Source organism: Perognathus longimembris, chromosome 28, assembly GCF_023159225.1.
Source record: "Perognathus longimembris pacificus isolate PPM17 chromosome 28, ASM2315922v1, whole genome shotgun sequence".
NCBI lineage: Eukaryota > Metazoa > Chordata > Mammalia > Rodentia > Heteromyidae > Perognathus > Perognathus longimembris.
In genome coordinates, this window is record NC_063188.1 from 53,769,102 (window position 1) to 53,913,280 (window position 144,179).

Genomic DNA, 144,179 nt, shown 5'->3' on the forward strand with positions numbered 1-144,179 from the left:
ATAGTTCACCACAGATGACTAAGTGGACAGCTGCTGCAGAGACAGATGGAAACCAAATGAAGAGATCGTGGCTGCTGGAGATAGAAAGCAAACTGTCGAAGACAGACACTGACAATGAGAACCAGGAAAGAGCATTCACATCCAGCAGCTCAGACACAGATGAAAATATTGAGAAAATGAAGGGCTATCGCAAGTATCTTCAGTCTCCCACATTTTGATCCTTTTAATCCAAAGTCACATTTTTTTGATTGATTGAATGATGAAAGCTAAATGTTTGTTTTTACCTAGGCTGGTAAATTGCAGTGATACATGAAAAGCTCATTTGTTTTTACTAAGAAGCCAGTTGTAAATGGAAAAGGTTTTATTTTACTATTTTCACTTAAAGATGATCAACATTTTTATACAGTACTTTTAAAGTATGAAAGAAAGAATCAGGACTGCAATAAAGTCCTCTCTCTGCTCTCCTCTTTCCTTCTCTCCTCTCTCTCTTCCCATGTACACATTAACAAAAAACCTGATGATAATGTAAAGTAAATAATTTAAAGAATCAGGACTCAAAGTCAGTGCTAAAACTCAAAAGTAGAGAATCGTGTTTTCCCCCATTCCTCTTTTTTGTCCCTGTGCCCTAGTGCATGTGAAACAAATCTTAGGTCCAAATGATGTCAGTCTCTTTGCAGCCCCCAAATATACTATTCCCCAATCTATGCCTCTGTTCCTGACATTTCTCCTATATTCTAATCTTCACAAATTAAAATCCTATCTTTACAAGACAAAAAGCATCTTTGCATTGACAGCTTACAGTTAAGAAGCCTGCCAAACTAGTTTTAATTGCCAAAATAGTTTTAATTGTATAATGAAACTAAGGAAGAAATTTGATGAAGACATACAGAGAAAATCAAGTACAAATGTATTTTAATAACTTACACTTAAATGTTTTTCTTAGGCTAGGCTATCCTACAGTCAATTTGTTTCAGAAGGAAAATAATGTCAATGAGTAAGATGGTCAGGATTAGAAATTAAAATTATACAGTAATGATATTGGATTTTCTTCTAAATGTAAAAGGCAATACACAAATACACATAAATATGCCTGGGTGCCAACTCTTTTTTATTGTCAAAGTGAAGAACAAAGTGGTTACAGTTTCATATGTAAGGCAGTGAGTACATTTCTTGTTCAACTTGTTACCTCCTAATTTTCATAATACAAGATTCATATGGTCATCATACTTTTCCATATTACATATGAGGGAACAATACTGCTGGTATTTTTAGTTTAGTTATCTATCAACCTATATAATAGTAGGAAAGGTGCTAAGAGTGGGTTAATGAATTCAATAGGAAGTCCTCAAAAGATGTAACACCAACTACTAATAAATATTAAAAAAAAGTCAACATCGTTAGTCATAAAGGAAATTCAAAGCAAAACTACATAGAGATTCTATACTGCAGTTAAAATGAAATCATCAAAAATTGGACAACAAAAAATACTGGTGAGGATAAGAAGGGAAAGGGAACCTTTATACACAGTTTCTTGGAATGCAAATAACTGCAGCTACTACGAAAATCAGTAGGAAATTACATTAAAATAGAAATAACATGTCACAGCCTAGTGCCGGTGGCTCATGCCTTTGACCCTAGCTACTCAGGAGAGAACTGAGGATCATAGTTCAAAGCCAGCCCGCAAGAAAGCCCATGAGACTCTCATCTCAAATTAATTACCAGAAAACCAATAGGGGCACTGTGACTCAAGTGGTACAGTTTGAGTCTTGAGTTAAAAAGCTAAGGGACAGCACCCAGGACCACAGTTCAAGCCCCATGGCTGAGAAAGAAAGGAAGAAAGAAAAGAAAGAAAGAAAGAAAGAAAGAAAGAAAGAAAGAAAGAAAGAAAGAAAGAAAGAAAGAAAGAAAGAAAGAAAAAAGGAGGGAGGGAGGGAGGGAGGGAGGGAGGGAGGGAGGAAGGAAGGAAGGAAGGAAGGAAGGAAGGAAGGAAGGAAGGAAGGAAGGAAGGAAGGAAGGAAGGAAGGAAGGAAGGAAGAAAGGAAGGAGGAGGGAAGGAAGGAAGGAAGGAAGGAAGGAAGGAAGGAAGGAAGGAAGGAAGGGAAGGAATGAAGGAAGGAAAGGGAAGGAAGGAAGGAAGGAAGGAAGGAAGGAAGGGAGGGAGGGAGGGAGGAAGGAAGGAAATACCATGTGATCTTGCTATACCACTCATGAACATAGACCTGAAGGATAAAAGTCAACATTATAAGTAAGACCTGACATCCCATGTTTGTAGCAACGCCACGCACAACAGGCAAACTATGGAGCCAGTCTAGATGTCCATCAGGTGAGGAGTAGGTAGAGAGAATGTGTTTCATATATGCAATGAAGTAATATTTAATCATAAAGGAAAATAAATTTCTGCCATCCTCAGGAAAATGGATCAGCATAAAATCATCATGTGAGTGGCATAAGCCACACTGAGAAAAACACAGAATTTTCACTCTCATATGCAGAATCTAGACCTAAAATAATGAATGACAAAAGCATAAAACAAGAAGAATGAAATTAACCAGATTAGGAGTGTTGAAAGAAGGTAAGGGGGGAATTAGTATCATTGGAGTACTTTGTGTCCATGCACGAAAATTGAATAATAAAACCTGTCAAACTGTCTTTAAAAATCAAAGAATATAATACATATGTATGGAAACATCACAATGAAACCTCTTTGTTCAATTAGTACTGTCAATTAAAGACAGAGTAAGAAACAAATGCAATCACAGTCGTCTTCATAAAAATTTAAGTGCAGCCTACATGAATCAGACATTGAAGACAATTAAAACTATCTGACTTTTCTACTCACCCTCATTTTCTACAGTCTGGAAATAGTAGCGTGGTTTTTACTATGAAAAGCAGTCTTGAATTTCACCTCTAAGTTTTGCCACTACCGTTGTCTGAAGGATCATTAGGTTTCCTTTCTACCTATCTTTTTCCTTTATGTCTATGTTCATTCAATATCATAGATAATGGGTAGGTAATATTTTAATAAATAAAAGAGTACAAATCTGAAGTATTAATAAGTTGTTTACTTGGCCTACTTGTACACTTATTTTTATTTCTAATGCTGATACTGAGGCATCTTAGAAGTATACTAATTTGTCCCAAATTAGTGGCATACCTTTCCATTTTCCCTAGAAATACCTGTTAGCCAAAAGGTGATTTAAAAAAAGATTGGGCCATTATATATGCCTTTAACCAGGATTCTAGCACGTGGATGTGAAGCTCCCAAATAAGAGAGAATTTCAGCTGAAGAACTTGAAAGGGGTATACTATTAACCGATAGCATACCTCTTTGAGAAACTGACTGGATCCACTTGAAAAAAGATTCAGTTGCACACTCTTGTGTCTGCGAATGAGAATTTCCTTTGCCTGTTCAGCTGTTCCCATTTCTCCTGGAAGAGTGCACCTGTTGTATGATGGAGCCTATCCAAGATGCACAGCACAAAGATTTCAGAATAAAAATACTAGGATGTTAAACAGAGCAAATGATTAAATGCTAAGTATACATAAATGAATTCGATATAAACCAGTAATGTATAAAAGGTAACCTACTCTTCAAAGAGTATAATAGTTCTCTTCGCACCATATAGGTGTGTGCATGCATGTGTGAGTGTATTGAGCTAAGAACTGAGGCATATTTCTTAATCCAAAAGCATTAAAACATTTTCTGGTTTACACAGCTCATGAATATATAACAGAGAAAAGAAATGCATTTTAACAAACACATCATGTTTTAAATGTTTGGTGTGACACTTCTAAAACTATGCACACATCAAAATTTTGATGAGTGAAATTAATTATTGTTAAATATTATCAATTGTTCAGCATATAATATGCCAATGGATATATACATGTATGCATATGAGATGCAAATATAAAATCAAAGTTAAATAGAAATCAATTATTGCAATATCTTCTGTTACTTGGAAATATATGTAAGATTTCATGATATGTGTGAGAGTGTAGAATTTCTGAAATCCATCTGTAAAGTTTCTAGAATATCTAAGTAGCAACAACAGTGGTCACACTATGATCTGTAAATGACATTGAACATTAAAGGGAGCTGGAGCCTTGGGGAAATGGCATGTTCAAAGCATATCAGGAATATACAAGATGCCTCTTGGGTATATTCTTATACCACACAGCCAAGAAGATATCTAAGATTTATCACATCATATTCTAAACAACAGATCAGCAGGGCACCAGTAGCTTATGCCTACAGTCTTAGTTATTCAGGAGGTTGATATATGAGGATCATGGTTTGAAATCAAACCAGATAAGAAAGGTCCAAGAGACTCCATATCCAAATGTTTGGTGTGACACTTCTATAACTATGCACACATCAAAATTTTGATGAGTGAAATTAATTATTGTTAAATATTATCAATTGTTCAGCATATAATATGCCAATGGATATATACATGTATGCATATGAGATGCAAATACAAAATCAAAGTTAAATAGAAATCAATTATTGCAATATCTTCTGTTACTTGGAAATATATGTAAGATTTCATGATATGTGTGAGAGTGTAGAATTTCTGAAATCCATCTGTAAAGTTTCTAGAATATCTAAGTAGCAAGAACAGTGGTCACACTGTGATCTGTAAATGACATTGAACATTAAAGGGAGCTGGAGCCTTGGGGAAATGGCATGTTCAAAGCATATCAGGAATATACAAGATGTCTCTTGGGTATATTCTTATACCACACAGCCAAGAAGATATCTAAGATTTATCACGTCATATTCTAAACAACAGATCAGCAGGGCACCAGTAGCTTCTGCCTACAGTCTTAGTTATTCAGGAGGTTGATATATGAGGATCATGGTTTGAATCAAACCAGGTAAGAAAGGTCCAAGAGACTCCATATCCAATTAGCCAGCAAAAATGCTGGAAGCATGACTCAAATGGTAGAGTGCCAGTCATGAGTGCGAAAAGACAAGTGAGAGCCCAAGGCCATGAGTTCAAGCTCTAGTTCAAAAAAAAAATGGGTCGGTTCTGAGTAATTTTCAGAAACCAAAGATTGGATTATTTGAACATCAATAAATTTCAAAATGCAGACATCAAATATGTAACAAAAAAGTACCTTAAATACAGAGCATCTATTTTCATTTGTAAAAATACTTGAAAATCACTAGCTATCTTTGGAGATTTCTAACACTCCAGCTCATTAAACGAAAATATGAAGTGAAGAAAGAGGGCTTATAGCTGTCTTTCTTATATGAAAACAGCTTCAGGATTACCAACCACTTGATAAGGATTGTTCTGTTCAGGATAACTTCATCTAATATGTGCAACAGGATTGATTATTAGCTGTATAATCTTGAGAAACATATCACCTTACAAAATCTTGGTATTTCCTTTAGTGTTTTAATGGAAAGAATGATGGTGCTAACTCCACAAATGTATAATGAAGTGTAACTTCAATAATTTCAATTATATGATAAAATAGTGCTTAACACATAGTAAGTACTCAATAAAGGTTATTTGCTTTTATTTAAATTTATTTAAATTGCAACATTTAAAAAGAATAGTAAAGGGCTGGTAATGTGGCTTAGTGGTAGAGTGCTTGCCTAGCATGCATGAAGCCCTGGGTTCGATTCCTAAGTACCACGTACACAGAAAAAGCCAGAAGAGGCACTACAGTGGCTCCAGTGATAAAATGCTAGCTTCAAGCAAAAGGAGTTCACAGACAGTGCCCATGTCCTGAGTTCAAGTCCAAGGACTGGCCAAAAGAGGCTGGGAATATAGCCTAGTGGTAGAGTGTTTGCCTTGGGTTCAATTCCTCACACTACATATATAGAAAAAGCCAGAAGTCGTTGTGGCTCAAGAGGTAAAGTGCTAGCCTTGAGCAAAGAGAAGCCAGGGACAGTGCTCAGGCCCTGAGTCCAAGCCCCAGGACTGGCAAATAGAAGGAAAGAAGAGTAAACTTTTCATATTATTATTTAGAATATCACAGGATTTTAAACTGGATGTAATCTGCAGAAATCATCTGGTACCTTTAGATATTTTGAACCCTCCCCTAAGTAACCAGTAATAATTGTCAATGTATCTAATACAGAATTATGAATAAGTCAGGAATTTTTTTTTCACTCTAGAACAATTATTTCTGTTTTTCTGCCAGATCCTCCCTCTCCCCCACTAACAGAGAAGGCAGAGACCAGAAGGATTATGTTTCCATGCCAGCCTGGAAAAAAAGTTAATGAGACCGCTTAGTGGTTCAGGTCTTTAATCCCAGGCATGTAGTAGGATGTGTTAGGAATACCACACACCAAAAACTTGTTCTGGGTAAAAAATGCAAAACACTACCTGAGAGAAAAAGCAGGAGTCCATAAGTCCAAATTGAGCTCTACCAAAAACTAAATGAGACAATTCTTTCTAAAGGAATCTAACAATGAAGAATATAGTTGCATTACTTCACAGTACTTTGAATACTGATATTTGATACTCTAATGAAATAGAATTTTTCCCATTACAAAGCCTTGAACTCAGTCCTCACACTCTGATTCGGCTTGCTTGCTGGCCTAGAGCTTTACCACTTGAGCCACACCTGCTTTTGAACTTCAATCCCTCTGGTTTCAACCTCCTAACTAGCTACAGTTGTAGGTTGGAGTTTCTGGCACCCAGCAAGCAACAGTATTATAAATATGAAATCTAGAAAGTATAGATATAATATTGTTATAATACTGAAGAAAATAAATTTGGGTTATTATGAATTTACATTAAGGGAATTACATTCTATTATTATTAGATATTTCTATTTTAAATTTTTCTTCTTTTTATACTTTTATTGTCTTTAAATGGTTGTACTAAGTAGTTGCCATTCAACAAAGCAATTTATGAATACAATGCATTTTTACCAATGTCACCACTTCCAAGTTTTTTCACATCTATTGATCACTATTTTCAAACATATCTATTCTAAAGTTAACTATGCCATCCATTATACAATCACCATAGTATATTTTTGATATTTCCATTTGATATATTTGCTTTAAATTCAGAATCAATAATAATAATACTCTAGATACTACAAGTTAAATCAATATTTTTCTAATATAAAAGTACAATTATAATTTCAAATGAAATTATTCTTCACTAAGTCATAGATTTTTTTTTCAGTAAACAAGGTGTAAAGAGAATTCTTGTGAGCTTTAAAAATTTCCAGATTACTCCTGGGACACGGCTAAGTGAAAGAAGGCTTGCCTGAGAATTTTGAGGCTTTGACTTCAAACCTCTGTATATAAAGAATGAAAGAAACTCCTGTGAAGATCTGTTCTTTGATTTACCCTTTGTCTTGAGCTTGCAGAGTAGCTTAATAGGTAGCATGCATGCTTAACAATTATGAAATTCTGAGTTCAATCCTTTGTAACTCCAGCACCACCTCACAATAAAACTATTCTAAAACAAAGTTTTACTTTTTGAGTGCCAGTGAGTCATGCCAATAATCTCAGCTATTCAAGAGGCTTAAATTTAAAGGACTGCAGTTCACAGCCAGGCAGCAAAATCTATGAGACTGCATTTCCAACTAGCTAGCATAAAGCTGGGACAGAGACTTAAATGATACAGTGTCAAACCTGAGCAAAAAATCAAACTAAAAGCATGAGCCCTTTAGTTCAAGGCCTAGTACCAGTGCACACACATGTATACACACATACACACACACACACACACACACAAAAGCACATATGCACAAATCCAGATTTCTAAATTATGAAAGAAATATTAGCTAATGTTCATTTTTCAAACCTAGACTTTAGGTATTTTTTTCATAACATGATTGAACGATAAAAAAAAAACAGGAATTTGGTTGCTCTTCAATAGCAAAAATTATTTTACTACCCAAACATCAAATTTTGAAATAGTCTCAATAGAATTGACTTAACTGTATTGTTGAGAAAATATCATCAATTTTCAGGACTTTGAGGCATTGACTAATGTACCACACTCACCGTTCAATAGAGATAAGAAAGCACTTTCCTATGAGTAACAAGTAACAAGTTTTAATGTGACTTTTTCATTCAAATTCATGGGATTTCTTTTATTCATTTTCAGTATGCCTGTGACAGATATAGGGGCTAAGGTTTGATTTGCAACTATAAGAAAGAAAACATTTTATTCCAGTTCTTTAACAAATTGGTATGTGTTAAAAAATCTTACCACTCTCCTGATTTTATAAAGGTTTGTAGTCAGTATGTCTTGAATATTCTCTGTAAGGTTCTGATTTGGAGGAGTTGGGGATGGGTTGGACAAGCTTGTTTTATGACAACGGCTGAAAAGAAAAAAAATGTGGGTTACTTATGTACATTCAATAAATATATTTCTAGGGCTGGGAATATGGCCTAGTGGTAGAGTACTTGCCTCGCATACATGAAGCATGAACACATAAGATGATGCTAAGTGAAATGAACTCCAAGTTATAGAAACAAGTGGTATATCATTGTTGCTATTTTCAACATACCATGTGAAACTATGCCCTTTTTCTTTTGTCTTTCTTTCCTGTGGTTTTACCCCTGATATCACTGTAACTAATTTTAGTACCCTAGATATTGTATATATGTGTATTGGAACTAGGGATGGGAAAGGGAATACCAAATTCGAGAGACAAAGGATAAAAAGACAAACCATTGCAACAGCAATACTTACAAGACTATATAAACCAACTGCAAAACTCATGGGGGGAAGGGAAATGGGGAGGGGAGAAGGGAAATGAGGGAGGAGGTAACATGAGGGAGGAGGTAACAAGTTGGATAAGAAATGTACTCACTGCCTTACGTATAAAACTGTAACCACTCTGTACATCACTTTGACAATAAAAAAAAAAAAATGAAAAACAAGAAGCCCTGGATTCGATTCCTCAACATCACATACACAGAAAAAGCTGGAAGTGGTGCTGTTGCTCAAGGGGTAGAGTGCTAGTCTTAAGCAAAAAGAAGCCAGGGAGAGTGCGTAGGCCCAAGTTCAAGCCCCAAGATTGGCCAAAAATAGATGATAGATAGATAGATAGATAGATAGATAGATAGATAGATAGATAGATAGATGATAGATAGATAGATAGACAGATAGATACATTTCTAAAAGCTAAAAGGTCAAAAAGTAGATGCTATCTGAAGAAACTGAAAGGCTAACTAAAGGCAAAATTGGAGAGATAGAAAAGGCAGTATACTGTACTGTACATGCTGGGTACATGGTTGTGCAGTCTCTAATCCCAGGCAAGCCTTGAGTTACATAGAAAAATGAAGTGGAGAGCGGGGGGGGGGGGGGGGCAAGGAGAGGGAGAGGGAGAGGGAACAAAAGGAAATTTTATTTATTCATTATTCATTTGTGCTGGTCCTAGAGCTTGATCTCAGCCTGACTTCTGTTCTGAGGTTTTCTTGCTCAAGGCTAGCACTCTTCTACTTGAGCCACAACTCCGCTTCCAAGAGCCAAATTTTCAAGTGTTAGAAATTCAGATATTGAAGGACCTGAAACCTTGCCAACTATCTGAATATTTTATCTTTTTTTCCAGTCTTGGGGCCTGGCATAGTGCCTGGGTTTTTTTTCTTAATGTGCCTGAAATATTTTTAAAATTATTGATAGGTGTAGAAAAGTAAATATATTTGTAAAAAATATTTTGAAACACAGTCCGTGTTATAAGTGCTAAAAGAATTTATAAAGTAAATTATGGAATATTCTATATGCAATCAAATAACTATGTAGATATTGGTAAATGCATATTGCTAATAAAACATGACCCAAAATAAAGATTAATATTAGGTTCTTATTGAAATTAGATTTTAATCATTCTCCAAAGAAACTATTAAAAGATAACTGATGTCTGAGATCAGGCACCAGAAATATGTTGTTTTTACTGGTAGTTTAGAGGACTTTGAGCTTTGCAAACTATCCTTCCATGTAAATGACAGATAAATTGACTTTGTTATAGGCTACAACAAAAGTAATATTTTATAATAAATATGTAATCTATGCTTCCACTAAAAGTCTGGAAGTTATCCAGAAAGGGCTATGTAATTCAGATAAGACAAATTTACATTTAGGTTCCTAAGTTAGTCAGACTTGCTACAGATATTTCTCAGATACATCAAAGTTATATTGAGACACCCATTCTGTTTCAACTGTATAGTTCTGGCAAAAATCAATACAAAATATTAATAGTGATACATATCTTAATATACCCAAAGCCAAATGTACTCAAGATTTACCTCAGACAGGATACAATTATTACCCACATATCTTTTATTCTCTATGGTTTGTTGCTCTCCATACTGATGCCTGGTTTGTACCATTTAGAGTAAAAAAAAGAGCTTAGGAGTTCATCTGATAGTATTCACAGTAAGAAGACAAATAAATTACTTTTGACTGTACATTTATCTAGAATAAATAACCTCCAATATTATTTTTAATTTAATGCTATTTTCCTCTCAGATTCTATTGAAATAACATTTCTGTATTTTTGTAATCTGTAGTTTAATATGATGTTCTTAACGACATCAACATTAATTTTTCATGTGGTTTATTTGTCCATCATGTATACTACTTTAGACATAGAATATTCTCAAATAAATTATATTTTTCTCATTGCTAAAAAAAAGACAAGTAAAATCCCAACAAAATATTTCCTCTATCCTAATCAAAAATCTCTCAAAAGAAAAAATCTATTTTGTGGTATATTTTGACATTTTGTTCTAGTCCCCTTTTTTTCTTCTTTATTTTCAAAGTGATGTACAGAGGGTTTACACTTTCATATGTAAGGCAAGTACATTTCTTATTCAACTTTTTACGCCCTCTCTCATTTTCCCCCACCTCTCCCTTCCCCATTTCCCCCTCACATGAGTTGTACAGTTGGTTTATACCAAATGGTTTTGTAAGTATTGCTGTTGCAATGGTTTGTCTTTTTATCCTTTGCCTCTCAATTTTGGTATTCCCTTTCCCTTCCCTGGTTCCAATACCTTTTTTTTGCTAAACGTTTCCTAAAAAGGTATCCCTCAACTTCAGCCAATTATTGAGAATTCCAAAAAGGTTCCTAACTTTAAATTTGAGATCTTTATTTATACTTTACATTTTGTTCACTTTTGATTCTTATAATTTTGTCTCTTAAATGCTTTTAGAATTATTTCTGATAATAAAATTAATATATTTGCACAACCAAAAATATAGTAAATTATAAAATAATTATATGAAACTCAGATAAGCTCTTTGCATAAAGGAAATCAAGCAATTCTCACTTAAAAAAGATGTGTACATTGCAAAATTAGTTGTTTTGTCTTGGACTAAATATGAAACTATAGTTCTTTTCATACCAATTTAAAAGAAATTATGCTTGAGGGGCTAAAAGTATTTGAAGAAATGTACTCACTACCTTATGTATGTACCTGTAACCCCTCTGTACATCACCTTGACAATAAAATTAAATATTATATAAAAATTGAATCCAAAGTTTTCCCAAGTGAGTGCCAGTAGTTCACGCCTATATTCCTAGGAACTGGGGAGTCTGAGATTAGAAGAATCCCAATTTAAGGCCAGCTAGGCAAAAAAAGGAGATGAGCTCTCCTCTCTCTTAAAAATTGAGTACAGTGGGACAGGGGACTGTGAAAGAGGCATGAAAGGGGTGTCATTGTCCAAAAAGAAATCTACTCGGCCTGACTTGTGTAACTTATAATCTCTCTGTACATCACCTTTATAATAATAAAAATTCATACAAATGGGCTACAAATGTAAAGCCAGATACATTTAGAAGTTTTTTATTTCCCTTAATTCTCTCCATCAAAAATAAATTAAAGGGTGTCTGGGAAGATGGCAGAGGAGCAGCAGAGCCCTAGCTGAGCTCCCACCAACATTGCAGTTTCACTCCTAGAAAGACAGCCCAAGTAAATTATAACAGTATAGGGACTCTGGCCAGTAAGGAAAAATCGACTTTGCTGGCCTGAAAACAAAGATTTGAGCTACAGGCAGCAACTCACCGCCACGCCAGTGCAGGCGCTAGCACAGCGCCCCACACTCCCCAAGCCTAAACCACACAAGCAGCGAGCAGGGAGAAATCCTCCAGATGGCGGCAGACACACACAGATCACAGGCTGAGCACAGACAGGCCGAAATTGCAGAGAAAGTGTGAGTACCCCATGAAAGACAATCTCACTCATACACACAGAGCAGCTTCTGGGAGGTAGCCCTTCCCCCACCACCAGAGCAAAGTGCCAGCTTTGACATTGGCATAGGGTCAGACCAGACTGGAACTAAAGCAGGCTTGGGGAAAGCGAGGACAAAGGGGCCATCTTTGAATAGGGCAAGAGGGACCAATCAGTGAGAGCCAACTCCACCCAGGAGAACACCCCCTACCCTGGCGGGAGGCTTGTCCTCAGCTGCGGCTCACACATTCCTGTGAACTCAGCCAGAGGTGCCCTGCCCTCTCCGCCAGAATTTCTAAATTAAAACTGAAAATGGCAAGCAGCTACCAGCGGCACAGAGTAACCAGACGGGAGAACAAACAGTTCCCAAGACAGATAAATGGTCATGTCATGGAGGAAGTCAAACTCCCAGCCCGAAAAGGAGCTGAATTCCATAGCCAGCTTCGCCCAGGAGAGAGGAACTTCCCCCAGGCAAGCAAATCTCAGCCAGGTAAACCAGGCCAGAGGCGCCCCACCCTGGTGAGTCCACAGCCTATGCACAGCCAGGCATTAAAGGCAGCAGCCCCACAGCAGACAGGAGGAGCCACAGTTCCCAAGACTGTTCATATGCCCCATCTACAGTGGACGCCCAAGGCCTACCTGCTGGCTGTGGGAACCACAGAGCCCCAGGATTTCACTAACAGGGGAGGAGGGTCAGAACAGATCCACCCCCTGCAAACTGAAAGCAAGTCAAACCAGCCACACAGCAAAATAGACTGCAGACCATCACAAGGAAAGCAGAGACTGTAAAAAACCCACCCAAACAAGGAAGACTATATTTTTTTCTTCTCAAAACATTTTTAAGCTTTTTTTTTTTTTCATTTCTGAAACATCATTGGTTTTTTGGTTCTCCATTTTTACCTCTTTGTTTTATCAAGTTTTTTTTTGGTTGTTCGTTTTACTGTTTTTTTTTTCTTTTCTTAAATAACTTTTCTCTGTTTTGTGAATTTGTCTTCCAGTAATTTTTCTTTATTTCTCTCTTCTCATTCTTTTTCTTTAAAATTTTACTTTCCTATGAATAACACCTCTACTCTTTTCTGCTAACACTCCATTCACTATCATTTTAACCTTGTTCTTTCTACTGATTCTACTCTTCTCCACATTTCCACATCACTGAAACTAAACCCAATCATCACCCCCCCATACACTTTACTCTATTCTCTTTACTATCACTAACATACCCTCCTGACTTAATTCAAGAACCTCCGAATTCCATTGACCCCTGGTTATTGGATAGAAAGGTATCTCTGCTCAAAAAGAGTGAATGAAAGGGGTTCAAAGACAAAGCCAGCCAGTCCATAAATAACTTAATATAAACAAGACTTGCTCATAGGGTTGTAACAGTAAATAACTAACTACTGAATACAGGGCTTGGGAGTGGTTGTTATATCAAAATTGTATTCTTTAGGAACACCAAATCTAATTTTATATACAGGTATACAAGGCATCTGTATATAATTGTGAAATTCTAAGAGTTACACAACAGTACTTGGTAAGGTCTGCTTTGGGGCTTAAATGGTGCTCACAACTGCCTGTAGATTGGCATTCCCAATCCAAATTGGCAGAAGAAACACAAGAAAGATGGCAAACAATGGAGTCCCATCTCCCACTCAAAACAAGCAGGAAGCAAAGCAGTCAATCAAAGACATAGAAGAGAACCCTCTAAATGCTCTACAAAGTCTACTGATAAACATGTTAAATGAATAGTTTGAATCACTTCAGTCAACTAATCTAGAGCATGAGGAGGCAAAGCAAAAATTAATGCAGAATTTCATGGCCTCCACAAATAGAAAGATAATTGAACTTCAAGAGTCAAATGAAAAGATAGTTACCCAGCTAAAAGACTTGACAGACAGCACTCAAAACCAAATCAATGAAGTAAATGAAATAAAGAAGTCCATAGAGGACCTAACAGATAAGTATAGCAAGGACATGAAGAGCATCAGAAAAGTCCAGTCAGAAGGAAAAGAGATTTGGATCAAGTAGCTAGCCTACAGTCCTGACTAACTGAAGCAGAGGATCGAATCTCAGGAGCTGAAGATTCCCAACAGTCTATGGAGAAAGATCAAAAAGCAATACAAAACCAATCCAATCGACAAAGTAGATCACTCCAGAAGCTCCAAGACACAATCAGGAAGCCTAATTTAAGGATAATAGTTATTGAGAAAAACCTGGAGAAGGAAGTTAATGGAATAGGCAAACTATTTAACAGAATATTAGCCAAGAACTTCCCAAATATCCAGAAGGATAGGACTATACAGATACAAGAAGCATTTAGAACCCCAAACCGACCAGACCAGAATAGGACATCCCACTGACACATTGTGATCAAAACAGGATCAGTAGAGTCCAAGGAAAGAATCCTTAAAGCTGTTAGGGAGAAGAAAACAATTACATATAAAGGAAAAGCAATCAGAATTACCCCAGACTTCTCAGCAGAGACCATGAAAGCAAGGAGAGCCTGGAATGAGGTATGCCAAACCCTAAATAAAAATAACTACCAACCAAGAATACTGTACCCAGCTAAACTCTCATTCATAGCTGAAGGTCAAATAAAATCTTCTACAGTAAGGAAAAACCGAAACAATATATCTCCACCAATCCAGCTTTACATAAAATCCTCAAAGATGTACTATACGGGGAAAAGAATCAAGATCCAAATGAGGACAGAGAAATGAACCCTAAATAGTAAACATCAGATCAAGAAATGGGAAGACACAGCTTTAAACAAGATAGTGATAATGAAAGGAACAAAAGATCAGCTCTCAATCCTAACTCTCAACATTAATGGATTTAATTCTCCAATCAAACAACATAAACTCATAAGTTGGATGAAAAATCAAGATCCATTATTCTGCTGCCTCCAAGAGAGACATCTATCGAGCAAAAGTAAACACCTTCTAAAAGTGAAAGGCTGGAATCAAATCTATCAAACAAATGACCACCATAAGCAGGCTGGAGTTTCAATCCTAATATCAGACAAAATTGACTTCAAATTAAAAAAGGTAAGAAGAGACAAAGAAGGTTACTACATACTAGAAAAGGGAATTCTCCTACAAGAAGATATAACCATCCTAAATATCTACACACCAAATACAGGCCCACAAAACTTCATCAAATAAACAGTACTGACTCTACAAACACTCATAGACCCAAACACGTTGATAGTTGGGGACTTTAACACTCCACTGTCAGCTCTGCACAGATCAAAATGCCAAAAACTGAACAAAGAAACCACAAACATAAACAATTGCACAGACCAACTAGACTTAATCGACACATACAGAATATTCCACCCAGCAATAACAGAATACACATTTTTCTCAGCAGCACATGAAACATTCTCCAAAATAGATCGCATCTTAAGGCACAAAGAAAATCTGTACAAATTCAGAAGTATTAAATGCATTCCCTGTGTTCTCTCAGACCACAATGGTATAAAAGTAGAGTTCATGTCAAATAGCCACGACAGAAAATCCTACAATTCATGGCGACTAAACAACACACTGCTGAACCATCAGTGGGTCATTGAAGAAATTAAATTGGAAATTCAAATGTTTATGGAATTCAAGCAAGATGAGGACACAAAGTACCAGCTCCTTTGGGACACAGCAAAGGCAGTGCTCAGAGGAAAATTTATAACTCTGAATGTATACACCAACAAACTGGAGAAACAGCAACTCAATAATTTAAGGAAGCACCTTAATTTCTTTGAAAACGAACAACAAGCCAAACCCCCAGTCAATAGATGGAAGCAAATAATTAAAATCAAATCAGAATTAAATCAATTAGAGAAGAAAAAAACCATCGAAAGAATTAACAAAACAAAGAGTTGGTTCTTTGAAAAAATCGACAAGATAGACAAACCCCTAGCAAACCTTACCAAAAAACGAAGACAGCACACTCAAATAAACAAGATAAGAGATGAAACAGGTAACATCACCACTGAAACAACCAAAATTCAGAACACAATAAAGGACTATTTTGTAAATCTTTGTGCCAACAAGTTTGAGAACTTGGAAGAAATGAATGAGTTCCTAGAAAAAATTCATATCCCCAAACTGAACCATGAAGATTTAAACCTCCTAAACAGACTCATATCCAGTATTGAAATAGAAACGGCAATAAGTGATCTCCCATCCAAGAAAAGCCCAGGTCCCGACGGATTCACTGCAGAATTCTACAAAGCCTTCAAAACAGAACTCACACCAATATTTCTGAAACTCTTCAATGAAATTGAAAGAGAACATTCACTACCAGACGCATACTATGAAGCCAGTATAACCCTCATCCCAAAACCAGGCAGGGACTCATCACAGAAAGAGGACTATAGACCAATTTCCCTGATGAACATAGACACAAAAATTCTCAACAAAATTCTTGCCAATTGACTTCAAATGGTCATCAAAAAAATCATACACCACGATCAAACTGGATTTATCCCAGGGATGCAAAGTTGGTTCAGTATACGCAAGTCAATTAATGTAATCCACCACATCAACCAGAGCAATGAAAAGAACCACATGGTTATATGACTCGATGCGGAAAAGGCGTTTGATAAAAACCAGCACCCATTTATGCTAAAAGCCCTGGAAAACTGGGAATCCAGGAAACATTCCTGAATATAATCAAGGCAGTTTATGACAAGCCAACAGCAAGCATAACTCTAAATGGTGAAAAACTAAAGCCATTCCCTTTAAAATCAGGAACAAGGTAGGGATGTCCACTCTCTCCCCTGCTCTTCAACATAGTACTAGAATTCCTAGCCAGAGCAATTAGGCAAGAAGAAAATATAAAGGGGATCCAAACAGGAAAAGATGAAGTTAAACTTTCTCTCTTCGCAGATGACATGATCCTATACCTAAAGAACCCCATAGATTCTACTCCTAAGCTACTCGAGCTGATTTAAAACTTTGGCAAATTTGCAGGATATAAAATAAACCTTCACAAATCAATGGCCTTTCTCTATGCTAATGACCCGAAGACCCAGGCTGAAATCAGCAAAGCAACTCCTTTTGCAATAGCCTCAAAAAACATAAAATACCTAGGAATAACCTTAACCAAAGAAGTGAAAGACCTCTATGATGAGAACTTTAAAAACATGAAAAATGAAATTAAGGCAGAAATAAGGAAATGGAAAAACCTCCCATGCTCCTGGATTGGGAGGATTAATATAATCAAAATGGCAATATTGCCAAAGGCTGTCTACATATTCAATGCAATACCCATTAATATCCCAAAAACATTTTTTAATGAAATAGAGGAAGCAATCCAGAAATTCATATGGAACAATAAAATATGTAGAATAGCAAAAACAATCCTAAGCAGAAAGAACAGTGCTGGAGGAATTAAATTCCTCAACTTCAAGTTGTATTATAAAGCTATAGTAATAAAAACAGCTTGGTATTGGCACCAGAACAGGCCTGAAGACGAATGGAACAGAATTGAAGACCCAGAAATAAACACACAGAACTACTCCTACTTACTCTTTGATGAAGGAGCCTCTTTAACAAATGGTGCTGGCAAAACTGGCTCAACACATGCAACAAACTAAAACTAGATCCTTTTATATCATCCTGCACCAAAATCAATTCCAAATGAATCAAAGACCTCCAAATCAAAACAGACACCCTAGAAACACTAAAGAAGGAGTAAGAGAAACACTTAGGCTCCTTGGCACAGGACGGAACTTCCTTAATAAAGACCCAGAAAGGCTACAAATCAAAGAAAGGTTGGACAAATGGGACTGCATCAAACTGCAGAGCTTCTGCACGGCAAAGGACATAGCTCTCAAGATAAACAGAAAGCCCACAGACTGGCAGAAGTTCTTTACCGGCCATTCAATGGACAAAGGCCTCATATCTAAAGTATATACAGAACTAAAAAATTACATTCCTCCAAAACAAAACCACAAAGAACCAATAGCCACCTCATCAAGTGGGGTAAAGACTTAAAAAGAGACTTCTCTGATGAGGAAATGAGAATGGCCAAGAGACATATGAAAAAGTGGTCTACATCACTGGCCATAAAAGAAATGCAAATCAAAACAACATTGAGATTCCATCTCACCCCAGTAAGAATGTCCTATATCAAGAAAACTAACAATAACAATTGGTGGAGGGGATGTGGCCAAAAGGGAACCCTACTTCATTGTTGGCGGGAATGTAAACTGGTTCAGCCACTGTGGCAGATGCCCCTCAGTAGACGAATGGATCAGGAAAATGTGGTATATATACACAATGGAATTTTATGCCTCTATCAGAAAGAATGACATTGCCCCATTTGTAAGGAAATGGAAGGACTTGGAAAAGATTATACTAAGTGAAGTGAGCCAGACCCAAAGAAACATGGACTCTATGGTCTCCCTTATAGGGAATAGTTAGCACAGGTTTAGGCAAGTCACAGCAGAGGATCACAAGAGCCCAATAGCTTTACCCTTATGAACACATAAGATGATGCTAAGTGAAATGAACTCCATGTAATGGAAACGACTGTTATATCACAGTTGTAACTACTTTCAACGTCCCATGTGTAAGTGTAGCTTCTATTATTGATGTTCTTCTTGTATCACTTTCCTGTAGTTCTACCTACACTATCTCTGCATCTCATCTGAGTATATTGGAAACCAGGTATACTGGTATTAGAACTAGGAAATTGAAAGAGAATACTAAATTCGAGAGACACAGGGTAAAAAAAAGACAAACAACTACAAAAGCAATACTTGCACAACTGTTTGGTGTAAATGAAATGAACAACTCATGGTGGAGGGAAAGGGAAAGGGGAGGGGGGAGGGGCAATGTGGTACGAGGTAACAGTAAAAAAAAATATATCCAATGCCTAATGTATGAAACTGTAACCTCTCTATAATTCAGTTTGATAATAAAAACTTAAAAAAAGAAAAAAAAGAAATTTAGCACATTTTATGTTTAATTCCATTTTAACTAATGAAAGACAAAACTAAATTATTTTATTTTATAAAGCATTAATTAAGAATGCATACATCTATTTTCCTGAGAGGCAGATATCTTCTGAAACTTTGAAAAGTTAAACATGTCACAGAAATGATTTATTTCATTAAGCTCTGCTTATCTCTACATAATAAACAATGCAGACTGAGGTGAATCAAGCACCCTCAATGTGAAAGAAGTGGTAAAATCATCATTCTTCATGTTTTACCATAAGAAGCATAGGAAAGAAATACTACATTTTAAAAGGAAGATACTTTGAGTATTTCTGCAGTTTCTCAGTAATGTTTAATTAAACAGATTGAAACCACAGTAACATGCACACACACACACACACACACACACACACACACACTTACAGTAAAGATGTGCTGGATGGTACATTTATTAATTGGCCTGCTTCTACCATCTCAATGGCATGTTTTCTCTCAAGTTTTTCATAAAGAAGCACAATGCTTGATTTGGATTGGTCATATTCTCTGAGTAAGATCTTCTGCAGGTATCTTCCATTTAAATATTCCAATCTGTTCAAGAAGCAAATAAAAATAAAATGCAGCAATTTGTTTTTATTTCCAAGACTTTTACACTCTACTTCTAAAGTTCCAAGGACTGATGCACTGCCGATTCCAAATTTGTTTCATTTAAATGGAAATTTAGTACACATAGGAAAAAAAAAACTCACAAGAAATCGTAATTTAATTGCAAGCATCTGCTGATGAAAGAAAACATGCCTTGGGTTTAAGTAGAGTTAACCACACCAAGGGAAAGCGGAACTATGGATTAAAAACTCTCTTGCTTTAGAAACAGAAAATGGGAAAAGTAATGAGGCTTATTTTTGTAAGGCTTAAGAAATCTGTATTAAAATAAGCAAAGGATACTTGCAAAACTAAAGTGACATTACTTTGAGTATTAGTAACACATCATTGAAAATGTCTACCAAACTTAGGCTGATAGTCAATAAAGTTATGGTACGAAAATTTGGAAGACTCTATTGATATCTACTTCTATCAAATTTGACAGCTTAAAATCATAATTTGATGTTTCAGGAGTTTGACGTTTTCTTGACTCCAGGCTCAACCAAGTTCTCAATGGGAAATGTGCTTTATTATTTAAAAAATAAAAAGATTAGGGTGGGTGCTTTTATCTGAGTAGTAAGGTTCTGTCCTAGTACATGTTGAGGTCAAAATCACAATATACGCACACAAAAACATGTTTTGCTATTTGGCTTAGTGGAAATGGAAAGTCAATTAATATTAATACTCCTATTTACTGTTTATATTCTTTCCCTGTGATCAAAATAAGCAAATCAAAGAGGTAGAAAAGATATATTGCTGTTAGAGTCCTTATATTTATAACAGTGGCAAAAAATGTTTTTATTTTGTAGATTTTAAAGTACAATTGTTGAAGAAGGTAGGCAGTATCATAATTTCTCCAGGTTGTTTTATCTTATATTCCTTTTTCTAGAAGGTGAAACAAAAGGATGCTTACAAATCATCAGGTTGTGCCAATTGTTGCCTGCTAGAAGTAAATCTCATTTTTACACTGTTCTTTCCTGTTGAGAAGCTACAGAGAAACAAAAGCTTTTAATATGCACTGTTATCAGAACACTTAGGAGTAGATTATAATTTAAAATAATTGAAATATTTGTATAAGTATCTAGGATCAGATTTGATAGCCACATAAAATGCCTCTGTGATTTATTGTCACCTAATTATTCACTCCAAAATATTTATTAATAACCTACATGTAGAAGGAACTCTTTCTAAGTATTGTAAAGCAAAATTTAACAAGAAAGATAAAGTCTTTGCTCTCACACACCTCTTATTTTAATGGTAAAGAAACATATAGTAAAAATAATGATGTATTTTATAATAATGTTTTCAAAATATAAAACCTTATTTAATAGAAAAATGAGACATTAAAATACCAGAGAGTTATATATTGGAGAATGAAATTACACAAATAAAATGGAGAATGAGTGATGAGGGAAAAGATCTCTGATAAGATGAAATTTAAAGTAAGACTTAAATGGCAAGAAAGTCCTGGACAGTCAATAATGTGGTAGGGGATCATTTCAGGCGAGGGAACATTATGAACAGACTTAAGGGTAAAAATATCCTGAATTGTATGGATTCAAACAGTAAGTGGAGGGATAATATGGCTGCAGTGGAGTGAACAGCAGAGGCACCACCAAGAGATAGATAGTAAAGTTTAGCAGTTGCCAGTAGAAGCAGGGTTATGTAAACAAAAGTAAGAAGTTCAGACTCTTAAGGGGCAAGATTTTAATTGTTAGTAATGTCATCTGATATAAAATTGCTCTCTATTAGGCTGTACATGAAAGGGAATACCCTGAGAAATTTACGGCAAATTTGGAATTTGAATTTGAAATCAATCATGTCTCTCACAATAAGGAAAGTAAAAAAGATCTCTGCCTGTGATTTTAAGCTTCCATGTTTATTTATGACATATGGAAGAGTGAAGGTGTATAAATATTCCCCATAAACATCCAGAAAGAGTTGACTCATTTCATTTCTTTTTTCCACACATACATAAAAATAAACTTTTGTAAATCCTCACTTGTCTTTCCAGTAATATTGTCCCCAATGTCCTGATATATCTTCTATGCCAGCCATCAAGTGATCAAAGAACTGAAAAAAATAAAACATTGATCTAACTATATAGCATACATGAGAAACTTCCTCACTATCAAATAAAGGAACCATCAAAAACACCTTCAAAATTATGTATTTCATCCTACTTGCTTATTTATCCTCTTTTTGAACTAATATAACTATAAGTATCTGTAGCTATGTGTTTTGAGGTTTGTATAATTGCTAACTAAACATTATACATGCCCAATTTCAGGTGGAAAAAGTTCATATTAATCAGTATTATATGACAGATTCAGTCATCTACCAAAGAACTGGCTTTGGTATTACGGAGGAAATAAAAGAAGTAAAAGGCAGGGCTGGGAATATTGCCTAGTGTTAAAGTGCTTGCCTCATATACTTGAAGCCCTGGGTTTGATTCCTCAGCACCACAGATACAGAAAAAAGCCAGAAGTGGCACTGTGGCTCAAGTGGCAGAGTGCTAGCCTTGAGCAAAAAGAAGCCAGGGACAGTGCTCAGGCCCTGAGTCCATGCCCCAGGACTGGCAACAAAAACAAACACAAAAAAGAAGTAAAAAGCATATTCAGCCCTTGGAGGACTTAAAAACAATTGAAGAGGCATGAAAAAAAGAAGTAGGAGATGGAAGTCAAGAGATTTGACACATGTATGTAGCAACAAGAAAAGGCAAACATACAGTAAACAAGTAGAAAACCCTGGAATTACAGAAGTCCCACGTCTATGCAAATGTGCATTGTGAGACTGACCCTGATGAAATGTGGGTATCCATGAATAAAGAAAGCCATTCTATTTAATTGTAACATTAAATACGCAAAATGTATTGGAGAAATAACTAACATTACAGGAGAGTTATAAGAAGAAATCTGGATGCATACATACAGGGCCAGAATAGGAATGAGAGCAGATAACAAAAAAGATAAAAATAATAAGATTGAGTTGAATTTTGTATAAAATCACAGAATCATATACCCTGAATTTCTTCATAAGAAAATAATCAAAATATCAGTCTAAAAATACAAATATATTTTAAAATATTGTCATGAAAGAGAAAAAGGTAAAACATAATTTGTTATAAAATCTATTTTAAAATATGTCAAATAGATGTAATTCCTGACCCTGAATCTGGAAGAAAATACTGTGAAAGATTATTAGGACATTTGGCAAATTTTTTAATATGGAATTATGTCAGAGAGACCAGGCAGATTTCTTTTCATAACTTGAATAATCAAATGATGAAACACAAAGAACACATGCATATAATTGAATTAGATATTCTTATATAGTTAGATGCATAAATGTAAATAAAGCATAATTTTACAAGTAGAGAGTCATTATGCTGAAAATATGGCTCTCAAAATTATGGACAATTCAAATTGAAGAAAGATGGTTGCAAAATTCTTCCTTTATCTTTAATTTTCTAAATTCTTCAACATTACTAAATCTAATGATATCTTTAATCAATAACTCAGAATTCACTACTTCTATTATTCTATTTCATCTTAGCCACCATATTAAAATTGATTGAACAAATTATATTTCTATAAAAAAGTAAAAAACAATTCATATAAAATTTTAAAACTTAAATTTCTGTGCACTGTATATGTACATATGTATGAATGCATGTATGTATTTAGTGTGGGTCCTGGGGCTTAAATGCAGGGCCTGAGCACTGTCTCTGAGCTTTTTTTACTCAAAGACAGTGCTCTATCACTTGAGTTACAGCTCCACATTTAGCATTTTTGTGGTAAATTGGAGATCAGAGTCTCATAGCCTATTATTCCCTGGCTGACTTTGAACCATGATCCTCGGGTCTCAGCCTCCTGAAAAGGCCTGAGCCACCAGCACCCAGCTCTCCCTCTATTTCTAATGTAAAAATGAGGCATTGCTCCTTAACTCTGAGTGTTGTAGAATTGTATTTCAAAGGCTACTATTTCCAGTTAGCTGTAAAAAATATTTGACTTCCACTGTGTACCAGTGGCTCACATCTGTAGTCCCAGCTACTCAGCAAGCTGAGATCTGAGGATGAAAGTTTAAAACCTGACTGGACGTGAAAGTCCGTTGGACTCCTCTCATCAATTAATCACCAAAAACCTGGAAGTAGAGCTAGAACTCAAGTAGTAGAGTGCTAGTTGCCTTCAGTTAAAAAAAATGCTCAGGAACAGCACCAAGGCCCTGAGTTCGAGCACCAGGACCAGCACACACAAACACACACACACACACACACACACACACACACACACACTTTAACTTTCTTTAACATCTTTAACTTTCTCAATCCTCAATAGTGCAAATAAAATATTCATGAAAGAATATTCTGATGAATATTTGCAATAACATGTGCCATACACATTTTAACTTACAATCAATTGCTTTACAGAATCAATTAGACAGTCAACTAAATTACTGAAATAATTTTGCCTAGTCTTAAAACAGTATGTTAATTAAATTAAAAACTCATAATAACCTTAAGTAAAAATGTTCATACCACTTCATGGCCTTTTGGCTAAGATCAAGTGTAGTATCTGTTCTTATCAGTTTATAAATATACACAGTTCATGATTACACCAACTTGATAGGTCTGAAGAATCATGAACACACAATTTTAATTTATTTGTTAGGAAAACAATGTCACAAAGAAAGGAAATGTTTTTCCATAAACTATATGCAAAGCTGGGTTCTAACAGAACAAGTGGGATCCAGACCCTCCCTCATCAATAGAACTTTTTTCTTGATTTCTCAAACTTCAGGTAAGTATACAAGTAGAACTACCTACTTGAGAGTCAAAAAATCATGACTCATTTTATTAGGAAAATAATTTAAAAATTAAATGACCATGTAAAGGTTGGTTCCAGTCAAGATTACTTAGATGATGATAAATGGCAGCTTACCCGAATGAGAATCTGCTCACTCACAGTTGGAGGGGTCTCTCTCTTTCTTGTCACATCTAGTAAGTCAACAAGAGGACGGATGGTCATCCCCTGAAAAAAAAACACCAAGTAAAATACTATGTTTTCTCCATATGAATGTAGTGTTTGAATATATTCTGTGTATATATGAATAGGCATGAACTTTTGCATTGGGTATCTGTGTTTCCATCTGTCCATGAACAGAAAAGAAACATTATGTCAAACTTCACAGAGATTTTTAGGTGAAAAATGCTAATTATTTTCTTACAGAGGTCAATGGGAAATATATATTATATACAAAAATCCAGATTATTTAACAAAAATCTAAAAAAAAAAATAGATCTAATACTATGAGTTTTTGTTTGTTTGCTTGTTGGTGTCATTCCTAGGACTTGAGCTCAGAGCATGGACTCTGTCCCTGAACTTTGTCAAGGTTTTGTCAAGGTTTGTCAAGGTTAGTGCTCTACTACTTAACCTGTAGTGCCACTTCAAGCTTTTTCATGGTTTGAGATAAGACTCTTGACTTCCTGCCCAGGCTGGCTTTGAACTGTGATCTTAAGATATTGGACTTCTGAATAGCTAAGATTACAAGAGTGACATGCCAGTGCCCAGCTTCTAATACTATGCTTTAAAAATACAAGTAATGAAATCATAGAATCAAAATACCACAGTTTTTCATTGCAATGTCTGCTAATGAATTCAGAGACATTATCCTTTATTTTATTTTATTTTATTTTATTTTATTTTATTTTATTTTATTTTGGCCAGTCATGGGGCTTGAACTAGGCACTGTCCTCGAGCTCTTTTGCTCAATGTTAGTGCTTTACCACTTTGAGCTACAGTGCCACTTCTGAGTATTTTGGTGATTAATTGAAGATAAGAGTCTCACAGAGACTTTTCAGCCTGGGCTGGCTTTGAACCGTTTTCCTCAGACCTCAGCCTCCTGAGTAGCTAGGTTTACAGACATGAGGTACTAGGGCCCAACTTTATTTTTCATTGTCCATTGAAAATGAGTTTACATTCCTATCAGCATATTACTTTAAATTTCCTTACAACGTCTGATAAAGAAATGTTGTATATAATTAAAAGCCACCTATTAAGTTGTGCTGTATTAGTCACTAAATATGTATTCCTTACTAAAGGCTATAGGTGATAGGATTGCAATAAGGAATTTAAGTTAAAGAGGATTTATAATGTAATTTAATATGTCATTGACGAATAATTGCATTAAGAATGTTTTACAAACTGAAATAAATGTTGTGTTAGAAAGGAAACAACTTTTATGCAAAGGTCTGCATTTTTAATATTTTGTTGCCATATATATTAATTGAATAAAAGCATTTCATTGTATTATATCCAGACATATACATAATGTATGAGTCAAAGTCATCCCTTCTATCATTTTCCCTCATTCCCTCTCCTTCCTTCTCAAAACTATTTCAACAGGTTTGATTTTTCTCTTTTCAAAGGGTGTGGGGGGGGTGGGAGAGAGAGAGAGACAGAGACAGAGAGACAGAGAGAACTTCAGCCAGTTTCAACCTCAGTCACCTTCTGTTGGCCTTTCCTCTTTCCCTCCAACTGAGTCAAGTTTCCTTTGTTATCATTACTATTTTCGGTGTAAATTATGGTGTAAACATTTAACCATAGAATTTCACATGTGCATATATTTTAATTAGATTAACCTCTCTGTTGGTCTCTATCCCTGTTTCTACTACCCCTATTATTTAACAGATTTCTGTCAATTACCTTATACCGTCTTCATGTAAAAACACAATACATTTTGACATTAACTATGCTCCATCATTTTCTCTCAAAATCAGCCATACTTCTTATCCCCCAAAACTGTCTCAAAATTACAATAATGTACTATGTGTGTGTGCAAATGAGTGTGTTGTGTGATGTATATATCTACGTAAATGTGCAGTATTTAGGTCTAGATTCCACAAATGGGCAAAAACATAGCATTTGGCCTTTCAAGCTTGGCTTGTCTCACACATGATAATCTCTAGTTGCATCTACTTTCCTGAAAATGACAGGATTTCATTGTTTTTAACGTTTATAGTATACATGTATACCATTGTTGGGATCAGCTGTGCCTTTAAGAGGCCACAGCTGGCCTTGGCCTGTCTCTTCCCCTCCTCTTCCACCTTTAACAGGAAGAGAAGCCCCCAGCTCCAGGGGCGAGCATGTGTGCAATGGCGGGGGTACCCCAGAAACCCAATCCTTGGGGGGCTGGGCCTCCGCCCACAATGGAAGCCCCCTGACATCACTTGACAGACAACTCTCGTGGCCAATCTGTTGTCCCTCTCTTGTGCCCGCCTTTGGGGTTATCTATGGCTTCTCATTAGAATAAAATTAGAATCGTCCTGGGGAATCGTCCCAGAGATGGTCTCCTAGACCCCACGAGCCTGTGCCTTCCTTGGGCTGGCGGGCAAGGGGTTCTCGCGACCACACGTGAACCGAGGCGCCCGGGACCACGCTCCTACGTCTAAACCCTATGGGCCAGGGGGACGTGAGAGAGTGAGTATGGATCCCACACGGAGGAGATAGATAAGCCCAGGACCCCTCCCCACGTGGATGTGGAGGGATAGAGCGAAGCCCGGCAACCTGGAACCCAACATACCATATTTTCTTTATTCACTCATCAGTTGTTGAGCTGAGATTCCACCACTTGGCTATTGTGAACAGCACTGTAATAAATGTGGGTGCGCAGGTATCTTTCTTGTTTGTTGAGTTATACTCTTATGGAAATATGACCAAGGGTTGAATGGTGAGACTATAATACAAGGCTACTTTTAGTTTTGGAGAAACATCCATAATGATTTCCAAAGTGGTTGTACTAGTTTTTATTTCTTCCAACTGTGCACAAACTCACTGGAATAGGTTGTTGTTTCCGTGATGATGGCTAGTCTAACTGGGTTGAGATAGCATCTCAGTGTAGTTTTGGTTCAAATTTAAAGGAATACACTTAAATCAAAAGTTAAAGAAACCTTCTCTAAGAAGGTCATAAGTAAGCATAGACCCAAAGGCAGGGGAAGGAACATGGCCAGGCAGGAGGATAACATTGTTAACATTAGACAAACTGAAAACCTTGTGTGGCTGGATTATAATCAGTGGGGGTAAAGGACATTACTAGCAGGATTAGAGATAGGCTTGTTAGAATACCCAAGTTTTTTCAGACTAGCTTTATATTTTTCACTTTTTACTAAGTCTAAAAAAGTTGTTAAATGCTTTAACCACGTTTATATTTCTAAAAATCACTATCATAGTTAACTACTTAAGGCTAATAATCTCCTGAGATTTTTTTTTGCCAGTCCTGGGGCTTGAACTCAGGGCCTGAGCATATCCCTGGCTTCTTTTTCCTCAAGGCTACCACTCTGCCAACTTGAGCCACAGCACCACTTCTGGCCTTTTCTATATATGAGCCTAGGGCTTCATGTATAAGAGGCAAGCACTCTTGCCAGTAGGCCATATTCCCAGCCCTCTCCTGAGATTTTTGTAGTTAAAATATCATGTTTTAAACATGGCTATCTAATTTCATAAACTTCTATAGAAAGTAACTTATTTTGTTCAATTGCTTTGTAAGTTTTATGCCAGTACTGTGTTGTTTTGATTATTATGGCTTTGCAATATATTTAGAAGCCATGATTCCCCCAGCTTTTGTCTTTTTGCTAAACATAGCTTGCTGTAACTTGGGATCTTTTTCTTGTCCTATATGAAATTTAAAATTATTTTTCTACTTCTGTGAAGTATGACATTTACAACAGGACTCACAATAGCCAGAGTATGAATAAATCTAAATGTTGTTCAACATAAGAAAGAATTAAAAAGATTACATGAGTGCATCTATATTTGGAATCCATACAAAAAAGCTGACCCTTATTGAGTTGAGAATGAAATAGTCATTACAGAAGCTGTTAGAGTTGTAGGTAAAATGAATGAGAAGAGGATGGTCAAAAAGTTCGATATAATAGTTAGGTGGAACATATTCTGCTTTTCAGTGGCACAGTAAGATAAATATAGTCAACAATAATGTGATACCTGAAAAACCTAGAAATGAGTGTTCTGAGTATATTCCAGATAAAGTAATTATTTTTTTAAAAGTTAAGATAATGGCTGTGTTAATCACCCTGATTCAATTACTATCTAATGTAGACATGAAGCAAGACATCACATTGCACACCATATGTACATGTACAATTATTATATGCCAATCACAAAAATGTATTAAAAGTCTATATTGCCAGTTCTACTACTGATTTGGATGAGATGAAGCCTAAAATTTTAGAAGTCCTATAATTGTCATAACAATTGAATCATAAGTGTAAAGAAGCCAAAGATTAGCCTTTTCCATGTTCCCTGTTAGATCTCAAGAACTCTGCATAATAATGAGCAAATAAATGTTGCTTAATATGTTTTTGTTACTAACATTAACAACATTAGACAATATGAACGAAAAACTTAATAGATATAAAATGCTTTTAACTGAGTCGTGCAATTGTGTGATCTAGTTAGAAATGAAAATTATACGGTGTAGAACACTGATTGGCCACTAGTTTTGATTAAGATTTATTAAGAGTATTCTAATCTGATATTTAGATCACAGTTCCAGTGGTTTCTTTGAATTAGACTCATAAGAGCTAAAGAGAAAAGGAGGGAAGTATTCACTAATAACTCCTATCTACCAAATGATTGCAAACTATCAAACCTGGTCTTCTAGTCATGATTCTTTGCTTGGACAGAGAATGTTAGTTCAGAGCAAGGAGGAATATTGGGATGATAAATAGTACACATTACATCATTTTTCACTAAATTATTTGCCTGACATGTCATTTTGAAAGTTCCAATATAAACAATTTATACGGCGCCTTAAATCCTTAACTCAACATCTTCAACTGGCTACCTAGTCTAAATACACTTAATAGTCCTTTTAGGGTCTTCTCATGGTCTTAAATTTTGGTGAAATATGAAGTTCATGGACTTTGTATACAATCTTAACAATGGAATTAAATAAAGTAATGAGTGATAGCTGTCCGTGCACACTATACACAGAGACTAAGGGGAAGAATTGAAAATAAATTGTCCAAAGTATTAAAATTGTCCAAAGTTTTAAGCTGTTTGGGTTTCTTAAATTAACTATTGTTGAATTAAAAGCAAGAATAGATAACTAGGATCCTTTATAATTTAGCATGTACTAGTGTTATTTATTTTAGTCATTCAGTGGGTTTACGTGTAGATTTATAGGCATATTCTACCTACCACAAATGAAGGAAATCATGCATCCTATGTTTCTTTGGCTCTGGCTTACTTTGCTTAATATGGTTTTTCCCAAGTTTTTCCATTTCCTTACAAGTGGTACTGTATCATTCTTTCTGATGGATGAGTAGAATTCCATTGTATACATTTTCTTTATCTATTTCTCAACTGAGGAACATCTAGGTTGATTCCATATTTTGGCTGTGGTAAACAATGCTGCAATAAGCATGGTTGTGTAGGTGACTTTAGTGTGGCCTGCTTTGTGGTCCATTGGATAAATGCCCAGGGAGGCTATGTATAACAGTAGTGGTCAAAACTCAATAGCTATGGACAAATGATCATATAAAATAACACTACGGAAAATGAACTCCAAGTGAAGGAAACAAGAAACATTCTTTAGTTGCCATTGTTGCTATTTTTATTTTGTTTTCTTTTTGTCTTATTTGTTTGTTTATATTCGGGATGACAAGGGAAGACATATAAAAGGTAGGACAAGGATGATCAAATAGAACAGTGATACTCACTAGATACTATGAGGAATATGAACTGGATATCTTATGGATGGGGACACGAGGGAAAGAGTGGGAAGGGAGACACTTCAAAAAGAATTGTACTGATTGTGCCTGATTCATGTAACTGTAACAATAATAAAAAATAAGACTAGAAGTTAAAATTTCCTTTAGAATTTAGATTGAGAACAAGTAATTTAATAGAAAGACTTATCAGCCATCTTGGACAACCTTAAGTAGAATATGCATGGAGAAAATGGCTGAATGTAGACATCATACCTATTGCTTGCAAATGTTTACTACTTACATATTTTCCAAGAACTTTAGAAATGAACCCCATAATGTTGCTATTTTAATCCTATTTCAGAAATGTGGCAAAAAGCAGGCAATAATTTCCATTACTGTTAAACTTGAAACCTAAAAGAAAGTTAAGGTATCCTAATCCTTTATTAGCTCTTCAGCTATTTCAAATGACAGCAATGCCTTACTGTGCCCTGGGTTTCTTTAACATACTAAAAGAGCATGTCACCTCAAGAAATCTGTTCCAATTTGGAACTATGCAATTTTTTGTAAATGTATCTGAATTACCCAAAGTCAGAGGATCATCCTATTCACATGGTTCCCTTAAGTAATTTAGTGTAATTCTTGCATGTTAGGTGACAATTAAGGTGTGAGGATTTTACCAAATTCATCTGACATTTAAAATTTAGTGTCGGGAGCCAACAGCAAAATTCACCCTGACTTCTGGCTTACTCTCAAGGGCGTGCCAGGTCATGGCTTAGGGAGCCAACAACACAGTTCATCCTAACCTCTGGCTACGTTGTTATCTAAAGGACTTGCATGGACATGGTTTACTTGAAGGACAGTACTAATCCCGAGATGTTTTATTATGTCCACAAGAGTCTGTTTTATGTAAACCATTCAACCGTATCTTGTTTTACTGCCTGTTGTTGTTTACCAATTTCAGGGCCTTCCTGTTTTCTTAAACCTTAGTTAATCCTATTCTATTTCCTGGTTGTCAAACTGCATATAAGCTGGAAGATAAGAATAAACCAGGCTGCAGTCTTGAATTACAATCTCGAGATGCAGACCTCCCATACCCCATCTTTGCCTCTTGTCTTTTTTCTCTTGTCTTGTATTTTTCCTTTTCTTTAATCCTCGCCCCCCTTTTCACTGCTGGCTGGCTCGGCAGATGTGGCGCCCGAAATAGGAACCTGAACACCTGGGATGACGGCAGAGGACCCCCACTCAGGTAAGGACGTCCGATCACTTGGGAAGGAGAGCGGGAGAGAGAGTATTGTTGGGAGTAAGAAATTATGGGATAAAGTATAGGCTGCATGCTATACGTGCAGGCCCCCAAAGGCATGCTTAATGCCCGGGCAGTGAAAGTTGGTCAAAGTCACTTAGAATGTTTCTTTTACTTTATTGAGGAATCATGCCCCCAGTTCCCAGAGGAAGGAACCATTAACTTAGAAACTTGGCAGAAAATTGGGGGGGGGGGGGGGGGGGAAAGATTCAGGAACATTATGATGCAAATGGCCCTGAGAAAACCCCAGTGGATGCTATTATTCTTTGGTATCTGGTCCGAGATTGCTTAGATCCTAGACATGAACAGATTAAATTCAATCAGCCGATCAGAGAAACTGAACAGGGATCTGAGGAGCATTGCCCAGCCCCGGGAGCATTTGCTGCTTCCCAGGAAGAGCTGAGGAAATTAATAAGATCTGAAACCAATGGGCTACATATTAAGAGCAAATGGCTCAAACACTGAGGGAAAGTTATGCAATGAGCCTACTAAAGATAGATTGACCCATGTTGAGAATATGTTTAAATCAGTTATAGCTCTATTGTCACAGCTTCATCCAGAACAACAAACTCCTTTAAAGGTAGATAATGGTGAGCCCCCACCGACAGTCCTGGCAGACTTACAGCTCTCCTAGGCGCAGGCTGCTCGCAGGGGGGAGGGACCTGAGGCTAGAGAAATGCTAACACCACCGAGGTAACTTCTCCTGACCAAGCGCCTTACTTCCATCCACCACGACAATGACAGATTTGAAACCCCAACCAGGGTGAGTGATCATTAGCCTGGAGCTTGCATTTTCCATAAAGCCACTGGGCTAGGTCAAGGGGATCAGCAATTGTGGGTGCTTGGAGTCAACTGATCTCTAGTTCAGCTCCGCTGGTCACTCATCAAGTGGGGGACAGTTTAAATTGCTTCAGAAAAGCTGCTCAAGTTTGAGCCCAATCTTATATATTTGGAATATTTTACAGGACTTACCTAACTTCTATGAGCACTCAAGCAGATAAAGTTCTCTCTGTCTCTTTTCCTGCCTCCCTCTAAACTCTGACTGCCTGCCTGTGACATAGGATGGGCTGGCGCTAGCTTCCAAGGTAACAATATTTGTTTAACATCTGCTTTGAAAGACACAAAGAAAGGTTTTCTGTTCTTGTTATTGATGTTTGTTAAGCTTGGAGATTTGGTTAAGTTCTGCTTGTTGTTGGTTAGATCCTGTTTTCTCTAGCATTGACCACATGGCGGGCAATAGATTCAGTTTAAGCAAGCGCCATCTTGGTTCCATCAAGGTTCCAAAAACTCTTGGAGGTGGAATCCCACCCATCCCCCAGGTGATGGGCGTGTCGAATTCCTAGAGGCAGCGCAGGGACTTGGAGACTCAAGCTCCCGGTTACCCTGCCCCCCACCCTGAACTCCATAACTATGGCCTTGCATTTCAAAGATGCCTTGCAATTCAAATGCTGGAAGATGAAAGTGTCTTTCTGTGAGCTTGCTGTCTGTGTTCATGCCCTGTCTCCCATAAGCTCCCCACGGAAGCTAAGCTGGTTTCTCAAAATGTGGCTTCTCAGATAATCTGTGAAAATTTTGGTCTGCTGGAAAAAAAATTTTTGTTTACTATCTAACCACGTGGTTCTAGAATATAGGCAAAATAATATCATTTGCCACTGGAATTCCAGAAAACTTACATGGCCAATTAAAGAACAATTCTAAGCGCGCCTCAAAGCTTGTGGACACTGTCTGTATGTCTGTATGTATATCTGTCTATGTCTATGTGTTGGTAAAACTTAAAAACAAAACAAAAAACAGGTTCTAAACCCAAACTGATCATGGTTGGGTGCAAGGAAATGTGTCTAAGAAAAACTCCAAAAGGTTCTAGTCAAGTGTACATCTAACCCTGACAATTCTTTGATATAGACTAAGATTTTGCTTCTCCATTTTTTTCCTATTTCCCTATGCTCTCATAAACTCTTTAAGATCAAGGGACCAGAGTCATTTTGGAACAACTGTACAAATGTGACTATTAACCTAAATTTTCCTGACCCAAAATTAACATTTTGCCTTATAGGATGCAGGTCAACATATGTGCTAGCTGAGTGGACCGTGGCAGTCTGTGGCCACAGGAAGCTGCCTCCAAAGTCGGCTCCCAAACAGCCTGGTTTGCTCAGGCAATCTAGGAGTCCTGTGAGGATTTTGACAGGCCCAGGCTGTCAAAGGCTACTACCCTGGCTCTGCCTGCCCCAAGATTAGAGTTGGGTTTATAGCAGGCCTATCATGACAGAGTTGCAATCGAGATTTATTCCAAGATTAAAAGCACCAGAGTTGTGTTTGGCGACCACAGGGTTGCATTGGGGTAGTATTGGTGTCTTCTCCCTCCATGACTCAGAATCTGTCCTGGCTGCTACAGAGAGCAGACTTGGTTGGCCTTTAATCTGTGTGGATTTTGTGACTAGATGGTTAAAGGCCCAAGCCTTCTAAAATCTTTCAAAGTTGTCACCCTGCTTAAACCCATAGGAAACCAGCCTCCAAAAGCCAGAGTACTCAGAGTAAGCAACCAAGGAATATTGGGAGATTTCAAATGTCTTTAACTAATCTGTGTAGAAATTTATAGGCAACCCAGCAGAAGGTGTGACAATCTATCCAGGGGACTCAGAGATGCCAATACAGCCTTGCCCAGATCCAATCTATCTCTCCTGCCTGCCTCCATAACACATGACTAAGGAGGCCTGCTGATTTGGAATGAAAAACACAGCCACTTCAGATCCACTGAAGCTGAGACTTTTATTGTTATTCATTTGTTTTCTCTTTCACGTGCCAGTAAGGTAAGGTTAAATAATATGATTTGATTTAATGGCACATGGATCTCATTCAGTCTGCTGTTCTTTAAGTGTTACAGCAAAACTCTAGCAACTATTTGTTGGTCAATTCTTAACAACTTACAGGTAAACTCTACTCCTGTTGCTTTAATTGGAAATAAAAAGGGCTTTTATGGCTAAGACTCTGGATTACAGTTCGAGGCCAGCCCAGGCAGAGAAAAATAAAAATTCCTCTTGGTCATATTTTAGGTCCTTATTAATTTACTAGTCAGAAATTACAAATTAAGACTTCTCATTTGCGTACTTTGCATGATTTTCAAAATTTCTGGGAGATATTAATTGCCTTCGCCCTTATCTTAAATTATCCACAGCTGAATTAAAACCCTTATTTGATCTATTAAAGGGGGACCCTGACCCTATATCTCCCAGACAAATGACAACTGAAGCAGCTAAAGTCTTAAGCATAGTAAATTCTGCCATTTCTTCCCAACATGTAAATTATATTGATTATTCAGCCCCTTGGGAAGCATATATTTTAACTACACCTCATTCTCCAACAGTGGTCCTCTGGCAGAAGGGACCCCTTTTATGGCTTTCCTTGCCTGCTACTCCTTCAAAAGTGTTAACTCCCTATTATAAATTGGTAGCCACCTTAGTTCCAGATGTGCCGTGTGGAATCTTGTAAGTATCTTGGACGAGATCCACAGGTTATTTACATACCCTATACTTTACAACAGCAAGAATGGCTTTATATTCATTGTGATTCCGGGGCCATTGCTTGGGACAATTTTATGGGTATAATTTCACATCATTGCCCCTCCAACAAATTACTTCACTTTGCCTCTTCTTACCATTAAGTGAGGGTAATGCTATTACGGATGAGGCTACTCAAATTTTTCTCACTCAAATTGACATAGCAAAGCAATCACATGCTGCCCACCATCAAAACAGTCATGCCTACGTCAGCAATTTCATATCACACGTAAGGCGGCTCGTCAAATTGTAAAAACTTGTCCCAACTTTGCTATCTTCCTACCTGTGCCCTCCCATGGCATTAACCCTCGAGGCTTAGTGGCCAACCATGTTTGGCAAATGGATGTTACCCACATTCTCTCTTTTGGATGGCTCCGCTTTGTCCATGTTACCATAGACACTTACTCTAATTTTATTATGGCTACTCCCCTTAGCGGGGAAGCTAGCAAACATTGTATCTCCCATGCCCTACACTGCTTTGCCACTATGGGACTTCCTAAACATATTAAAACTGATAATGGTCTGGGATATATCAGACGAGCTTTTCAAACTTTTTGCAAATCTTACCAAATTGTTCACTCTACAGGAATTCCCTATAATCCTCAAGGTCAAGGAATTGTTGAACGGGCCAACGATTTGTTAAAACACAAAATTTCTAAATTAAAAGGGGGGGAATTATACCCCTTCTCTCCTGTTAATATTCTTTCTCATACTTTATTCATACTAATTTTTTAAAATTTGGACTGCAATGGCCACTCCACAGCACAGCGGTTCTGGGAAAAGAGAGAGCAAAGAGCTTTTGCCCAAGTTAAGTGGAAAGATCCTTTAACAGGTGCTTGGCATGAGCCCGATCCAGTATTGACATGGGGTCGAGGACATGTCTGTGTTTTTTCACAGGATGAAAATGATGCCCGCTGGCTATCTGAGCATTGCATTTGGATTTTGGAAACTCATCAGAATGGTACAAGCGCTGACCCACTGGGCTTACGTGCCAGATCCACCAATTGTGCACCCTGTGACTTGGGAAGGAGCTGAGGTGTTCGTGCATGTCAACAGATCAGCATACAGTACAGCTTCAGATCCTTTTGTCCAACACGTTAAAATGGGAGACTTTGCAGCTTCTAGCATTGGAACCCCTTTATGTTTTACAATTGAATCCAACAGTTATATTCCAGGATGTACAGTAATGCAATCCATAAATCATAGAATTTGGATTCCTGTAATAGTCAAGTGTATAATATAATATACAAATGACCTCATTGCCTACTGGGTTTCCTGTACATGCTAATTCTACCTCATCATTCATGATACCTTGCTGCATCAACTCTTCTCAAATTGTAGAATCCAAGGGAGAAGTGCACCCCATAAAGTGTAGACATGATCATCCTTTTATAACCAATATTTCAGGAACTAATTCTCAATTGATGGACTGGTCCAGAGCCAATCTCACCAACAAGTACAACCCAGATCTGTGGTGGATGAATGGATACCCTCAACGTCATGTCTGGATGTTAGTGGCTGCCCTAAATAATATTTCCTGGCCCACTTCTTCTTCTTTAAAAAATTTATGAGTTGTGTCACACCTCCTTATGCCCTTATCTATGGACCTTTTAATATTTCTATAGGAGCCATGTATTTCAATGTTACTTGTACTAACTGTTCTTTTACAAATTGCTTGTATAGTGGTCTTACTGATTCTGTAATTGTTATTAAGCAGCCTCCATTTGTCATGTTTCCTGTGAACATATCTGAAGCTTCGTATGAAGAAACAGATATTCAAGTGTAAAAACATTTAAAAGAACTCATGCGCCCTAGCCAATTTTTAGGGCTATTGACAGCAGGCATTGTAGCCTTTATTTCCTTAGCTGCCTCTGCTGCAGCAGATACTGTGGCTTTAACACAAAGTGTGCAGACAGCTCATCATGTTAATCAGCTTGCTCATAATACTACGCAAGCCCTGCACTTTCAAGGTAGGATTGATGATAAGGTAGAACAAAAATTAGATGCATTGTATGAATCTGTGTTGTCTCTGGGAGAACAAATCAGTGCTTTACAAACTTTTCAGTGGGTGCACTGTCTTGCTGGGTTTGACTTTATTTGTGTGACCCTCCATAAATACAATGGGTCGAGCTATCCTTGGGAACAGGTTGTAGCACATCTAAATGGTATTTGGCACCATAATAATTTGTCCTTAGATCTCTCTCAACTCCATAGGCAAATAGCAGGACTAGAACAAGCTCCGCCTCTGGACTCTGAAGTGGCAAAAACAGCAAAAAAACGGTTTGAACAACTTCAACAGTATATCCCTTCCTTGACTAATGTTAAGGGGCTGCTAATGACATTGCTCGGCCCAGGGATACTTTTGCTGATGGCTTTCCTATGCCTTCCTTGCATTGTATGCATATTGCAAAACTCTTTCATGAGTTTAGCCAGTCAGCTGCATGAGGTCAAGCTCCAAGTGAATGAATTTTCCCCCTGAGAGGAACCGCAGCGAGAGACGGGTTTGAGGGCGGGGCCAGCTTGACCGACATAAGACAGGGCCTTCAGCTTTGCTCTGAAGAAGATCCCCAGGATGGGTAAGGCAGGCTGGGCAACCCCCCCAACCTAAGACAGGTGGGTTCGCTTCTTTAAACAAAGATGGGGGAAATGTCGGGAGCCAACAGCAAAATTCACCCTGACTTCTGGCTTACTCTCAAGGGCGTGCTAGGTCATGGCTTAGGGAGCCAACAACAAAGTTCATCCTAACCTCTGGCTATGTTGTTATCTAAAAGACTTGCATGGACATGGTTTACTTGAAGGACAGTACTAATCCTGAGATGTTTTATTATGTCCACAAGAGTCTGTTTTATGTAAACCATTCAACCGTATCTTGTTTTACTTCCTGTTGTTGTTTACCAATTTCAGGGCCTTCCTGTTTTCTTAAACCTTAGTTAATCCTATGCTATTTCCTGGTTGTCAAACTGCATATAAGCTGGAAGATAAGAATAACCCGGGCTGCAGTCTTGAGTTACAATCTCGAGATACAGACCTCCCATACCCCATCTTTGCCTCTTGTCTTTTTTCTCTTATCTTGTATTTTTCCTTTTCTTTAATCCTCGCCCCCGACCCCCCCGCCTCATTCAGGATTCCCTTTTCACTGCCGGCTGGCTTGGCAGAATTTAGCATATAATGCTTTCATGGGATATAATCTAATTCTTTTCATCACACTTATCATAGGTAAAATGCTTTCCAATGTAAGCAGTTCTGCCTAATGACCTAGTTGTTTAAAAGTCTGACCTCATAATTGCCTTCTAAAACTTATCCCTACTACTCTCCATCTTCACTAACTTAATTCATCTAAGTCTACCTCCTAAACATACCTCCTAAGAAACAAAGATATCAGAGCAACAAGACTCAGTTACATCTCTATATTACAACCAACTTTATGGATTTGATAGTTATTCTCTCTTCTGTTGAAGAAGTAAACTATAGCCAATAAAAATTTAGCTCATACAATTGAATATCTGGAGTACCTAGAAAATCTAGTTAAATGGAGGATTTATGAAATCAAAGATATTACACACACATAAAGACACACACACAGGCATACACACACAAGTATTCTATAAGTTTCCTATGATAAGCACTAATAATATATTTTAATATAATTTAACTAAATATTTGCTTATTTCACAAATGTTAATTGCACATTTCATTAGATCCAAGCACTGTGATAAATGCTAAGAAACAATACATATATATTTTGTATTCAGGGATTTAATAATAAAGGAAACAGCACATTGTGAAGAAGAGAATAAAAACAGTTAAAATAGGTAGATAGATACATAGATACATACATGCATGCATGCATGAATGCACAATACAAGCCAGATATATAGATAACAGGTAGACACATGTTAATACATGTACATATACATGTGGAGAAAATGTCAGTGTACAGTGATTTAGGTAGAAGGGATTGGGGGATTTACTTACACAGAATGCTCTGGGAACACCTAGGAGGAAGTTAAGTGTTTGATGAAACTATAATTAAAGGACTATAGGAAACCATATTTACCAAGAGATGAAAGTAAGCCAGTTTTGGAAAGAGATGCCAGTGGCTTTCACTCAGATTTCAATAATCAGAATGAAAGATGACATTTAAGGATGAACTCAAAAGAAAGTTCAAGGAAGCATCATTTGTAAGAGCAAAAAGAAGGAAGAAACCATAATCCAACTGAAACGAGAATGGATAAAATGGTATATGACCAAAGAACCCCAAATTCAGAAGCCAAAAACATGAAGGAATTATGACCATTTAGAACAACATCAATAAAAATTCCACATGGCTACATTTAACATGCATATCTGGAAGACTCAAAACAAACACACACGAATATCAGTTTGTAAATTTGTACACTAACAACTATCTAAAATAGAAAATAAACAAAGAGTTCCATTTACAAGAGCATAAAAAGAAATGAGATACTAAAGAACAAACTGAACCATGAAGGTGAACCCTGACATTGTGAATACTTTGTAACAATGGTTAAAGGAACTTCTATTGCACAGACAAGTGGGAAAACAGCCTATGTTTGTGTTGGGAACAGCTGCGCCTTTAAGAGGCCACAGCTGGCTTTAGCCTGTCCCCTCCCCTTCCACCTGTAACAGGAAGAGAGGCCCCCACCCCTGGGGGGCGAACACGTGCGTGCCATCATGGTGGGGACTTCTACAGAGACCCAGCTCTTGGGGGGCTGTAATCACCGCCCACAGAGGAAGTTTCATGACATCACCTGATGGGCAGTCCAGTCAGCCAATCAGTCAGTCACCCCAAGTCCTTCCCTTCCACCTTTGTCATAATAAATTCTTCTGCCTGCCCTCTGCGCGGCTGAGGCACATGGACCATCGAATCACCTCCCCGATGTCTCTCTCTCCGCCGCCGGTCCACATGTAAGGGGACCAGGAAGGGGGCCCTCGGCATTTCTCCTCAACTTAGCACAATCCATGAGAGCACGTTTTGCCTTCTGCAGGCGGGGGACAAAGCCAAAGGTTCTTTCTTAGTTCGAATTCAGACATCTCCCCTGGAGAAGTGGGGAGAGGGGTCCCAGAGAGGCCCCGACGTGTTTGTGGATTGAAAGATGTAATACTGTTCATATGGCTCAGTCTATAGTTTTAATACAATTCCTATCAACAACTTTTTTCTCTATTTTACAGAAATAAAGAAAAAACACGAATCTTAAACATAATAACAAAAACTCAGTCAAAGCAATCTTAAGAAAGTAAGATGATTATTATTATTAAAATTGTTTATTTTTTCCTTGTTAATTTTTATTAAACTTATTTAAAAACTTGTTAAAAAAGAAAGTAAGTTGATGCTACAAACATTACACATTACACTTTATTTCCAAGATAAAAATTACAATGCTATAATTTAAAAAAACATATGGTACCCAAATAAACGAGGAAAGAAGAGGAGAAGGAGGAGGAGAAGGAGGAAGAGGTAGTGGCATCATAATGGGTGGAGGCAATGGTAGAGGTGGTGGAGGAGGAGGAGGAGGACCTCTCCAAAAGTTGACAAAGTAGAAAAACTTAGAGGAAAGTATGATAAATGAAATTAGCATGGTGAGAAAGAGAAAGCCTATTTGTTTGCATTAATATGACCAAACTTGGCACCATAGAGTACAGTCAGAAGTGTCAAGGGCTAGGATCATAAATTGAAAAAAGATCAAGAGAAATAAATATTAAAAGGCATCTGGACCAGCAATAGATAACAACATTGTACTGTATCCTTAAACATTCTTAAGATTCCAGATGTGTTTTTAAAAAGTTTTTTGGTGCTGATCTTGAGGCTTGAACTCAAGGCCTGGGCACTGTCTCTACATTCCTGTGCTCAAATCTAGTGCTCTATCACTTGAGCCACAGCTCCACTCCTGGCTTTTTGGTGGTTAATTGGAGAAAAGTGTCTCATGAACTTTCCTGCCCAGGCTGGCTTCGATCTGAAATCCTCAGATCTCAGCCACCTTAGTAGTTACATATATGTGTAAGTCACTGGCACCCAGCTAACAATTTTTAAATATAGTAAAATTAAACAATCAAATAGAGTACTAATTAAATATATTATTAAATATACTATTAATATAATCTGTATAGTTAAAATTTTAACCTAAACACATGAATTGAAGAAACACTCACATCTTTCTTGGTGGAGGTTTGGACACAGAGCTTCAACTTAGAGACTCAAATTAAAAAGTGTGTAACACTACTAATTGAGCTAAATTCCTAACCCATTTTTGCTTTACCTGTTTCTCATGTTCATGTACAGGGCAGGCCTCAGACATTACCCTCCTCTCTATGCCACCATCATAGCTAAGACTTCTAGTTTATGTGTTAGGATGAGAGCTAATATTTTGCCTAAGGTTGATCTCAAACTGTAGTCCTCTTGGGGTGTGCCTCCTGATTAGCTGCAATTACAGGCATGCACCGCAGCATTCAGTTTTTCAAGAAGATACACATTGGTGTTACAACCCACAGACTTGGAAATGTGAGAAAAAGAAAAGAACCAAAGTTACATCCAACATGTGTGGCTCTAGTTGATGAATGTCAGCGTCCTATACTGAGAAAGAAGGAGTAGATGAGGATCAGATGTTTCTCACGCAGATATAATAGCTATGCTGTTTTTTGGTAATATCCAATGTTTCAATTGTTGAAAGTACATATCTGGACTTCAGAGTTAATGTATGGACCAGCAACAAACATCTGTGAATCATCAGAGTTTATATTGTATTTGAAGCCATATAAATGAATATATGCCTGACAAAAAAGGAGACTGGCATGTTAGGGCCTAATTCTGGAGAATCCTACCATTTTGAGCTTCAGTAGAGGAGAATTTGCTTACAAAAAAAGACTCAAAAATTCTCAGAGAACTAACTCTTGGAGGATTTGCTAAGAAAAGTAAAGCAGATGGTATTTTTGGAAAATGGGAATATATCACAGAATGTAACTCTGCAAATAAAAAAAAAAGTTGTATAGCATTAGAAGAAAATGAACTGTCCTAACCTGAAAATATAGAGGTCACTGGAGACAGGCAAAAAGTTACTTTAGTGCAACAGTGAAAGTATAACTCTGACTGTAGTTAAGTGCCAGTGAAGTGTGGAGATACATTATGAAGGCAAGTTTCTTGAGTGTACTTGGTAATAATAATCATAATATCTTAAAAGGCAGAGTATTTTACAACTTACATAACTGTTAACTTTATGGTATACAGAACCTTAAAATACAGTTACTATATGCTTTCTCTACAAACAAGGTTACTGAGTAATCAATCAATAACATGTATATACTTTAAAGGCCAGACAGTAAGGGCATTAAAAAAAATGAATGCCTGAATGAAAACATAAGCAAATTTCCCCAAAACATGTTATATTTGATGGGGGACTTGGAACTAATCTGCTTAAAGCACATCATGACAATTCCTCAGTCATTACTAAACAGAATGTAACACTGAAACCCCCACCCCCACCCTACCCCCAATTAATTGGTCATAAATCTTAAACCAGATGAAACCTATAAGTATGTTCACCACTAGGTGGCAGTAACATATCATGAAAAATTCTCTAGACTCTGGAATTAATCTTCTCACCACTAAAATTCTTTGATCAGTGTTTTAAAATGCATAATATCATTATTTGAAGTGACATTGGAATTTTAAATATAAAATGATAAACTCTCTGAAGGGCAATGGAATACATGGAGGAAATTTTTTAAGTGTTTTACAACTAAATAAATTACTACCAGGGATATTAAGAATTTCTGAAGTTTGGAATTCTTTATACTGACTGAATTTTGCAATTTTAGGTAGAATTTTACTACCTGATATTTACATTAAAGTAAAAGTCAATTAAACTTGCATTCAAATTTTAACTTTGGATTCTTAAAATGCAATCCATTAATTGTAAAATAAGAAAATAAACATTGAATCTTAAACTCGCTTAAAATTTTTCAGTACCTAAAAAATCACTTCAGATATCAAAAAGAAGTGTCTTGTTTAAAGAAAATTTGGGGGCCTGGCACAGTGGCTCATTCCTGTAATATTAGTTACTCCAATGGGGAAATTGGGAGGATTGTGGTTTGAGACCAGCCAGTATAAAAAAAAAAAAACTTAGCAAGACCCCATCTCCAAAAATGAAGTAAAAAGAATGGTGCATACCTGCAGGCTATAGAACAGCGAATCAAGATAAGAGGCTACCTCTCAGTAAAAAAACAAAAGCTTATCCACAAAGTAATTATTTAAATGGCTGAAGGTTTGGATCAAGAGGTTGAGTACCAGTCTAGCAAGTATTAAATCCTGGGTTCAAACTCCAGTACCTGAATGAATGAATGAATGAATGAATGAGATAAATATGATAAATTGGAGATCTGGACCAAGACAGAGGTTGAGTAAGATCTTCTAGCAATTATCTTCAAAGAGAAACACCACGTTGTACAGCAACTCACACATCAAAGTATCTCCTCTACAACTAAGGAATTCAGATAAAAGAGCATAGTGTCTGCTTGTAATTGAAGAAGAATGAAAAGATGTATGCAATTGAGAAAAAAAGAAAGAAGGAGTTACACATATTATCTCCCTGCCTACTTTAATCAATACAGCACAACAGGAACAGACAGCTACTTTGAGAAAAAGAGAGAGGGAATTAAATTTAGGCCTTAGATTTGACATAGCACTAACTCCACTATGGCCAGACTCAGCACAGAGCTCAGACAGAGGACAGAGCTCACAACTGAGTCTCTACTCTGGCCCCCGCACCAAGCACAGCCCTGTACCCTAGAAAGACAGATTCAAGTTTTGTTCCATATCATTCTGTTTTGGAGTAGGAGTGGTGTGAGTGAGTGTGTGTGTGTGTGCATGTGCACGTGCCTGCAGGAGTATACGTGCCACACATCATCACTGAGACTACAAATCCTTGCAACAGTGAGACTAAGGGTCAAATCATTTTAGATAAACTTGGCTGACCTAGATACTATTATGTGGCCTCCAAACTCAAGCAGTAGAGATATTACTAGCAGAGGGCTCACAGAACTTCCTCAGCACCAAACAGGGCCATGAGTCCCTAGGAGATGGACTGAGGCTTTGGCTTGCATCATCATCCATTGTGGTATGGGTCTTGGTGCACTTCAGAGACTGAAAGTCCATCTTTGCTTCTGTGAAACTCAGAAATTACTCAGTTTATTATCATTGTAGGGCAGGGCATCAGGCACCGGTGGCTCATACTTGCAATCCTAGCTCCTCAGGAGGCTGAGATCTGAGGATCACAGTTCGAAGTCACTCCGGTTAGGAAAGTCCATGAGTCTCTTATTTCCAAATAACCACCAGAAAACCAGAAGTGGCACTGTAGCTCAAAGGTATAGAGCACTAGCCTTGAGCTGAAGAGCTCAGGGACAGCACTCAGGCCCAGAGTTCAAGCAAACCAAAGAATTGCCTTCAACAATGCGGTCCAAACTCAGGCCATGAGTACAAATTGAACTCTGGATATTACTATTAAACTGGTAAAACCTATCACTGAGCAGACCTTAAAAGTTTTTATCTTCTGACCTGGTTGTAGACAGAGCCCCTAAAGAAGCTCCACTGCCAGGCAAAGACACATGGTTCTATATTCTTGGTCTTCTATTCAGGCAAGCACCACCTCTGCCCTGTTGCCACATTTCTAGGTCAGAAAGACCATGTTGGCAACAGGTAGCCCATACAAGAGTGGATCTTGGATACAACCCAGTATTAAACTGGTTTTGCTTGAATGTGTACTTAGAGTGTGACATAGTTTGACGGCTCTAGTTGTGGTCTGGGAGCTGGAGGATGGACCACCCATAATGATTCCTCAGAGATCCAGAGAGAACAGTGAGGTATCTGAGCAAAGCCTAGAAACCATGGTTTAGGCAACTAGGTACCGTGGCCTAAGAGAGAGTTTCATGGAAACAGACTAATTTTTCTACATACTGTGCAGTTTCTTTCTGACTCATACAGCAATAGCATATTTGAGACAAACTTGGTCTTAGATTATTCTTTAGTGATAAAACAGTGATAACACATCAGCAATGAATCACAGGTAAACCTGTACTTGGACATCATTCAGTGCAGAAATAGAAAATAGAAATGACTACAGGATCAAAGAAAATCAGTGAAAAGAGTTTAGGGGGGTGCCTGAAGTTCTAGCAAACATAAAGCCCTGAGTTCAAACCCCTAGCACCATCAAAATAAACTTAAAATCATGTTGAATATTTTTCTAACTACAAGAAAGCTCTAGAATTTCTACAAATACATAGAAATTAAACAACGTATCCCTGAACAATCAAGGAAACAAAGAAGTCAGCAAAAATTATAAATTTCTTGAAACCAGTGAAACTGGAGGCATATCATACCCAAACCTATGAGATACAGCCAAAGCAGTACTAAAGAAGGAAGTTTATAGAAATAAACTCCAACAACAAAAAACGACATCTCAAATACCATTAATTTATCTCAAATATTTTCATCTTAAATAAATAGAGAAGAATGAAAGTAGAAGAAAAAGATCAAAGCAAAAATGTAAGATAAAGATGAAAAAGGACAAAAATCAAACATCAAAGAAACAACTGATTTTTTTCAAAAGACAAATAAAGCTAAATTCTTAGGCTAAGAAAAGGAAAGAGAGAGAGTGCTCAAATAAAATGAGACCTGTCACCACAGAAAAACAAAAGGTGATTCGAAATTATAATGAAATAGATGCTAACAAAGTTGATAACCTAAAAGAAATAGATATATTCATGGACACATAGATCTTATCAAGATAGTGTCATGAACAAATAGAAATCAATCTTGAACAGATCAATAACAAGTAGTGAGAATGAATTAACCACAGCAAAAAATTCTTCCAAATATGTTCTATATGGCCACATAAAGATGAAAATATTTGTAAAAGTCTTCAACAAAATTCAGGCATGCCAAATCCAATAGCACTATGGTCAGGTGACATTCATTTTTCCAATCAAAGTGAAAGTCAATACACACAAATCAATCTAGGCAGTACACGACACCAACAAGATAATGGACAAAAACCATATTATCATCTCACCAAGGACATTGGTAAAATTCAATATTGTTTTAAGGACCATTTAATAAAGACCATTGCCAAAGAAGGCAAGTTTGAAATTTTTCTAAGCTCTTGAGTAAGACAAAAATGGCCATTCATCACTTTTACAGAACATATTACTAGAAGTGCTAGCCAGAGATCACTCAAGAAAATCATATTTCTTAAAAAGGGAAAGCCAAGTCTAGTGCCTCAAGCCTATAATCTTAGTTATTTGGAAGAAAAGAACAGGGAATTACCTTTGTGGCCAGTCTATTAATAAAAGTTTACAAAAGTCCATCTCAACCATGGGTGATGCCCATCTGTCACTATGGTGACAAAGGAAAGCACAAACAAGAGGGTCACAGTTCAGGCTGACTTTGACAAAAAGCAATAAAAATATAACATGCCTTCTTTCATATGAAGAACATAGACATTTTAAAAGGAGATATGACAATAAAGGGAGACACTATTGGGAAATGAGAAGGGGGTGGAGGGTAGATATGAGAATAATGGAGGACAGATATGATCAAGTTATATATATGCATATATATCTGATGTCACCATGAAACTCATTTGGCACAATTAATATATGTTCACTGAAAGATAAATACAACTGGGTAAACAGAAGAAAAACAGTCCATTGAGCAGACCAAATCACACTGTTTCAGTGATTTGCTTACCTGCACAAAAACAGTAAAGAAAATAACAACTGTAGTTGCAGCAATGAAGAGCTTCTTTCTGCAAAACTCAGGGAGCAGGAAAACAAGGGAGAAACAGATTGCTCCTCTCAGTCCTCCATAGGCTATAATAAACTGGTCTTTTCTGGTGACTGTATTCACGTGGTATTTGTTCACGAAGAAAGTGAGCACAAGAACTCCTAAAAAGTTCCAGTAAAAAGAAGAGGGGATCTAACTAGTCAACATAAAGGAAAACATTACAAAAGCGTTATAATATCTTATAATGCCTTAGTGCTAAACCAGATTGAAATTGTAAGGATTTAAAATGAATGTTTAAAATCCCAAACTAATCAAAAATAGAAAACTTATTTCATAAAGTTGCTTTCAGGGAACCTACCCTGAATAGTTACACTTTTGTAATATGTTTTGATTGTTTTTAATTTTGACTGTTCTTAGTTCGTTTAGAATGAAAGAGTGCAATTTCCTTCACTAGACATGTAGATTGTCTAAGATATTCAGCAAAAGGTAATCTCCACCAGAAATAAAAGGAACTGTTGTTTTCTGTCTTGTAAATGCTATTGAGCTGATGAAAACTAGTGAACTAAAGCTAGAGAATGTGAACTTTGCAAGACTTCCTGAGATTTGAGGAAAAGTTGCTTTCCTCCTGTACCCTTGGGTCTAAGTTGTGAAATTATCAGCTGATTCTTTGTTACTCACATATGACTTAATATCTAGCTTTAACCATAGATTTAGTACGTTATATACCCACACAGTTTGAAAAGCAGTACTTAAATCTTTCTCCCACAGATAATATCGCCCTCTAGTGGTGGGTTACACTCTATTCAAGTTACAGGCTACTTTTTCAACTCCTCTCAATGTTCAGTGCATCTTAAATATGATAGTATATAGGTATATCAAATGATTTACTTCAAGACCATAAAAATAATCCACAGGCACTTCATAGGATGTCTTAGGCTTAGATATTTTACCCTAAATTTGAGCTGAAATAAGTTATCCAACTGACAACTTAGACTCACAAGAAATGAATGTGGGATCTTTCTATACCTTGGTCAATCTTACCTAATTTTAAAATATTTAATTGCAATTTAAAGGTGTTAAAACATTTATTGATGTGGAACTTATGGAGTTTCATGGATATATATGTGAATGCTTTTCATCATGTTTGGAAAGCTTTCAGCTACTGCACAGCAACTGCAAATGCTTATTCTGTTCTTTTTCTTCTCCTTTGCTTTGGTACTTCCATCATATATGTGCTAGTAGGCCCCTTTGTCTGAAGGACTATTAATTTTATTTATTTATTGTCTCCATTTTTCAGAATGAAGAATCTACTGATTTAAATAAAAACTAATAAAAGCAAAATTCTCTCAATATCCCACACTTTTACATTAACTTTTAAAAAAACTGTTTCTTCAAGTTGTTTCTGCTAATCAGATACTAGTTGACAAAATCTAGACTTTTGACTTTTAAAAAGCTGATCTTATGTAGATCCCTATACTAAAAAAATAATGAAAATGTTCCTAAGTATCAACTGATTAAAATGTTTAATAGTTTGCAAAAAAAATGTGATTTAGCCTAGCACTGGTGGCTCATGCCTGTAATCCTAGCTACTCAAGAGGCTGAGATCTAGGGATCATGGTTCAAAGCCAGCCCAGGCAAGAAAGTACATGAAACTCCTATTCAATTTATCACAAGAAAAATGGAAACAGAGCTTTGGCTTACAGTGGTAGAGTAACAGCCTTGAGTAAAAGTGCTCAGTGACAGCACCCAGGCCCTTAGTTCAGTCCTCAAGACTGGTAAAAATAAAAAGACTTAATATGGTTAATGTCCAAAGGCAAAATTATACCATATCTTAATTATCCTAATTAAAATCCAGATTTCTGCTATTCTGCCCTTGTACTACAGGCCATGAGATGATAGATAGATAGATAGATAGATAGATAGATAGATAGATAGATAGATAGATAGATAGAAGATAATGTTCAGAAATAAGACACTATTGGAAGCAATCTGTTTTGTCTCCTGATTTTTCACAGAAAATTACATATATGCCCATCTATAGAAGTGCCAATATTTAGTGTTTGCACTTAGTAGATGTTAACATCTTGTAGAAAATATTCTCAATTATCTTTGGTATTTTTCCTTATCTATTAGTACTTTTGGTAGCATAAGAACACAACATAGATATTGTATTCAACTTTATTTTTAAATATTTAAATGAGAAATTTTATAACCTGTTTTTTTTTCCTGTAAGCTCAGAATAGCTATAAGTAGCCTTCTGTAAACCCATATGGCATTCAGCAGATAGTGTCACTATTAATGTGTAAGCTCAACACTGTTTAATGGATAATAAAGTACAACCTAGCCTAACTATTCATCACTAAAACACTAAGCAACTTTCCTAATGTGCCTCTCACTGTTGTGAAAATAAATTTCACAGCTTCTACTGAAAAATCTACAGTGATAATCCTTCCTTTGTGGTGGTACAGCTATAAATGTCAAGAAAAGATAATAAACTATCAACTCAATTCCTACGCATACTATAAAATAGACAAAAAATAAAAAGACAGCTCATTTTATGTGGCAAAGGATGTGTGATGCTTTCTGGACAAAACTCCACTCTATATATTTCCCTTCAACGTGACTGGGATTTTTTTAATGTCATGGTTGGATTGGGAAAAGTTTAGCTGAAGCCAGAATAATCATATAGCAGGTGTGTCATGGGGAAACCAGATGTCACTCAACCTCTTCCAGGGTTTGAGTAAAAGACACAGATGGTACACATACTCCTTCTGCAGGAGCCAGTATTCTCCAAGGTGTAGTCAGTCCCTCAAGTAACACCAATGTAGATATTACTAAGGAATCACCATGTGTGTAAAGACAGGAAGTTGGAAAAATGAAGTCAAAGGCAGTGTTGAATTTTACTCTTTTGTAAGCTCAGGTGAGGCAGGGAGGGAAAAATCCTCTATAAGAAGTACAAGTTCTGCTCTAATCTCACAATAAGCAGTAGTGTTGGGTAGAAATTCTTTGTAACACTAGGAGAGTGTGTATTTTTGTCATATTCATCTATATTATACTAATATTTGTAGCACAAGTAGTATCCAAAGTGGGAGCAGTGGTTCTAATAACAGTAAAGATATTCACTGAGAATTTATGTTAAACCAGGCTCTTTACTGAGCTCCTTGACTGGATTATCTCACTTAATTCTCACAATATCTGGAAGATGTCACCAAGATCAGCTTCACTCTCATCTTCCCATTGAGGAAGCAAAGGCCTAGAGTGATTGTATAACTTTCCCAGATCAATATGCTTAAGAATGACAGGAGGATTTGAATTCAAGTCTTATTACTTCCAGAACCTGTCTTTAAATCTTTATATTAAATACTCTCTATATAAATGGATATATACAAAGTATATTACACTGGAAGTTTAAATTTCTAGATTCTAATACAACCCCACGTTCAGTTGGCATAGTTTTATGTATACAACAGCAAGTGCCATACCTAATGCTCTCCATATCAGACAGAAAATGACAGTGAAACAAATGTAGGGCCAATTCCATTCATGACTATTTCCAATGGTAGAAATGCCAAGGAAGAGGAAGATCAGTGTGTCACTAACACTGCTCCACATTTTCATGAAGTACTTGATAGTCGTATGGGACTTCTGAGAAATGTTAGCTTCCACATAGCGTTTCATGCTCATAGCACAGGTGATAATTCTAAAGAAGAAAAATCAAATGTGTGACAGAAATATCTCATTCATCTTTAAGGGGAAGTAATCACATGCACAGTATTGCAAGCTGAATCATAATTCTTACTGAGGCAAATTATACTGTTCAGGAAAATGAAAACCATACTATTTTCTCAGAATTTATACAATAACATTTTGAAGACTTTTGTAAGCTTAGTTTTCAAAATCAATGACAATTTCTATCTTTTTGTGTGCTGAAAAACTCCCTGCCTGCCTTATCATCATTGACATTGTCTAATCTGCCCTTCTGTATTAGGGTTATCGTGTACTAATCATTAGTTGGCAGCAAACCACTAACAGGCAGGTGATAAAAATGAGAAAATTATCTTGTAGCATGTATCAATAAAAGTAGTTCTCAATGCCCAGGTAGTTTTAACTATTTTATTCTATCCAGTGTGCTTTCTTTTTTACTCTGTTTCTTTCCATCTTCAAGTAGTCGAACAAAGGGGTTTCAGTTCAACATGCGAGTTTGTGAGTACAATGCATCTTGATCAATGCCATTCCTTTCATATTTCACCATGCTTACAAAGTTGTTTCCTTCTTCCTGTTTAATAACAATTTTTCTGCTTTCCTCAAGAGCACTTTATTGCACCTATCCACCCACCAAAATCATTTCTGGCTTGCAAGATTTTCCTCCTACTGATCTTCATTGAAGACTCAGATGTTTAGATGAAGAATTGCAGTGGGCAAAGGATGAATAAATGCAGCAATGGCCGGGGCTGGGGATATGGCCTAGTGGCAAGAGAGCTTGCCTCGTATACATGAGACCCTGGGTTCGATTCCCCAGCACCACATATACAGAAAACGGCCAGAAGTGGCGCTGTGGCTCAAGTGGCAGAGTGCTAGCCTTGAGCAAAAGGAAGCCAGGGACAGTGCTCAGGCCCTGAGTCCAAGGCCCAGGACTGGCCAAAAAAAAAAAAAATGCAGCAATGGTATTCACTAAAGACTACGTGGAAAATGAACTATACAACTTGTGGGTGGAGACAGGAGGGAAAAATTGAGTGAGGGAAGTGGTGACATTATCCAAAAAGAAATGTACTCTTCACCTGGATTATGTAACTGTAGCCCCTCTGTACAGCACCTTTATAATAACAATAAAAATTAAAAATAAAGTAAAATTTCCAAATAAAAAGAGAATTGGGACAGGGAAACCAGAGGCAAAGATGCAGGGAACATTATACGTGCAACAGCAACATGTTAATTCCTCATACTAAATTATTTCTAAATCATTCTATACTGAAAATGTGGAGAAGACTGATAGCCATCCACATATCTGCCCTCATTTCAGACCCTACAATAAAACAGACATTTTTCCACCTAGAATAGAACCATTTCAAAATGTAAAATACACACACACACACACACACACACACACACACACACACTACCCAAATTAATAGCCATTAAGTTAAGAAGATCAAACTTGGAATCAGAGATACTGATGGGCTAGGAGTTCAATTTTTTTTTAGTCATAGATAAACAAACAGCTTTAAATTTTGTAGTATGATACTCCAGGACATTAGATAGATAAAGATAGACAGACAGACGGACAGACAGACAGATAGATAGATGCTTGCTAACTGTTGAATTCATCTACTCTGGAAAGAAATGGTAAGAGAATTGCCATCTGTAAAACCCAAAGCAGTAGATAAAGCATTGATCTACAAAGAACTATGTTTACATTTCAACCCATGCTTACAAAAGGTCTCTGGGGTGGGAGGACTGCTTCCTTGTAGCTTTAGTGAGATCCTAGGATGAGTCCTCAGTGTGGAGATGAAAAAGATCTCCTTGAGCTTCTTTACTATCAGCAAGGATGCAAGGATTTACTGAAAGTTCCTTAAAGAACTTGTAGATCCTCAGTGATTGCTGCACTCAGAAAGTCCTGCATTTGTCTTGTGAAATTCAAAAGCAATAATTAAAGGCATTTTAACAAGCTTAAAATAACTTTTTTTTACCTACTTGTATATATTGACATAAAATGATAACTAGCATCTCTACTATGCTTATGTTGTGATGAGTATGCCTTCTAAATGTTTTTACTGTTTCATTTCCGATTAACTGTTAAAATGTGTCCTCATGGTACAGGCATGCCTAGAACCTTCATGCTATGGATGAATGAGGAAGGAAGATTAAATAACCAGCTCAAGGTCACATTGATACTCTCATAAGATCAGTCCAAAATGAAGCCTCCTGGTGCTTTTTAAAAGAAATATGTCTGGTTGTTCCACTCTGGGAACATAAGAAGAAAACATTTTTTTTGTTGTTGTTGTTTTGTTTTGTTTTGTTTCCCAGAGCTGAGGACCGAACTTCGTGGTCTTGCACTCGCCAGGCAGGCGTTCTTCCGCTGAGTCAAATCCCCAGCCCCAGAAAACGATTCTTTTTTTTTTTTATGTTCCCAGAGTGAAACAACCAGAAAACGATTCTTTAAAAGCTTCTCTGATGTATTCTTTCTCTTGTCTACAAAACCATTCAAAAAGAGAATTTTCCCAGTGATTATCTTCAAAATACTTGTTTTCAATCAAGCATTGTTACTAATATATTTTTATCTGCCAAATTGCATAATATTCAAATTTTTGGGACAAAGATATTTCCGTGTTTTGAATTGCCCTATTTTCATTTTAGTTTCAATTACTTTAAGTAGGTAGGCTTGGTCAACTAGTAAGTAATCATTGCTTCCAAATGCAATAATCAACCATCTGCTCTCGATCAATCATAGACTTTTACTTTCAGTAATAATTCTGTGTGCAAATTTTGACAGAGAAATCTGAATTCTTGTTATAATTATATCTCAGGAATGGCCTATTTTATTAGGCTAGTGAAATTTACTTTATATTTTTTATTTTGAAATTCTGAAGTAATCTTAAAAATACCTTAAAATGATAGAAGCATCAAAAGCCTTAAGTGAATTAATTCATTAGTCTCAAGAGAATTCATATTCTTATTTTCACTATGTTCAACATTCTACTAATAATAGAATTTGGTGATTTGATAATTGTAATGCATTTCTAGTTTCTCCACCTGTTACCATGCTAGATTTATTCTCATTTCCCATTCTGTGCTTTAATTAAGAAAAAACAGTTCAGTGGCCTCAAATAGTACTTGTCTTGGAGTTAATCTGTGAGCATTTGAGGGAAATGGAATAATGAAATTCTTGGCACCTTTGCCTTGAACACCTGCTGAAATGCCTGAAATACTCTATGCTCCCTAATATCTCTTGCAGTTTGAAATATAACTAAAATATTACCCAGAATATATCAGAGTCACCATATGCCAAGCACCATGATTATACATATCTGTGGTGAGGCAATTCCCAATTGATTCTGGCCAACATTTCCTGAATGTGAATTTTGTGATTTTCCTAGTGTCAGATTGCTGTTCTCAATTAATTTATGATCTAAGGTGACATGATAGCATTCTGACAGTTATGCATCAAAGTAGAAATCTGACTTACATGTAGGCTGATTGTTTTTAAAGAGTAATTCTAATTATTCTGTTCTCTTTTGCAAGTTATAAGCAATTCTGCAAAACCAAAACTATGATTTGATCATTTGTTTTGGCTGCAAAAACAATAGCTAATGAAAATGGAAATATTGGGCTGGGGATATAGCCTAGTGGCAAGAGTGCCTGCCTCAGATACACGAGGCCCTAGGTTTGATTCCCCAGCACCACATATACAGAAAACGGCCAGAAGCGGCGCTGTGGCTCAAGTGGCAGAGTGCTAGCCTTGAGCGGGAAGAAGCCAGGGACAGTGCTCAGGCCCTGAGTCCAAGGCCCAGGACTGGCCAAAAAAAAAAAAAAAAGAAAATGGAAATATTGCTGGACACCTTTAATCATAGCTACTCAGGAGGCTGAGATCTGAGGATCACAGTTCAAAGCCAGCCTGAGAAAGAAAACCCATGAGACTCTTATTACCAATTAATAACCAAAAAGCCAGAAATGGAGCTGTGGCTCAAGTGGTAGACACCATCCAGGCTGTAAGTTCAAAACCACAGGACAGGCACACAAATAAAGGAAAGATCAAAATAAGACAGTTATTCAAATAAAATTTAGAAATAAATCGGAATAGATACTTTTTATTCACTATTAAAGAGAGCATCTTTAATAAGATGCTTAGAATCACTAATATTTGAGTGTATAATATATTTGAATTACTTTTCACATATTCTTATATGTAATCGTCACAGAAAAAAACACAAATTGTAAATAATCTGGCCCAAGATTAATAAACTCTTATGTTACAGAGCAGAACTCAACACTGACACAAATTATCTTACATAGATATGCTTGGGTTTTTTCAAATTTTAAAATGTTCTTAGCCTGAATTCATGCTCCAGGACCAAAAAAAAAAGTAGTTCTTAGCTAGAAAGCCAGGCATTCTTGTGGTTCATGCATGTAGTCCTAGCTACTCAAGAGGCTAAGATCTGAGTATAACAGTTCAAAGCCAGGATGGATAGACAAATCCAAGAGACTCTTAGCTCCAATTAACCAACAAAAAGCCAGAAATGAAGACTGGAGTGGTAAAGCTCCAGCCTTAAGTGAATAAGCCCTAAAAATGTCTTACCAATCTAACTTGCCTTGACAAACAAAATTTATCTTTGGTAAATATTTATGGAATATCTGTGATATTCTCATTAATGAATAAAACAGAAAGAATGCAAAACACATTGTCACTGTGGAACTGATGTTTTCAGCCCTGAGAGTTAGAAATTGCTACAACTTGTTCACATATGCATCAAGTTAAATAAATAACTAAATGCTTCAAGGCCACCTTGTGGAGGATTTCATGATTAGCTACTGATGAATTGTTCTTACCACCTAGTAGCTAACAAGAACCAGAATTTGCAGAGTGTCTAATGACATTGAAGTTTTATTCATAGTTAATGGCTAAAGAAAGCAGGTAGAAAAAGCGACAACCTCCTGGTCCTCAGTGTTGAAGAAGCCAAGAAGTTAACCTGTCCTTGTCTTTTTGTTTTGTGTTTTGTTTTTGTTTCCAGTCCTAGGGTGTGCACTCAGGGCCTGAACACTGTCCCTGGCTTCTTTTTGCTCAAGGCTAGCACTCTACCTTTTAAGCCACAGCACCACTTCTGGCTTTTTTCTATATATGTGGTGCTGAGGAATCGAAACCAGGGCTTCATGTACACGAGGCGAGCACTTTACCACTAAGTCTGGGAATATGGCCTAGTGGCAAGAGTGCTAGCCTTGAGCAAAAAGAAGCCAAGGACAGTGCTCTGGCCCTTAGTCCAAGGCCTAGAACTGGCAAAAAAAAAAAAAAAGCCAGGGACAGTGCTCAAGCCCTGAGTCCAAGCGCCAGGACTGGCAAAAAAAAAAAAAAAAAGAAGAAGAAGAAGCACTTTACCAGGAGGCCATATTCCCAGCCCCCTCTCCTTGTCTTTTTGACAAAATATAATTTCCTGCCTTTGGCTTTTGTTGAGGTTACCATGCTTTCTTTCTCCACTTGCATTCTGGTCCAGACCCTGGCATTACAGTTCATAGATCTCTTAGTTTTTACATTCATTGTTTCCTATCTTCCTTTGAGTATGAATCTATTATTTCCAGTATGTTTTTTGCTTCATTGAGATTATAAAACCACAGAAAGCAAGGACCTTATTTCAAGTTTTCTTGGATATCTTATTAAAATAAGACCAAAATAAAACTTACAATAGGAGCTAATAAAGACATGTTTTTTGTTTGGATTTTTCTTGGATATCTTATTAAAATAAGACCAAAATAAAACATACAATAGGAGCTAATAAAGACATGTTTGTTGTTTGGATTTGAGAATGCCAATGGGGCTGCAGATGTAGCTTAAAGAAAGGATACTTGAGGCTGGGGATATGGCCTAGTGGCAAGAGTGCTTGCCTCATATACATGAAGCCCTGGGTTCGATTCCTCAGTACCACATATATAGAAAATGGCCAGAAGTGGCGCTGTGGCTCAAGTGGCAGAGTGCTAACCTTGAGCAAAAAGAAGCCAGGGAGAGTGCTCAGGCCCTGAGTCCAAGCCCCAGGACTGGCAAAATAAATAAATAAAAATTAAAAAAAAAGAAAAAACAGAAAGGATACTTGTCCAGCATGCCAGAAGTCCTAACTTCAATCTCCAGGACCACAAACAAAAGTATACTTGGGGAATAACAATTGACTTAAAATACTACTCTTGAAAGAAAGGAAGGTGAGAGAAAAATGAGGGAGGGGGTAACAAGTTTGACAAGAAATGTACTCAATACCTTACATGTGTAACTGTAACCCCTCTGTACATCATCCTGACAATAAAATTAAAACAAAAGAAATGCAGAGCATATCTTTGCAGAGTCTCTGAAATACTAAATCAGCCATATTTTAAATGTTCCTTCTTTGCATATTAGCAAACAACCAATACTTGAGTTTTCTTTTTAAATAATGTTAAATTTTATTTTAAAAACATAGGTGCCAACAACCCACATCCGTGATTTTAGCTATTTGGGTGGCTGAGAATTCAAGGATTTAGGTCTGAAGCTAACCCAGGCACCCCCAATTAACCAGAGAATTTTAATCTATAGATTAAAATTATTTGGAAGTACTGGGATTTGAACTCAGGCTCTCGTTTCCAAGGAAAACACTTTACAAGTGGCCATGCTACTTGTGGTCTAATGCTATTTTTCCAACCGAGGCTGGGATTACAATTCTCCTACCTATGCCTCCAGTGTAACTAGAATTACAGGCATGTACCAACACACTGGACTTATTGTTTTAGATATGATCTCAAACTTTTTCACAAAGTTGGTCTTGAACAATAATCCTCCTACCTTTGCCTCACCAACGTTAACCAGATTTTTGTTTTGTTTTGTGTTGTGTTTTTGAGACACCGTCTCATAATATAACCCAAGCTTGGCCTCCAAGACACGTCTATTGGCTAGAAGTACAGGCACACATTACTATATTCAGAAGTCAGCTCTTGCAGGTTTGTTTGATTTTGGTTTTGTTGCATTTCTAGGGATTAAACCCAGAGTCTTGTGACTGCTAAGTAAGCATTATTGCACTGAGTTACAAATCTGGCATCCCTGGATTTTTAACCAGTTTGATAATGCCTCATAACCTGAATGGGAAAATAATTAGTCACAAAGTGTCTAATACCAATATAAATACATATGATTATATTGGTTTGCAATTGATAGCTATTCAGAGTAAATTCAACAAAATGAAGCTTAAGAACAGTGTCCTAATCAATTGTAAGATTTCCTTTATTAAGCATGTTATAATAAGCCTGATTTTTTTAATCAATTGAGAAATATGTTTCCTTGTTTGTGAAGCCTGTATCACTCCTAAAAATGTATGTTTTGGCATATTTGTCCTATATTATAGTTACTGTAATGGCTCCTTATCCTCCACAAATAATAGTTTGCTTTGAGCACGTGCTACATAACAGTCACTAGCATATTGTAGTCATTGGCTTTGAATCCTCACAGCAACTGCATCAATTATGCATTTTTCTTCTGCCCACTTACAGTTAATTTACAGTACTATAACTTGCCTAAGGTTATTCACCTAGCAATATCTTGCTCCAGATATCACAGTGACTCCAGAACTAATGACTTCAAGAACTACACTACAAATGGGCACCTACTACCCACCCTGTATTCATAGAAAAAGAAGACAGCCTGTTTTTCATTACTGGGGTTAGAACTCAAAACTTTGTGCTTGCTAGGCAGGTCATCTCCTGCTTGAGACATGACTCCAGCCCATTTCACTCTGGCTGATTTTTAGATAGGGTCTTGCTTTTTACCCCGGGCAGCCTAGACTCTGAGCCTCTCCTCTATATACTTCCTAACTAGGGTGGCAGGTACACATTACTTTGTTCAACTCTTGTTTGAGGTGGGGTCTTGTGAACTTATCCTGGCTGGCTTTGAACTGCAACCCTACCATTCTCTGACTCCTGAGTTCCTATGATTACAGGAGTGGCCACCAGCACCCAGCATGCACTTGGCCTTATTCAATTTGGAATTTGTTGTTGAATGACTCCTTCTACAGTTCACTTTGACCTAGAAGAGACCTTTAAATACTTCATTACTTAATGATCAGCTTCTTTTAATAACAATAAGAATGAATCACTAGAAAAGTGGAATAAAATGAGAGCTATCAAAAATGCAATCTATTTATCATTATATTTAGCAGCATACTGAACACTATAAAGGTTTTTAATTTCTGTGGTAACCAACAGTTTATGGACCAGCACAGGTTTATTGGGCTATCCTCTAAATATCATTGGCCTAGATAACAGTGAACCATTTCCTACTATCAAAACACTTTATATTAGGCTATTACAGTCCTTCTTGCACAGAAGTCCAGATAATGCATGAATCCTGTGGATCATTTACGTTAACACTGTATATCCAAGGAAGATCTAAAAAAATAAAAATAAAAGCCTTGTCTATATTTTTTCTTAAAAGAATAAACCTTGATTTTTGTGTGCTATCTTAAAATTTTTCACGTTTGTTTTTTCAATGAAAGATTCTCAGAAACATTAAAAGTAGACTCTAACTTTTAATTGAAGTCTCCAATATTGATTTGCCATGTGAGTAAAGGAGTTTGTTAGTAATTACATTCTAAAATAAAAGGTCATATCTGCCATTGACTCATTACAGATCTTTAGAAAATTTACTTTCCCTTCTTCCTTAGGTATAGAATATTTAAGAATGGCATCTAATCACTTCCGAGATTTATTTCTCCACAGAGAAGACTTTGTATGACTTATAGAAGCGTGATTAATACAAATAATTTCTTTTCTAGAGTGGCTTCAGGATGTCATATTCAAAAGTCCCCTAGTCACTCATGCACTTATTCATCTTTACATTTATCAAAAAGTGACAATTAAGCCTACAAGCTGTGCAAGTCTTATTACCAATCTTCCTTCTCATATTATTTTCAGCAAAAAGATGTTGCTCCTTCCTGAGATTATTGTTGGCACTGAATTCTACAATGGAGCAACATGGCTGGGACAGAGTAGCTGTGCTGAAGACCCAGGATCAGCTTTATGATTGTTTGTTTGATTATTCTAATATAAGTGATTAAATGTACAAGTAATCCTTTCCTCTAAGAGAAGTATATAAAATGAGTAAGTTTCATCAATTTCGAAAGAAATGAAACAAAAAGTAGAGACATGGTAGCTCACAACTGCATCCTAGCTCTCCAGGTATGAACTCTCCTCTAGACTGGGCCTAGAGAAGAACAGTTGGAGGCCAGACCAGGCACAAAAGTCCATGCAATTCTGTCTCCAAAATAATCAGAAAAATGCTTGATTGGAGGCATGGTTCAAGTAGTAGCATGCCAGCCATGAGCAAATAAACCAGAGGCTCTTAAGTTCAACTCTGAAACCAGAAAAAAAAAGAAAGAAAAAGATCAGAAAACTAGAATAGCTTCTATTTAGTATCTTTAATAAATGTTCCTAAGCTAGGAATGTCTACCAATAAAAGGAAATATGTGTGCCAGACACTGGTAGCTCACGCCTACAATCCTAACTACTCAGGAGGCTGAGATCTGAGGTTCGTGGTTTCAAGCCAGCCTGGGCACAAAAGTCCCCATGAGACTCTTATCTCCAATTAACCACTCAAAAACTGGAAGTGGAGCTATGGCTCAAGGTGGAAGAGCACTAGCCCTGAGCAAAAGAGGCCCTGAGTTCAAGCCCTATAACTTCTGCAAAAAAGGAAATATGTGTTATCATTATACTGTCTGGTTTAATTTATTTATTTTGCACTGGGATGTGGTTCAATTTTAAGTTCAATTATTTAAAGTGTGAATGAGGCTAGAGTAAATACAAAGTAAGTATGGAAGATATAGATAATGGAGACCACAGTTGCCAGGTAAAGCCATCTATCTGTGTATCAGTAAGATAGAAGACAAAAGTGAAAGAGCTCCTAAGGCACAAAGCATTCTACCATTTGAACAGAAGGGAATGACTACTAGATTCCCAAGGTTCTGAAATGTCAGCAGCATTATAATACAAATGTAAAAACTGCATTGTGTGTAACAACTTTGTGCTTATTGGTGTCATTTTTTGGATAAAGTGTTGTCATATGGTAAGATATATAAATTATAAAATGTACTCAATCGTCCAATTCAGATTCATTATAAACCCAGAGAACTATGCTGAAGCACTATTAAAATGTAGTTCACTTCAAATGCACAAAAATAACATTATGTTTTCTGATATTAGAGAAATACTGTTTGAAACTGTATCTTTGTGAACCTTATATCATTTATGGACGTCTTTGATAATTAAAATGTCTCCTTCCTTTGGATGATGTGGACATTAGTACATAAAAAGAATCGTTTGAGAAATTTTCATGTTAATTAGAAATTTAGTTTTCATTCAAATGTAAAGTTTTCCAACTCCTGAATATGACCACAAAGAGCTTATTATAAATGATGTTTCCATAGCATATTTTTAACCTAAGAATGCTCAAAATAATGGAATATGAGAAGTCCAATGGTTCAGAAGCTTACTACACTATAACATCAATATATTATTACAGAGGCCATGAAGGGTTCACTTCATTTTTTGTATAGGGAAATGATACCAGACAAAAATGGCTGTTCTTCTGTGTCATCTGCCAAAAAATTTTGTAAGCTTGGTATTTAATAACAATGCCTACTGTTTTATGAAAGTCTTAAATATAAGGTTAGAATGGATTAGCTGTCTGGCCTAACCATGGTTAATGAACAAATATTCTCCTATCTATACTGGAAAAAATAGCAAATGGTTTCCTGATTGAAATATAGAGCAATTTGAAATCTGAGGAAACAAATTCATGTTTGTCAAGCGTATATTGATCTATCTGGAGAGAGGGATGATAAAAACACATTTTAAAATGTCTAAATAGGAATATATTTAAATGTTGATACACAACAAAGTAATTTTCATTATAATAAAATTGCTTTTTATATATATTTTATGCATACACTTCTTATACAGCAGCTAATGGTGAAGATGGGTGGATTTTTAAAGCAAGAATGCCCAAACTAGTGAGCCTTTGCACGGCTTCAGATTTTGAGTTCTAAGGAGCATAACAGGTGGTTATGAAAGGTAAATCTAAATTTTAGTAGGTTCAGCAAATTTTGTTTTTCCCATAAAGTACCAGGAACATCAGATATATACTATGTATATTTTTATGGTGTTTAATAGCCTCATCAGGATAATAAATTTGAATCTGGAGAACGCAACAAAAAGCCTAAAGTAGGAAATAATTTAATATAATAAACTCTAACTTAGAAATATCAGTGAATGGGGACTTACTGGCTCCAGAAAACATGCATTATTGAAAAGGAACAAAATTAGTTCTATAGTTGATGTGATATACCACTGGAAAAGCAGCCATCATTAGCAATGGTTAATTCATGATCCTAAGAGGGCAAAAATGTTTAATCTCAATTCTCCTAATCGAGTTTAATTACTTTTTAGACCAAATAGTTGCTTCCAACATCCTCCCACAACAAAAATCAATGATGATATTGACTATTCGGAGAACCAATAGTCCTCTAGGTAGAAACTGATTCCTACACAACTCATTTGTGAATATGTGATCAATCCTTGAATGTGTGTACTTGTTCTCTACTTTGATTTTCAAGTTATTGGGAAATGCAATAAAATAGAAGGAAGAGAAATATTTTTTAATTATCATTCTAACTACAAGTACATATCTGCTTCATGCTTAACACAGTGAATCAGTCAACAAATAGCTACATGATTGGTAAAAATATTTTTCGTATTTAAATATCATTTGTTTTATTTTAACCATATGGAAAAATTGAAATTACTACAGAAAAATACTGGAGATTGAACCCAGAGCCTATAAAACTAAATATTGAGGTTCAAAATATGAAAAGTAATTAAGCTCAGAAAGTTTGAAAAGAAGCATTCTGTGTCCATTGGGGGGGAAAAAAGATAAAATATAAGAAGTGATAAAAAATTTTAATTATTCAAATTTACTTTCAGCATCTATTAATTCACTGTTACGTGAATTGTTTTATCCATTTTAATTGTATGTTCAAGCCTTAATTATCAGTTTTGATCATTACATGATACAAAAATCATGGCTCAATTTCTTAATCCATTATTTTCAGTCGAATTGATTTTTATATTAATGTAATATCTTAGAAAGGGAGTCTCTAAATATTTTTAAACCACTCGTGCTGTTTTTTCAAATATATTCAAAGTACACTTTAGGTAATAGAGTTATCAACATAACCACATTTTATACAGGTGTACATTTTTAAAAAGGATATTAGGGCAGCATTTTTGGGGGCAACTTTTTTTTAATTGTCAAAGTGATGTACAGAGGGGTTACAGTTTCATACATTAGGCCTGGGGTACATTTCTTGTACTGTTTGTTATCTTCTCCCTCATTTCCCCCCTCCCCCTTTCCCTCTCCCCCCATGAGTTGTTCAGTTGGTTTACACCAAATGGTTTTGCAAGTATTGGTTTTGGAGTCGTTTGTCTTTTTATCCTTTGTCTCTCGATTTTGATATTCCCTTTCACTTCCTTAGTTCTAATACCAGTTTGTACAGTATCCAGTGTATTCAGATGAGATACAGTGATAGCAAGGGTACAACCACAGGAAGGGATACAAGAGGCTCATCAACAAAAGAAGCTATGATTTCACATGGCATGTTGAAAGTAATTACAACAGTTATATAACAATCGCTTCAATAACAAGGAGGTCATTTCACTTAGCATCATTTTATGTGTTCATAGGGATGTAGATATTAGGCTCTTGTCATCCTCTGCTGTGACTAGCCTAAACCTTTGCTAATTATTCCCTATGAGTGAAAACATAGAATCCATGTTTATTTGGATCTGGCTTACTTCACTTAATATAATTTTTCCCAAGTTCTTCCATTTCCTTACAAATGGGTCAATGTCATTCTTTCTGATAGATGCATAAAATTCCATTGTGTATATATGCCACATTTTCCTGATCCATTCGTCTACTGAGGGGCATCTGGGTCGGTTCCATATTTTAGCTATGACAAATTCTGCTGTGATGAACATTGTTGTGCTGGTGGTTTTAGTGTGCTCTTGTTTGTGGTCTTTTGGGTAGATACCCAAAAAATGGGGCTGCTGGGTCATAGGGGAACTCTATGTTTAGCCTTCTGAGGAATCTCCATACTGCTTTCCAGAGTTGCTGAACAAGTTTACATTCCCACCAATAATGAAATAGGGTTCCCTTTTGGCCACATCCCCTCCAAAATTTGTTATTGTTAGTTTTCTTGATAAAGCACATTCTTACTGGGGTGAGGTGGGATATCAATGTTGTTTTGATTTGCATTTATTTTATGGCCAGTAATGTAGGTCACTTTTTTATATGTCTCTTGACCATTCTCCTTTCCTCATCAGAAAAGGAACAGGCCTGAAGACCAATGGAATAGAACTGAAGACCCAGAAATGAACCCACAGAACCATGCCTACCTAATCTTTGATAAAGGAGCTAAAAAATAGTCTGGAAGAAAGATAGCCTCTTTAACAAATGGTGCTGGCAAAATTGGTTCAACACCTGCAACAAACTAAAACTAGATCCTTATATATCACCCTGCACCAAAGTCAATTCCAAATGGATCAAAGACCTCAAAAAAGAAAAAAACAGGGGCTGGGGATATGGCCTAGTGGCAAGAGAGCTTGCCTCATATACATGAGGCCCTGGGTTCGATTCCCCAGCACCACATATACAGAAAACAGCCAGAAGTGGCGCTGTGGCTCAAGTGGCAGAGTGTTAGCCTTGAGCAAAAGGAAGCCAGGGACAGTGCTCAGGCCCTGAGCCCAAGGCCCAGGACTGGCCAAAAACAAAAACAAAACAAAAAAAAAAAAAAAGAAAAAAACAGATACCCTGAAACCACTACAAGAAGGAGTAGGAGAAACATTTGGGCTCCTTGGCACAGGACAGAACTTCCTTAATAAAGGCCCAGAAATGCTACAAATCAAAGAAAGGTTGGACAAATGGGACTGCATCAAACTGCAGAACTTTTGCAGGGCAAAGGACATAGCTCGCAAGATCAACAGAAAGCCCAGAGATCGGGAAAAGATCTTTACCGGCCATACAATGGACAAAGGTCTCATATCTAAAATATATGCAGAACTAAAAAAATTAAATTCCTCCAAAATAAAACCACAAAGGACCAACAGCCCCCTCAACAAGTAGGCTAAAGACTTAAATAGGGAAGCTTTTAAATGACAAAAAGTTTTCCTAAATCCCTTAGTCTAAGATGGTCTGAATAAAATCTAAACCATTTACTGGGTTTTGTGAAACCACCTCCAAAGCAAAATAAGGAAAGATCTATCTTCATTAGGTTTAGCAGGCAAAAGAACTAAGTTTACTGGGTCATAGCCTCAAAGGGCACTTGAATCCTAACCCAAAATAAAAGATGCTGCACATTTAATACGGTTAAACCTCAGGAGGTGTTCACAGGCTGCAAATAGAGTTAACAACATTGTTTTCCCTATTTTACATTCTTTCAGGACTCAAAACACACCTGCTAACAGTCTTCATATTGTCAAGACTTTTTGAAAGTCCAGGTGCTCAGAAGAAATTACTTAAAATGTACCATTTTAAAAACTTTGGACAATGCCCTAGATTAGGAGAATTAAAATTAAAATGTTACATTCAATTCCACACATTCCTTATCTCTTTTTGTCTGTCTCTATTAATATATGGTGCACACAGTAAAAACCAAAGACAATTTAAAGCTCAAACTACATCTCTTAACAAATTAAGATACAACAACCCAGGCCCCAGATACAATCCTTGCTTTCAACCTACAACATTTTTAATCTAAAAGAAACTCATTCTAGCTAAAACGGCATGCCATTTATTATTCACAGTAAATCCTTTTTAGAATTTAGAGTAGTCTAACGGCATTAGTTCTTTGAAACTTAAAGCATTTTAAAATTTTTTTCCTTCTAAGCTTTTCGAAAGGTACAGCATGTGAAAATACTATTTCTTCTTATTCTAATAAACAAAGTGAGATGGCCTGTCTAAACCCTAATTCAAAGTGTTTAGTACTTTGTACACTACTCTTAGTGGTAGATAAGAGAAAATCAGTATATCCTGTATAGTTAATGTAAGAAGAAATAAAATTTTTTAAAAGTAATGCAATGCTTATGTTTGAACATATATATACTAGCAAACTTACATATGCATTATACTGTATGATCTAATTAGCATAGGAACCATACTTGGTCAGACCATTTTTCTGTTAGAATTATAAACCCTTACAAAGATACAAGATTCTGAGAATTGTCATTATACAAGAAGGAATCCATATTGCTAAGTAATTGGGATCTAGCACTATAACTTCTATAGAGAGCCTACAAACTTAGTTGTAGATATAGCTCATGTAGTAGTATGACCAGCAGACTAATAGAGGTAAAGGAAATCTTAGAAAAGCATAAAGGGAGGATGATTACCTCTTATCAAAGACATACAATTTTCTAGATTCGTGGTAGGAAAATGACACTCAATTCCTAAAAGAAATTGTCTAAATTAAAATGTAGTTTGGATACTTACGCCACAATCCCTGAGAGATGGAACATTTCAGCAGTTAAGTAGGAAAGGTAACTATATAAGAAGACAAAGAGGGGTTCAATGACACGGATGGTCTTGGTAAAGCGGGTAGTAAAGGCAGCACATATGCCAAACAGGAACCCAATGAAAACTCCTCCTATTCCAACTAAAAAGAACTTTCCTATTGCAGCAAAGATATCCATCAGCTTGATAGATGGCATTTCATTAAAAGATTTGAACAGCTTATAAAGTACCTGCAATAAGGAACATAAAGAAAATGTATCAGTTGAAGTCTCCAATGATACCCTTCTAATTTCTTGAGCTCCTCCACTTTGAAGTCTTCTAATTCCACATTCCTCCCCAACATATCCTTAGAAATCTCCCCTCAAGCCAGGTGCTTATGTCTCACACCTGAACTATAAGCTATTCAGCAGGCTGAGAACTAAGGATAGATGTTCGAAGCCAGCCCTGGAGGAAAGTCTGTGAGACTCTTAGCTCCACTAAACTAATCAAAAAAGAAAAAGGAAGTGAAGCTATGGCTCAAGTTGTAGAGAGCTAGCCTTGAGCACAAAAGCTCAGGAACAGTGCCTGAGTCTCAAGTTCAAATCCCAGAACAGGCACAAAAAAGTCTTCCCCCAAAAAAGAAATATTCCTACAAATCATCATCAAACTATGCATTATTTGTTTTAAGTTTTTCTGATAGAATGTGATGATATTATTCAAAGATAAGATATACTTATCTAGTGTGAATCTAAAGATCTCAATAAAATTTATCTCTGGTTTTATTATTTATTTGTGTGTGTATGTCTGTGTCTGTGTCTGTGTCTGTGTCTGTCTGTCTGTCTGTCTGTCTGTCCTCATTCTCTTGTTTGAAGATTTTTTTTCACTAGACCACTGCTCTATCACTTGAACCACAGCTTCACTTCCAACTCTTACTGGTTAATTGGAGATTAGAGTCTCATGGATTTTTGTACATGGACTGGCTTTCAACCACAATCCCCCAATCTCAAACTTCTCAGCATCTAATATTATAAATATGAGCCACCTTCACTCAGTTTATCTAGTTTTCAACTAATAAATGTATAGCAGTTAATATGGTAGCAAGAAATCATTGCCAATTTCTAAAACATATTAGTGATTGCTAAATCATTTTATCCCAATGAATACACCTATTTCTAAGAACTGGGGTTTTTTAGTGGATCTCAAATTCCTGTGGTTTTCATAGAAATAAAAAAGCTGAGAAAGTCTCTTAGCCCTTTATATCTTCCACAGTAACACTTGGACAAACTTAATCATGGCCCAAACAGAATTGTATTCCTTTCTATTTATCTTAGGTGAGCTAAAAGAAATTCATTACCTGGAACGCACAGGCCTGGGATACTTACAACAGTAACAGCATCATTAAGAAGGGATTCTCCAAACACCAAAATATGAAGCTTCTCATTCACATGTATTTCTTCAAATACGGAGAGTACAGCCACGGGATCTACTGCAGCAATCAAACTACCAAACCAAAGATTATGGAGTAATGACACATCTTGAAGGTTGAAATATTTCACCTGGCATAGGCCATATAGGGAAAAACCTACTCCAAATGTGTTCCACATGGTTCCAACTACAGCATACAACAAAATGGTTCCTATGTTCTCAAAAAATGGCCGACTAGGCATAAAATATCCTGCCTCAAGGACTATTGGTGGAAGTAAGTACAGGAAAAATATGTCACTGTCCATGACTGGTGGAGATTTATCATTTAAACTGTAAATTAGCCCTCCTATAATGAGACCTACAAAGATCAAGAGGCAGCTTTCAGGTACAACTGTGGACATCTTATTATAGAGGTGAAATCCTAGAAAAGAAAAAAAAAGAGCATTATAATATCTTCATGATCAATCACTGCTATATGTCTTCCTTCCTGTCAAGCCTCACAATTTCAGGAAAATAGCTCCTTGGTCATTTCACATTTTCCATTTTAATAATAACTTAAAATGCAGAGGCATGAATGGAATCATTTGTCTCTATAATGGAAAAATCTTTACTAATAGAATAAACGTATTCACAACAACAAGATTATTTATGTGTCCACTAAATCAAATTTCAAATGTGGGCTCATATTTTAAAATGGAAACAATGTATTCATCAGCTAGAAGTATTCTTCTGTTCTCACAATCACAGTATACTCACGTCACTAGCCTAAAAACTACATAATTAAGAACCATATTTCAAATATCTTCTTTGAATAATAAAGGCTGAGGGCTGGGGAGATAGCCTAGTGGCAAGAGTGCCTGCCTCGGATACACGAGGCTCTAGGTTTGATTCCCCAGCACCACATATACAGAAAAACGGCCAGAAGCGGCGCTGTGGCTCAAGTGGCGGAGTGCTAGCCTTGAGCGGGAAGAAGCCAGGGACAGTGCTCAGGCCCTGAGTCCAAGGCCCAGGACTGGCCAAAAAATAAATAAATAAATAAAGGCTGAAACAACTTTTAGTCATTTAACCAATTCTTTTTTAAGGAATTCTAATTAGTTTTTTAAATTATATCTTTGTAATCTTTAAGTAGCTACTTAGTACAAAGGAGTTAGCATTCAACAAATCAGTTTATAAGTACAATGCTTCTTGATTTATTTCTCCTCTTTAAACATTTCTCCACATCCTACCTAACAGATTAACTCAGGACCTAGGTGCTGTCCCTGAGCATTTGTGCTCAAGGCTAGTGCTCGACCACTTCGAACCACAACTCCATTTTGGCTTTTTGGTAGTTAATTGGAATAAGAATCTCATGGATTTTCCTGTCCAGGATGACTTTGCACCGTGATCCTTATATCCCAGCCTCCTGAGTAACTAGGATTATAGGTGTAAACCACAAGCACCCAGCCAGATTAGTACTTTTTTTTCCTTTTTTTTATTTTTCTTTTGTGGTGGTCATGGGACTTGAACTCTGGGCCTGAGCCCTATCCCTGAGCTATTCAGCTCAAGGCTAGCACTCTACTTCTTTGAGCCACAGTGCCACTTCTGGTTTTCTGGTGGTTAATTGGAGATAAGAGTCTTATGGACTTTCCTTCCCAGGCTGGCTTTGGACTGTGATCCTCAGATCTCAGCCTCCTGAGTAGCTAGGATTATAGGCGTGAGCCACCGAAGCTGGACTAGATTAATTCTTTATAAGGAAATGGAGGCCAAGGAAGCAAGGTGACTTCTTATACAGTAAGCATTTGACAGAGCAGGTGTGACAACCCATTCTAGTTTCCTGATTTCTAGCCCTAGGTTTACTCACAAGTTTGACAGATCTAGGCTTATGCTAAGTCACATCAATGGCTCATCAAAATATAATCCAAACATTTTTTTTCTGTTTTAGAAGCATGTGTGGCTTTTAATCAATGTGGAAAATGCAGTCACTCCTGATATTCCATATGGCAGTCATTCTCTATTTTATTTGTCTTCTGTTGCCCTGGCCCTACATTCTATACTACATCATCACCTGCTAGATTATATCAAGACAATGTAATTCAAATTATCATCAATTTTCTTGGCTACAGATACAATCATAATAAGGCCATTAGTCTGTTTTCTTACTTATTATTCTAATCCCCACCAGGATACCACTAAAATCCCTTAATATACAAGTTAACTAATTTGACTGACTATGAATTTCTCATGGATTGAGGGTAAATTGGGAGTTTTGACCCACAGAAATAGCTGAGCACATAAGACATATATGTATATGCATATATATACACGTGTGTATATCTATCTATCTATCTATCTATCTACCTATCTATATAAATGAAAGTCAGCTGACTCTCAAGAACAGTCTTCTTCTCAATTGTTGCAAGGAGCACTTTCACTTAACTTCTCCCTTTTGATTCTCTCATTGCACAAACATAAGAAAATGAATGCTGTTATCGTCATTTTTAAATTGTAGAAATGAATTCGGAAGATGTATTTAATCAACTGAATACAGACTTAACCATTATCTGGCATTTTATAGGCACTGGATCCCAAATTTATGTAAAACATCTCAAAACAGTCTGCTTTTTCTTTTGACTATGCCAGGCTCCTTTCCTCTTTTTCCTCTACACAACTATTTATTTTCTGTAGACATTGGGATAATTCGTATTCAAGACGGAATCTTAGCAGCACTATAGTCCATGCATACACCATAATGCCTCACACAGAAAATAAACAGTTTGTGAATGGATGAATGAATGCCAACAAGGAAATTTTTTAAATGTTTATTCTCTTACTAAAGTTATGGCAAAAAGTTATCCATTAGCGAGCTCAGTATAGTCCTCTGAAATAAATCAGGGATGAATGATTTATTGAGCCTTGTCATTCTGATATTAACAATCAGATTACTGTGATTAGTATATCTAGTCCTGCAAAAAATTGGCTTTTCTGTGTATTAAAATTAAAAAGCATCATCATTAATAAAACTATATTATCTTCATACATGATGGCACATGCTCATAATCCTAGTAATCAGAAGGCTTTGGTAGGAGGATCTCCAGTTTCATGACAGCCTGCCCTACAATATAAAGACTTTGCCAGTAAGTAAACAAATAAAGAAATAAATACCCAGAAAGACAATTAAATTTTGTGATACTAAAAAAGATTTATTTTTAAATTAACAAACTTATTTTGAAGTAATATTCTGCCATGGTTGCATTGGTTCTGATTCTGTATCAATAAATATGCCCACTCAATTTTTAAAAAGACACTTTGAACTTTTTAAAGAATAATTGTAATATCACTAAGATAAAAACAAGATTTTTCTTGTTGTTTTTGCAGAACTATAGATCAAACCTAGGTCATTAGGCATTTTAGGCACTCTATCACTGATCTTCATCCCAAGCTCCCAGATGAATTACTAAAGAATGTAAGAGAATGGCTGGGATGTAGCTCAGTGGCAAAGCACTTGCCTAAAAAGTGTTGGGTCCGAGTTCCAGTACCAAAATAAAGAAAAGACAAAAAAAAGAATGTAAGAGAAATAACTGTGATTATGTCCCTGTAGTAGAACTATAACAAAACTAATAAATAGTTAACAGCTCTTCTATTCTACTTGTTGAAATTATTTTTTAACATGATAGTCTCCTTAAATTCTAAATGGTGGCAAAGAGATATTTCTCTTTTTTTTCTTTTTAGGGAGAGGTAGGTGTTTGTTATTAGAAACAAAGTCTGTCCAAGCACTGTTGATTTAGTATCTATAACGAATTTAATAAAAGTTATTAGCTCCACATTTTACTGTGATGTCGTCTTTCATTTCCCGAATAATGGAGACTCTCAGTAGTCTAAGCTATGCTGGACCTACGTCCGCCTTCTGCTGAGGGACTCCAGTATTTGAATATAATTACCAGCAAGTGACTTTTCTGTAAAGATTTATAAAGAAAAGAAATGTTCCAAATCCCTCTGGTCTCTTAAGTAAAGAATGTATTTCTTAATATATAGAAAATTCCTGAATTCCTACTATTAGAAAACTTTACAGGGGAGGCTTGAGAAATCTCTCACTTACCTATCTTTGCAAGAGAGGCTAACATTATCCAGAGTGTGATTTCAAAAGGGACCTGCACATGATGGTAATCCAGGGAGAAGAGTGCAGGACCAGACAACACCATGGAGCCATTATCCTGTGTTCCTTCTGGTTCCCAGCTGCCATTGTCTGTCTGCAGGTCCTGGATGTGCTGAAAATCATCTCCTGAGGTTCCCAGGAGCAGGTTGTTGAGCTGCCACAGCATCAGCGCCAAAAGAAGTCCTACCCTACAGGCCATCATCAGCTCTGCCAGCTGAGTTTGCTAAAGTATTTTAATAGCTTCCTCAGCCACACTTGCTCAAATGTGGTTTGCCTAGTGAATCCTTAGCCCTGCTGGCTAGCACTTTAGTAACACTGCAGACATTCAAGCAGCTGCCTGGAGTCACTGCAAAGAAAAATGTTCACTGACATGCCCTGGGATGAGATTAGAGCCTGGAGCCAGCAAAGGGAGGGAGCTGGAAAAAAATTCATTGATTGACATGCAAAACATTTTCCTACTCGTTCTAATTTTCGTGCAAGGAAAAAAAAATAACCACTGGGAGCTGGATTCTGCTACTTGCCAAACTATTGTTCTTTTCTTGTGAGGATTCTTCATTTCCTGTTAAGATGGGGAAAATGTCCAAGAATATTGCATAAATGTCTCCAAGACTATCAAGGCCTCTGCAAGCAAGAACATTGCTAGTGTATATTTCACAGGAAAAGTAAAAAAGCACAGCTCCTTTACAAAGAGAAAGTGGAGTGGAATTAAAGAACAATGAACTACTCCTTTTTGCCAGTTCTGGGGCTTGATATCAAGGTCTGAGCACTGTATCTTAGCTTCTTTTGCTCAAGGCTAGCACTCTACCAATTGTGCCACAGCACTGTTTCTGACCTTTTCTGTTTAGATGGTACTAAGGAATTGAACCCAGGACTTCATGTATGCTAGGCTAGGCTAGCACTCTGCCACTAAGCCACATTCCTAATCACTCAGCTATTCTTTAAAATTATTTATCCTGATCTAGTAGGCACAGTGCAACATTATGATTTTACCCTACTTTTTATCACCTATTCAATATATTATGATAGAAGTTTCAGAATACTTCAAGGAGCTGGATATGATGGCAAAGATGATGGTAGATTAAGAGAAACTTGGGAAACTGTGGCAGGAGTATCTAGACTTTGAAGCCAAACTACACTATGGAGTACTACACTGCAACACTTCTCACAAAAAAATGTCACAGCTATTTCCACTTCCAGTTGATTGATATCATATTTATTTTATTAGTAAATGACTCAGGTTTCACCATAGCAAACACATACTGGTTTGATGAATACAAAACTTAGTAAAATTTCACCAGTAGAGTTGACATTTAGAACACTTACAAATCATTCTGTATCTTTTATTTATATTTTATTTTTCCCAGTTTCATTGAGATATAATTGCAAATAAAAATTATACATATTCAAGATGCATCATGATGTGTTTTAATATATCTTTACATTGTGAAGTGGTTTCCACAATTAAGATAATTAACATATCCATACATATAAATACATACATGTAAATCTTACTGCTCATTAAAAAATGGTGGATCTTACTGAATATTACTGCTTGTTTGTCTTACATCTTTTTATCTATACTGTATTATAAAGTCCTTTATTTGTTAATATTGTCTCTTTCATATAAGTACAGTATCTTTTTAACTTCTAAAATTTCAGAATATAGCAAATCAGCATTTTCTCAAAGTAAAGATACAGAAAATAAGGCAATGCTTTCTGCAAGTACTTAATGATAAAACACATAGGAGATGAAAATTATATTTTGAAAATGATCTCTTCTAATAACATCCTGGTAAATAAAAATATCTGTTATTCTTTCTTGTTTTTCTGTGTGTACTCAGAATACTTCTAAATTACACAGTAAGCATGGGAATTCTTTTTCTGATAACTTCTTGATTTCCAAGTAGACAGAGAGGAAGAGATAGATATTAAATAATAAGGACCAAAATAAGTAAATATTTTACAAAATAGAATGCATACATATTAACAGCATGGCTGACTATTCAAACAGAACATAGATAATTAAAATATGAGAGCCTTCGGCCATTACATAAATCAATGACCCATTTTTTCTTAGCTATGTCAACACCATCCAACCTAAAAGTTAATGATAAATCAATGACCCACTTTTTCAGTAAAGAGGGAAATTTTTGTAGACTCAAACTCCCCAGTGCAAGCATTTTTGTTTTGTTTAATTTTATTTAAGGCAGGATCTCACTAAGAACCCAAGGTGGTAGAAAACACACTGTGTACCTCAAACTTGTAACCCTGTTGCCTTTGCTTCCAAAATCCTGGGATTACACTTGTATACTACAATGCCCAAGATGTGCATTTGCTTTTGATGTGTCAACAAGAAGTTTTTCTTCAATAATAAATCAACTTTTTGAAAGTGAGACATCGCTTGAAAATCTGAGAGGATAAAATTTAAGTTTCCTATAAAATATCTTATTTACAATTTCACTTAGCATTACCTGTACACATCATTAAGCTTACTTACTTAACTTTTAGGACAGATACTGTTAATTTGAACCTAACCACCACTATGCTCTGTATTTATTTTCTAAATTTCCATCAGACTAAATACTGGAATAATTACCTTAAGCATGGAAAATTCAGTAGTGCTATACCCAATTACCTTTATCCAAATTTTTATGTCAGAATTAGACAATGTTAAAATTTTAGGATCTATAGAAGGCATTTCATGAAAAACGTGGCTCTCTATTCTTTCACGGATGTCACATTAATTGTAATTTATATGTTACAGCTAATAAAATTCACAATTGTTAAGTATTCTGTTTGATGACTTTTTTGACAGTTTATAGACTCCTCTGTAGTCTCTACCCCACAGAATCTACAGAACATTTTTCATATTCTCCATTTAAAGTGTTCCCTATTAGAACCCTCAGGTCAACACTGTTCTGATTGCTTTCAATACACATTAGTTTGTACACATTCATAAATTTCATATAAGTTGAATCATACAGTATATTCCCTTCTGTATCTGGCTTCTTTCAATCAGTATGATATCTGAAGGAATTATCAATATTGTATGTACCAATAACTCAATCCTTTTTATTGCTGAGTAAGTCTCCACAATGTGAAGATACCACAACTTGGTAAATTTACAACAGTGGACTGTTAATCAAGCTATCTGGATTCTACTACCATTATTGGATACTACATTTTGACCCTAAACAGTTTATTCAAACTCTGAGAACCTCCTCCTCTTTAAAAATGAGGCTTTTGGTCCAGCACCAGTGGCTCAGGCCTGTTATCCTAGCCACTCAGAAGGCTGAGATCTGAGGATTAAGGTTTAAAGCCAGCCTGGGGAAGAAAAGTCCATGACACTCTTTTATCTTCAGTTAACCACCAGAAAACCAAAAGTGTCACTGTGGCTGAAGTAGTAGAGAGGTAGCCTTGAGGTAAAGAACTCAAGGACAGCATCCCAGAGTTCAAATTCCCCTACAGACAAAAAAATGAGGCTTTCAATGTAGTTAAAAAATTTGAATATCTACTAGGTACCAGCAACAAAACTTTAGCTATAGACATGAGAGATAATACTCCTCCCTTGTAATCAATGATCTGATGCTTTAGTGAGAAAGAGGCATGCAAAGAAATAGTCATTAAAATATAATAATCCAGTTCATTCAACAATAATCACCTAATCAACAGTTATCTATTTGATTGTCTACCTTGTATTTCATGTTAAGAATAGAATATACATGGGACGTTGAAAGTAGTTACAACTGTGAAATAACAATCGTTTCCATAACATGGAGTTCATTTCACTTAGCATCATCTTATGTGTTCATAAGGGTATAGCTATTGGGCTCTTGTGATGCTCTGCTATGACTTGCCTAAACCTGTACTAATTATTCCCAATAAGGGAAGTGTATCTGTAGCTTCTATTATTGATGATGTTCTTGTATCACCTTCCAGTGGTTGTACCTACACTATCTCTGTAATCTTATCTGAGTATATTGGAAACCTTGTATACTGGTATTAGAAGTAGGAAATTGAAAAGGAATACCAAAATTGAGAGACACAGGGTAAAAAAAGACAAACAACTACAAAAGCAATACTTGCAAAACTGTTTGGTGAAAGTGAACTGAACACCTCAGGGGGGGAAAGGGAAAGGGGGAGGGGAAGGGGGATATGAGGGACAAGGTAACAAACAGTACAAGAAAAGTATCCAAAGCCTAATGTATGAAACTGTAACCTCTCTGTACATCAGTTTGATAATAAGAATTTGAAAAAAAAAGAATAGAATATAGTGTTAAGACACTTTAGTTGTGATTTTCATGGTATAGACAAGTAGAAGATACTGACAAAGAAAATGAGGAATTCTAATTTACTATAATTAAGGATAGAGGGAATTCATGGCACAGAGGAACACTTAATAAGGACAAAAAGAAGAAAGAAGATAAAAGTTCTCAGATAAATATCTATTGATGAGTTGACACCCAAAGGAAGAAAGACAAAAAGCAACACTACACCAGCAAAGCAAAATAGTAACGTAAATGTCCAGAGAAAGGCATGCAAATCCCAGGGATGCACAAGAATGTGCCTGCATTCTAAATGAGTGGCATGAATAGATTAAAAGAACCATTGAGAGATGATGGCAATTTGACATCAAAAAGGGTAATAAAACACAGTTGAAAATTTTGAAATATTGGCAATAATTGAAGAAATGTAAATCAAAGCTACTTTGACATTCCTTCTCACATCAGCCAGAATGGCCATTGTCAAAATAACAAAAATAAATTACAAATATTGGCAAGAATATGGGGGCAAATAAACATTTATACGGTACTCGTGGGAACATAAATTAGTATAGCCACTATGGAAATCAAACTGTAATTTCATCAAAGATCTAAAGAAAAGCTCTTATATGATCCAGTTATATATGATTCCTGAGCCTATACTCATAGGAATCAAAGTTATCATACAATAGAGATACCTATGTACCTATCCAGGTCACAGTAATATTCACAATAGCCAAGCTATGAAATAAGCCTAGATTTCTAGTAGTAAATAGGTGGGGAAAAGTTTGAATATATGTAAACAATGGAGTTTTAGCCACAAAAGAGAAAGAAACCATGTTATTTGCTGGAGAGATGAAATTAGAGTTCATCATATTAAGTAAAATCTCACAAGGACAAATATTTCATATTTTCTCTCACATATGGACTTTAGGAGGAGGGAAGGGTAAGAAAGTAAGGAGAAGGAGACTATTAAGGAAAAGGAATGGGACAAATGGGATCAAATTATGTGCATATGTAAAAAAAAATCACAATAAACCTGGTGCTGGTGGCTCACTCCTATAATCCAAGTATTCCAGCCCAGGCAGGAAAATCCATAAGACTCTTACCTCCAATTAACCACCAGAAAACCAGAAGTGGTGCTGTAGCTTAAGTGGTAGAGTTCTAGCATACCAATGACAGAACTTAGGGACAGTACCCAGGCCCTGAGTTTAAGCCCCACGATTAACAAAATAAATCATAATGAATCAGATTATTTTGTAAATAATATTAATATACACTAATAAAAAAGAAAAAATTAACAAATAATAAAGTCCCAGAACTTGACAATAATGAATATGAGAGAACACTCAGAGAATTTTAACAATTGTTTTAAAGAAACAATTAGTTTGAAGAAACCACAGAGAAAATAATAGAGATGAAAATAATTTTAAATTTTGTTCACCAAGGATTTTTGACTTGAAAAACATACTCAGTGATGCTACAAACAAGAAAATAAGTACTGATAATAGGACAGCTCAAACTAAAAAAAAATTGTGAGCTTGAGGAAAGGGTGTTTGAAAATACAGTGTTGGAGGAGTAAAAAAATAAACGAGTGATAACTTACAAAAATGTAGGTACAGTGTGAACAGATCAAGTGCTATCTTTTTATTAAGTTTCAAGAGGAACTTGAGACCACCAAAGAGGCTGAAAATCTATTCAACCTGTAACAGAAAAAAGATACCAATAACAATACAGGAACATGAAAGGTCACAAGTAATATTTAACTTAAACTAGTCTTCCACAATGTAGATGATAATGAAGCTCTCTAAAATGAATGTTAAAAAGAAGATTCACAAAGCTGTAAGACTGAAGAAACAATCAATAGCCACAACTCATTCAGACATAAAATAAAAAGGAAATATCCCAGTTAAACTGGACCCTGAAAGAGTTGGACCTAGCAAATATCTACAGAACATTTTATCAAACTGGTACTGAATGCAATGTTTTTAAATCATCATATGGAACATGCTAAAGGAAAGATTATATGATTGGTCACAAAACAAGTTTCAGCAAATTTTCTTTTTGGCATTTTTTAACCTGATTTCTTTATATAGCCTAGAATAGCTAGCTTAGCACCATAATCTCCTTGCCTCTGCCTCCCGAGGGCTAGAATTACATATAAGTGTTAACATACCAAACATGTTTCAATGCATTTTAAATTGAAGTCATATTGAATTTTTTTTTATAATTACAAGGCAACAAAATCTTCGGGCATTGTATAATATCATGGAAAATCATGAGCATACTCTTGAAAAACAAATGAGTCAAGAAAGAAAGAAATATAGAACCAAACATGGTGGCTCATACCTGTAATCCTAGGTATTTGGGTGGCAATATCCAGGATAATCACAGTTTGAGGCAAGTCAAATTAATGTAGTTAAGAAAATTGCATCTTAATGAATAAATTGTTCATGATGGTATCTGCCTGTAATCTCAATTATGTAGAAGGCAAAGGTAGAAAGATCAAGGTCTAAATATGTATCTGTGGGGCCCGCCTGCCGGATGCCTTGCATCATTAAGAGGCGGTTCTAGCTGGCCCCACCTCCCAGCCTTGGGACCACGTGTAGCCAAGATGGCGCCTGGTGGTGAACGGGAGGCGGTCCTGTGGGCCGCGAAATAGATGTAGGCCGCCCCTTAGGGAGCTTCACCCTGATGGACAGCTCAGGCGTCAAATCCCAGCCCCTACCCCTCCCCTTCCACCACCCTCCAACCCCTTTAAAAGAGAAGCTCATCGCCGCCATTAAATGAGTGTTAGTGCTGACTGGCTCCCTGACTGTCTGTGTGTCCTCCGTCAAGAGGGGGGCTGGGTGGCAGTCTGTCAGCCGTCTTAGCCTCTTCCTGGACCCGTCTGCATGGGGCGTGCTATCCCATCTTTCCTGTAGGACAGGAGAGTGTGGGAGGCTAAAAACCCCTGACATTCTGGCACCCAATATGGGGCACAAAGAACGACGAGGTAAAACTTTCCAGCAGGCCAGGCCAATCGGAATCCGAGGGGGGCCCCCGAAAAGATGGGGCATGCTCAAACCCCGCATGATGACCAAGTGCTCAAAGCACTGAGCTCCATGCTACAAAACATAGGTTTGGGGGTCTCAAACTCCCAGACCAGAAGGGTCTCGAAAGCGTTGAAACACGCCATGATCTGGCTGGCGGCTGCCGTCCTTTTCAGCCTGGCTGCTTGGGAGGGAGCAGCCCTCCCGCTTCCCTGGAGGGGAGGGAGGGGCCTGGGCCAAGTTCCCCAGGTCCTGAGCCAAGTGCCCCTGCACTGCCGGAACGTGTGGCAGATGAGCAAGATGGAGGATGGCCTCTGCTGGGCCCCTCCCCCACCGGAGGCTCCCTGATGCAAGCCTGGGGCCACTGCGGCGCCGGAGGGCTTCCCACCGCCTCCGCCCCCTCCTCCACTGGAGGTTTCCCACCATACTTTGTGGACCGTGGAGAGGATGGCTTCTGAGGCAGCCTTAAAGAGCCTGGGAAACATTTGCTGAAAAGTGTTTTGGATGGGGGGGAGACAGCCCCCTGGCTGCCCGGGAGGAAAAAGGGCTTGCTTGCTTAACATCTGCTTTGAAAGAGACAGGAAAGGCCTTTGGTTCTTTTGTTGATGATGTTTGCTAAGATGGGTTTTAACAAGCCCCTCCCACCCTCGCCCCAGGTGGTGGGCATGGCAAATTCCTGGAGGCTGGGCAGGGACTTGGAGATTCCAGCTCCTGGTAACTCTCTGTAACTGCAACAAACATGTCTAAAAAAAAAAAAAAAAAAAAAAAAAAAAAAAACTCCAAAAAGCTCTAATATACAGCAATGAGTGATTTGAGTGGAATTTCTGAAACTTGCCCTTAAAAGATACTAAGAATTGAAAAAAGGTTTTTTTTATGGTTAAAAAGTTTATTTATCTGATGTGATTTGATTTATATGCTATTTTTACAATTTAGATATATTTTTTTAAAAATAGCAAAGATGCTGACAACGGATTTGTTGTGTTTGTAATTCTGGTGAACACTGTTAAAAGTACTTTGTTACAATTGTTTTGGATATCAGTCTAATGATTCAGGTACTAAATTCTATGTGTATACTGTGATGTAATAACTAAGACTCCTAACTATCTTAAGTTACATATAATCAGGCAAGTATTTTAAAGTATGTAGAATAAACTATTGGGGATAAAAGTAAATTCTCATTAACTTTTCATGTAAAAAGAGGGGGGGGCAAAGCAAGCTAATGTTTCTGACTAATTTATTGGAAAGCTGAATGGATAATGTTATGCCAAGTCACAAGATGACCACCAAGAAGGCCACCGAGACTCAGACATTCCGAAATGCAAAAGCAAGGCAAGGCTTTATTCAAGCAAGCTGCAACTTGGGCCTCGTCCTACCCACCGACACAGCAGAGGTTAGGAGAGAGCCCCAAGCTGCGATTACACAGGGCTTATAAAGGCAAAAAACAAAGTTACAAAAATCAGGTGTTCAAGTAAGCAAGATTAGGACACAGGTAAAAATCTGATTGGCTCAGGGATTGAGGCATAGGGCTCGAGGCATTCTAGGGGTGGTCAGAGTTACGCATTCCCAGCGGTTAGAGTTCTTGACCGGCTGGGCCCTAATAAGCTTGCCCTGGGTCTGCTCACAGGGCCTGCTTATCTCAGGTTCACGTGGTAAAGTGGGGTTTGTGTGGTAAAGTGGGGCCTGACTTCAAAGTCTGGCACTTCAGATAAGTGTTTCTAATTTTGTAATTGTAATTCTTGCATTAAGAAAAAAATTGTCATTTGAGTTCAAAGGTCGTGCAGTAGCCGGGACTAAAAAAAAAAAAAAAAAAAAAAAATGGTTCTTTTAAAACAGGCAGCCAGGAGGCTAGATGCCCCCTGGGTTTCAGAGTTTTTTCGGATGCAAATAAGGCTGAGGCAAAGATGTAAAAGACTCTACCTTTAAAGGCTTAAAATACATTTCTAGATAAAGGATTTGAGCAGCCAGAGTACTCAGAGCAACCAACCAGGAAATACTGGGGGGTTTCAAATGTCTTTAAACAGTCTGTATAGAACCTTGCAGGAGGTGTGACAACCTGTCCAGAGGACTCTCTGAGATGCTACTACAGCCTTACTCAGATGCAGCCCATCTCTCCTGCTGGCCTGCTAATTTTGGATGGAAGACACAGCCACTTCAGACCCACTGAAGCTGAGACTTTTACATTGTCTTAACCTTGCCCTCTTGATTATTATTCATTTGTTCTCTCTTCCACCTGCCGGTAAGGTCAAATGATATGATTTGATTTGATGGCACATGGATCTCATTCAGTCTGCTGTTCTCTAAGTGTAAACTCTGGCAAGTGTTTGTTGGTCAATTCTCAACAAGTTACATGTGCGCTCTATTCCTATTGCTCTCCTTGTTGCTTTAATTGGATATAAAAAGGGCTTTTATGGCTAAAACTCCTCGGATCGCAGTTTAAAGCCAGCCCAGGCAGAAAATCTCTCTAAATCTCCATCTCCCAATTAACCAGCAAAGAGCCAGACTGGAAGCTTGGCTCAAGAGAACCTGAAAAATGCTGAAAGCGGCACTGTGGCTTAAGTTGTAGAGCACTAGCCTTGAGCAGAAGTACTCAGGGACAGTGCCCAGGCCCTGAGCTCAAACCCCGTGAATGCCAATGCGAGCATGCCATCCCAGCAACAAGCACCTGAACTCCTGGGACTCAGCCAGTCCAAGGAACAAGGATCATGGAGAGGAGTAAGAGGAGAATGATGTCACATCCTAAATGGAATCACTTTGTCTCGCCCTTTCAAAATTAATCAGAGCCAGGAGATCAAGAGGAATAGTTGTTTATCCACCTATTTGTATATATATATTTTAGCCTCTGACTGGTTACTCCCAACTAGTCCACTATCCCTAAACACTTCCTTCCTGTGCCCAGTCCAGTTATTTCTCCTTCCTTGTAATGGGCCACAATTGGGTTTATGCTCCAAATGGAACTTTTCTGGTTTATGCCAAGGGTGTGTTCTCCCATGTTGTTCATGTTAACTGGTCCTGTTAACTTGTCAGCCTTTTGCATGACATGTTCAAAAGTCTCTTTTAACAGGATAACATCCCTCACTGAGGTCGCCACCTGGGAACTTGCAGTTCAAAGCCATCTTCTTACTACACTGCTGTGCCCAGCACAGACCTGGACCCTGAAGACCCCCAGCCCCAGGGACTCCTTGATGTGCCCAAGCTGCAGGAAGTAGCTCCAGAAGAGACAACCTCTGCCCATACTCCCAGCCTGGTACCCCTCCTCTATTAAAAAAACAAAAGGGGGAGATGTGGGGCCCATCCGCCCGATGCCTTGCATCATTAAGAGGCGGTTCTAGCTGGCCCTGCCTCCCAGCCTTGGGACCACTTGTAGCCAAGATGGTGCCTGGTGGTGAACCCAGAGGTGGTCCTGTGGACTGTGACGTAGATTTAGTCAACCCCTTAGGGAGGTCCCTCAGAGCTCCACCCTGATGGAGAGCTCAGGCATCAAATCCCAGCCCCTATGTAGGTGCATGTACACCTCCCTTTCCACCGCCCCCTGACCCTTTTAAAAGAGAAGCTCATTGCTGCCATTAAACGAGTCTTAGCGCTGACTGGCTCCCGGACTGTCTGTGTGTCCTCCGTCGAGAGGGGGGCTGAGTGGCAGTCTCTCAGCCCTCTTATCCTCTTCCTGGACCCGTCCGCGGGGTGTGTTTTCCCGTCTCTCGTGCAGGACAGGAAAGCCCAGGAGGCTAAAAACCACCGACAGTATCTGAGCAAAAATTCAAAACATCAGTTGAAAAATAACTATAGCTAAATGGGAGGACTGACTCACATGGTACAACATCTGTATAGCAAGCTTAAGACTCTAATTTCAAACTCCAGTACCACAAAAAGAGAAAAGAAAAATGTTTTGCAACTAGTAAAAATGATGAGAAAACCTAGCAAAATCTATCCTGGAAAAACAGTAGTTAGAAGGAAGTTTATAGCAACCCATGCTTATAACAAAAAGGCAGAAAGAGCTCAAATTTTAAAAATCTATTGCTTTATCTTAAGAAACTAAAAACAAGTATATACTACACACAAAAATCAGTAGAAGGAATAAATAAGTATCAGAGCTGAAATAAATGAATTAGAAAGTAAGTGAACAATATGAAGAAGTAACAATGCAACAAAGATCTTGTTATTTAAAGAATAATAAAAATACTATTCCCCATGACCAAGTGAGTTTTCTCCTAGGAATAAAAATATGGCTCCTCATAAACAAATGACTGAGGCAGTACAACAATAAAATAAAAGCCACGTAAATCAGCATATAAGAGAGAGAGAGAGAGAGAGAGAGAGAGTTACACACCAATGTTTATAAGCAGCACTAATTACAAGAGCCAAGATGTGGAACAAACCCAGATACCCAACTACTAAGAACTAGATAAAGTATAGTAGATATATATAATAGAGTATTACTCATCTCTAAAGAATAGAATGAATGTTTTTTTGCAGGAATATGAATGGAACTAGAGGTCACCATATTAAATATGATATGCTAAGCTCAGAAAAGCATGTATCACATGTTTTACTCATATGCAGACAAAAATAGTAATAATTTAATCTAATTTTAAAAGAGAGACTCAAGGAAAACCAGTGGGTAGGGAGGGTGATGAGAGGTTAGTAATTTATAAAAGTACATCATATATATTTATATATAATATCATGTATACCATATATGTGACATATGGTATATATTATCATATATAATATTTACATAATATTAAATACATAATATTTCTACATATGATATATATACATATATGTGTGTATATATATCATAGTGTAATGTAATCCATGAAAAAGTTCTCAAAATATAGGGAAAGGAGAGAGAAGGTTTAAGACAAAGTAAAATAAATGATAGAAATTTGATTAAAGGATGTTTTACACAGGTATGTCTCACAATTTAAACCCATTTACATAATAGTTTATGCTAATGCTATCTTAAAAAGTAAAAAGGCTGGGCACACTAGCTGGGCACTGGTGGCTTATGCCTGGAATCCTACCTACTCAGTAGGCTGAGATCTGAGACTCACAGTTCAAAGCCAGCCCAGGCAGAAAAGTGCCTGTGAGACGCCGATCTCCAGTTAACCACTCAAAAACTAGAAGTGGTGCTGTGGCTCAAAGTGGTAGAGTGCTAGCCTAGAGCACAAAGAAGCTCAGGGAAAAAAAAGGTTTGCACAGCAAATGAAATATTTATCAGAGTTCAGGGACAACCTATAGAATAATCCATAATGTTTTCATTATATGTATCTGATAAGTCCCTGAAAACTAAAATATGTAAGGGTTCTCAAAAACTTCCTTAATTAACAAAGAATTACATAACTTTGTTTAAAGATGGACAACATAACTAAATAGACATTTCTCTGAAGAACATGCACAAATGGCCAATGCCTATATGAATAAACATCTAACATAAGTAATAAGTAGAAAAAATGCAAATCCAGACCAAATGAGATATCTCTTTGCTCCAATAAGACAATAAATTGTAAGTGCTGGCAAGGATGTGTAGAACAGAGAACTTGTGAACACATTGATGGGAATGAACCCCTCTGTACATTAACTTGACAATAAAAAAGAAAATAATTATACTAAGTGAAGTGAGCCAGACCCAAAGAAAGATGGACTCTATGATCTCCTTCATTGGGAATAATTAGGACAGGTTTAGGCTAATCACAGCAGAGGTTCACAGGAGCCTAATAGCTATGCCCTTATAAATGCATAAGATGATGCTAAGTGAAATGAACCCCATGTTATGGAAACAACTGTTATATCACTGTTGTAATTACTTTCAACATGCCATGTGAAACCATAGCTTCTATTGTTAATGATCCTCTTGTATCCCCTTCCTGTGGTTGTACCCATGCTATCATTGTATCTCATCTGAATACACTGGATACTGTATACACTGGTATTAGAACTAGGGAAGTGAAAGGGAATATCAAAATCAAGAGACAAAGGATAAAAAGACAAACGACTCCAAAACCAATACTTGCAAAACCATTTGGTGTAAACCAACTGAACAACTTATGGGAGGTGAAGGAAAGGGCGAGGGGGGAGGGGGGAATGAGGGAGGAGGTAACAAACAGTACAAGAAATGTACCCAAGGCCTAACGTATTAAACTGTAACCTCTCTGTTCATCACTTTGACAATAAATAAGAAAAAAAAAGAATTGGCAAAAAATAATAAAATAATAAAAAAGAAAACAAGATGGAAAATTCTCAAAACATTAAAAAACTAATCTATGATCCAGCAATTCCACTAATGAATATATACTCTAAAAGGACTCATCCCCCTGTCAAGAGCAATGCATGTGTTGTCAGATAGTTTTCAGTTATTCTTTTTTTTTCAAATTTTTATTATCAAATGGATGTGCAGAGAGGTTACAGTTTCATACGTTAGGCATTGGCTACATTTCTTGTACTATTTGTAACCTTGTCCCTCATACCCCCCCTCCCGCCTCCCCCTTACCCTTTCCCCCCCTGAGGTGTTCAGTTCACTTACAGCAAACAGTTTTGCAAGTATTGCTTTTGTAGTTGTTTGTCTTTTTTTACCCTGTGTCTCTCAATTTTGGTATTCCCTTTCAATTTCCGACTTCCAGTACCAGTATACAAGGTTTCCAATATACTCAGATAAGATTACAGAGATAGTGTAGGTACAACCACAGGAAGGTGATACAAGAACATCATCAATAATAGAAGCTACATATACACAAGGGACGTTGAAAGTAGTCACAACTGTGATATAACAATTGTTTCCATAACATGGAGTTCATTTCACTTAGCAACATCTTAGGTGTTCATAAGGGTATAGCTATTGGGCCTTGTGATGCTCTGCTATGACTGCCTAAACCTGTACTAATTATTCCCAATAAGGAAGACCATAGAGGCCATGTTTCTTTGGGTCTGGTTCACTTAGTATAATTTTTCCAAGTCCTTCCATTTCCTTACAAATGGGACAATTTCATTCTTTCTGATAGAGGCATAAAATTCCATGTGTATATGTACCACATTTTCCTGATCCATTCGTCTACTGAGGTGCATCTGGGTTGGTTCCAGATTCTAGCTATGACAAATTGTGCTGCAATGAACATTGTTGTCCTGGTGGCATTACTGTGATTTTGTTTGTGGTGTTTTGGATAGATACCCAACAGTGGGGCTGCTGGGTCATAGGGGAGTTCTACATTTAGCCTTCTGAGGAATCTCCATACTGCTTGCCAGAGTGGCTGAACCAGATTACATTCCCACCAGCAATGAAGTAGGGTACCCTTTTGGCCACATCCCCTCCAACAATTGTTATTGTTAGTTTTCTTGATATATGACATTCTTACTGGGGTGAGATGGAATCTCAATGTTGTTTTGATTTGCATTTCTTTTATGGCCAGTGATGTAGAGCACTTTTTCATATGTCTCTTGGCCATTCTCATTTCCTCATCAGAGAAGTCTCTTTGTAAGTCTTTAGCCCACTTGATTAGGGGGCTATTGGTTCTTTGCGGTTTTGTTTTGAAAGAGGGTAATTTTTTTAGTTCTGCATATATTTTAGAGATGAGGCCTTTGTCCGTTGAATGGCCGGTAAAGATCTTCTCCCAGTCTGTGGGCTTTCTGTTTATCTTGCGAGCTATGTCCTTTGCCGTGCAGAAGCTCTGCAGTTTGATGCAGCCCCATTTGTCCAACCTTTCTTTGATTTATAGCCTTTCTAAGTCTTTGTTAAGGAAGTTCCGTCCTGTGCCAAGGAGCCCAAGTGTTTCTCCTACACCTTCCTAATTTTCAGTTATTCTTCTCATTTATTTCTACTCATCCTACTCATTGTAATGTAGCATAGTGATTATGTGGGTTAGGAAGCCAGAATCCCTGCCATTGGAGTCATCTCCAGAACTTATAAACATATGATTTTAGAGAAGATACATGATTTCTAAATCTCAGTGCCACTCTGTTTTTCTCATCTACAAATTAAGAATCATAATGCTCTCATATATTGTTCCTTGAGCTGATTACATGAGACAATAGAGTCATCAAAATTTAAAACAAGGCATAGTAAATAATAAATGTAGTATCTTTTTCTTTCTCTCTCTATACATACATGTATATATGCATATATGCATATGTTGTATAATATGTGTGCAGATAGAGAATAGATATTATTTTTATTCTACTCTAAATCAAGTTTTCTTAAAGTTGTTTTACTAAGCTAGTGTTGTAATTTATTTTTATAAATACCTTAAATTCTTTGTTTCTATGAATCTGTATGCATACTTTCACATTGCTTCTTTCTTTCTTTCCTCACACTAATCTTGACATTTGATAACGTTGCAGGGACATTTTTACTGCTTGAACTGTGATAGGTAAGGTTTGGGATGTAGCTCAATAGTAGAACTATTGTTTATATGCTGAATTCCATCCTAATCTCTGCATATATGAATAAATGAGAAAGGGACGAGAGACTTTCATCTTGATCTCTCTTTTCCCTTCAGTCATATTGCACATGGTAAATCACGTATTTCTTCATGAAGAGACTATCCTTACTTGTTAATTTCTGTGATATTCCTTCAATCTCTTCGTAATATATTCTTAGTGTTTGCCTTTGAATAATTTCTCTCTATATACTCTTGAATGGACTTGTTCCATAATATTCTCTTCTCATTTCTATTATTGTTTCATATCTATCATGGACATTTTGGATACATTAAAAACATTTTCCTTGAGTAAAAACTCAGACTTACTAATTTTCACCACTAGATTACACTAGTGAGTAAAACAGAGTGGCAATTTTGCCAATATTTCTCAAATTTTAGAATGCATCAAGATTATTTTGACTTTGCACCCAATTTCAGAAGCAGATAAAGACCGTGAGAGAAAAATAATACATTCACAGTTATAAGGTAATGGAGTGAGTGATTATGCAGAACTTGATTCAGCAAAGCAATAAATGCCTGCTTATTTCAGATGAGAATAATGAAAGTGTTTGGGACCTTGTATCTGTGCTAATTAAATTGAGCATGAAACAATAAAAACAATTACCACAAATTTTCTTGAGTAGATTTCAAATGTATGTTTGCAAACAAATATTATATGATAAAAACTTAATAATCCAACATGTTTATCATTTGCCTACTAGAATTTTCAAAACAAAATTTTTTTTAAAAAACACAAGATATCCCTAATTACTTCTTCTATATTCTTTATGCTTGCTCCTTTACTTTGTTCCAATATTCCATTTTTGTGTAGTCCAGTTTCAACTAATCTTAAGTTCATACTGGAAATGCTAGAGATAGAAATTATGGATTAAAGATAACACATTATAATTATTCTTGAATAAAAGAAAGGGGTTGTTATATAACATTAGTCAAACTCTACATTACAAAAGGAAACATACATTTTGTGAGACTGTTTTGATTTGTACTTGAAAATATGTCATGATATTTACACTTACTAAATCTATTTAAAATTTTAAAGTAACAATACCCAATGGATTATGTTTTTAAAAATTTTATGTAATGGTGATGTACAGAGGGGTTACAGTTATGTAATTCAGGTAATGAATATATTTCTTTTGAACACTGTCACCTCCTCCCTAATTTTCTCCCAGTATTTCCCTCCAGTTCCCTTCTCCCCCCAAAGCTGTATAGTTCATTTTCAACATAGTGTCTTGTGAGTATCATTGCTGAATTAGTTCATCCTTTGTCCCACCATTTCTGTGCTTCCTCTTGCCCTCCCCAAATCAGATAAACTTACATACAAGACGGAAAGCACACACATCAAAAACAATGATTAAAGGGGGAAAACAAAACAAAACAACAACAGCAACAAAAGTAAAATTGAAAATCTCTTGTTTCCATTTCTTGCAGTTCATTTCGATAAGCATCATTTTATATGATCATATGCATATAACTATTGAGACTTTGTTATCCTTTCCTAAGAATATACTCCTTTGAGCTCAACACCAAAAGCCACAGTAGAAAATTCTCTAAGTCATGGAGACCGAACAACACATTGTTCAATCACCAGTGGGTCATTGAAAAGATCAGAATGAAAATTGAAATTTTTATGGTATTTAACAAAAATGACCACACAAAATACCAGTTCCTCTGAGTGCCTACATCAACAAGTTGGGGAAATCTCAAACCAAAAATTTAATGGTAGTCCTTAAGCTCCTTGAAAATGAGGAATAAACCAAACTCCAAACCAGTAGACAGAAACAAATAATTAAATTTCAATTCAAAATAAGTGAATTAGAAACCAAAAAAACATAGGAAGAATCAACAAAAAAAGGAGTTGGTCCTTTGAAAAAAAATAACAATATTGACTGACCCTTAGCAGAGGTGACCAAAAAACAAAGAGAACACACCTAAATAAATAAATTTAGAGACCAGAATGGGAACATCATGACAGAAACACTACAGATTCAGAATATTGTAAGAGAATATTGCTCAAACTTCTATGCTATCAAAGTGGAGAATTTGGAAGAAATGGAAAAATTCCTAGTGAATATTGATATACCCAAATGAAAGTCAGAGGGTTTAAATCAACTAAATAGACCTATAACAAGTAATGAAATAGAAATACCAGTAAAAGACCTGCCATCCAAGAAAAGCCCAGGACCATATGGATTAACTGCCAAATTCTATATGGCCTTCAAAGGAGAACTCACTCCAATACTCTTCAAACTCTTCAATGAAATTAAAAGCAAAAGATCACTACCAAATTTATTCTATGAAACCAGCAAAACCCTCATCCCAAAACCAGATAGGCACTCAGTAAAGAAAGAGAACTATACACTCATTTTGATGAACATTGATGTGTAATTTCTGTATAAAATTCTGGCCAACCAACTTCAACAACTAAGAAAAAAAATACACTATGATCAAATGGAATTCACTCCAGGGATGCAAAGCTAGTTCAATATATGCAAGTCAATTGATGTAATTAATGTAATCAATGCCAAAAGGAGCAAGGACAAGAACCACATGATCAGAGCAATAGATGCAGAAAAATTATTTAGCAAGATACAACACTCCTTTATGACCAAAGCTCTGAAGAAGCTAGAAATCCATGGGGCATTCCTCAATAGAATAAAGGCTGTGACAAATCTACAGCCAACATTATACTATTATTAATAGTGAAAAGTTAAAAACATTTCCTCTGAAATCAGGAATTAGGCAAGGATTTCTTCCCTCTCCACTACTCTTCAATATAGTAGGGGAATTTGTAGCTAGAGCAATACGGCAAGATACAAACATAAAGGGGATCCAGATAGGGAAAGAAAATGTAAAACTCTTCTTGTTTACAGATGACATGATCCCGTAATTAAAGAACCCCATGGAGGGGAATCTCATGTATTCTCTTTTCATCTCGCTTTTAAATTGGAATTTTTACCTCCGTTACCATATTTTTCTCACTGCCACTGGAGAGCTATGGTGTGTTATGGGTATTCACCTGCAGATAGTGGGCCTGCTAAAACCTATCTAAAAATAAATATAAATAAATAAATAATTAAAGAACACATTATAAAAAAAGAACCCTATAGATTCATCTCCCAAGTTGCTTGAGTTGATTCAAAATTCTGGCAAAGTAGCAGGGTATAAATTAACCCACAAATATCAAGGGCTTTTCTTTATGCCATCAATGACAAGATGGAGGCTGAAATCAGCAAAGCAACTCCTTTTATATCTCCTCAAATAAAAATACCTAGGAATCATCTTAACCAAAAATGTGGAGGACCTCTATGAAGAAATTTTTAAAAACATGAAAAACACCTTGACAATAAAATTAAATTTAAAAAACTGAAAAAAGGAAATTAAGCAGATTTAAGGAAATGGAAAAAACCTCCCATGCTCCTGTATTGGGAAAATAGCATGAAAATAGCAATACTGTCCAGTTATCTTCAAACTCAATGCAATATCCATCAAAATCCTAATACATTCTTCAATGATATAGAAGAAGCAATCCAAAAAGTCATATTTGAAATGATAAAAACCTTGAATAGCAAAAACAATCCTTAGCAGGAAGAAACATACTGGAGGAATATCAGTAATAAACTTCACACCCCATTACACAGCCATGGTTATAGAAACAGCTTGGTGCTGGCACATGAATGGGCCTGAAGACCAATGAAATAGAATTGAAGACCCAAACATGAACCAACTAATCATTGATAAGGGAGTCAAAAACACAGGATGGATGGGCTGGGGATATAGCCTAGTGGCAAGAGTGCCTGCCTCGGATACCCGAGGCCCTAGGTTCGATTCCCCAGCACCACATATACAGAAAACGGCCAGAAGCGGCGCTGTGGCTCAAGTGGCAGAGTGCTAGCCTTGAGCTGGAAGAAGCCAGGGACAGTGCTCAGGCCCTGAGTCCAAGGCCCAGGACTGGCCAAAAAAAAAAAAAAAAAAACAGGATGGAAGACAGACAGTGTCTTTAACAAATTGTTCTGGCAGAACTGGCTATACACGTATAGAAAACTGAAGTTAGATCCTTATATATCACCCTGCACCAGAATCAATTTCAAAAGGATCAAAGACAAGATAGCCTGAAAATATTATCGGAAGGGATGCCAGAAACACTAGGGCTCCAAGGAACAGGTTGAAACTTCCTAAGTAAAGATCCAGAATCCGCAGAGGATATGGCCTAGTGCCAAGAGTGCTTGCCTTGTATACATGAAGCCCTGGGTTCAATTCCCCAGCACCACATGTACAGAAAACAGCCAGAAGTGGCACTGTGGCTCAAGTGGCAGAGTGCTAGCCTTGAGCTAAAAGAAGCCAAGGACAGTGCTCAGGCCCTGAATCCAAGGCCCAGGACTAGCAAAAAAAAAGTAAACAAAATAAAATAAAAATCCAGAATCACAACAAATCAAAGAAAGGTTGGATAAATAGGATTGTATTAAACTGCACAGCAAGGGACATGGCTAACAGGACACATGGAAAGCCCACAGATTGCGATAAATTCTTTACTAGCTATACAGCAGATAAGGGCCCCATATCTAAAATATACTTGGAGCTCAAAAAATTAAACCTCCCAAAAAAAATCCTTAAAGAAACAACTCCATAAATAAGTGGGATAAAGAATTAAGGAGATACTTCTCTGAAGAGGAAATAAGAATGTCCAATAGAAACATGTAGAAATGTTCAATATCTCTGACCATAAAAGAAAGGCAAATCAAAACAACACTGAGATTCTACCTCACTCCTGTTAGAATGTCTATTATCATGAAAACGAATAACAGATACTGGCACAAATGTTGTCAAAGGGAATTCTACTACACTGCTGCTGGCAATGCTGCTTCTGGGAATGTAAACTTGTTCAACCACTCTGGAAAGCAGTATGGGGGTTTCTCTTTCTCAAAAGACTTCCTCAACAGACCCAGCAATCCCACTCCCGGACATTTACCCAAATGATCACAAACAAGGCCATATTAAAGCTACCAACACAACCATTTTCACTGCAGCATTTTCTACCATAGCTAAGATATGGAATCCACCCAGATGCCCCTCAGTAGATGAGTGGATTCAAAAATATAGCATACATACACAGTGGAATTCTTTGCTTCTATCAGAAAGAATGACACTGCCCTATTTTTAAGAAAATGAAAGACTCAAAAAAAATTGTATTAAGCAAAGTAAGCCAGACCCAAAGAAACCCAGGCTGCACTGTTTTGTTTGCTTTTAATAACTAGATTATGTCTAGGATAGTCTTAGCAAAGGATCACAATGGCTCAATAGCTATGTGCATAGGACCAAATAAAATGATGCTCATTGAAATGAACTCCAACAAATGGAAACAAGAGAATTTGCTATTGTATGGTTTGTAATTTTTTTCCTTTCTTTTTTCTCTTTGGTTTATTCCCTGTTGTCTCTGTGATTTATGTACCCTTTATCTTGTATGTAAGATTATCTGGTTTGGAAAAGGGAGGGGAAATCACAGAAACAGTGGGACAACGGTGAACCAATTCAACAGTGATACTCACTAGACAGACACTACGTCAGAAATGAACTTTACAACTTGGGTAGGAGAGGAGTTCAGGGGGTGGAAATGGGAGAAAATGAAGGAGGGTGTAACACTGTTCAAAAAAATGATAAAATTTGGTCTCACTGTGTGAATGTTTAGAGTCCTATTTAATTTATCATGTCCAAGTGTAATTTCTTGTGTTTTGCATTCCATTGTGTTTACTTGTAGATTTTTAGGCTCAGCCTAATTAATACAAATGAGGGAAACCATGCAAAATATATTTCTTTTGCTCTGGCTTACTTCACTTAATATAAATTTTTCCAAATCTTTCCATCTCCTTATGGATGGAGCAATATCAATCTCTCTGATGGAAGCATAGAATTCCATTGTGTATATATAACACATTTGCTTGATCCATTTGTTCACTGAGGGACATCTGTGTTGATTCCATATCTTTTCTATGGTAAACAATGCTGCAATGAACATAATTGTGCTGGAAGATTTAGTGTGGCCTGGTTTTCAGTCAGTTGGATAAATGCTCAGGAGTGGGTTTTCTGGGTCACGGGGAAGCTCTATGTGTAGTGTTTTTATTTATTTATTTTGTTGTAAAGGTGATAGAGGGGTTACCATTACATAAATAAGGAAATGAGTATATTTCTTGTCAAACAGTGTCATCCCCTTCCTCATTTTCTCCCACTTTCCCTCCCCCCAGACCCCTCTCCCCCAAATAGCTAATTTCAAACTAGTATCTTGTATCACTGTTGTATTAGATCACCCTTTGTCTTTTGTTTCACTATTTATGTGATTCCCCTTCCCTGCCCCCAAACAGATAAGCTTATATATAAGTCTCAGCTGTTTACTGTTTTTTGAGCAACCCCCATACTACCTTCCAAAGTAGTTGAGCAAGTTTACATTCCCACCCAGTGTAGTAGCATTCTCTTTTGGCTACATCTCTGCCAGCATCTGTTACTGTTAGTTTTCTTGATAATGACCATTGTAACTGGGATAAGGTAGAATCACAATGTTGTCTTCATTTGCATTTCTTTTATGGCCAGAGATGTTGGACACCTCTTCATGTGTCTGTTGGCTAGACTTATTTCCTCTTCAGAGAAGTCTCTTTTTAATTGAGTAAAAGAGCACGAGGACAGTGCATAGGCTCTCCGCTCAAGCCCCCAATGATGGAAAATAAATAAATAAATAATATTTATGGTGGCTACTGGCATTTTAAAATATACAAATGTGGTCAAAGATTGAAAAGAAATGTACAAACCTGGAGTAGACATTTCCATATAGCAATTATACTTTCCATTATCCTTATGTGATTCTGACAATAAAGTATTTAAAATCGAAGTACGTTTTATTAGCCAAAGCCCAAAGTTGGTAGTTTTAGATATTTTAAATATATACTAAATTATCCAAAAATACATTTTGCATAGTATGAAGAAAACATCTTGTGTTATGTGAAGTTCTAAGGGAAATGAAAAATCAGGTAGTAGAGCAAGAGAAAGGATCAAAGCTGGACAAATACTGAAATTTTACTTTAGTATTTCACAAAACAAAGCACAGAGGACATAAGGATTGATTTGCACATGTATCCACTGAGTCAACTCATCTGGGACCTCATTAAAGTTTTAGTGCTGAATTGCCCTCCTTTCTCTTCTCTTCCTGCTTTTATTATTGCACAGTCATAGCTCTGCTGCAGACAGTCATTTCCCTCTGAATTATTGGACAACCTCCTAAATCACATTCCTGTGATTTTGGCGCTGTCTAATCTAGTGTGTAGTTTCTGTGCAATAATTCTCTTTGGAGAAAAATCTTGTCATTTTATTTGCCTGCTGAAATTTGTTTAGCAAATTAGAAAACATAAATGGCAAATACCACATTAAGTTAATCTTTGCATTCTATCATGGTGCCTGATATATGGCATGTAGTATGTATAGTTGGTTATATAAAAAGATAAAATACAAAACAAAAGTAAGAAGAAAATACATGAATTAAGTTGTTCTTAAAATCCAAATAAGGCATTGTTTGAATGTTTACATTACTTCACTCTGTTCAACAGTGGTTTAAGAACAGCATCTTAAGTGTACAGTACAGCATTACAAAGTAGATTTTGAAACTTTGCTGTAAACCATGTTTTGAAAGAAATGTTTTCTGGACCTCAATACTCCAAGTATAAAGAGTGGTTTTCAAATGATATAATAAAAATTTTATAAAAAATATAATTCTCAAAGAAAGAAATAAGATCATTAGAAAAATCAACAGGATCAGTTTTCACCAAAAATTTGGCAATTAATTAAAGGCCTGAAATAATGTGAGGAGTACTTATTCAGAAAAGTTGGCTAAATCTTGAGAAAAAGATTGAGCTTTGGGTCACTTTAACTTGTCTGGTTCTTAGCCCAATTTTCTCAGCTCCATACCAGCTTTGAAATCCAGCATTCTTGTAATTATGATAGCTGTGAAAATACTCACACTGCAAACACTGAATGTATTAGAGTGGTACTCACTAGACACTATGTGGGAAAATGGACTATACAAACTTGGGAGAGAGATAGGAAAGGAAGGAGTGATATTGTACAAAAAGAAATGTGCTCTTTACCTGAATTATGTAGCTGTAATCTCTATGTACATCACCTTTACAGTAACAACAAAATATATGTATATATGGGTTTTTTTTCTTTTAAAAAAAAAACAAAACGATGAGTTCAGAGATTCCCCAAAAGACCTATTATGAAGAATGGTCATTATTTGTCTGAGTAGCAACTCCAGAAAACCCTGGCAAAGAGCTTTTATTTGTCTCAACAGAGGGCTCACACAATGAGAAAGAGATTACACTTACACATTTTATTTTTACATCTTAGAAATTTTATTTTCTATTTCATGGTAATTTAAATTAGGATACATTAGTTGTTTAATAAATAGTGGTTAACATTCCTTTCTAGCAAAAATTAAAAGTGTTAGAGGAGCTGGGCACTGGTGTTTTTCTCCTGTAATCCAAGCTACTCAGGGGGCTGAAATCTGATGATCAAGGGTTAAAGCCATTCCTAACAGGAAACTCTGTGAAACTCTTATCTCCAATTACCTACCTAAAAGCCAGATGGAGCTGTGGTTCAAGTGGTAGAGCACTAGCCTTAAGGCAAAAAACCTCAGGGGAATTGCCAAGACTCTGAGTTCAAGCACAGTACCAGCACAAAAAAATAATAAATATAAAACCAGCTACATTAAGAAAAATATGATGATAAAAATTACTGTGGCAAATACTTGCAAAACTGTTTGGTGTAAGTGAACTGAACACCTCCGGGGGGGGAAGGGAAAGGGGGAGGAGGGAGGGGGGTATGAGGGACAGGGTAACAAACAGCACAAGAAATGTATCCATTGCCTAACGTATGAAACTGTAACCTCTCTGTACATCAGTTTGATAATAAAAATTTGGAAAAAAAGCAAAGAAAAAAATCACTGTGGCAAACATATAAGCAAAAAGGAGCATTACTACAGAATGTACAGAAATTGAACTATAAGGTGGCATTAGAAACAACCATATGACAACAACTTGATATGTTTGAGTCAGTGATTTGAGAAGGAACAATAAATAGAAGTTCTCATGTTAGAACATAAGAAATAATACTATATTTATAAATGACAGTATACTGCCCATCGAAAATTGGAAGAAACTGAACAAAAATATTTAAAACTTGTTAAACAAGTTTACCAATATTACAACATATAAATCAATATTGAAAAAATCCAAAAAAAATCAATGGGCTGAGGACATGATTGAAGAGGTAGAGCATGAGCCTAGCAAGCAAAAGGTCCTGAGTCCTTACTCCTGTACTGCCCCTCCACAAAACGTGTAGGAATACATCCATTATATTTGCGGAAACAATTTTTCAGAAAGGGTTTCAGAACAACAGCCAATTCTTTAAGATTAATGTTTTTATTACTAAGTAGTTGTACAAATAGGTTATAATTCCATAAGTTGAGTTGTAAGTATAATGCATTTTGGATACTGTCATGCTTCCATCATTATCCCTCATTTTACCCCCTCATCCCTACCCTCAAGTTATATACAAGAGTCATAGATAAGAGTCATTTTTTGTTTAAAAAAGTTATTGTGAAAAAGTGGATATCCATTTTTATGTTACCAATACAGGGAGTTGATAAAAATGAATGAAGTTTCCAAACAGAATGAACTCTGAACTGAGAAAATCCCATGAGTGATGTAACCTATAACCAAGAAAGTCCACCCCTGGACATTTATCCAACAGAACACAAACAAGGTGACAGTGAAGCTATCAGTACAACCATGTGTTCATTGCAGCACTATTCACCATAGCCAAGATATGGAATCAGCCCAGATACCCCTCATTGCACAAATGGACCAAGATAATATTGCATATATACACAATAGAATTTTTCTAATCTATTATACTATTTTTGAAGACATGAAAAGGCTTGGAAAATTTGTATTAAGTACGCCAGACGCAGAGAAACAAAGTTTTCATTATTTCCCTCATTTGTGGTAACTAGAATGTGTTTATAAATCTATACATAAACACTGGGTGTCATGCATGTGGTTACAATTAATTAACTTAACTATGAACTCTATGGAGAGCTCAAACAGTATAGTATTTTAGAAAGACTAGGTCAAAGCCCAACAATATCAACACCAAGAAAATAGTATACCCAAGAGGAGGGTGGGGCCAAAAGGGGAGGGGTAGAGAAATGAAAGGGGAAAAGAGGGTAGAATACAATCAGGAATTCACTGTATATACCACAAAGCTAAGAAAAGGAAGAGTGAGTCACAGAAGACTGAGAATGTTGAAAGAGTGACACTGATTAAGATGCATTGTATACATAAATTGTTTTGTTATATGGAAGCTCCTTTGTGCAACCATTTAAATATACTGTTTTTAAAAAATAAAAGAAAAAAAGTGACTTGGTGGATCCAGGTTCAAGTTTCAAATGAGATTAGATTAATGAAAAAAAATTACTTCAGAACGCTGGAATACATTACGAATATCATAGTTGGTGCAAGAAATCTATTATTACAATAAAATGCTAAATAAATGAAAAGCCTACTGTCCTCCTCTTTCTGTCCTGAGGCAAGTTATATTTCCAGGTAACAGAATCCAGGACGGGATAAGATGTCAGAAAACAAATAGTTCCACCTAAAAACGTCTGAAACGGTACGTATTTCCTCCTTGAACATCTCCAGTCATTTAGAAATTCATAATTCAAAATAGAATCAACTCTACTGTAGACTGTCCTAATTATTGGAAATTTTTACTTATTTTAATATAAAAACATAAAATCATATTATGGAGAATCATGCAATTTGGGAGTGCGTGCATGTATTTTGCAATATTTGAATCAGATTGAAATTATCTACATACTCAAGGTTTGGTCATTTCTTTTTTTTAAGTTTTTACTATAAAACTGATGTACAGAGAGGTTACACTTTCATACGTTAGGCATTGGATACATTTCTTGTACTGTTTGTTACCTTGCCCCTCATACCCCTCTCCCCCCTCCCCCTTTCCCCCCCTGAGGTGTTCAGTTCACTTACACAAAACACTTTTGCAAGTATTGCTTTTGTTGCTGTTTCTCTTATTTTACCCTTTGGCTCTCAATTTGGGTATTCCCTTTCAATTTCCTAATTCTAATACCAGTATACTCGGTTTCAAATATACTCAGATAAGATTACAGAGATAGTGTAGGTACAACCATAGGAAGGTGATACAAGAACATCATCAATAGTAGAAGTTACAGATACACATGGGATGATGAAAGTAGTTACAACTGTGATATAACAATCATTTACATAAAATGGAGTTCATTTCACTTAGCATAATCTTATGTGATCATAAGGGTATAGCTATTGGGCTCTTGTGATCCTCTGCTGTGACTTGCCTAAACCTGTGCTAATTATTCCCAATAAGGGAGACCATAGAGTCCATGTTTCTTTGGGTCTGGCTCACTTCACTTAGTATAATTTTTTCCAAGTCCTTCCATTTCCTTACAAATGGGGCAATGTCATTCATTCTGATAGAGGCATAAAATTCCATTGTGTATATGTACCACATTTTCCTGATCCATTCGTCTACAGAGGGGCATCTGGGTTGGGTCCAGATTCTCGCTATGACAAATTGCACTGCAATGAACGTTGTTGTGCTGGTGGCTTTACTGTGATTTTGTTTGTGGTGTTTTGGATAAATACCTAAAAGTGGGGTTGCTGGGTCATAGGGGAGTTCTACATTTAGCCTTCTGAGGAATCTCCATACTGCTTGCCAGAGTGGCTGAACCAGTTTACATACCCACCAACAATGAAGTAGGGTTCCCTTTTGGCCACATCCCCTCCAACAACTGTTATTGTTGGTTTTCTTGATATATGACATTCTTACTGGGGAGAGATGGAATCTCAATGTTGTTTTGATTTGCATTTCTTTTATGGCCAGTGATGTAGAGCACTGTTACATATATCTCTTGGCCATTCTCATTTCCTCATCAGAGAAGTCTCTTTGTAGGTCTTTAGCCCACTTGATGTGGGGACTATTAGTTCTTTGCGGTTTTGTTTTGGAGGAAGGTAAATTTTTTAGTTCTGCATATATTTTAGATATGAGGCCTTTGTCGGCTGAATGGCTGGTAAAGATCTTCTCCCAGTCTGTGGGCTTTCTGTTTATCTTGCGAGCTATGTCCTTTGCCGTGCAGAAGCTCTGCAGTTTGATGCAGTCCCATTTGTCCAACCTTTCTTTGATTTGTAGCCTTTCTGGTTCTTTGTTAAGGAAGTTCCCTCCTGCGCCAAGGAGCCCAAGTGTTTCTCCTACTTCTTCCTTTAGTGTTTTCAGGGTGTCTGTTTTGATTTCAAGGTCTTTAATCCATTTGGAATTGATTTTGGTGCAGGGTGATATATAAGGATCTAGTTTTAGTTTGTTCCATGTGTTGAGCCAGTTTTTCCAGCACAATTTGTTAAAGAGGCTATCTTTCTTCCAAACTATTGTTTTAGCACCTTTATCAAAGATTAAGTAGGCGTAGTTCTGTGGGTTCATTCCCGGGTCTTCAATTCTGTTCAACTGGTCTTCAGGCCTGTTCCGGTGCCAATACCAAGCTGTTTTTATTACTATAGCTTTATAATACAACTTGAAGTTGGGTATTGTAATTCCTCCAGCACTGTTCTTCCTGCTTAGGATTGTTTTTGCTATTCTAGGTCTTTTATTATTCCATATGAATTTCTGGATTGCTTCCTCTATTTCATCAAAAAATGGTGTTGGGATATTAATGGGTATTGCATTGAATTTGTAGATAGCCTTTGGCAATATTGCCATTTTGATTATATTAATCCTCCCAATCCAGGAGCATGGGAGGTTTTTCCATTTCCTTAGTTTGACTTAATTTCGTTTTTCAAGGTTTTAAAGTTCTCCTCAAAGAGGTCTTTCACTTCTTTGGTAAAGGTTATTCCTAGGTATTTTATGTTTTGGGGGGCTATTGCAAAGGGCGTTGCTTTCCTGATATCAGCCTCGGTCTTTGGGTCATTAGCAGAGAGAAAGGCCCTTGATTTTTGAAGGTTTATTTTATATCCTGCAACTTTGCCAAAGTTTTGGATCAGCTCTAGTAGCTTGGGGGTAGAGTCTATGGGATTCTTTAGGTATAGGATCATGTCATCTGCGAAGAGAGAAAGTTTAACTTCATCTTTACCTACTTGGATCCCTTTTATATTTTCTTCTTCCCTAAACCCTTTGGCTAGGAATTCTAGTACTATGTTGAAGAGCAGGGGAGAGAGTGGACATCCCTGCCTTGTTCCTGATTTTAAAGGGAATGGCTTTAGTTTTTCACCAATTAGAGTTATGCTTGCTGTTGGTTTGTCATAAACTGCCTTGATTATATTCAGGAATGTTCCCTGGAATCCCAGTTTTTCCAGGGCTTTTAGCATAAATGGGTGCTGGATTTTAACAAACGCTTTTTCTGCATCCAGAGATAAAACCATGGGGTTCTTTAGCTTGCTCTGGTTGATGTGATGGATTACATCAATTGACTTGCGTATATGAAACCAACTTTGCATCCCTGGGATGAATCCAGTTTGATAGTACTGTATGATTTTCTTGATGACCTGTTGAAGTCGATTGGCCAGAATTTTGTTGAGAATTTTTGCGTCTATGTTCACCAGGGAGATCGGTCTATAGTCCTCCTTCCGTGAGGAGTCCCTGCCTGGTTTTGGGATGAGGGTTATACTGGCTTCATAGAATGAGTCTGGAAGTGAATGTTCTCTTTCAATTTCATTGAAGAGTTTGAGAAATATTGGTGTGAGTTCTGTTATGAAGGCCTTGTAGAATTCTGCAGTGAATCCGTCTGGACCTGGGCTTTTCTTGGATGGGAGATCATTTATTGCCATTTCTATTTCAATACTGGATATGGGTCTGTTTAGAAGGTTTAAATCTTCATGGTTCAGTTTGGGGATATGAATTTTTTCTAGGAAATCATCCATTTCTTCCAAGTTCTCGAATTTGTTGGCATAAAGGTTTGCAAAATAGTCCCTTATTATTTTCTGAATTTCAGTTATTTCTGTGGTGATGTTACCTGTTTTATCTCTTATCTTGTTTATTTGAGTGTGCTGCCTTTGTTTTTTGGTCAGGTTTGCCAGGGGTCTGTCTATCTTGTTGATTTTTTCAAAGAACCAACTCTTTGTTTTGTTGATTCTTTCGATGGTTTTTTGTTGTCTCTAATTGATTTAATTCTGATTTGATTTTAATTATTTGCTTCCATCTATTGATTTGGGGTTTGGCTTGTTGTTCTCTCTCAAGGAAATTAAGGTGCTTCCTTAAATTATTGAGTTCCTGTTTATCCAGTTTGTTGATGTATGCACTCAGAGATATAACTTTTCCTCTGAGTACTGCCTTTGCTGTGTCCCAAAGGAGCTGGTACTTTGTGTCCTCAACTTGGTTGAATTCCATAAACATTTGAATTTCTGTTTTAATTTCTTCAATGACCCTCTGATGGTTCAGCAGTGTGTTGTTTAGTCTCCATGAATTGTAGCAATTTCTGTGGTGGCTGTTTGAGTTGAGCTCTAATTTTATTCCATTGTGGTCTGAGAGAATGCAGGGAATGGTTTTGATACTTGTGAATTTGTACAGATTTTCTTTGTGCCCTAGATGTGATCTATTTTGGAGAATGTTCCATGTGCTGCCGAAAAGAATGTGTATTCTGTCCTTGCTGGGTGGAATTTTCTGTAGATGTTGATTAAGTCTAGTTTGTCTATGCAATTGTTTAGTTCTGTGGTTTCTTTGTTCAGTTTTTGACGTGTTGATCTGTCCAGAGGTGATAGTGGAGTGTTAACGTCCCCAACTATCAATGTGTTTGGGTCTATGAGTGTTTTTAGAGTCAGTAGTTTTTTTTGATGAAGTTGGATGCTCCTGCATTTGGTGTGTCGATATTTAGAATGGTTATTTCTTCCTGTAGGAGAGATCCCTTTACTAGTATGTAGTAACCTTCTTTGTCTCTTCTTACCTTTTTAAATTTGAAGTCAATTTTGTCTGATACTAGGATTGCAACTCCAGCCTGTTTATGGGGGACATTTGCTTGATAGATTTGTTTCCAGCCTTTCACCTTTAGAAGATGTTTACTTTTGTTGGATAGATATATCTCTTGGAGGCAGCAGAAAGATGGATCTTGATTTTTGATCCAACTTATGAGCCTATGTCGTTTGATTGGAGAATTAAGTCCATTAATGTGGACAGTTAGGATTGAGAGATGATCATTTGTTCCTTTCATTATCACTATCTTGTTTAAAGCTGTGTCTTCCCATTTCTTGATCTGATGTTTACTAATGAGGGTTCATTTCTCTGTCTGTATTGGGATCTTGATTATTATCCCTGTATAGTACATCTTTAAAGACTTTCTGTAAAGCTGGTTTGGTGGAGATATAATGTTTCAGTTTTTCCTTACTGTGGAAGATTTTTATTTGACCTTTGGCTATGAAGGAGAGTTTGGCTGGGTACAGAATTCTTGGTTGATAGTTATTTTTATTTAGAGTTTGGTATACTTCATTCTAGGCTCTGCTTGCTTTCATGGTCTCTGCTGAGAAGTCTGGGTAATTCTGATTGCTTTTCCTTTATATGTGATTGTTTTCTTTGCCCTAACAGCTTTGAGTATTTTTTCCTTGCACTCTACTGAACCTGTTTTGATCACAATGTGTCGGTGGGAAGTCCTATTCTGGTCTGGTCGATTTGGGGTTCTAAATGCTTCTTGTATCTGTATAGGCCTTTCCTTCTGGATATTTGGGAAGTTCTCAGCTAATATTCTGTTAAATAGGTTGCCTATCCCATTAACCTCTTTCTCCAAGTTTTCCTCAATACCTATTATCCTTAAATTGGGCTTCCTGATCCTGTCTTGAATCTCCTGTAGCGATCTGTTTTGTTGATTGGACTGGATTTGTATTGATTTTTGATCTTTCTCCATAGAATCTAAGGAATCTTCAGCTCCTGAAATTCGCTCCTCTGCTTCAGTTAGTCGGGACTGTAGGCTAGTTACTTGATTTCGAATCTCTTTTGCTTCTGACTGGTCTTTCCTGATAATTTCCATGTCATTTCTTAGGTCTTGTATGGACTTCTTTACTTCATTAACTTCATTACTTTGGTTTTGAGAGTTGTCTCTCAAATCTTTAAGCTGGTTAGCTATCTTTTCATTTGAATCTTGAAGTTCATTTATCTTTCTATTTGTGAATGCCATGAAATTCTCCATTAATTTTTGCTTTGCCTCCTCACGCTCTAGAATAATTGACTGAAGAGATTCAAACTTTTCATTTATCATATTTATCAGTAGACTTTGTAGAGCATTTTGAGGGTTCTCTTCTATGTCTTTGATTGACTGCTCTGCTTCCTGATTGTTTTCAGTGGGGGATAAGACTTCATTGTTTGCCATCTTTCTTGTGTTTCTTCTGCCCATTTGAATTGGGGATGCCAGTCTACCAGCACCTGTGAGCACCGTTTAAGACCCAAAGCAGCCCTTACCAAGCACTGTTGTGTAAATCTTACAAGTTCACGATTTTGTACAGATACCCTGTATACCTGTCTATAAAATTAGATTTGGTGTTCCTAAAGAATACAATTTCAATATAACAACTGATCCTGGGCCCTGTATTCAGTAGTTACTTGTTTACTGTTACAACCCTATACGCAATTCTTTTTTTTATATTAAGTTCTTTTAGGACTGGCTTTCTCTATGAACCCCTTTGATTCACTCGGATTAAGCTGGGATACCCTCTATCCAATAACCAGGAGTAATTGGAGACTGGAGGTCCAGGCAGTAAGTCAGGAGGGTAAGTTGGAGGTAGTAAAGAGAATAGAGTAAAATGTATTGGGGAGGGGAGGTGGTGATTTTGGTTTAGTTTCAGTGACGTGGAAGTGTCGAGAAGAGTAGAATCAGTAGAGAGAATAAGGTTGCAATGATAGATAATGGAGAGTTAGCAGAAGAGAGTGGAGGTGTTCTTCATAGGAAAGTTTTACAGAAAGAGAACGCAAAGAGAGAAATAAATTAAAAATAGTGGGAGACAGATGCACACAACAGAGAAAAATTATTTAAAAAAGAAAATAAAATAAAAAGGAAAAAAAATCAGAAAAGGAACAACCCAAACAAACAGAAAAGAAAAAAAAAACTTGATAAAACAAACAGGTAAAAATAGAAAACATGGAAAAAAAAAAAAGACGACGAATTGAAAAAAAAATTTTTTTTTTTTAAGTTTAAGAAATGTTGAAAAGATAAAGAAAAAAAAATGGAGTCTTCCTTGTTTGGATGGTCTTTCCCCAGTCTCTGGTTTCCTTGTGATGGTCTGCAGTCTATATTCCTGATTGTCTGGGTTTGGCAGAATTCATCTTGCTCTTCTGTCTGCTGCAGGGCCGTGGCCTTTAACGCCTGCCTTTGAATAGGCTGTGGACTTAGCAGGGCGGGGCGCCTCTGGCGTGTTTTACCCGGCTGAGAGGTGCTTGCCAGTGCAAGGCTTCTGCCTCCTGGGCGGGCCGGCCTTCTTGGTGGAGGTAGCTATGGAAAGCAGCTCCGTTTCGGGGTAGGAATTGGGCTTCCTCTGTGACGGGACCGTTTAACTGTCTCAGGTTCCTCCGTCTGGTGTTTCCGTGCCGCCGGGAGCTGCTGGCTGTTTTCGCGTTAAATTTAGAAGTTTTGGCGGGCAGGACAGGGCACCTCTGGCTAAGCCGAGGCCCAGGGCACACCTCCCGCCTGGGCAGGGGGCATTCTCCTGGGCGGAGCTGGCTCTCACTCTTCGGTCCCTCTTGCCCTTTTCAAAGATGGCTAATTTGACTTCACTTTTCCCAGGCCCGCTTTAGTTCCAATCTGGTCTGACCCTATGCCAGTGGCAAAGATGGTGCTTTGCTTTGGCGGTGGGGGAAGGGCTGCCTTGCAGAAGTTGCTCTGTAGGCGCGAGTGAGAATATCTTTCGTGGGGTACTCACGCTTTCTCTGCGATTTCAGGTCGTCCGTGCTCAGCTGCCGCCTGGTCTCCACTGTGTGCTTTACCTGCGTGGAGTGCGGGTTGCTGTGACGGGCGCTGTGCCAGCACCGCCAACACTGGCATGGCGGTGGGATACCGCCCATAGCTCGAATCTGTGTTTTCAGATGTGCAAAGTCGATTTTTCCTCCCTGGCCAGAATCCCTGTACTGTTACAACTTACGCTGGTTGTATTTCTAGTGGTAAAAGTTTCTATGGGGAGAGAAAACTGCGGTGCTGGAGGGAGCTGAGCTAGTGCACTGCAGCTCGTCTGCTGTCTTCCCGGAAGTCTCCGCCCTTCTCTGGTCATTTCTTTATAGCAAAAGTAATGAAAGCCCTTTCTTGTAGATTTTGAATATACAATGTATTGCTATTTTATAGTTACCCTACTGTACATAAGTATACTAGAATTTCGAATTCCTTCTTAAATATAACTTGTATCCATTGTGTCCTTACCCATCAACCAACTTTTTAATATTGCACATCAAAGCATAATCATATGGTGCTTATAATTCTGTGCTTCATTTAACTTAATGTAATTATCTAAATTTCTTCTATATTGTTTCAAGTGGAAGGATTTCATTTCTTTTCATAGCCTAATAGTATTCCATTGGATGTATGTACCAAATTTTCTTCATCTACATAAGACTAAATAGTATAATTTGAGAAATACTTGATATGTAGAATATATGAATGCGATACATTTGGGTATGTGCCACACTTTTTGTCTCTTTTTTAGTTGAAAAACACTCAAATTCGTTCTTTCTTTTTTTTACAAAATTTATTGTCAAAGTGATGTACAGAGAGGTTACAGTTTCATATGTTAGGCATTGGATACATTTCTTTTTTTTGGCCAGTCCTGGGGCTTGGACTCAGGGCCTGAGCACTGTCCCTGGCTTCTTTTTTCTCAAGGCTAGCACTCTGCCACTTGAGCCACAGCGCCACTTCTGGCCATTTTCTGTATATGTGGTGCTGGAGAATCCAACCCAGGGCCTCATGTATATGAGGCAGGCAATCTTGCCACTAGGCCATATCCCCAGCCCCTTGGATACATTTCTTGTACTGTTTGTTACTGTTAGCATTTCCCTAGCCTCAGGTCCTCAGCTCCTCCCACTAGCCCCCAGATCCACCCATACCTAATGAGCCACTCCTACTCACTACCTAACTACATCCCCTTTTCCCCCAGAGAGAGAAGCTGCCACCTGGATAAGGTGCAGACACCATGTAGCTCCCTCTCCAGTGGGAGCTATGGCCCCACTAATAAACCTTCTTATGAACCTTCTTCTCCTGCCTGTGATTATCTCCACATAGTCCTCTGGGATGGCCAAGACCTATGCTTTCATTGGGGCTGAACCCGGGATAGGCTCCTCAGTGGATTTGCTCCCCCATTTCTGGGGGATCCAAGCTGCCCCCGGGACCTATTCTGCTGTCCTAAGCCCACCCAGAGCACCACCGAGGTAACTTCTGATCGAGTGCTCTACTTCCATCCACCACAACAATCTACAAATTTTCCCTCACACCCAAGGTAAGTGATAATCTAACTGAGGGCTCAGATCCGATTTTACGATTTACTGTAGGGCCACAGGGTCATGGCTTCAGGGCCACACTCTGCGCTGGGTCCGGGACACAGCTCCTGGGGTGACGGCCTCATTGCTGATTGTCTCCTACATTTCAGCTGACCAGAGTAATACCGGGGACGCTTGGTATTTAACTCCTCAGCTCCGCTAATCACTTACTGTGGGAGGGGCACAATCATCCACCACAACAGATTTGAAACTCCAACCAGGGTGAGTGACCATTAGCCAGGAGCTTGGATTTTTCCTAAGGCCATTGGGCCACCGTAAATCTTGGCTCCAATTTCCGAACCCCACTCCCCAGGAAGGCCACTGGGCCTGTGACCTTCAGCCACTGGGCTAGGTAAAGGGGATCAGCAATTGTGGATGTTTGGAGTCAACTGATCTGTAGTTCAGCTCTGCTGGTCACTCATCAAGTGGATAACAGTCTAAAAGCTGCTCAAGTTTAAGCCCAATCTTACAAATTTGGAATATTTTACAGGACTTACGTAACTTACATAACTTCTATGAGCTCTCTCTCTCTCTCTCTCTCTCTCTCACTCTCTCTCTCTCTCTGTATCGCTCCAAACTCTGCCTGCCTGCCTGTGACCAATATTTGTTTAACATTTGCTTTGAAAGACACAAAGAAAGGTTTTCTGTTCTTGTTATTGATGTTTGTTAAGCTTGGAGATTCGGTTAAGTTCTACTTGTTGGCTAAATCCTGTTTTCTCTAGCATTGACCACATGGTGGACAATAGAATTGGTTTTAGCAAGTGCCATCTTGGTTCCATCAAGGTTCCAAAAACTCTTGGAGGTGGAGTCCCACCCATCCCCCAGGTGGTGGGCATGCCAAATTCCTCGAGACTGGGCAGGGATGTGGAGACTCAAGCTCCCAGTAACGCTGCCCCCCACCTTGAACTCTGTAACTGTGGCCTTGCAATTCAAATGTGCCTTGCAATCCAAATGCTGGAAGGTGAAGGTGTCTTGCTGTGAGCCTGCTAAGGTTCTGACCAGCTCCGCTGCCATTACTCTGTGCCACGTGTCTGTGTTCTGTTCGTATCCTGTGACCCATCTCCTGGACCTTCTCTGGTCATAGCATCCCACTTCAGCTCCCCATTGGAGCTGAACTGGTTTCTCAAAATGTGGCTTCTCCATTTCCTCACTGGATAATCTGGAACTTTTTGTTTGCTGGAAAAGTTTTTGTTTTCTAACTGACCACGTGGTTCTAAAATATGAGCAAAATAATATCATTTTGCCACTGGAATTCCAGAAAACTTACATGTCCAATTTAAAAAAAATTCTAAGCGTGCCCCAAAGCTTGTGCACAATGGTCTGTATGTCTGTCTGTCTGTCTGTTGGTAAAGCATGTAAAAACTGGCATCATGGTTTCAGAATTACATGCTTTATTGACTACTATTTTAACTTATTTTAAGTCTTGTGTTAAGCTGATCTTTGCAGGCTGTGGGTGGAGTCACAGTGAACAGCTTGGAGGCAATCCTGACTCTAATCACCAGACTCCTAGCCAAAAGAAAAACCCAGGTTTTAAACCCAAACTGATAATGTTTGGGTGCAAGCAAATGTGTCTAAGAAAAACTCCAAAAGGTTCAAATATGCAGCACATGGTATAAGTACAATGATGTAAATCCAGTGTGTTATTCTTTATGTCCACCTATGCATAAAGTCAAGTGTACATCTGATCCTGAAAATTCTTTGGTATAGACTAAGAGTTTGCTTCTCCAGTTTTCTCTCTAGTGCTCTCATAAATTCTTTAAGATCAAGGGACCAGAGTCATTTTGGAACGAGTATGCAAATGTGGCTACTAACCTCGATTTTCCTGATCCAGGATTGACATTTTGCTTTATAGGATGCAGGTTGACATGTGTGCTAGCTGCGTGGACTGTGGCAGTCTGTGGCTACAGGAAGCTGCCTCCACAGTCTGCTCCCAAACTGCCTGGTTTCACTACTAGTGATTCCTTATTCTCTCTCTCTCTCTCTCTCTCTCTCTCTCTCTCTCTCTCTCTCTCTCTCTCTCTCTCTCTCTCTCGCATGGAAAACTGCTCAGGGAATCTAGGACTCACTGGTGGTGTTCCTGTGAAGATTTTGACAGGCCCAGAGTGCTTCTGCCCTGGCTCTGCACCCCCCCTCCAGATTACAGTTGGGCCTAAAAAGCAGGCCTATCATGACAGAGTTGCAACCGAGACTTACTCCAAGGTTAAAAACATCAGAGTTGTGTTTGGTGTCCACAGGGTTGCATTGGTATAGCACTGGTGTCTTCCCCCTCCAAGTCTCAGAAACTGTCGTGGCTGCTGCAGAGAGCAGACATGGTTGGCCTTTGGTCTGTGTGAATTTTGTGACTAGGAAGATGGTTAAAGGCCCAAGCCTTCTAAAATTTTTTTAAAGTCGTCACCCTGCTTAAACCAGTAGGGCAGCAGCCTACAAAAGCCAGAGTCTTCAGAGTAAGCAACCAGGGAATACTGGGAGATTGCAAATGTCTTTAACCAGTCCGTGTAGAAATTTGCAGGCAACCCAGCAGGAGGTGTGACAATCTATTCAGGGGACTCTGCGATGCCACTACAGCCTCACCCAGATCCAACCCATCTCTCCTGCCTGCCTCCATCACACCTGACTAAGCCTGCTGATTCAGGATGGAAGACACAGCCACTTTGGATCTGCTGAAACTGAGACTTTTCCATTGTCCTGACCCTTTGCCCTCTTGATTGTTATTCATTTGTGTTCTCTTCCACCTGCCAGTAAGCTTAAATGATATGATTTGATGGCACATGTGTCTCATTCAGTCTGCTGTTCTCTAAGTGTTACAGCAGAACTCTGGCAAGTATTTGTTGGTCAATTCTCAACAAGTTACAGGTAAGCTCTATTCCTATTGTTCTCCTGTTGGTTTAATTGGAAATAAAAAGAGCTTTTATGTCTAAAACTCCTTGGATTGCAGTTCGATGCCAGCCCGGGCAGGAAAAAAAAAATTCCTCTAAAACTCCATCTCCCAACTAACCAGCAAAGAGCCAGAGTGGAAGCTGGGCTCAAGAGAACCAGCCAAATGCTGAAAGTGACTCAGTGGCTCAAGTGGTAGAGCACTAGCCTTGAGCAGAAGTGCTCAAGGACAGTGCCCAGGCCTTGAATTCAAACCCTGTGAATGCCAACTGGGACAAGGTATCCAAGCAATGAGCACCTAGACCTTCAGGACAAGGTCAATCCTGAGAATGAGGAACCATGGAGAGGAGTAAGAGGAGATGAAGTTTCATCTTAAATGGAGTAAATTTAAACTTGCCCTTTCAAAATTAATCAGAGCCGGGAGATCAAGAGGAATAGTTGTTTACCCACCTAATGTCCATACCTGTCCATTTTCCATCTGGACAGAAACTTGCACTCTTGCCTTTAAATATATATATTAGCCTCTGACTGGTTACTTCCAACCAGTCCACTAACCTAACCACTTCCCTCCTGCCCCGAGTCCAGTTATTCCTCCTTCCTTGTAATGGGCCACAACTGGGTTTATGTTCCAAATGGAACTTTCCTGGCTTGTGCCCAGGGTGTGTTCTCCCTCCCATGTCATTCATGTTAACTGGTCCTGTGAACTTGTCAGCTTTTTGCCTGACCTTTTCAAAAGTCTCTTTTAACAGGATAACATCCCTCACCCAGGATGCCACCTGGGAACTTGTAGTTCAAGGCCATCCTCTCACTACACTGCTCTGCCCAGTGCAGATCTGGACCCTGAAGACCCCAGCCCCAGTGACTCCTTGATGTGCCCAAGCTGCAGGAGGTAGCCAGAGGAGACCATGACACCCATTGGCCCTGATAACCATTCTCGTGGAAATGATGAGGGCTTTTACCAACCAAACTGTCAAATAAATACTTCTTGGACGGTACCAGGCCAAATGATGAATCAGGGACCCCTGACTACTTCGCCCTTTTACAGCAGGAAGTAGCTCCAGAAGAAACAACCTCTGCCCATACTCCCGGCCTGGTACCCCTCCTCTATTATTAATAAACAACAAATGGGGGAATGTTAGCATTTCCCTAGCCTCAGGTCCTCAGCTCCTCCCACTAGCCCCCAGATCCACCCATACCTAATGAGCCACTCCTACTTACTACCTAACTACGTCCCCTTCCCCCCCCCCCCAGAGAGAAGCTGCCACCTGCTTAAGGTGCAGATGCCTTGTAGCTCCCTCTCCAGTGGGAACTATGGCCCCACTAATAAACCTCCTTATGAACCTTCTTCTCCTGCCTGTGATTATCTCTGCATGGTCCTCTGGGATGGCCGATACCTATGCTTTCAGTTACCTCCTCCCTCATTCCCCCCTCCCACTCCCCCTTTCGCTCTCCCCCCATGAGTTGTTCAGTTGGTTTACACCAAACAGTTTTGCAAGTATTGCTTTTGTAGTCGTTTGTCTTTTTATCCTGTTTCTCTCGATTTTGGTATTCCCTTTCGTTTTCCTAGTTCTAATACCAGTATATACAGTTTCCAATGTACTCAGATAAGATACAGTGATAGTGCAGGTACAACCACAGGAAGAGGATACAAGAGGATCATCAAAAATAGAAGCTACGGTTTCCCATGGCATGTTGAAAGTAATTACAACATTGATATATCACTTGTTTCCATAACATGGAGTTCATTTCACTTAGCATTATCTTATGCATTCTTAGGGGCATAGCTATTAGGCTCTTGTGATCCTCTGCTGTGACTAGCCTAATCCTGTGCTAATTATTCCCTATGAGGGAGACCATAGAGTCCATATTTCTTTGGGTCTGGCTCACTTCACTTAGTATAATTTTCATGAGAGCTTTAGATATCTATTCTAAAAACTAATTTCATTTCCTTTGGATATGTATCTGTTGGATCATATGGTAGCTCTATTTTTTAATTTATTTTTATTTTTTTATTTATTTATTTTTTTTGGCAAGTCCTGGTCCTTGGACTCAGGGCCTGAGCACTGTCCCAGGCTTTTTTTTGCTCAAGGCTAGCACTCTGCCACTTGAGCCACAGCGCCACTTCTGGCCATTTTCTGTATATGTGGTGCTGGGGAATCGAACCCAGGGCCTCATGTATACGAGGCAAGCAATCTTGCCACTAGGCCATATCCCCAGCCCCTATTTTTTAAATTTTTGATGAGTATTAATCTTTAGTTTTCTTTAATGCTCATATTGATTTACATTCCCAACAACTGCATACAAGGGTTCTCTTTTCTCCACATTCTTACAAATATTTTGCATCATTTGTCTTTTTTATAATCATAATCATTCTTAAGATGACATTTCCTTCTGGTTTTGATTTTCATATCCAGAAAAATTAGTGATATTCAGGAGTTTTCCACATGCCTCTTCCCCTTATGTGTGATGATGCTAGGGAACAAACAGGGTGTTGAACGTGGTAGGCAATTTTATAGCTCGCAGCTATATCCCCAGTCTCATATGTCTTCCTTGGGAAATGTCCATTGTCCATATCTCAGCATTATTTGTATTTTTGGTATTGAATATTTAAATGTCTTAGTATTCTGGTTATCAACCATTTGTCAACATGTGTCCTTGGCAAACATTCTCTCCCTTTCAGTACGTTTGTTACTTTGGCTGTACACAAAATTTTACATTTAATGTAATGTCATTTGCCTAATTTCACTGTTTATATATTCTGCTTTAAGCTATTATCTCAGGAAGAAAAACTTGCCCATTCCAATATTATGAAGAATTCCTCCTAAATTTTCTTTTAGTAGTTTCACAGTTTCAGTTCTTGCCATTCATATTTTAATTGTTTTATGTTTTGTTTTGTTTGATTTTGGTACTCATTGTGACAGTTTCATTCTTTTGCATATGGAAGCTCAAATTTCCCAATATCATTTATCAAAAGGACTGTCCTTTCTTCAACGTACAGATTTTGATCCTTTTCAGAAACTCAGTTGGCTTTTGATGTGGAATTTACTTCCAGGCTCCCTATTCAGTTCTACTGCTCTTTCCATCTGTATTTATGCAAATAGCACCAAGTTTTGATTATTACAGCTCTATAGCATAATGTCTCCAGCTTTGTTCTATTTTCTGAATGTGGCTTTTGATGTTTGCACTTTTCTATGATTCCATAGAAATTTTATATTTGTTTTCAGGTTCAGTAAAGAACATCAATGGTATTTTGATTGGGATTGCATTCAATTTTTAGATAACTTTGGGTAGTATGAACACTGAACTATATTGATTCTCTCCAAGTTATTTATTTAAAGATTTTATAGGCATCTTTCACTTCTATAATTTTTTAAAGGAACATCCTTCATTTCTTGGCTAAATGTACTCCTAGGTATTTTGTTATTTGTAGCTATTGCATGTCCAATTGCTTTCTTGGTTTCTAGTTCAAATAATTTTCTTTAGGCATGTAACAATGCTACTGGTTTTGTGTGCTCATTTAGTATTCTAAAACATTGCTGAAAGCACCATTTGTTCTAACGGGCTTATGATGGAGACAGGAAGGTTTTCTGTATGTAAGGTCATGTTCTTTTCAAAAAGTGATCATTTGAGTTCTTGTTTTCCTATTAAATTGCTTACTATGAAAATCCTAGCCAGGACATTTCAAGCACTATGCTGAATAAAAAAAAAATTGTGAATATAGGCATCTTGATTTTACCTTAGATCTTAAAAACTTTCAGTTATTCCAAAGTACTTTTGCTCCATTTTCTCTGTCACAAAAACATTTTCTACGTACTTTATATGCTTCTTTTAATCATGAAAGACATGTGAGTTTTCCAAAATGCCTTTTACACACACATTGAGATGATCATGTGACATTTTTTCCTTTGCTCTGTGAAAGTGGGACACCACAGGTACATATTTAGTTTTTAGCTTAATATTTTAGTATGTTTTCTCATCAAGGAGATTGACCCCATGTTTTTCTTTTTTGTTATTCTCCCCATTCTAGTTTGGTTTAAAAATATTGCTTGTTTTGAAAAATGCATTTGAAAGAATTCATCCCTATCCTTTCTCTTGGAATAATGTAAGAAGTATTCATGTTTGTTTACTTTTAAGTGTTCAGTAGAAGCCTTCTAATTTGGAGCTATTATTTGATATAAGTCTTTTTATTAATTATTAAACCTCATGTCTTATTATTAGACTATTTAAACTACTTGTTTCTTTAAGATTTAATCTCGGTAATGTATGTGTGTCCAGAAATTTGATCATTTTTTCTGCTTTCAAAGTTTTGTGGAATTTTTGTTCATTTCTTGTTTTGTTTTGTTTTTTGCCAGTCCGGGGGCTTGAACTCAGGGCCTGAGCACTGTCCCTGCCTTCTTTTTGCTCAAGGCTAGAGCACTCTACCACTTGAGCCACAGCACCACTTCAAGCTTTTTCTATATATTTGGTGCTGAGGAATCAAACCCAGGGCTTCATGTGTAGGAGACAAGCACTTACCCAGCCCCTGTTCATTTCTTTTTCTCTAGTGTCAACATCTTCCTCCTTTTCAGCTTTGATTCTATTGAGTCTTCTCTCTTTTGTAATTTTCATAAGGATTTATCTATTTCTTTGTCTTTTCAAAGACCAAATCCTTATTTTATTAATCTTTTGTATTGTCTTTTAAATCTTTATCACATTAATGTTTCTGTTTTCTTTTTCTTTTTAAGGATAGGGTCTGGGGCTTTAACTCTGGACTTAGGCATTGAAATTTATATTTCCTATAACACTTTTAGGTTGAGTTGGTTCTTGTTCCTCTAGTTCTTTAAGATACAGTTACAGGGTTTTTTTTTATTGTAGACCTTTCTGGTTCTGATGTAGATATTTATTGCTATAAACATTACTTTTAGTAATTCTTTTGCTGCATTTCATAGATTTTGGTATGTGTGTCTCCATTTTCATTTGCTTCAAAAATGTTTGATATCTTCATTGATCTATTAATTACTTGGGATATGCCATTTAATTCCCTGTACTTGTATAATTTCCAAACTTTTCTTATTGCTTTGTTTTTACTTCATTGTGGCCAGAAAAGACGCTCGATATGATTTTATTTTTAAATTTATTATATCTTGTCACATGATATGTCACCTATGTGCTGAAGAAAACCCTGGCTACCTAAGAGTTCTAGAGATCTGAAAATTGAGGTCTCAAGCTAGCCTGGGCAGGAAAGGCTCTTATTTCAATTAATCCCTAAAAAGCGGAAAATGGAGCTGCGGCTCACAGTTGTAGAGCCATAGAATTGAGCAAAAGACTCAGGAATATCACCCAGACACTGAGTTCAAGCTCCAGAAATGCCACAAAGCAACAGCAACGACGAGTGAGTATTTACCTAAAAGTTAAAGAATAATTATAGAAGTGTTTGAGTAAGAACTCTAGGAAGCCCAGGACCTTATTGCGAGAAAAATAATGCTTGAAGGACTTTAGAGCCATCTTTCACTAATCCTGAAATTTAATCTGACATGTTTATTCCCAAATGTTCTGACTTAATACTTGTACCTACCCAAAGTTTATTGTTCAAGTTCTAACTCCAATGTGGTGGTATCATTATAAGAATAAAAATAAAGCACTCCTGTCATATGATGATACATAAAGAAGTCTATGGGGTAAAAAGAAGACACTTGTCAACAAGTTAATCTATTGGAACCTTTCTTTTTTTGTCAGTCATGGGGCTTGAACTCAGGGCTTGGGTGCTGTCTCTGAGCTCTTTGGACCAAGCCTTGGGATCTACCACTTGGTGCCATAGCGTCACTTCCAGTTTTCTGGTGATTAACTGGATATAAAAGTCTCATGGTCTTTCCTGCCTGGGATGACTTTGAACTAAAATCCTCAAATCTCTGCCTCCAGAATCCATAGCATTACAGATGTGATGTGTGTTTGAGCACCCAGCCTGCTGGAACCTTTATCATAAGTGTTTAGCCAATCTATGGCATTTGATTATAGTAGACCCAGCAGAGTAACACATGAACCTAAAATCTGTCTTCTGGCATATAGTGAAAAATATAGCTTGAGGTATAATTTCTTCACCATTAAATTAATGAATTGAATCAATTTAAGAAAATATCATTAATATTGATTAGCACATAACATGTCTTCAATGTACATTGAATATACATTATTTTATTGTTATTATCATTTTTATTATTAGCAGTATCATAAATTCAATATTTGGGAAGAATCACAAGAATCAACAGAGTTTTAGGAATTTGCAATTGGGGATTTGTCAGTATACAGTAAGTAAAACTGCATGAACATATTGACATTTGTATAGAGTTTATACTTGGTTCACATTTTCTTTATAGACACATATACACATCTATGTATAGAATATATTGCATGAAGAACAATTAACACAGGTCATAAATGACCTGGTTTTATAGTTGAGGAATTGGCTCCCAAAATTTCTGAAAAGCAAAGACCTATTGTGTGATTTTGAGTCATCTGACCTTAAGTCTTCTGTTCTTCATTGTCTTCTTCCTCTCTTAATAATCATAGAAGTGAAAAGAAACCTTAGTATGAGAACTGGCCCAGCTGTCAAGTTAAAATGTTAAGGAAGGAGTAGAACACCTTTACTCAAAACCTTCTTAACTCAGAACTTTTCTTGATAACTTTACTGCAATGTGCATAGGAAGACTTTACCCTAGGTTACTTGCTGTTTTCTGTACCTGTTCCTCAGTAAAGTTTTTACTGAGTCTTTTACCTGAAGAGTTATCCTTTAAATTAGTTGCAGTTGTTGTCTGTTTGTTTGTTTTCTCACATAAGAGCTCAATATAAGTTTTTTAAATCATCTGCACCAAGTACTTTACCCTAAGAGATGAAAATTCTGATTTCCTCTCAGGAAAATAACTTGCACATAGGATCATTAATCTTCAGCATATTAGCCAAATCCATTAAAAATGGAGTATGTTTTTTTGTCTCATGGTGTTATAAGCATATTACTTCTTGAGCCATCTGGGATTATTGTTTTACATTTTAACCAATAAACAATGAAGATGAAGCTGGAAAATGACTTCCCTGTTCCAGATAAAACTATAAAAGACTGTTCAAAGGGCATTTTGAACCATCATTCCCAGGGTGTGAAATGAGAAAAGCAATAAGTGTATAAAGGAATAAAATGTTTACTAGTTATGTTATAAAACACTACAATATACCATAACTTTTTTGCCAAAACTTTAAACATAACAGTAGAATCAAATAACTACTATCATGACAATTGATTTAGACCTTCAGAAGCTTGAAAGCCATATACCAAAACATTTGACCTTCTGCTGTTTTCTTTTTTTATGTAATTACCTCTATGGTTTAGCCCAAATATCAATAACACCACTAGTGCTGTGTATCTAATATACTCTACTGACTTTTTCACTATTGGTATAGTCTCAGGTGAAAGTACAAAAGTACTTTTGTGGTTGAAAAATTGAACATTAAAGCAGAAAACCAAATGATGAAAGTCAGGAGTATTCAATGTAAGGTGGTCTTAAAATTGTGACCTCCCCATTGGAATAAATTAAAATTGCCTACATCAAAGGCATGAAAATTAGAACATAAACTAATAAAAAAATCTTTAAGAATCACACTTGCAATTCAGAATTTTTTGTTTCTCATAAATTCTGTATGATGAATTATACAAAGCATAGATCAATCACCTATAATCATTTATATCCTTCAATATGGGATCTCTCAATTTTTCACCTAGTCCCCTAAATTTTCCAGGAAAAAATTATTTTGAGTTATTTTATATTTGTTTAAAATGTTTCTTAACCTGATCTGAGGCTATACATTACCATTGAGACTACAATCTCTTTGATAAGGACATTCTTCTGCATAATTTACATCTCTCTATGTCTATCCTTAGTTGTTCGCAGAAAATATGAAAAGAAAAAAGTGATCTTTAGCAAGTCCCTTATGCTTTCTGACTCTATATTTCCTTATCTTGACCATGAAAAAGTTGACCTACAGTGTAACTTTGGAAAAAATATATGTTTAAGGACCTAGATGTTTATTTTAAAACAAAACTCAGAGTCAGACTTAGTAGATCTGGAATTAAGGCAAAGAAACTTTATCACAGGAAAGTATTTCATGTTGTCACAAGTTGAAAAGTAGATGGTATGAACTCTACTTGTGTAAAACCAGGCTTTTGCTCTGTAGATTAAATGAAAATTTCCAGCCCTTCTGAAGTCCTTCAGAGTCTAGGATTCTTCATAAACTATTCAGCCACTACTATACATCAGTCAGCCATCACACTCACAGTAGTCTATCCATATTTCTAACTATAACAAGTAATGAGATTTCATTTGTTCTCCATCTAGACATTACCATTGCTAAGGTGCTTTGTATATTTCTACATTAGTGAACATTTTAATGTTCTAAAGTCACAGGAACAAAGAAGGAAAAACGTATGTAATTGCCTAGTCAAACATGTAATGGAGATTAGACTAATTTCCCCATTCTTATTAGCATACATTACTTGGACAAAGGGGTTTCATTGTGATATTTCCATATACACATTAAATGTGCTACAAACAAAACTACCCATTTTTGAAACAATTTTAGCTGATTTCTTTGTTCTATTTTAATCATGTAAACAAAGTGCATAGACAATATTTGTACTCCCATCCCCCCCCCCATACACACACACCATATCCTCTTTGTTAGCTCTTTCCTCCAGTGGTTCCTACTCACCTACGAAAGCTATTTTTAACTAATGTCCTGCATTTTTTTTTTCAGTTTGCAACCTGCATAGGAGAGAAGATATATAATATTAAACCTTCACAATTTGATTTAATTCATGCAACACAATGTCTAGCCCCTTCCATTTACTACAAATGATGTAATTTCATTTTTAGGGTTTAGTAATATTTCTTTGTGTTTATGCACTATATTTTTCCCTAATTTTGGGCTGGGAGTGATGGTACTGGGATTTGAGTTTTAGATTGTTACAGTTTCTTGTCAGGCATTCTTACCTCAGAGCTATGCCTGTAGTCCTGGAATCTGCTAATTATTTTTGAGATACTGCCTTACTTTCTGCTGGGATATCCTATGTTAGACTACCCACGTAGCTAGTAAAACAGATTGCATATTACTGGCACATGACTTATACCACAATTTCTTTAGCCAATACAACAATTAATGGGCACCTAGATTGTTACAAGTATTTAGCTTTTGTGAATGGTGCTGCTATAAACAGGTATGTACAGATATTTTTACTGTACATTAACTTACGTTCCTTCATCAGGAATTATATCAGGTTATACCAGGAATGGTATAACCAGTATGATGTTTGTGTCTTTCTTTTCTTTGTTCCCATAGACATTCTGCATTAATTCCATGTTATTATCCATTCTATTTTCTGAACTCTGCATTGTGCTTTTTGATTATTTCCTCAGCAATGCCAAGTCAGCAAAACTAAACCAGTCATAAATTTATCATATTTATTCCCCTTTGAGAAGACTTTCTCTATTTCACACACACACACACACACACACACACACACACACACACACACCTGAGTAAATTTACAAGATACATGGTATGTGTCAGTTTTTACTCTTAATTGATCTGGATATGCAGTGAAAATTGAATGACTGGGGCAGATATGTGTTTTGATCCTTGTAGCGGCTAGAAGCCAGGAACCACAGTTATTCATTTGTAAGGAGAAGTTTAAAATAAGATTTATCACTAAACAAAAAACACACATGCTATTTCTGGCATATATGTCTCAGAATACAATCTCCTGTGATTTGCTTGTGATGACAGTGATGTTGCGAACATTCTAGTTCCAAAAACATTTTTGGTTAAATTTTTTGTATTACTAGTTAAGAAACCACCTAGGTTATAGTATCACTACATTGCTAACAGATGGAAACCTGGAACTTTGATTTGATAAAAGGGAAACCAACCAGACTAGGAATCAGTAGCTAGGTAATACTGCTAGCTTGGTCACTCACTGGTTTCTTGGACAATTTCTTTTCCTCTCTTTGGAAGTAATTTTTTCACCTACAAAATAAGAGTATTGTATAAGACTTACAATTTCATAATAATTTTGGATTAGACCTATAAATTTTTACACTACTGTGTAAGAACCCTTTTCAGTTTGCCTTTTCAATGTTTGCCTGAATGTTGTAAAAGAAGGAGGGAATCATTTTTATCACTTTCTTAAAGGACAGCTCTTTTACTCTTTGTTTTTTTACATAGTAGGCAACTATATAATTGTGTTTAGGGGTAGATGTGTGTGGTTAGGTATGTAAGAGAAAGAAAGAAAAATAGTATTTGTTTCCTAAATTTGTGGGGGAAAAAAGGCATTTAGATTGTTCCGTGGGGTTTTATATCTATGAAGTTCTAGAACTCTACAATATATAAAATTATAAAGCAATTATTATGCAAGATCACATAATGACAATCTCCTTTATTTGTTCTATAGAAGGAAAACAATATTACCATTGTCATATCCTTGGGAAAGTTCCCTACTTTCATCTATCTGAGGTTTAAATCATGAAACATTGTCTAAGGAAGAAACACTAGCCATTACTTAGAAGAAAGCCCTGCTTCCCTAATGGTACTGACATTAAATCTAAGCAGATTCAGAATTGCCCAGGTAGTCAAATTCTATGAGTCTAGAATGAGAGGCTGAAATCCTTGTTCCATATGGCTGCTGGTTGAAGCCTAAAATACTTGTTTTCCCCCCAAAGAATGCAATGTGTTGCATACTACACATTTAAACTTATGCAGACTTCTGAGTAGGATTGCTGACATATCTGTGCTCAGTTACAAATGATGGATCTAAGAGTGAGCTTTTGACTACAGAAAAATGTATGGAGTGCTTCAAGTCACAGGAAAAAACAAATCTCAGTTTTTATCATGGTAGTATTAATGATAAATGCAATAGAAATTGTAATAACATAGATCATACTGAGTACTTAATAAATAGGTCACAAATGTCATCATAGTGGGCTTATACCATTCGATTCTATTCTCACAACAGCTTAAGATTGATGCAATAATAGAGCCTTTCTTGCTCATAACATTATATATAATATATGTTATGTATAATAACACTGTATTTTATGTTTACCATTAGCTAAGTTTTCCATAACTAAAAGGCTGGAGAAAGAAACTCCACTGATTTCATGGTCCTACTGTCACACTTGCTTGGCAGTATGAAGTGAGTCATTTCAGGAAGTATCCTAATCTCTACCAATATTATATTTATGTAAATAAGCAACAGTTGTAGATTTTGCTACCACTTGTTCATTGACTCTTCCTCAAAGTTAGCCTTGAAGAAACCTAAATAATATCATAATTAATTAGTTAGAATTATGCTGCTGCCTTTTGCAAAGGCCTTATATTTGTAGAATTTTTTTTACCACTTAATCAAGTCTTCATCATCTTTATCTTTTTTTAATCCTCATAAAAGTCTCATAATACAGTTAGGGCAAATATTGTCATCCTCATTTTTCAGATAAAGGCATTGAGCCTCGAAGATACAGTGTCTTGTCAGACAGTTATGGTAGCTGACTTGGAACTTTTCCAAAGCCCACTATTCTCATTCTAAATCCTTTACTCTTTCTGGCTCTCTTCCCACTTGTTTCATTGAATTGTTTCCTTATGTGGCAGGACTGAAACAGAGATATCTTCATACCCCTACCACAGAAGAAAAGTTCTATGAATCTACAGTCTCTAGAGAAGTAATTTTTTTCTCTGCTCTCTTTTAAGAAAATGATACCATAAAATGCTATCTCTGCATTACAGTCTTCAAAATTCTCAGTCATTTCCCTCTTCATTGAATTTCTCAATTTTCCACTCAATGCTTTCATGCTCTGCTCCACTTGTCCCTCTCCACCTTCAATGTTTTTCTTGCTTTTTAGAAATCACTCTGGAAAAAATAGTTTGCCAGATGAAAAACAGGATATCCAGTTGAACTTTCATTTTAATATATAATGAATTAGTGGTCGTTTACCGTTAATGTGCCTCCAATATTTCATGGGGCCACAATTTATACTAAATAGCAATTATTTTCTGCTGAAATTAAAATTCATCTGGGCATCCTGCATGTTTTATTTGATAAATTTGGTAATCTTGGCTTAACAGCATGGGTTCTGTTGTTAAAGTGAATTTATTTCAATATGGACACTAAGTAGTTTTGGGCAGATTTTTAACTTCTCTGAACTTTAATTTCTTTCTGCTTAAAACAATTATAATAAAATCAGTATAATTTTGTTGAGATAATCAAGTACACTAATGTGAGAGAAGCTCTTCAAGTATATAGACTTATGGTAGAAATTAAGGAAACTTCACATACACAACAAGTATCTCACAACATGGACACTTTAGAAAGATAAGCTATAACGTCTAATTGCTCAGGGTCTACAACAAAAGTAATCGTTCCACTATAAAGCATAATGTACCATAAAGTAGCTTTTGAATCTGAGATTACATATAAAAAAGAATAATATACATTTAAAAGCTCAGGATAATCAATTGTCAATACTTAACATGTAACCCTCTCAGATTATTTAGTCTTAGTCAATTGATGTCAGTCACTCCATAGAACAGTCTCTATATGTATACTGTATCAAGCAGTAAGTGCCTTTAGGGAAACACACAGGGACAAAGACTTAAATTTCTGCAAGAAAATATTAAGAGATGTGACGAAGAGTGAGAAAGATCCAGTCAATCTAGTCAAATATTTGAAGTTCAAGAATAGGTCTTCATTTGCTTAAGAACTGTAAGAAAATGAAAGCTAAAGTATAGTTGCTGGATAATAGAGAGGTAAAGGACCCAGAAAGGATGGAAGCAGAGTGGTCAGTGTGGTTGTGATCAGAAGACTTGGAGGGCTGGGAGCAGTAGCTTTATGTCAGCAGCTAACATAGAAATGTTTCGACAAATCTAATAGCCAATAGAGTCACGGTAATGTAATTCAACAGAACAGCAGTCTTGGATACAAGATTATGAATAGACCAAGTAAGAACTACTAGCACAGATGAATTAGAGCTGCATCTGATAGTTTCCATGGTCTTAAACTTAGCTTGGGATGATTTCATTTTGCTCTCAATTTTAGAACAGCTAAGCTTTAAGCTAAGTAAAATGGGGGACTTGCATTGATTTTGTTTTATGCCCATCACTTATAATAATGCTCAATAAACATTCGTTTGATATGTGAAAAACAGTTACTTTATAGTAGTTAGATTACCCTGAAGATAAATCTCTCTGAAAGAGACAAAAAGCTATAAGAACTAATTCTGACTTTGAGGTTCTGCCAGACTCAAGCTGGTCCTATTTCATTATGATCCTTATATCTCAATTCTGAAGCTTTTCCTAATGATAAAATTACGAGGATGGAATTGAAAAACAGAATTGAATTTGTAAAGAAAGGGGGAAAGTTATTTTTATTTTTTTAATATAAGCTACACAAGAGGGATTTCACTGTTACATTGAAATGTTTCTTAATTTTTTGAATTCTACTCAAATTGTACTTAGCACAAATGGGTCCAGTTTGCAATTTTAGAGCAAACTAAATTTCAGGAAATACATCCTTCCTGTGAGCCTCAGTACCTTTCATATGAAAACAAGGAATTTGACATTTTTCCCCATGACAAACTACCTCAATTCGTTTGAGGAAGTAAAAACCAGAACTTCATTGCAATTCTCCAAACTACAAATTTCTCAACAATAAATAGAGATAGCAGAACATATGAAATTAGCTGTTCCTAACAATGATTTGGTACTTTTTCAGCTGAAATCAATACACCTTGATTTACTTCTCATTTTTACACACTGTTTTCAGAATAGCTATTTGGATAATATTTAATTGTGATAACTTATGTGATCTATTTTCAAGTACTAAGTCAAAACATAATAATAGTATTATTTGTAGCTCAATGGAAGAGCTTGCCTAGCATGCAGGAAGCCCTGGGTTCCATCCCCAGCAACACAAAATAGCCATTTTTACAGATTTCATCTGGGCCTTATGGAAAAGCACGTAGTAACCTGATCAGGGATCATGTTATCACCCATCATTTTTGACATTATGAAAACTTTTGGGCCAATAATTTTTTTGCTTTTAAATAGTTATTTCATTTTCCATATTTTTACATATACATAGCCAATTAGCTAGTTTTCCATGCTAATAACTAGTCATAAAAACATTACACTCCTTTTTTAACTTGCTCATATCTTTTCTTACAGTAATGCCTTTAAAAAGTTTGTGCACTTAAATACACCATTACTCCTTTCATCGTCTTACTTCCCATTAAACCAGCCCTCGGCGCTTCATACAAGCAAACATTATATATTATATATTAGCTGGATTTACCTATTACAGAAAAATAGTACACAAATGCTTAATGAGGTAGTCACAAGTAGTCATATGGGCATGGTTCTATATAACTCAACATGAATATACATGTATGTCTGTGTGAGTATACATTCTTGAATTTGTTCCATTTCAGTGTTAGATCCAGTCTTAAGAACCTCAAGGAGGCTGGCTTCTTTTGAAAACTACTCTATGACATAGATCAAGACTGAAAATTTTAGGAGTCCAAGACCATCCCTTGAGTAGATTTCAATATTTCAAACATTTCTTGACAAAAATTATGCAGGATTGAGCCAACCCTTCTTGGCTCTCCCATAGTTACCTGCAATCAAACAAACATAGAATATAAAAATATAAACCACACTGACATACAAAGGAAAGTAGCAGCAAAATATTGTCCATTATTCATAACCCTCTAAATGTATTCCCTGCCAAAAAACATTATGTTATTCTGCATCATCTATCTATGCATATGCTTAATTTTTACACACACAAAACTCATACTTTCAACATTTACAACCGTGAAACAGAAAGTGCTTCCCTCTTCCCTACTTACAATATTTAGGGAAAATCTCTGGTCGTATGTATAATACCCATGTTGGAAAACAATTTAAAAAGACTACTTAAAACCAAATTTTGTTAAGTTATAACCTTATAAAATGTACATGTATAATAAGGACAAGTTAAGATAAAACACCAGGCAATGGCAGCTCACCTGGGTAATCATAGCTACTCAGGGGGATGAGATCTGAGGATCACAGTTTGAAGCCAGCCTGAGCAACAAAGTTCATGAGATTCTTATCACAAATTAACCAGCAAAATACTAGAAGTGCAACTCTGGCTAAAGTAGTACAGATCTAGCCTTGAGCAAAAAACCACAGGGACAGTTCCCAGACCCTGAGTTCAAGCCCTGGACCTATACACACTGAAAGAAAAAAAAACACAATGAAACATCAAATTTATCACATTTCCTCATTTAATTATTTTAAAATTTAGGCCATTTTGATCATGAGTGTCAGTACATAATAAATATTTTTATGATGGGGTAAAAAAGCATAGATTTAAAAGGTAAATTGTTAAAGCTGAGAGTATCCTTAAATACATTTCTAAACTCATTACTAACAAACACTGAGGGTTTTTTATAAGTACTATCCTATCTCAACCCTGCTTATAAACATACCTGCTTAATAAAGCATATTACTGTACCTAAGAAAATTATTAACATCCCAAAAATCCAACATTTAGTTCACTTTAGAAAATATTTCATTTTGTTTTTTTATCATTATTGTATTGATGATGTACAGAGGGTGTTGTGTTATAGTTACATAAATCAGGCAATGAGAACATTTCTTTTTGAACAATGTCACTCCTTTCATTGCTTCCTCCCAGTTCTACCCTGCTATCCCCACCAACAAGTTGGACATTTCATTTTCAAAAATGTCTAGTGAGTATCACTGCTGCATTTATTCACCCATTGTTCCTCCATTTCTTTGCTCCTGTCTTACATTCCCCAAAACATAAACTTACAAACAAGGCAAAAGGTACAAAACACACAAACAGCAACAAACTAGAAAAAGTAAGCAAACTAATAAAAAAAAACCTTTTGTTTCTATTTCTTGGAGTTCATTTCAATAACTATTATTTTATATGATCATAGATTGCTATTGAGCCTTTTGTGATACTCTCCTAACAATATCCTCCTTTGGTTTCACTGTGTGAATATCTAGAACCCTGTATTATTTATCATGTCCAAGTATAGATTTCTTTTGTCTTTTATCATCCATTGTGTTTACTTGTAGATTTATAGGCACATTCTATTTACAACAAATGAGGAAAACCAGGCAACCTATATTTCTTTGGGTCTAGTTTACTTTGCTAATTATAATTTTTCCCAAGTCTTTCCATTTCCTTATGAATGGTGCAATATTATCCTTTCTGATGGAAGTATAGATTTCCATTGTGTATATAAACCACATCTTCTAGAAAATATTTTAATATTAATAACTTTTTATTTTGATAATTTAGGTAGTAAAAAACTTACAAACATGTTAGATACCAGTGGTTCATGTATGATTCTAACTAGTTGTATAAGAAAACAGGCACATGACTGATTTTCAGAATGTGCCTGACACTAACCCAGTTTTCTCAAAGTTTTATTTACTGTCTTTACAATGATGAAAATTGTGAAGGTGATCACAAAGAATGAGGAGAAAAACAGTGATGAAGAGAAAAACAAAAGATGTTCCAGAGATAGTTACAAAGATACCATAAAAATTTGCAAATTCTAAAACTAAACTGAAGGACAATTTGGTCAAAAAGAACAAGTTATGAGAGCATTGAGGTGATTCAGTCTATAAACTTTTGTAAAAGCAAAAGAGATAATTAGAAGAAAATATGTGATTACAAGCATAGAAATCAATATATAACACAATTACATAAATCTTATAGCATTCACTCAATTTTATTATGCAAGCAAAGCTATATGACCACCATTTCACTATTCTGGGAGAAATGTAAGCTAAGTAAAAAGTCTTATTTCCATATATACAATAAAACATCATTCCATAAAGTATAATTTGCTTATAATTTAGTTTTCAAAATTACAATAACATACTGCTTTTAGCCTGAGCCAGAATCATGATGAGGGTTCTGTCTTGTCTTTGTCACTCAGCCTATATGCTTTCCTTCCTCCCATCCTTAAAAATAATGAGACATATTAGGAGATGTCAAAAACTTGATGCTCACCTGGTGTCTATAGCTCATGCCTATAGTTCTAGCCACTCAAGAGGCTGAGATGTGTGAGGATTATGGTTCAAAGTCAGCCTTGTCTTGAAAGTCCATGGGGCTCTTATCTCCAGTTAACCCTCAGAAAACCAGAAGTGGTGTGGTGGCTAAAAGTGGTAGAGTGCTAGCCTTTAGCAGAAATTCCTGAGGGACAGTGCTCAGGCCCTGAGTTCAAGCCCATGACTGCAAATAAATAAATAAAGGTTCTCACACTAGGGGAGTTTAAAGCAAAAATTTTAATTGAAGTACCACTAGTAAAGTCCCTATTTTACCTTAAGCCTCCCCCTTTCATTTTTCTTTCAAATATCAGTTTAATTCTATTTGAGTTTAAAGTGCTTTATTCAATAGGCTTTTATACATGCATATACATATATAAATCTTCCCTAGATGATCCTGATTGTCATCATAAATGATCCTATGTGTTAGAAATATGAGGAAGCACTGCTCATATGTCTCTAAACATTTTTGATGAGAAATAAATGGCCTTATTGATATAGCTTTTGTGGTATCTTCAGTATTTTACTTTCTTGGTAAATGAGGCTGATTATCAATTTGAGGCGGTAGTGGCACTTACATAAACACAAACAGACCACTCAAACTTGAATAGCACAAAAAATGAAAGATGTCAAAACAGTAAGACCGGATGTTTCTATTTTTTAATTATCATAACTATCACCTACAAGAATTCAGATGTACCACAAGGCAACCATTTCTCAAAAAAAAAACAACTGTAAAAACCACACCACAAAGGAGACTTAAAGTAACACAGTTAAGGCAGAGAATAATGTTACTAGAGTCTCATAACTTAGTCCCACTAACCTACACTTGATTCATACCTTCCTTTTTTGTCTGGTTTGATATTTGCAAGTTAGGAGTGCTGATTTCTGAGCTGTTTTCTTGGGAAATGTTATGAAGATTACATAGTACTTGGGAGTGTAGGAGAGCTTCCCATGCTTTTGATGTCTCTATGTTCTGCTCTTGAGAGATTTGAAGGCTAATCTGATTTACATTATTCATCAGCAGACTGGAAACCATCAGATTGGTTATGGAGGGGCACCTGGTGAGATTTTCTTCCAAAAATTGTTTGTAGAGTTCATTCACCTTTTTTTCCATATAACTATTAAGCATAGAATTCGACAGTGGCTGCTTATGTAACAACATACTTTTTTCTCGAATTTCATCCCCATTCACTAACTTTGTGGTAAATGTTTTCTCTGGAGGCTCAATGGTAGGAGAATGGCCCAATGGAATATCCACTGAAAGCAAAAGAGGACCATTTAAAACATCATCATGTGTGTGTTCCACAAAGCAACCTGAATCATACATGTTTCCTACATGATCCCCTCCAATCTGTAGGTCCGGATAATTCTGACAAATACTTGTACATGACCAGGATCGATATAAATCCAGTTGTCCTTCAATGTGTTCTCTCTTTGGAATGGGCAATGCAATGGACACATTTCCTGGAAGAGGTGCACTTTTGTGTTTTGTCATTGTGAGCTCATCCACAGACTTCACTTGAGTGGTATCATTATTTTGTTCTGTTGCATTTCCTTTTATACATTTTTCTTGGCTTTCCATCTTAAGAGGGAGAAGGGAATTGTCTTCTACAACTAGAAACTTACTTTTCCAGGTTTCTTTTGCATTCCTTGAGGTATTGTTACATGTCAGGGGTTTGCAAATCTTCCCATATTTCTGTTCTTTGTATAGGAGTTCAACAAGAAAGGCTTCTCCAATCATTTTATTAGACAAGTTTTCTAAAGGACGAGTGTAGAATATCCCTACAATATAAAAGAATTGACTAAAGCAGTGCACATTAAGAGGTCAAATAAGAATTTATATCCTACATGAAACATGTGATTCCAAGAATCAGTGTTGCTCAAAGGACAGAAAAGAAAGACTAAGAATAAATATATTTTGTTAAGAAAAAAGACATGTTTTTCTTTTCAGGTTGCCACTAACTTTTTGGCTTTGGATAGTTTATTTGGAGATGTCAATTTTCTCCTTAATTAAATTGTACTGATTCCATCTTCTTCCCAGCGTTACTGTAAGGATAATCATATGTAATGCCAAAGCAAGTGTTTTATTTTAATACAAACTTGGAGAGGTGTATAATTATTATACTCAGCTGTCTTTGAGGATTTAGAAATGACTAAAGTGCCAAACTCTTTATTTTCCAAAAGTCTATCTAAAATGAGTTTGTTCTCATGTAAACTTTAACAACAAATATAGTCCTTTTTTCAGTAATATACATGCAAATGGGTTTCTCAAATTCTTTGCCATTTTCACTTCTCTTTTTCCTATTTCTTTTTATTATTTTATGTTCTACTAGATTCAAATCTTAGTTCAGTCCTTTACATGATTCTTTAGTGCACTTTAAGGCTTTCATTTTTCACCCTCAACTCCATAAGGAAGCCAGGCCTAGAGGCTTGCATTTGTAATCCCAGTACTTGCAAGACTAAGACAAGAGAATATTAAGTCGGAGGCCAGCCTGGGTTACACAGCAAGACCCTGTTTATAAAGAAATAACAAAAAATAACCTATTTACCAGTGTGAAAACAAAGAGAACAATTTTCATCTTTTAGGCCTACAGCATCTACTAAAAATGTTTCCATAAAATCTACTTCTATTTAAGGATTTCTGGAGAAAAATAAACATGAACAAAAATATGTAAGGATTTAGACTTACCTTTTCCCAAATCTTCTGAGATTCCAGCAGTCCAAACACAGAAAAGGTCTGTTTTGTCTTGTTTGTTTCTCAGCTTAAACCATATAAAATGGTTCTGCTTTCCATTCATACCATAGAACTGAAAGAAACTAGTAGGAAAATTATGTGGGCTGATCACATGTGTAATGACACAAACTGAAAAGAGGATCTTGAAAGTGTTTATTCAAGTTGCAAATGACAGTGAAGTGAGAAAATAATAGCTGCAGAAACTTTCTTCTTATTAATGAAGGTAGATTGTTTTAATTTTCTTTGTGCCAATCCTGGGGCTTGAATTCAGCACCTGACCACTGTCCCCAAGCTTTTTTTGTTCAAGCATTCTAACGCTGGAGCCAAAATCCCCCCCCCATTTTATTCGTCAATGAATTGGAAATAAGACTCTCACAGACTTTCCTTCCCAAGTTGGCTTCAAGCCACAATCCTCAGATCTCCTAGCCTCCTAAGTAGCTAGGATTTAAAGGTATGAGCCACTACTGTCTGGCTTATTTTTGTTTTTGCAATTTAAAAATGTAATATTTATTTTTGAGTAGAAGAAAAACATATGGTATGAGCCTATTTTGTGAAAATGAAATGTAAAATAACCCAAATGAGCATCAATCGAGAGACAAAGGATAAAAAGACAAATGACTACAAAAGCAATACTTGCAAAACCATTTGGTATAAACCAACTGAACAACTCATTGGGGGAAAGGGAGGAAGTAACAAACAGTACAAGAAATGTACCCAAGGCTTAACATATGAAACTGTAACCTCTCTGTATTGTCACTTTGACAATAAATAAGAAAAATTAAAAAAAAAAGAAAATGATTAAGTAACTTAGGCTATGTCTATTTTATAAATTACTCAATTGGATACTGTAGTGGTATAATGATAACAAATATATGTTAAATGGTTGCTACGTGAGTCATTCTAAATGCTCTACATCTCCTCTTCTAAATGGTCCACATATCATGTTAATTGAAAGCAGACACTATAATTCCCATTGTACAAAGGAAACCAAGGCAGAGAGAAAGGCTATACACTTTTTGAATGTCACAGCACCAATACCTAATGGAACTAGCCTTAAAACCAGGCAACTGGACTCATAGCCCATGCACTTAATTCCTGTACTGGATTTCCTGAGTATGAGTATACAATGCAAGTTCCAATGGTATATATACAACATAATCCTACCATGAACTGTATGTGTGCTGTCTGTCAAACACTATTTTAAATACTTCACACATACGGATTTAAGTCTCATAGCATCTATATGAAACAGATACAATTTTCTCTATGTGAAAACTGAGTCACAAAGTAGTTGCGTAACTTTCTCAAATTCATGACACCATAAGAAAAAGCCTGAATTTCAACTAGGGTAGCCTAACATAAAAACATTTGCACTTAATTTCCTCACTTAACTGACATTCTTCTCCTTTCAATAGCATTAATATATGTAACCATGGTATTGGAATAGGGTATAAATGAAATGATTGATAGTAGTTTCCTGTATGGAGAGAGTGGCAGGAAGTAGGTGAGGGGACACATTTATTACCTTTATGGTTTGGTTTTTTGTACAACAAGCAACTACTGAGCTATTAATTGAATGAAAGAGTAAATAATTCATACCCATAGAAGGGGAAGAAAAACTTTTTACTATGTTCTCTATAACATACTTTATCAACCTTGCAAACGTCCTACTCACTTTAGAGTAATTTTTATTTATTTATCTATCTATTTATTTATTTTATTGTGAAGGTGATGTACAGTGTGGTTACATATACATAAGTAAGGTAATGAGTACATTTCTTATCAAACAGTGTTACCGTCTTCCTCATTTTAGAATGGCTTTTAAACCTAGACAAACTGTCAAAAAAGTTTGAGAGGCAGAAAAAAATGGCATGGTTAATTTTATTGGCTACAATTATGAATATAGGTTTACCATTTAAATAATTACCATATGCAAAGCAGTTTGGTTAATTCTCATTTTATATATTATGGTAATCACGTTCTCTTTGGTTATCAAGGTTATCCTTTTGTAAGAAATAATGAATTAATGGAGCCAAGGGAATGGATCATGGTGAAGTGAGGAAATATGTCAAAGTCCCACATCAGGAAGATAATGAGATTTTCTTTCTTTTCCCTTTTTTAAAAAATTTCTTTATTGTCAAAGTAAAATAAAGAGGGGTTACATTTTCATACGTAAGTCAGTGAGTACATTTCTTATCCAAGTTGTTACCTCCTCCCTCATTTTCTCCCATCTCCCCCTTCCCATTTCCCTCTCCTTTCACCCATGAGTTGTACAGTTGTTTTACACCAAATAGTTTTGTAAGTATTGCTGTTGCAATGGTTTGACTTTTTATCTGTTGTCTCTCGATTTTGTTATTCCCTTTCCCTTCCCTAGTTCCAATACACGTATATACAATATTCAGGGTACTACAGTTACAGTGATATCAGGGGTAAACCACAGGAAAGAAAATACAAAAAAAGGGGGGCATGGTTTCACATGGCATGTTGAAAATAACAACAGTGATATATCACTTGTTTCTACAACTTCTTTCAATGCTATGACAAAGAATACTAAAAGTAAATGGAGAACTCAAATCCCCCCTAAAGTAGACTTCTTTGTTGGTTGTATTCTATTTTGCTTTCTTTATTCCTGTATCTTACTGATCCAACCAAGGCTTTAAAAATCTCTGCCTTTCACTACTGTTGTGACATTTATTATTATTGTTGTTGTTGTTCTTGTTGCTATGTAGTTGTACAAAGAGGTCACAATTCTATAAGTCAAGTTATGAGTACAACACATCTTGACAAATGTCACACATTCCATCATTCTCTCCCACTGTGACATTTCATTCTTGGATTACTATAGCTTTTTCCAATATTGGTCCCTCCTAAGCCATTTACCTTGTCAGATTGTTCTACTTTTCACACAAAAATGTTCAAAATGTTCAAAATGCTGCTAAAATGTTCAAGGCTTTCTGTTCATTTATGAATAATAAGTGTCAATAAGTGCCTTAATATGAAAGGTTATGAAAAGAATGCTTTTAGGGAAATTCTGTACTTAACCAGCATAGCAAATTTGCAAATTATAATTATCCACAATTTTACCAAACAGAAAAGAGCCTCAAAGCCAGACACTGGTGAAACATGACTATAATCCTAGCTACTCAGGGGAGGATCTTGGTTCAAAGCCATCCAGTGCAGAAAAGTACATGAGACTCTTATCTTCAATTAACCAACAAAAAGCCAAAAATGGAGGTATTGTTCAAGTTGTAGAACATTAGCCTTGAAAGATAAAGCCAAGCAAGAGTAAGAGGCCTTGAGGTTAAGACCTAATACATACACACACACACACACACACACACACACACACACACACACACACACTCCTCAGCCTCAAAAAGATTAAAGACCAAATGCCAACTCTTGACTTTCCGGGTTTCCTTTTTGAACCCTCATCTTTTCAATCCTACCCATGTTCCGAAAGATCCAATTACCATTTTGTTTCATAAGTGGTCTTTTGGCCTAACATTTATTCTTTTGTTCTCCAAGTTTACTCCAGGTTGCAGTTACTTAAGGATGCCTGCCTTTACCCACCCAGTATAGTCTGGTTAGAGTTGTCTATGTTGTATTTATCTCATCTTATCAGCTATCACTCTGTAAGTTCCTGGAAAAGAAATGCTTTATCTAATACACTGATTTTCTCTTTAAATTTTATTATTATTATTATTATAAAGATTATGTACAGAGGGTTTATAGTTATACAAGTCAGGTAAAGAGTATGTTTCTTTTTTGGACAATATTATTACCCCTTATGTCTCTTTTTTCCCAGTTTTTCATTCCCATCTCCATCAAGAAGTTGTAAAGTTCATTTTCAACATACATTGATGCATTTTCAAACAATACACAAAGTTAGACACATACCTATAATAATTATTAAAATTTTCTGAACTACCTACCACATATCAGATTCCTTGCCAAACACTTTTACATACTAAATTCATTTATTCTTCATAATGATGCAGTTGGTTACCTATCATTATTCTCACTTTACTAATACAGATGGTAAAACCCAGTGATTAAGGAGTGTGGTCATAGAATACAACTTTGCTTTGCTCAGAAGGTGGGACTAGGTCCTTTGGACCTTCACTTTCAGTTTTCATTTCCTATCTACCTTGGATACCCTCTTTCCAAACTCTGCGAATGTTATCACTATGTTTCAATACTTAACAGAGCTGTGCTCTAGTATTTCATGTCTGTAATCCTAGCTACTCAGGAGCCTGAGATCTGAGGAACAAGTTCAAAGCCAGCTGGAGCAGGTAAAGTCTCTGAGATTCTTCTCTCCAAATAACCACCCAAAAGCCAGAAGTGGAGCTGGAGCTTGAGGGGTAGAGTCCTAGCCTTGAGCAAAAGAAGCTCAGGGACAGTGCCTAGGTCCCTGAGTTCAAGCCCCAGACACACACACACACACACACACACACACACACACACACACACACAACACACACTATATAGAAAAAAAGCCAGAAATAATGAGCTATTACTGTGTTGAAGAGGAAAGAGACCATAATTTCACAGAAGGGAAAAGAGAAGAAGTGCTAGGAGAGGCTGGGACTGTTGTGCTTATCCTCAGGAACGGAGGGCAACAGGGGAGAAAAAAGGAAGCTCTTTGTGGTAAGAGAAAAGACAACAAAGGTTACTATGACAGTTGTGTCCTTACCAGTATAATTTTGCTCTCTCGCTATCAACCCAAGTAAATTTTATTTTCTCACATATTTCATTTTAATTTGGGCATTTTCACCATGGTTTGTGCTTGTCTCCCTTTCTCTTGAAGTTTTTCCCCTGTGTCCAGTTTAAAACTCTTTTTTTCCCTTTGGTACTGGTCCTGGGGCTTGAACTCCAGACTGAGGTGTTGACCTTGAGGGTGTTTTTTTTTTGTTTTTTTTTTTTTGCTCATGGCTAGCGCTCTACCACTTGAGCCACAGCACTACTCCCAGTCTTTTGGTGAATTGGAGATAAGAGTCTCACCGACCCACAGAACTACGCCTACTTAAAGGAGCTAAAACAATAGTTTGGAAGAAAGATAGCCTCTTTAACAAATGGTGCTGGCAAAACTGGCTCAACACATGCAACAAACTAAAACTAGATCCTTATATATCACCCTGCACCAAAATCAATTCCAAATGGATTAAAGACCACGAAATCAAAACAGACACCCTGAAAACACTAAAGGAAGGAGTAGGAGAAACACTTGGGCTCCTTGGCATAGGAGGGAACTTCCTTAACAAAGACCCAGAAAGACTACAAATCAAAGAAAGGTTGGACAAATGGGACTGCATCAAACTGCAGAGCTTCTGCACGGCAAAGGACATAGCTCGCAAGATAAACAGAAAGCCCACAGACTGGGAGAAGATCTTTACCGGACATTCAACGGACAAAGGCCTCATCTCTAAAATATATGCAGAACTAAAAAAATTACCTTCTTCCAAAACAAAACCGCAAAGAACCAATAGCCCCCTCATCAAGTGGGCTAAAGACTTACAAAGAGACTTCTCTGATGAGGAAATGAGAATGGCCAAAAGACATGAAAAAGTGCTCTACATCACTGGCCATAAAAGAAATGCAAATCAAAACAACATTGAGATTCCATCTCACCCCAGTAAGAATGTCATATATCAAGAAAACCAACAATAACAATTGTTGGAGGGGATGTGGCCAAAAGGGTACCCTACTTCATTGTTGGTGGGAATGTAAACTGGTTCAGCCACTCTGGCAAGCAGTATGGAGATTCCTCAGAAGGCTAAATATAGAACTCCCCTATGACCCAGCAGCCCCACTTTTGGATCTATCCAAAAGACCACAAACAAAATCACAGTAATGCCACCAGCACAACAATGTTCATCGCAGCACAATTTGTCATAGCTAGAATCTGGAACCAACCCAGATGCCCCTCAGTAGACGAATGGATCAGGAAAATGTGGTACATATTCACAATGGAATTTTATGCCTCTATCAGAAAGAATGACCTTGCCCCATTTGTAAGGAAATGGAAGGACTTGGAAAAAATTATACTAAGTGAAGTGAGCCAGACCCAAAGAAACATGGACTCTATGGTCTCCCTTATTGGGAATAATTAGTACAGGTTTAGGCAAGTCATAGCAGAGCATCACAAGAGCCCAATAGCTATACTCTTATGAACACCTAAGATGATGCTAAGTGAAATGAACTCCATGTTATGGAAACGACTGTTATATCACAGTTGTAACTACTTTCAATGTCCCATCTGTATCTGTAGCTTCTATTATTGATGAGGTTCTTGTATCACCTTCCAGTGGTTTTACCTACACTATCTCTGTAATCTTATCTGAGTATTTTGGAAACCATGTATACTGGTATTAGAAGGAGGAAATTGAAAGGGAATACCAAAATTGAGAGACACAGGGTAAAAAAAGACAAACAACTACAAAAGCAATACTTGCAAAACTGTTTGGTGAAAATGAACTGAACACCTCAGGGGGGGAAAGGGAAAGGGGGAGGCGGGAGGGGGGTATGAGGGACAAGGTAACAAACAGTACAAGAAATGTATCCAATGCCTAACGTATGAAACTGTAACTTCTCTATACATCAGTTTGATAATAAAAATTTTAAAAGAAAAAAAAAGAAAACTAACAATAACAATTGTTGGAGGGGATGTGGCCAAAAGGGAACCCTACTTCATTGTTGGTGGGAATGTAAACTGGTTCAGCCACTCTGGCAAGCAGTATGGAGATTCCTCAGAAGGCTAAATATAGAACTCCCCTATGACCCAGCAGCCCCACTTTTGGGTATCTATCCAAAAGACCACAAACAAAATCACAGTAATGCCACCAGCACAACAATGTTCATCGCAGCACAATTTGTCATAGCTAGAATCTGGAACCAACCCAGATGCCCTCAGTAGACGAATGGATCAGGAAAATGTTGTACATATTCACAATGGAATTTTATGCCTCTATCAGAATGAATGACATTGCCCCATTTGTAAGGAAATGGAAGGACTTGGAAAAAATTATACTAAGTGAAGTGAGCCAGACCCAAAGAAACATGGACTCTATGGTCTCCCTTATTGGGAATAATTAGTACATGTTTAGGCAAGTCATAGCAGAGCATCACAAGAGCCCAATAGCTATACCCTTATGAACACCTAAGATGATGCTAAGTGAAATGAACTCCATGTTATGGAAACGATTGTTATATCACAGTTGTGACTACTTTCAACATCCCATCTGTATCTGTAGCTTCTATTATTGATGAGGTTCTTGTATCACCTTCCTGTGGTTGTACCTACACTATCTCTGTAATCTTATCTGAGTATATTGGAAACTGTGTATACTGGTATTAGAAGTAGGAAATTGAAAGGGAATACCAAAATTGAGAGACACAGGGTAAGAAAAGACAAACAACTACAAAAGCAATACTTGCAAAACTGTTTGGTGTAAGTGAACTGAACACATCAGGGGGGGAAAGGGAAAGGGGGAGGAGGGGGGGTATGAGGGACAAGGTAACAAACAGTACAAGAAATGTATCCAGGGGCTGGGGATATGGCCTAGTGGTGAGAGAGCTTGCCTCGTATACATGAGGCCCTGGGTTCGATTCCCCAGCACCACATATACAGAAAACGGCCAGAAGTGGCGCTGTGGCTCAAGTGGCAGAGTGCTAGCCTTGAGCAAAAAGGAAGCCAGGGACAGTGCTCAGGCCCTGAGTCCAAGGCCCAGGACTGGCAAAAAAAAAAAAAAAAAAAAGAAATGTATCCAATGCCTAACGTATGAAACTGTAACCTCTCTGTACATCAGTTTGATAATCAAAATTTGAAAAAAAAAACAAAAAAGAGTCTCACCGATTTTCCTGCTAGGGCTAGCTTTGAACTATGTGCCTCAGGTCTCCTGAGGAGCCTCTGGTTAGAGGCATGAGTCACTGGCACATGGCAAAACTCTACTTTTATATAACAAACTGACTAGAGCTTGTCTGCATATTCAGACTTTCCACTCCCAGAGGTGTTCAAAAGTTAGTGACTGTGAATCAACAGATAATGCCAGCAAATAAAGGAAATAAATACTGAGAAGCCATTTTGTATGGGGTAACCAGTATATATATATATATATATATATATATATATATATATATCTCACAACAGTCAACAGTTTATAAAATAATTTCCTACCTAAAATAGAGGAAATGCACAATATTTGCATATTAAAGGTATTTTTTCCTGTTCATATCTTATTCTATGAGTATTTACACTGGCATAACAAGACTGAGAACTGTCACTTTGGCTCAAAGTCAGTGGAACTGTCCATATACTCGTAAAAATAGAACAATTGAAATTCTCCTAATTTTGCAATATTGGTGTTTGTTGTGGGACTTGAATTCAATACCTGGGCACTGTCCCTTAGGTTTTCATTGATGTTGTTGTAGAAATGATTTTGTACAATAAATTCCCTGACAGCTATTCACGGAGGAGAAAATCTCCCACAGTGGGTTGCAAAGTGACAGTCTGCAAAATATGTGCATATACCCTAATCCCTGGAGCATGTGATTACTGCTTTATTTGGAGAAAAAAAATCTTTGCAGATAAATTATGAATTTGGAAATGAAGCAAACATCCAGGATTCAGGCAAACCCTAAATCTACTGACAAATATTCTTATAAAGGTATGGTAGAGGAAGGCACTGTAATGGTGGATGCAGAGACTGAACTGATATGGCCAAATGTGAAGAACTGTTGGGAAGCAATAAAATTGGAAAGGGACAATGAATGTATTTTTCAGTAGAGCATATAAAGGCCTGCAAGTAACCCTGCTGACGTCTTGATTATAAACTTCTGGTCTTAAGAACTGTTAAAAAATGACATCCTTCCATTAGAAAAACCTGGCTGCGAGCCAGGCACTAGTGGCTCCCACCTGTAATCCTAGCTAATCAGAAGGCTGAGATCTGAGAATCACAATTTGAAGCAGGCATGGGCAGGAAATTCTGTGAGTCGCTTAGGTCCAATTAACAACCAATAAACCAGAAGTGGCACTGTAGCTCAAGTGCTAGAGTGGTAGCCTTGGACGAGGAAGCTCAGGGACAGTGCCTAGGACCCAAGTTCAAGCCCCATGACTGACAAAAAAGAAAAGAAAAGAAAAACTTGGCTGCCCAGGAGACCTGGCCATCTGCAGGCTGTTTGCTCTAGCCACTGGCCTTCCTCTATAGTCTCCCACCTGAGCTTCCCCCTATCCCTACATTACAGGGTCTATAATGACTGTGCAAGGGGTTTTGGATCTTACTTGGCCGCTGGAGGAAAGGCAAGTCGCAGGCCGCAGATCTTCTCAGAGTGACTCGCTAACTCCCAGCCTGTGGAAGCACATGGGACCAACCTCTCTGCATCCGGTTTACATTCATTTGGTTTGTTGGACGGGTTGAGGAGAGCAGGGAGGGGCTTCAGACAGCAGCCCACCAGGACAGTGGTGGGGACAGTGGGGGGGGGGGGGGGGGGAGCGTCGTGGGAGCTGAGGCACAATGGTCAGGAGAGTGGAAGGCCTGTAAAGGCTGTGCGTGCAGGGCCTCCCCACAGGCCTGTGCCTAGCAAGTGCCACTCTGGGCGGGAGTGAGACCAAGGCAAGAGGCCAGCAGCATGGGCGCCCTAGGCAGGAGTGTCACAGACTTACAGAGGTGGGCCCCAGGAGGTCACACCACTGTGGCCTGCACAACTGTGTCACACTGAACAGAGGCTTGACAGGGTCATTGGGGGCACAGACAGCAGTTAAGGGACTCTATTCTTTCTCCAGGAATCGGTAGGTCAGGTGCGCAAGTCAGTCGCCTGCGTTTTCCTGCCTTTAGCTGCCTTCCACCCACTTCCCACTTCTTAGAGGAGGCGAGGCGAGGCGTGGCCCAGGGCTTTCTGTGCAGCCGGCGGCACCTTCATCACTGGAGGAGGCGCTGCGTGGACGGATTGAAAAAAAAGATGTGGCGAGTTGTTTTAGAATCTGGAGCCCAGGTCCCTCTTGAACGTGACCTTTAGGCCACCATGGTGTCTTCACCTCCTTTTTGTCGCCTTGAAAGCGTGTGCTTTTGTGTGATGTGCAGGTTGAATTAGTCTGATGAAATATCAACAAAAGCCTGAAAAGTAGAAAATGAAATTTTTGGACGTGCTGACCTAACACGTAAAAAGGAAATTGTAAGAATTTGAATCATTAACTATTAATAAAGGATCCACTTTTTAATGATATTCAGTGAAGATCCTGATGTGATAACCTGAGGGGGGGGGGGGCAAGAAGTCTTAAAGGGGAATCCTGCCCCAGGTTAAGGGTACCATACCGGAACTGCCTCGCCCCCTGCTGCAGGCGGTGGGAGACATAAGAGAGCAGTGTTCCAGTGGGGAGAGAGGATTCAAGGAAGAGAGACTCGGGTGAAAGCAAGGCACCAAGAGGTGCCTGAGGGGAGCCTGGGCCTGCGGTGCCAAAAAGCCCGAGGTGGGGCCTGTGGACCGGAGAGGCTGAGTCCAGAGGAGCTGTGCAAGGAGGCCTGAGCCAGGACCAGTGGTGAGCAGAGACAGGACTCCGGGCCTGCAGAGAACAGAGGCTTGAGTCTGGACCAGTGGAGAGCAGAGGCCAGCAGAGCAAAGAGGCCCGGGTCCATCCTGCAGAGTACAAAGGATGGATCAGCCTGAGAGGCCTGCAGAGAGGCCTATAGAGAACAGAGGCCCTTGGAAAGGAAGAAAGGGAAAAAAAATTCACCTCCTTGGAAGCTGCAACTGCGCCTAGTTCTGGAGTAGCCCAGGACAAGGCAGTTGAAGACTGACTGATAAAACATTTGTCACCTTTATCCATGCCTCGGTGGATTTTCTCCCTCCTCAGGTCACAACACTGGGGCTATTGATCAATACAGTTTTATAAGATCAACACATCAAAAGGTTAGCTTGTAATTCTTTTATCGATAGAAAGATATGTACAAAATGATTTTTTGATGCTGAGAGACTGTGTAGTAGTAATAAAAAGCCAGGCAAAATAATTCCAAAATGTAATTTAAATTCCAATATATTTATCATAGTGCTGTTTATGATAGTCTTTACTAAGCTAAAACTATGACTTGTGGAGCCATTGTTGTCAGTAATGAATCAGGCTTTATAAAAATTAACGCATTAAGTTTTTCCTCATACTTAATTTTAAGACTGAATCATGTAAGTGATTCAAAAAACTCCAATCAGAATTCACAAGAAGTCCATGAGCCCACTCTACATATGGCCAGTTTGTATTATTGAGAATTCTGTATAAAGGGTGGGACTGAAATGATTAAATGATAATGTCTCATCTTACCTTCTCTCAGCTTCCAGACAGGTGTCCTGGCAGAAACTGGTATCCATCCCTCAACTTGGTTTTCAAAAGTGGTTTGTGTCATTTGGGAAAATTATTTAGCATTGTAATTACATAATTACAATAATGAATGGAATAGAGACACTTTTTAATGTTTACACCTGTGCACGTGAAACTAAATTTCACCAACACTTCTATTTCAGATTTCCACCTGTTTCACGTGTTGTACAAATCATGCAATTGTAGAATAGTTACCATTTAAGTAGGTCTTAATTGTTATCTAGTTAGGCAATCATCAGTTTTGCTAGACTGTAATGCTTCGATTTGATTTGCTAATTGCTGATAGTAAGATGCTGTCTTTGTTCAGCTTAACCTGTAAATATGTATATAATAAACTTTATTAAATAGTTCACTTTTCCTAAAATGGATTAGGTCATATAGATAGTTAATTAAAATATCCCATTTTACTGAGTAGAATTATGTAGGAAGCTAAATATACTTAGCCTGTTACTTTAGATTTATGTAGCATTATGTATGTGACATTGCATTCCCACAGTAAGCCTGCTTGAGTAAATGTAGGTGGGGAAAATGAGGCTCAAGTTGATATAGCTATTGTGTTACTGTGTAACAGAGCCAGGACTTAACCCCCACATAGAAGTGGAAATTTCTTTTATATATTTACCTTATAAATGACACACTCTAAGCCTTAAACTTCCTCATCAAATTTTTAAAAATCCCTTTTAAGTGGTTGTACAAAGGGACTTCAATTCTTATCAATACAATGCATCTTGATCAATATCATCCCTTCTTTCATCCCCCACCCCCAGGCCCACATAATAGATTTCAAATTATTTAATACTTTTGTGTTGCTGAAGGGCCTTCACTTGCTTGGCAAGCACTACATTCCCAGCTCTCAGTGTAGGTTATGAGAAATATATTTTGCTTCAGTAAAGACATGAAGATGTTGATTAAAATATAGCAAAAACTCAGATTCGCAATGTTGAGTCAACGAAGGCTTATATTCCTCCTATATTAAATAGGAATAATTCTGCAATATCCCTCTTGCTACTGTGATGTCTTCTCAGTTTACCATAAATTATAGTATTGTTCAATACTTGGTTATATATTCCATTGGACTACACATTCCAAAAGGCAGAGTATGCTTGTACATGTTAATAGAGGTAGTGTCAATACCTTACATGTGCTTGGAATTTAGTGAATATATTAAATGTACTAATAAATGATACTCATATCTTCCAAATAATGACTTAATCTGAAACCACCGGGTTTGTTTTACATTGTTATGGGATTCAATGGAAAATATTACATCAATCAAGTACAATTTATCAAAATGAATGCAGAAGGAATAAACTTATCAGAGGTTGCTAGGTGCCAGTGGCTCACACCTGTGATCTTGCTACTCAGGAGGCTTGAGATCTAAGGATCATGGTTCATAGCAAACCTGGGCAGAAAAGTCCCTGAGGGTCTAATGTCCAAATAGTCACCAAAAAACCCCCACAAAAACCAACAGAAGTGAAGCCATGGCTCAAGTGGTAGAGTGCTAGCCTTAAGCATAAAGATCAGAGATAGCACCCAGGCCCTGTGTTTATGACCCAGGATCTTCCCCCGTAAACTCACACACATACAAAAGGTTATGGGTGAAGTGAAATAAATGCTTCTCTTTACATAGCTCTAGTCCTAATGTCACAGAACAGGTGAGAAAGTCAGTAGTAGGGCAAAGGTCACTCTGAGTTTCAAATATCTTTTCTAGATTAGTACAATGCAGAGATTGTGCAAAGGATGCTAGTTACACAATGAATTTAATATTGTTATTTCTTATCTATGTCTTTAAAAAAGTGCTGATGCTCACTAATCCAGACTCATGAAAGCCTGCACTCTTCTAACAGTGTTAGTGTGGATGCACGGGTGTCTGCGCCTAATCTTGTGGTCCATGGGGGAGGGGGAGACATGTGGATCTAGCTACATTCCTTCACATGGGGTATTCCATTATCTTAGCACTGTTTGTTGAAAGGTTCTTCTTTCTTCACAGATTGTCTTGGCTCCTTGTTGAGTATGGACTGACTGTATGTGTACAGGTCTGTTCTGGGCTTTCTGAGTCATGTTCCGGCTGATCTATAGGTACATCCATAGCCAGCCAGCACTATACAGCCTTAATCACCAGCTTCACAATAAAACTTAAAACCACACTGTGTGTGTGTGTGTGTGTGTGTGTGTCCTGTGGTCTGAACAGCTGATGGCTCGCCACATGTGTGTGCTAAGTAACACCCTTCACACTCACCAGAGAGGGATGGAGGCTCGGGAAGGGGGAAAGTAGCAGGCTGGGCTGAATCCAGGTCTGACTGCAAAGTGCTGGCCTTTAGTAGCCGTCTCCCGTGCTCCCTTCCTTCAGGTAGCCTCAAGACACATGAGGTGTCCCTGAGAACTAAGCGGTGTGTCTGCCTCCCACAAAAGGGGCCCCTATAAAGGAGGCATCACACTCCACACAGGTGAAGATGGAAGTGAAGAGGAGCCCTCCCCCGCCAGCAAGCACCCAGCCTTTCACCCCTCTAGGCTTTCAGTCAAAAAAAAAATTTTTTTAAGTGCTGAGTTTTACAGAGTTGTTCATTACTATCATGAAAGCATAAATATCAGAAACAATAATATTCACTGGGAAGAGTAAAAGTATACAAAATCCACAAAGTTCTAATACTGCAAATGTGGTGCATAAACCATTTATATATTTTCTGTGATAACTACAAAAATTTATGTAAAATAATTACATTAGTATGTTAGCTCATAGGCAATACAGGAAGATAAAAATGAGAAGAAAGAATTCAAAATGATAGCCTGGTTCCAGTAGGTCATACTAGTAATTCTATT

General features: G+C 37.1%; 2 protein-coding genes and 1 pseudogene across 2 annotated transcripts; 1 reads left to right on the forward strand and 2 right to left on the reverse strand.

The window, feature by feature from the left end:
- Window positions 1-2,495: 2,495 nt before the first annotated feature.
- Window positions 2,496-72,103, reverse strand: LOC125343043 (sodium/hydrogen exchanger 2-like). The gene is made up of 11 exons (XM_048335356.1): window positions 71,881-72,103; window positions 67,763-68,226; window positions 66,381-66,631; window positions 50,602-50,819; window positions 47,084-47,280; window positions 24,683-24,772; window positions 21,745-21,815; window positions 19,527-19,691; window positions 8,199-8,310; window positions 3,325-3,459; window positions 2,496-2,501 (listed from the first exon to the last, which is right to left on the reverse strand). Exons 1-11 carry the CDS (start codon window positions 72,101-72,103, stop codon window positions 2,496-2,498), a joined length of 1,932 nt encoding a protein of 643 aa, XP_048191313.1.
- On the forward strand, window positions 24,278-24,421 carry LOC125344451 (annotated as a pseudogene).
- Window positions 72,104-127,888: 55,785 nt separating the features above from the next.
- LOC125343867 (TLR adapter interacting with SLC15A4 on the lysosome-like) lies at window positions 127,889-130,010 on the reverse strand. The gene is made up of 2 exons (XM_048336447.1): window positions 129,950-130,010; window positions 127,889-129,042 (listed from the first exon to the last, which is right to left on the reverse strand). Exon 2 carries the CDS (start codon window positions 128,999-129,001, stop codon window positions 128,081-128,083), a length of 921 nt encoding a protein of 306 aa, XP_048192404.1. The 5' UTR covers window positions 129,002-129,042; window positions 129,950-130,010; the 3' UTR covers window positions 127,889-128,080.
- Window positions 130,011-144,179: the final 14,169 nt, after the last annotated feature.

What these genes read in the sequence shown, in the direction of transcription:
- LOC125343043 (XM_048335356.1), bottom strand. Translation starts at nt 72,103, where the DNA reads ATGCTGTGGCAGCTCAACAACCTGCTCCTGGGAACCTCAGGAGATGAT. An exon ending in AGCCTCTCTTGCAAAGATAG is followed by an intron (nt 68,227 to 71,880) that starts GTAAGTGAGAGA and finishes TTTCTTTTCTAG; the next exon opens with GATTTCACCTCTATAATAAG. An exon ending in CCATCCAGCACATCTTTACT is followed by an intron (nt 8,311 to 19,526) that starts GTAAGTGTGTGT and finishes TTTTCTTTTCAG; the next exon opens with CCGTTGTCATAAAACAAGCT.
- LOC125343867 (XM_048336447.1), bottom strand. Translation starts at nt 129,001, where the DNA reads ATGATTGGAGAAGCCTTTCTTGTTGAACTCCTATACAAAGAACAGAAA.